At 38.9% G+C, this 144,179-nt stretch overlaps 1 pseudogene; it reads left to right on the forward strand.

The window, feature by feature from the left end:
* Window positions 1–18,966: 18,966 nt before the first annotated feature.
* LOC122803276 lies at window positions 18,967–83,728 on the forward strand (annotated as a pseudogene).
* The last annotated feature ends 60,451 nt before the right edge of the window (window positions 83,729–144,179 follow it).

Consider the following 144,179-nt stretch of genomic DNA (forward strand, 5'->3'; position numbering starts at 1 on the left):
TGGATTCCATGTAGGATGCAGCCTGGGATGTTAGCATGTCTAACAGATTCTGTGTATCCCCATAGAGAAGCCAGCTATGACCTGCAATGTAGATATAGAAGGTATAGGACAGGTTGTAGGAATGTCATTTATGGTGGGTATAGGGAAGTGAAGCTGATGTAGAACCTGTGGGACAACAGTTTAGCTATGAGTACAAATCCATTATTTGTGGTATCATTAAGTTCACCAACAATTTGGGCCTTTCCTCTGATGTTACATATGCAACTACACTGTGCCCTGTGGTTCTGCTTTGTGGGAGAGGCTAATTTTGTCACATACTGTTTATGCACAATGTCACAACAACACTATGTGCTTGTTTTAGCTGAGGAGGTTGTGTCTCCATTTTAGGCGGGCACCTTCATCCCAATTGTCACACAACAATGTCCACCTTTTCTGTACAACCTGCTAATGGCAGATGTCCACCAGGCAGGTTTGCTATGCAATGAGGAGCTCTTTTTCCTCTGGTCAGGTACAGATGAGTCTATGCAGTTGTACTGCTGTTTGCATAAAGCATGGGTGTAGAGCTCAGCATACTTGCCTGCCACATCTGAGGGAGGAGGTGCAGTCAAGCTATGTAAACCATCCCATAAAAGATAACAAATTACTTTGTTGAAGTCTATTTCTGTATTTTCTGCAAGGGGGACTTAGGTCAGATATTTAGTTTTAATGGGACTGATCTGTGGTCAGATCTCATCAGGGAGGACCTCACAGTGGGGGGCTGCAGTGGTCACCAATATTCGTAAATACATGATGCACTACATTGGCTCCCCTTGTGGGGATCTCACACCACTGGTCCAGGGCATTGTAGTTAAGGACATGGACTAATCTTTGGGCAAGCAAGCTTCAGCATGACTAACCAACACAGTTGGTGGTTACTTTATGTCACCCCCAAACCATGATGTACTGATATATCTTGACAGACACAAGTACATTAAAATAAGCACAGTGGGTGTCTGGATTCATGAAACTGCTCCTATAGCTGGCAATGGCTTGATTAGGTGCCCTCCCAGTAGTGAATAGCACCTGCAGTGTCTCTGGGAAATCACAGTGTTTCATCAAATCTGGTGTGTATCTATCCTTAATGAATATGTATGCACCATCTGTATTACCTTATACACTGCCAGTTTAAGCTTATACACTGCCAGTTTAAGGTCTTAACATGTGGTAGGAAGTGTAGTCTGGTATGGCTGTGGTGCTTTCCATAGCCTTGAACCAGGTGTCTTTGACTGCACAAATGTCTGCATATTCCAAGGTGGGGACACTTTCCACAGAGTGGAGTTTTGTGTTACCATTCTCAGTGTGTAGCAGCATAACCGTGATGTCCTATGAAGATGGCCTTCTCATTGGCAAGCTTTCCCTCCAGACAGTGCCTATAAGATGCACTTTTGGGATGTCAGCAGCTTTTGTAAGTACTTGACATCCCAGAGGTGAGAGATGAAGACCATCTTTAGCAAAACATTGATGTTTGTTGAGCAAGTCATCCCAGGCAGATATGTAGTAGATCCTCTTACAATGACACCACATGCTAAGGTAATTATTGACATCCATAATTTTTTGTGGGTATTGATCCATCATCCTAGGTGAGGGTCAAATGCAGCTGAAAGCTATGGGCATATGTGTGAGAGACACAGAGCATCTAAGCTCAATCACATGTCTGCATGTAGTCTGGTGATGTATGTTCCTAGTCGTACACACCTGCAGGAACTATAATGTTATCATTATGTTACCTGATATTCCTTGAGTTATGGCAATGTGCAGTATGGCGTATTTTGTCAACCCACAGACAGCTAACTGTGACCTTTCACATGTGTAGTTTGGTGACACGAACATCAATGTGTCTCACATGTAATCACCTATGAATAATAAGTTTGATTTTGTGTTTTGCCTCAAGTGTTTAACCAGTGAGACAGTGATGCATGAACTATTATGTGTACTTTGCTCTCTAGACGTATGATTTTCTGAGGTGTCTATTGTTTGGGAATGTATCTGGTAAGGAGCTGCACACATGCAGGTGTGTGTGATGAGGGAGTGGGTGGTGCAGGACGTGAGCTGTGCACATTGGCAAAATGCTCATTGCCATATGTGCTGACTGTTGTTTGAGATACCATGGAATCAAGGTTTGAAATACAATCACATCTGCCACATGTTGTGTTTGTATGGCATAGGAGTAGAGGGGTGGGGATACTTTCCACATATAAACAGTCATTGATAGTACCATTAACAATACAGTTATGCTGTGTGTATGTCACAGCATGCCATCATTAAGTAGTGTCATAACAGAGGGTGAAATGTAACTTGTCACCTTTATGTAGGTCCTCTAAGGTAACACAGCACCTGACAGTGTGCCATACAGTATTTTGACAGCCATGTGGCTCTTGGATTGACTATAATCTTGTTATTAGGCTTGGTCCCAATACGCTACATACAAATGAGACACTGTGCAAGTCCACCAAAGTTAGGGTCATGCTGAGATACTCTTGGGGTTGACAGCCTGAATCACAGTTTTTGTAGGTACTCCTTGCAGTGAAGATATGGATGTCTGTGAATGCACAGAGGACTTGTTCAACTTTGCTGACATTACATTGGCCTAGCAAGCATACAATGCCTGTCAAGCAACCAGACAGCAAACCGGTTGTTGTGTGAAATGATGTGGGAACACAGACATGTGTTCTGGGTACATAAATGTATAGTATGACAAACCTAGGACATGTGGCAGGTGGATACACTTTGGCCAAAGTTGGCCGGTCCTCTGCGGTCCTCACAGCCATTTCATTCAAGTATTCAGCATTAATCTGTTGAAGGGCAGGATGTATGAATTGCTGTGAAATTGTCACCTAAGATGGATCACCACTGCTGTACTGCTTGTTTCAGCAAGCTTGGACATCTATGTCACTGGAGACTGCACATTATATTGTAACACTACAGCTGTGTTCCTAATCATCATCTGGTCAGTTTCCTGGTGACATGCCACCAACCCTAGAACAGAAGGCATAATACATGCAAAAACCAACTGATTGCTCAGATTGCTAATCAAAGCATCTACCTGGAGAAGGATATGTGAGGCCTACAGAGCCTTTCATGATGTGGGACAACTATGTGGATGAACAAACAGGCTGTGTCTTGTTTTTCATCATGAGCTTCATAGTAATGTTTTGAGTGTGATGACAGAAAAAGTATAAGAGCATGGTAACCCAAGAGAGAGTAGTCATGGTGAGACCAGCATTAGTAGTAGCCAGGCACCAGCAATTCAGGGGACACCCCTGGTTTCTGGATTCTTCACAAGGTAACTGTGTCTTTTCAGTACACACCGCTTGAGTAGTGTCCAACTGCAGAATACCTGTGTAAAACATCCCTCCTTACCTCCGCAGGGTATATATATATATATATATATATATATATATATATATATATATATATATATATATTACCCTTCTCTTCATTGTTTGTCTGTGCTTTGTACAGACATCTTGGATTACTCTTTTCTTGGAACATGATGGAAGTAACTGCAATACTTAGTTGCACAGAGGACAACTAGCATGCAGTGCCAAGCACGGTCCACAGATCTCTCAGTCATCTGATATGTAAAGCCATGAAAGGAGTAAGTATGGATACGATCAGTAGCAATGTTATAAACCTACTGACACTGGACCAAACACTGTTGTTTTGCTCAAGGGCAGATCATGCCAACCTACCCTAACCAGTGGACCTCACTGAGTGTTAAACTATGCAATGGATGAAAGGAATATGACAAACTCCATCTACCATGGCCTGACAAGGTGTTTGACAATATTACAGATGGTACAGTGGTGCAGTGGTAGCATTGTCACCCCACAGCAATAGGTTATCCAGCTAGATTCTCAGCTGGAGTGCCTTCTGTGCAGTGTCTGCATGTCCTCCCTTCATTTGTGTGAGTTTCCTCCGGGTGCTCCGGTTTCCTCCCACATTGCAAAGACATGCATCTGGAGTATTTCTCCCCAGGCCTCAGCTGAACATTGGCTTCATTCCAAGTCAGACTTTCATGGTTAACAAATGTTAAATAAATAAATAAAGACTACTCCCAGCAGGCCTTGCTGAAAACTGTGTAGGTTATTTACAGAGTGGTATGTCAACTGGTGGATATCCAAGTGTCTGATAGTCATAATCTGGGAAGATTGCATTGAGTAGTCCAACACTACAATGATTTCTAATGGACTTCCCTCAGCCATTCCCTTCTATGCAGTCACGGCCACTATCAGTGACCTCTGACTGACTACATTAGCAGGTGATTGCATATTAGGAGCTGTCACTGAATCCTACACAGAACCAACAGTTATCCAGGATGGCCTGAGATAAACAATCAGCTGTTGTCAAAGCCATTGACAGATAGTAAATGCCTAGAACTGCACAATATTATCCTTTTGGAAGTCATCCACCCCTGGAAAATAAACCAGTGTCCACAAACAGCACACAGTTGAGCCATTACTCATGGGCTTATGGACACAGAGAGTAATGTAGCCTTTGACTTTCACTGATTAGTAAGATTTGGGGATCTATTCGATTTTGTACAACCTAAACAGAGAGGTATGACATGTAAATCCCAGACTGTCATTGTTATACACTATTTGGCACTCTTCAAACCTATCATTGAGTGCAATGACACCTTTGTTATGTCACTATACAGGCATATCTTACAACTGTAGCAGCCACACAGGTTCCATGGTAAACCAATATATATTGTAAATAAAATGTCCTATGCAGAAAGTGTCAAGACCGTACATGTGTAGTCTGTCTCCTACATGCTTTGGAGGGGATGTCTATGGCTGCCATACAGGGAAGTTTCTGATCCCACTTTGTACCGCCTGCTTATCCATGGCAGGACTAACACATGTATCACCTGTTCTACACACATACACCTCCACTGTAATATAAATAGTACATGCTGGAGAGACAGGTATGTAACACAGACACTACACCCTATATGTAACAGGCTCCCCATTCTTGTGAAGCACACATCTGCTGTAATGTACATCATTTGCAAGTTACACAATGGGCTGCAGAACAAGACAATCATAACTGGTGTATGACAAATGTCTGTAATTGACACAGGAAATTTATAGATGGGTCAACTCCATCACCACAGCTTGTAGATGTGTTAGCTCCCAAAGGCCAGGTGACACTTATCAAGGGTATCAGACCTTTTCACAGATTAGGGTTGCATGAGTATGATCAATGATGCCATTGTCCTTATTAGCCTGTATATATATATATATATATATATATATATATATATATATATATATATATTTTTTTATCTATATATATATATATATATATATATATATATATATATATATATATATATATGAACCTATGGAGCCATGCACCTATAGTGCTGCACCTCACTGAAGGCATATCTCTTCTGTTCTGACATTCCATCCTGTGCTGTGACATCTACTTTTTATTGCCGCTGTGTATCCATAGGTGTCCCCAACAGAATCCTGAAACTGAACCATAAACAGGTCCATGACACACCTTTCATTCTGTAAGTATACAGCCATTACAACTTCATATAACATAAGGTACACAAAATAATGTGGCTTACTCATTACAGATGTCAGCATACAGTATCTGTCAGTGACCAGTACAAGTGGCATGGCAAGGCAACACTGGATTACACAATTATATATTAATTTATATAGTCACCCTGTGCATCAGACACATAGCTTCATTTCCCTGCATCGATAACGAGAATGACAGGGGTGTGGCACAGGCATCATCACTTGCACAAGGTGTTGTGTGGGGCTGCAGGAAGCCTAGACAGATGCAATAGGTTGAAAGCATGTGTGTGAGTCAGGAAGGGAAGCAGTCAAGATGGACCATGGAAATTTGCTGTGTGTGTCTGTAGGTGACCTGATTTTAACAGTGGTGTGTGAGAGTGTGCATGAACACAGTCAAGCCCACTGCTAGCCCTACATGTGTGTATGTTGGACAGCTTTAAGCCATGCATAGTAGAGCAAGAAGTTCACCATCTCTGACCCCGCACACAGGAACTGGCTCTGCCAGGAGTTGCACTGGCACCTTCATGCTCAAGGTCAGAAGCATTGCTAGTACCTGACAGTGACTGCTGTCTGCTGAGAATATGTCCTCCATGGGAATGCCAAGGGCAACAAGCCCATGGCCTGCCACATCTTGGTGTGGACAGCACACTCCCCACTGGAGTGTTGGATGTGCTACCACTATGGGAGCATGATTGTGCATGGCCATGTGGACTCCTAGCAGATGGAGTTGTTGACCTACATCCACGAATCCAACACTTAACTCCAACCAGACATTCCAACACAGACAATGTGCATTCCAAGATAGATATTCTGAGATCTGGCTCAGACTAGTGTCTTTCCACTGCATCAGTGAACTGATACAAGGTATCAGCAATGCGGTGGAGGCAGTGTGCTGCATTCATAACCCTGAGCATATATCTAGAGTTCCTTTTGGAATGTGCCTGTGCTCCATGATGACCCAAAACATACGCCGAGTGACCCATGATGATACAACTGCAATAGGTGGTGGAAGGACAGCAGGCCTCCTACAAGCATATCCAAAACACAAACTCCAACATCCAACTCTCAATAAACAAAATGAAACAAACTAGATCAGCACCAAACCACTTGTTTATTAAGTAACAGCGATCTGGTACCTTGGCAATTCGCCTTCAAGGATCACAGTCAAATAATATTGAAATATTCAAACAAACAGCAATCAATTAATTACATCAACTAGATCCACTTAAATAATTAAGCGATTAAATATTAAAGACACAGTGTTACCATTCCTAAATACACAAATAAATCCTCAAGGTTTAATGCCAAAGCATAGTAATAATTTATATAAAAAATACATATACATATATAAATATAAAAAAATCTATATATGTTTTTATATAGTTCAATAAATCTCATACTCTAACTAAACTATTAAATTATATAATGTACAAGCATTTAAACAAATTTAAACATTTATTTCCTGATTCAGACTTAAGGGAGATAAAGTCTGGTATTTAAAATTAACTTTGTCTACAATTCCAACAATTTATCTATGTAATCGCCCCCTCTAAGTAAGAAAGCATCCCTATTAATCCGCCTATGGGGAACCTCCCCAACTCTCTAGCTATGGACAGTGTCGACACTCACTGGACCCATAGTTGCCACACTTTCTTGGTCAATGTCCCCAGTCTTTGAATGTCCATTATCTGTGGCCTCAGGGGACTGGGTTTGTGTAGGCATACTGACTGTGTGCAGTGATAAAGAGGACAGAAGAGGGATGTAAACCTCTGAGACAGATTCAGCCCCTGAAAACCCACCTCTGCCTCAATTTGGCCACCATCATTATCATCAGAATTTGAAGAGACTCTGACATCAGGTTATGTAGGGGACAGAGACCAACACCCCCCCCCCCCACCCCGATCACCTGTTATAAAAAAAGAGTAAAGCAGTGCATTAATACCTGCACTATTATGCTCTGCAGTTCTATGTTGCAATATATTTAAAGCTGTATACACTGTTGTCACTATCACAGACCTGTTTAACCCCCAACCTCATATAGTAAGACATGAGGACATTACTTTTCCCACAAACATCTGTAGTTACTTGTAAAGAAAAGCTCTTTAAGTAGAAATCTTATCAGCAACAATGAGGTACACTGTTGACATTTGTGAAGACTCTGTACAGTTGACACATATGGCAATGTGTAATGTTGTGACAATGCTGTCACATCTATCAGTATGGTCTCACCTACAAGGCATAGGCATGACTATAACGTTATCATAGTCAGAATATATCTGTGCAGCTGACAATCATGTCAACATTGCAGCAATCCAACCAGCAGGCCTGGGATGACATTTTAGGGAATACATTTGCAGTAAATCTACATCTGTAACAAAACAGTGTTGTGCTTACCAGGAGCAGGACCACAGCCTTGTCTGATTCCTTACGGACATGTGAAAAGTTGTGGGAGTGGTAATGTAAACACCTCCACATGTTGCATTATAACAGGGTAATATGTCCATATATCTCACATTTACAGTAGCTACTGTCTTAATTGTTATATTGGTCAAAATCTGAGCATGAGATTCAAACTGCAGTTTAACTCCTCCCTCCGAAAAACAAACAACTGACACACACGTGAAAGTATGTACACCCTGACACACTGAATGATTCAGCAGTTCAGAGATGATTAAACTAAGCCTATCTGGATGCTCCTCTGGTGTGGAAACTGTGGCACCCACATCCAAGATATATGGTGTGATGGATGTCTGGTAGAAGTCGAGTGTTCTTAGGTTTGACAGAAATTATTCAGTGACTGAGAGTGGTTGTTCTGCTGCAGGGCCTCCACTGGTGACACCATGATCCCTGGCCACATCTGCTGCTCTTCTGCATACAGCATTTATCATATTTATCATATCATTTATCATATCTGTCACATGGTGTTGAACCTGCTCATATTTCCTGCTCTGGTGTCCTATGGCATTAACATCACGGACAAGGTCAACTCACAAAGCTGCCCACTGTTCCCTGTTTTGCCTCCCGCTGGACAGTAGGAGTGCATGGTTTTGACAGGCCTTCCAGGATTATATCATTCTTGGCATCCATAAAAGGGGCACGGCATCTTGCATACATGTTTCCTGAAAAACAACAAAAATGAGAACTCATGTTAGGATCACATAAGTAGGAGTACACTAAGGGTGTAAATGCAAGTAAGATACTAGCAATAGTCAGCTATTACTGTTTGTGCCATGACAGATACTGTTGTATGATCGCATGCCCTACACAGGAGTCCATCGTAGTGTGGCCTTTAGGGGGGTTTAACGTCATTTAGCTTTTATTTTGTGGTAGATGTTGAATTAACAGACAAAAGTGCTCATCCATTTAGCTTTTATTTTGTGGTATTTCTTAAAGTGTTTTTACCCAGTTTTTCAATGGAATTAAAGGGACTTGTGTTCGTGGAAGCCACTTGCCATCTACTGAGTTTATTTTAATATTAAATCAGAATAATAAATAACATTAATAAATTAAAGAAGATAAGGAAGGGGGGGAAGAGAGAAAAATATACCGTTAGTGAATTTGCAGATGATATTACTACACAGACTACTAATACATACTTCTACAGGTGTGCAGTATCATTTGTGAGTACAGTGACTCCAATTCTTCTATAGATGATGTTGCACATGCATACCTCTCAAGCTGTTAGAATGGGACAGTATGGGCCAAGCACTAACAAATGCAGGTACACAACTACATGGAACTGTCTTACATACTGTGCTCATACATTACTACTTCTGTAAATGGATTTGCAAGTACATTGCATTCCTGGTAATCATTTATCTGCTAATCAAAAAAGAGACAAATTGGGAATTTGTCATTACATTACAAAAAATCAGTACAGTTGAGAGTTATGTTTGGGTACATTAAGTAGACTAGACAGCTGCTTATGTCTTAGTTGGCTGGCATGGGAGTAAACCCAAAAGCTGTGAATCCAGGGGACATGTGCACTTAATGTAACAATTGATTGCAGTGACGTTAGAACACACAGGCACTGAATACAGCCCTACTGCAGTTATTTGAACACATTACTTATCAAACCACAATCATGCTTTACACTTTATTGTTATTGATCCTTAGAATCTGTGAATACACATATCTGCCCAGAATGTGGGCTACCTTACCCATATACTTTGTTCCTGGAGTGGGAGGAATAGAGAGCATTATTTGGCTGAAAGTGGCCTGAAAACAGCCCCGAACCATACTGTGGGTTGTGCAATACACATATCGGGAAATTACTTTTGCATTCTTTATTAATTTCATTTTTACACTTGACTGCACTGACATTAGAACACACATGCAGTAAATACAACTCTACTGCAGTGATTTGCACACATTATTTATCAAACCATAATCCTGCTTTAAACCTATTTCTTATTGTTATTGGTATTGTTTATTGTTTATTGCACTACAGTTATCAGAAAATATCTGTACTTAACACACTCATGGTGCACCCTGCATGAGACTGGACATTGCGAGCCCGTTCAGCTGCAGCTGTTGGAAGAGAAGCAAACTATAATGCATACCAGTTTTGCACAGATTCAGCTTGTATTTTAGTAAAGTAATAACAAACATACTTGCATATCTCTGGGGCATAGCCAACCCTAGCCTCTTGGACCCAGGTGTCCATGGTTTCCCTCTTCCTTTGCTTCAGGCTGTCATAGTGGTGTTGACACTGTTCACCAGTGCGGGGGATACCAGTAGCACTGGTAAGATTGATGGCCAACATATCCCAGGCTTCAGCTTTACATTCTGAGCCATGGTCAACAAATCACAAGCTTCAGCTTTATATTCTGAACCCTGGTAACCACCCTGCAACAGCCGGGGTTCAGAGTTCTGGACTAGGATTCCAACAAACATTCAGGACTCCTGCACACCCTACCTCTGTGCCTGAAAGCTCTCTCTATCAGCAACACTGCCAGGCATATCAACAGGTCACTAAGACTCCAATGAATGCTGCAGAATTCTCACTAATTGGCCTTAATATAGGCTGCTTCTTGTCCTTACATGTCATAGTGTAACATTCAAAAAAGTGCACTGTTGCTTAGCATAGTGCAAACCAGCTTAGCAGAGCCAAGCATCATGTAAACTCGCACAACCATGTTTTAGCAGAGTTTAGCAATTAGCAAACAGGAATAGCCATTGACCATGTTTAAGCAGTGCTTAGCATCGTGCAACTTTTCCAAATGTAACAATTTTGTTTTTGAATTAAACCACCCTTTATGTCACCTCACACATTTCCACAGCAATAAATGTAAAAAGGTATGCCTGTTTGGGATTCGAACCCAGGACCTAATACATTTCAGGCCATGACTCTACTTATTTAGATACTTGGATAGTGAGAAATCCAGTATACATTCACATATACTAGTACGCTACCTGTTACCATTGCTAAGCACTGGACCACACCGTGCAAATGGCCATTCAATAAAATAAAATAAAAAAAGGTAGACAAAAATAAAATAATTAATTGCATCCAGTTTCTATTTTTAGATGTCTGACAGAGGTCACCTGTGTATGTGTAAGCTAAGCTCAGCACTGCTGCACTCTGTGCTGCACCATGCAAATGGGCATAAAAATAAATAAATAAATAAATAAATAAAAATAAAAATATTACAATTCACACATATTTCTACACTAGCAGGGCACATTATATGAATTCTTATCCTGCACATATCTGTCCAGGAATTCTCTGGACAATCCACAACCATAGGATAGCCTCTACACTACTGCCTACACAAATTCAATATCCATGTTACTATGATCTCCCTCGGTAGCGCACCATGATTAATATGCATGGGGAGCTGCCAAGGGGGAACATTGGCCATGTACATGGGTACATTCCGTGTAGGCTCTACACAGAGCCTACATGGATTTTATTGAATCCTGAGGATAGTTTTTTTCCCAGTCAGTCATCACTGTTTTGGAGAATATGGGATCACAAGCTGATCCTTTGTAACTGTTGACTTCTGTTGATAGCATTCACCTTCAAAATATATGTAGTTGTTCTTTAACACAATTTTATTTTGCACAGTTAAAGTGTTAAGTTCACTAGTAGTAAGAGCACTCAATATTGTTAAATATTTGTGGAAGTACTCCATCCCTAAAATATGGTGGATTGATGTAAATAAGTCTTTAACATCTACAGTGACAAATTCATACATACCTAAATGCAAATATTTAAAGCTTGGGCATAATACCCTTCTAGCTTGCCAATTATACAAAATAGTTGTTCTCATAATAAGTGTCCAGGCCATTCTTAAAAATATCTAAGCTAGTACTTGCTTTAATGCAAATTGGTAGTCTGTTCCATGCATCAGCTACTCTGTCAGAGAACCAATTAGTACACTTCTCATTCCCATAGAATCTTCTACATACGTTGTCTGATGATTCTCTAGGACCTTTTTCATAACCCCAAACATTCACAACAGTAGTTGAGTTGTCTCTAAATTCTCTATATCCCCAAATACGTTCTCTTAAATATCTATATGAGCCACTGTACAGGTTCAGATATTTTAATCTTTCATAATAACTTAAATTTTCACATTCATGGATGCCCTTGGTATATTTTCACTGTACTCTTTCCAGTTTACTCATACTTGTTTTCTTATAAGCTTCACACATGTGCACACACACACACACACACACACACACACACACACACACACACACACACACACACGCACACGCACACACACACAGAAAACATGGTAAAAAGGCAAGTGTACCCCAATGAGATTCCGATTAGCACTCAGAATTAAGTGGTTCACAAGAGGAAGTAGGGAATATATACCCTATTGCTGGGTAGGGCAGAGAATAACTTTTCTGAAAAGGAAAGAGGAAGTTGGTAGTCAGTGAGGGGTATTGAAAGGGGATGAGTATGACTTATTCAGTGGTCAGCTATTCCATTGTGGAGATGATCAGGTGACACTGGAATATTTTTAACTTTAATAACCTTGCCGCTAGGGTAGTTGAAAAACCTAGATTTGTGTTTAAAAAGGAAGAAATTTCAAAGACCTAAAAGAAGGGTATAAGGTTAATTCAAATATTACAAGAGCAAGTAGAAGGACCTATAAATGTGGTAGATGTAATCAGTTATAAGACAGTCATTTAGGAAATGGAAAGTTTTAATACAACCAAAGAGGTAGTTTATCTTGCTACAGGGAATGACTGCTCCAATTTCTACATTGGTAAAATTAAAATAACTTTAAAAGAAAGAATATGCAAACATAATTATGGTATTAAAAGACAACATCTAAATGCATTTTAAGCATATTTACCAGTGTTCTGATCACAGATTTTTTTTTATTTTAGATATTAGAGAAAGTGAGCTTAAATCCAGAGTAGATGAATGGAGTCAGCTGCTTGACATATAGAACTGTACTAATGTCCAGCCCCCAGCATTAAATGAAGTTTCTTCATTGTCGTGGTATTAGAACTTGAATTCAGTGGAGGGTTAAGATCAAACTAATTTTAAAATTGTATTTTTGTCTTGTTTTTTTATACTTTCATTGTATATGGCTATTGTTTATAAGATTTTATGTGTATGTTACAGCGATTAAGTACTTGTTATACTTTGTGGCTATAGTTCACATTGTGTTGCTTTTGTGCACTATCCTTAAAAAAGGTCTTTGCACTTTAAATATTTTTACTTTTGGTTTGAAATGATGTAGATCACATGTTAAACTAAGGTTTTAAAATGAGGGCCTGGAGAAAGAAGTTCTGTTTTATATAAGGGACGAAAGCGATTAACAGTGACCCCAGTATTCAATAAAGTCTTTGTAGGCTCTGTGTAGAGCCTACATGGAATGTATCCATGTACATGACCATGAGCTTCCTTTGGCAGTGTGCCATGCATATTAATGCATGCCTAAGGGAGGTCAGAACAGCGTGGATACTGAATCCATGTAAGAACGATGGCATACCAATAAACCTTTCAGCCTGTTAACCTTGACCAAAAGGGCTACAAGACATTTTATTTCATTAAGTTGGATTTCATTTATTTATTTATTTATTTTTGACTTTTGTGTGCTTGTTTGTGTGATGCACAACGTTATTTAGCTATACTTAGCACTGCACATCCATGCATTAGACATACGTTAGACAGCTAAAAATAGAAACCAGATGTATTTTATTGTTGTAGTTGTGCAATGCTTAGCACTGTGCAAACATGCTTAGCAAAGCTGTACTACGCTTACAGTGGTACCTTCACAGTATATCTGAACATACATGAGTTCCCTTCACTGTACCAGTGATTAGATAGGTTGAGTCATGACCTTCAGTGTAGTAGATCCCAGGTTTGAGTCCTGGGCAGTATTGCCTCTTGTATATATTGTTGTGAAACTGTGTCAGGTGACTGACACATCAGTTCACTTTAAATTCAATAATTGTTACATTTAAAAAAGGTGCACAATGCTAAGCATCACTAAAACAAGGGTAACAGTCTTTTCATGTTTGCACATTGCTAAACATCATTTAAAAATGGGTTGTGCAAGTTTGAGTGATGCTAAGCAATGCGGCACTTTTTTGAAAATTACAGTATGATGCTCAATGGTGGGAATGCAGCCTATTTAAAGGGCAACAGGCATGTATTTCACATTATACCTTGGAGCCTGATCTTGAATGTGGATGTGGTTGCTTTAGGGCACAACAGTCGTGTGTGCAGAAGTCTAGGGTTTTCATTGGACTCCTGGTAGAGCACCATAGCCCCGGCTGCTGCAGGGCAACTATCAGGGATCAGAATGTAAGCCTGAAGTCTGAGATAGGTTGGCCAGGGACCTGACCAGTGCAACTGTTATCCCCCACACTGTGAGCAGTGTCATCACCATTATGACGACCTCTATTGAAGGAAGAGGGGAAATTTGTATCACTGGATGCAAGAGACATGGGATGGGGAACAACACACAGATATGTAAGTATGTTTTTTAGTAATTTATAAATATACAAGCTGAATCTGTGTAAAACTGGTATGCATACTGGTCTTCTTCTCTTATCACAGCTGCAGAAGTGAGGACTTGAAATGTGCAGTCACATGCAAAGCATTTGGCCAGGATGAGGCAAGCACGTGGTATGTAAGAAAATCAAAAAGTAATAAATTAATGCATAACTTAATAAAACAAGTAAATGCAGATATTGCAGTCTTAACAGTCATGTATGAAATACCTTGGACATCATAGACTTTCATTAATGTGTCATTGCATATCTGAACTGGTAAAGCAAGTTAATGCAAGTAAGCATGCAGTACTGTGTAGCATAGCTTTCGGCCATTAGTTAATGTTGTGGAATATCCAGATTAAAAGTCAATGTTGTAGTCTGCTCATTGTTTGAAATATGCTGTAGATTGCAGTCGATAACTGAGTAGGGTAAACATATAAGTTAACAGAAGTCCTAGACAGCTATCCATGTGTGTAAATGCAAGATTCAAAACAACATATATCAATTAAGTGTTAAAGAAGATGGTGATCCGATAATTTATTTTTTCATTTAAAATATTCAGTATTCCTGTAGTCTCTGCTTGTGGGTTCTAATTTCAAGCCAACTGAGAATTTGTGCAGTTTTCAATACTGTTTTAGCATTTCATCAATAAAACATAACCATGCTTGCATGGGAAGTGCACACACATAGCCCTGTGCCATGACTGTCCAGCTGTCAAGTGTAATCAGTGTACACAACATATCTCTTAATTGTCAAGATTTTTGTAGAATGTACTGAATATTGCCCATATGCCTGGTCTCTTTGGTATATGATCTTGTTTTACCTGCCACCTTCTGCCATATTGCTGAGGATCAATGTCAGAAAAAAAATACCAGTCCTCTGATTTAAAGATATATAGCATCACTCAAAATGCAATTTAATGGAAAATCTGTTATCAGAACACCTTGCTACTATTGTATGAGCACACTATGTAAGAATGTTCCCTATTGTTGTGCCTTTGTACCCCCATTATTTATGGCTTGGCCTATAATGTTCTATGCTAAGAGGTTGAAAGGTATGTACATGGAATAGCTACTATACAATATAAGCAACATTGAATGATTGCTGGATACAATATGATCTGAACTGTAGTGTGTGTGTAAGGAACAGGGTAATATTTCAAATAATAAATGTCATTGCAGTCAGAGGTCTCACAACTGAAATCTAGCATATCTAAAAGTATGTAGCTGCAATATGTTTAGTTATATTATCTATGAAGTTAGCAATGCTGTTCTTTTTTTTTCTCTTACCCCACCCCTTCCCTTCTTTTATTTATTTAATCAGTCTATTTACTATTATCATTTTATTTTATATTATTTGTTATTACTTCTTATGTTGGCCTGATGTGTAATTTAATATTGCTTTGATGTTAAAAAAAACTTTAATTTACATTATTTATTGTTGTGTTCCTCATTATAGTGTTTTTAATTAATTTCCATTACTCAGTATTGTTTTCTTTTATGCTATTAACTACATTTGCCTGGATTATGTTTATTTTTCCTTTATGTTTCTATTTTATTTACCACAGCACAACAAGGTATGCTAGTTCCCGGTGATCCACCTACCTTGGCTCCCCTGGCTGAGGCATCATCGCCCAGCATGTCTTGTTCACAGTCTGGTAGCACCCTCTCTGCTGTCCCTGCACCACCTGCTCCATCAGGTAGTTCCACCCCACAGTTTGGGAGTGTGCTCCCCACTGGGAGCAGAGGTGGAGGGGGATACATTTTCCATCCATGATCAACTGCCAGGCATGGTGCATAGGGTTGTGTATCAAACTGTTGGTGCATGCCTATGCTGGATGGAGAGAATGCTGTCCATTCTGGTGGTGCATTCACTTCCCATGCACCACTGTTGACCACTGCCTCCATAGGAGCAGTGGAGGTTTAGTGCTGACAGTCCCATGGGTAAGGACTTGACTCACACTGCTACCTTGTCTGATGTCCATGGGATCAAGATCTCCCAACACCCTCCACAACCAAGGTGTTCACACCCCCTCTTGTGTCCCTCACTAAACCTGTCTGCTGTCTTGTATGTCTTGTCTGTCTGCACATGCTTCCTCACCTTGCCAACTTACCTTCCTCACACATACCTATGTCCCTTCCCCAACATTCCACTCCAATTAGAAAAAAAAGGGCACCTGGCCCAAAAAGAAATTATTCCCGTACATAGAGCTCCATTTTACACGTGTCCACTTTTGACACACTTAATTTGGTCCAATTGGCTTGACAATGCACTTCTGTTGTCATCACCCCTCTCTCTGGGGGTGACAGTCCACGTTCAGCTAAAAATCTCAGTAAGTGCACAGTTGTTGCTGTTGAAGTAATGGATAGCTATGGTTCTTTTTTACACCCTTCCTGCACTTTCCTTCCTGCCTTTCACTGGGTTTTCACACTCTTTGCACCCAAATTCACCAGTGTTTTATCCCCCAATTTTCTTTTTTTTTTAAAGAATAATTACATGATGCTGCACTATAAGCTGCAGTGCTAAGCTATGCTAAATGACAGTGTATTGCTATATGTATTTGAACGCATATGAATCACATTCAGAAAGTACGCCTATGCCCTATTTCAAACACAGTACCACTTCACTTGAACAAAAGTGCATCAACCCACCAAGCCACACAACCAGTTAATTAGTCTAGCTGTTTTAAGCAAAACATAGTAATTGTCATATTTTCATCATTAAGCATGTTTACACAGTGTTGCACATCATGTTGCATCAAGCAGCAATTATGCCAAAAGATTAATGGAAAAACAGGAATTTAACTGGGACCTTGGTAGAGGAATACATCATTATAAAGCCATACACATAATAAGAGATGTAAGTGAGGCATGTAAAAGCAATTAAGTGTGCAATTATATGTACAACATGTAAAAACACACCTGCTATATCAATGAATTGGTAGCTCAATCTGTCAAATGCATTGAAAACATTAATTTCTGGTCTAATGGTCCTGGGTTCAAATACAGCTGTGTTTAGCATTTAAAATACATGTATGTGTATACCACAATTATAAACTGTGACATGTATGACTGTCTCATCACCTATTTATCCACCCAAAGCAGTTCGGATGGTATGTCTGCTTCTAAATAATGGGAGTCAAAAGCCTACATGTAGGACCACATTTAACTATTCCTAGTACAACCCTAGAAAGTGCATAGAATGTCAGGTTATGCATTAGCATGAATTCCCAGAGGATTTTGAAGTATGTATTTTAAATGTGACCCAGTAATATCAGACTGCAGTCCACAATGATTTGCTAGTGATATTACACAAAACCACAGCTGCACAAGTAACATACATATATGGAGGCAGGACTAGAAGCAAGGGTTGCCAGCACACATGTTCTGGATGACTACCATGACATAACGCATGACTTGGCAGTTGTCCAGCTGGATGACATAATGGCTAATGTACCCCCTACCCTGTTCTAGTACACACCAAGCTTGTTGCCTTTTACTCTTTTAATGATACCTTTGGCTAACATACTTACCTTAAACATATACTGTCATTTCCAGTGGGATGGGTTCGCTCAATCTGGATCTGGCTGTTCATCTAGGCTGCCACAGGTCCCACAGTTACTCTTAAGTGTTATCATCCTGCAGACTCCTCAGCTTTTCTGTCTATGCCTATTGCCTGCAGCAGCAGCATCAGCTTCAGACTTAGCTGCTACAAACATTCTCTCTTTGCTGATGTTTTATCGTTACCCCACTAATTTCTACACAACATATGAGAAAGGGGATGGAATCTACATTGGGGCCTTATATCTTGTTGAGTAGTTGCATGGGTTTGGCTGAGTTTACTGCATATCAGCTGTGTAGGCTGCATGTAGCATTTCTGAACCACAGCTGTCCAACATACAGACACATAGGGCTAGCACTGAGCTTGTGAGATGCATGCAGACACTCACACACCGCTGTCACACTGAGGACACCTACAGACAAACACCCAACATTTCCATGGTCCATCTTGCCTGCTTCCCTTCCTGACTCACACATATGGTTGCCAACCTACTGGGACAGCCTAGGCCTTCTGCAGCCCACATGACACCATGTGCAAGTGATGATACTTGTGCCACATCCCTATCACCTTTCCAATGGATGCAGGTAAATAAAGTGATGTGCCTGATGCACAGGGTGACTATCTACATTAGTATGACTTTCTGTCGTCCATTGGTTCTTTTGACATGCTACTTGTACTAGTCATTTACAGAAATTGCACTTTGCCATTTAGACTGTGGCTAGTGTAACACTTTGTGTACATTACAATGGATGTTTCTGTAAGGGCTGTGGAATAACAAAATGACGCGTCTCATGGAACTTTTTACATTTCACTTTCAAGATTGTGTAGTACACACCTATGGGTACATATCTACGATCGAATGTCAACACAAAAGACAACTGTACTGAGAAAGGTAATACAGTATTGGTTCATGGGTTCACAGGTTCATAGGTGTTTACTAGGCTAATGAACACAAGGGCTTCTTTAAGTCTAACCATGCATCTCACATCCTTGAAAAGGTATGATACCCTTGATAAGGGTAAGCAGGGGGGTTGGAGTTGAAACATTTACAAGCAAGGGCCTGGGAGATGTAACACAGTTTGCCTGTATCCATTAGAGACATAGGTCCCAAACCAGGGATGAATATCCTGTTCCCCATCCAATTGTCTAACTTGCACTTGATGTGCAGTAGGGTGGAATTCTACTTCACATGGATGGGGAGCCTGTTCCATATAGGGTCTACTCTCCTGGATACATACCTGTCTCTCCAGCATGTCATATTTTTACCGCAGACAAGGTGTAGGTCTGTAGAATGGGTAATTCTGGTGCTGTTTGTTTTGTGGATATGCAGGAGGTGCAGAGTGGTTTCAGACAATGCCCTGCATGCCAGACATAGATTTCCCTCAAAAGCCTGTAGGAGACAGAATGCAGGGATAGGGCCTTAATGAGGTCTGCATAGGACAGTTTATTTAAGCCCTGTTTTGTATAGGGAGGGATCCCTGTGGATGTTCCATTGTCAAATATGCCTGCTTAGGTACATACCAAAGGGGGCATTGCACTCTATGATAGGTCTGATGAATGCCAGATACTGTGGAACACTGTCTTCTTTGGACTTAGATGTCATATCTTTGTTAATAAGTTGTGCAACATGAAATAATTTCCTCCATACTGTAGACATATGACAGTCAAAGGCTAGGCTACTATCTATGTGTGTCCCTAAGTCCTTGAATACTGGATCATCTGTTAGAGGTGTGCTGTCACTATGATAGTTAACAGGATTGGCTGACTTTTCATAGGATAGTATTGTGCATATCTTGACATTTAGTGCTAGTCAATGGTTCTGACACCATTTGCATGTCTGTGTCAGATTCTCCTGGATAACATTTGTGTTAGTGTGAGATTCAATGACAACTCCTAATTTGCAATCATCTGCAAAATTATTCAGCTAGAGACCACTGAAAGTGGCCTTGACTTCAGAGAAGTAAATGCCAAAATGGAGTGGTCCGAGAACTAATATGTGAGGGAGTCCACTTGTGATTGGACTCTTTGTAGTGGTGGACTCCCCAGTGCTATCATCCTGGGTCCTGTCTGTGAGCCAGCTGGCTATCCACTGGCTGACATACTAGTTAGTACTTAACCTCTTGAGTTTGTCAACAATGCCTGAGGATGGTATAGTGCAAATACCTTGCCAGGTCAAGGTAGGCAGTGTAAACTATTATTCCCTCATCTTTTGGTTTGGTTACCTTCTCAAAGAGGTCCACAAAACTGGGTAGGCATGATCTTCCCTTGACAAATGCAAACTGAGTTTGGCCCAGTGTCTGGAGGTGTACTACATCTCTACTGATCATTTCCTTGATAATTCCTTCCATGGCTTTACATGTAAGACTAGTGAGACTTCTGGGTCTGTAGTCTCCGGAGTCTGTAGATGGCCCACCTTTGTGCAGAAGGATAACTGCTGCTATTCATAGGATCATGGGATCATAGGAGGTTACTAGGCTATTGGCTCTGAGGCCCTTAAAAGCCTAGCAAAGAGTTTATCTCATGTTTTAGACAAGTCATCATCCAAAACCCCTGTTCAGCAGGGACACAGGTGAAATCCCAGGGGTGTATTTTTTGTTTCCCATCCAGTTACCCAGGTTGGGCTTAAAAAGGGATAATGAGGTAGTCTGCATGATGTGGAGAGGAAGTCTATTCCACAGATGGGAGGGTCTCTGGGACACATATCTGTCCTGCCAACAAATTCTATTGATATCACAGACCAGGTTGAGGTCACGTGTATGGGTTACTCGAGTGGAGCTTGACTTGCAGATATGCAGCAGTCCCATCAAGGCGGTGTGTGAGACTGCTTTGTATGCCAGACAGAGGTCATCCATGAGGAGTCTGTATGAAACTGAGTAGAGGAACAGGGCTTTTAGCCTTTCTGTGTAGGATAGATATTTGAGGCCCTGGATTCTCCTGGTGAGGAACCTCTGTGGTCTCTCCAGCTGCTGCATGTGCTGCACTCATGAGGCACAAAGCCTGTTTCATGGCTACATTTGCATAGTAATTCCAGAGGCCTTGATAGGCCATATTTCATGCTATTTAGAAGGCATTCTGGGATATTTTCTGGGACCATTGATGCAGTGTACTTGGTCTTAAGGAGAGCATTAAGGACCTGTTCCCTAGTGATAGTAGGGGACTTATATTTGCTGTTATCTTCTGAGGAAAGGTTGAGGGGGGAGAAAGGGGTAAACTTGGGGTTGAAGTTATCAGCCAGGGAGTTTGCTATATTTTCTGACTCAATATAGGTGGTTCCATTTACAATGAGATTTACACACAATTGTGTATTACCTTTGAGATTGTGGACATAGCTAAAGTATGCTTTGTGGTTGTCCTTTACCTGGTGTCCTGAACTTACCTCACATTTGGCTTTGGTACACTTTCTTTATCCCCTGATTTTTTTTTTTTGTTTGTTTAGTTTGATGACAGTGCTTTAATCCTGCTGTGTGCTGCACCTCCTAAGTTTTACCATGAGTTTCTTCCTTCTGTTATACAGCCTATTAATCCTGTGATTCCACCAGGTGGCTTGATTTTGAGTTAGTTCTGTACTTCTCCCTGTTTGGTACGGCTGCCTCTATGCAGCTATTAACATGCGTGTACAGGATTTCTGTGAGCACTTCTGCATAGGCTGCAGTGTTCTTATTGTTTATGGGGGATTGAAATTTTGCCAGGTTATCACATAATAGCTTGAGATTAGCCTTAGTGTAGTGCCTGCATATTCCATGTTTAGCTCTGGGTCTATGGTTTATTTTTACTTCAAAGGAGACCACCTTGTGTTTGGAATTTACCAGGGAAGGCATTACAGTAGGGGATATGCATGACTCTCCAATATTGGTGAGGACCACATCCAGTATGGTTGCACCCCTGGTTGATGTATTTGGTGTCTGGTCCAGAAAGTCTGTTATTACAAAAGCCAATAATCTCTGTGCCTGTATGTTTGGTGTCGTATAGGATTCTCAGTTAATAGTGGGTAATTAAAGTCAACCATGGATATGGTATTGGGTAAGATGGTTATTGTTTGCAATCATTTTAAATACATGGTATGGATTCCTTGGGTCATACAAGTGACCTACAGCTTGCATGGAATTGTGATTGGTTTTGCCTATGGTGATTTGAGCATGGGGCAGCTCAAGTGTAGTGCCCTGTTTGACCAGCCTTGAAGTATATGTAGTTTTGATGCACATAGAGAAACTTCCACCTCTAGTCTATGCCTGTGAAGTAGCTGGTCTAAATCTGTGGAAGTCATAATAATCTTGCACTGTTGCTGTGCACTCTGTGGCTTTAACACCTATGCAACTGTCTGCACAGACTTAAGCATTCTCTGGGCAGAAAACATCTACAAAGGAGTGGATTATTTTGTTTAGACTCCTGGCATTTAGCAGTAATACCTTCAGATTTTCTTGTGTTTTACTTGGTATGTTAGAAGTATTTTCAAATTGGCAGCACCTACAAAATGCTCTATGGGGATAGACAGTTTTAACTAACATTCCAAAGTCTAGAGGGGTGAGGAGCAGACCATCCATGCCAAAGCAGCCTAGTTTGTTTAAAATCTCCTTCCATACAGACAAATATTCCACCCATTTAGAGTGACACCAGAAACCATGCCAATTATTAACATCAATGATTTTTGTTTGTATTGTGGTATCATCCTTGGAGAAGGTGAAATGCACAATGCTATGCTCACACCAGCCTGGGATACATATTCCGAATGCTCAAAGATGTCTCTAAGTAAATTCTAGGGAGGCATGTCTCAGGTCATGTACTCCCACATGGACTATGACTGGGTCATATCATGGGATCATAGGAAGTTAGTAGGCTAATGGCCATAGGACCCTTACAAGCCTAGCCAAGTTCTACCCATATTTCTAAGATCAGCACTAATTGTCCCTGTCCAAGATGGATACAGGTGGAACCCCCTGGTGAATTAATGGTTACACATCCACTTGTCCACATTGCGTTTGAAGAGGGCCAATGAGGTGCTCTGTTTGACATGAAGTGGTAGTCCATTACAAAGGTGTGGTAACCTCTGGGAGACAAATCTGTCCCTACAGCATATTCTATTAATGTCACATACCAGATTAAGGTCTTTAGAGTGAGTAACCCATGTACCATTTGATTTGCAGATATGCAGCATTTCTAATCAAGCAGGGTCAAAGATTCCCTTATATGCAAGGCATAGAATGCCTCTGAATAGTCTGTGAAACAGAATAAAGTGACAGTGATCTCAGATGATCCACATAGGACAGATGGTGAGGAACTTGCATTATCCATGTGAGGAGCCCTTGTGGTATTTCCAGTTGCTGCAGGTGCATGGAAAGGTGCATACCAAATAGGGTGCTGTACTCCATTACTGGCCTGATGAGGGGAGGGTAAAGAGAGGTTATAACTTCTTCTTTTCTGGATGCATTGCCCTTACATTTGAGATGCGTAATATAGAATGCCTTATTTCCACTGTGGAGACAGGGTGATCAAAGGTAAGGTTACTGTCAATTTGTGTGCCCGGGTCTCTTACCAGTGAGTATGGACATAAGGTTTTGTTATAGATGTGGTAGTTAGCAGAAACATCACACTTACTGAGAGGGATGTTAATACAAGTGTTTGCATGGAGGATAAGGTCATGGCTTTGGCAAAAATCATATGTTTGTGCAAGACCCTCTTGTAGGATGCTAACATTGTTTGGAGATTCTGTGGGCACACCCAGTTTGCAGTCATCAGTAATCTTTGTCAGCCACAGACCTATACTTTCAGCTTGTACTTTTGAGAACTAGATTCCAAACAGTAGAGTTCCCGGGACATATCCCTATGGAGCACCACTGGTTACAGTTATAGGTCTGCTGTTGGAGGTGGATTCCCCTATTTTGACTGTTTGGGTTCAATCATTAAGCCAGCAACCTATATAATGATATAACGGTTGATACCTAGCTATGTGAGTTTGTCAATGATGCCTCAGTGTAGGATAGTGTGAAATGCCTTGGCTAAGTCTAGGTAGCATGTATGAATAGATTTCCCCTCATCCAAGGCCTTGGTGACTGTCTTGGAGAAGTCCACAAGGTTTAACAGGCATGCTCTCCCTTTGACAAATCCAAACTGAGTAGGGTCAAATGTTTTGAGCTTGCATATATCTTTGTTGATAAGGTAAATATTGATTCACTCCATGCCCTTGCAGATAAGACTAGTCAGGCTAATAACTGTATAGATTGTGGAGTCAGTGGAAGCCCCACCTTTGTGCAAGGGAATAATGATGGCCATTTTCCATTCAGCTGGGATGAAGCCAGTGCTTAGACTATGATTGAAAAGAGTACCCAATGGTGTTTCCAGTCCTTGTTGGAGTCCATGTAGGACACATCCTGGGATGCTATCATGTCCCATAGATGCTGCATTCTTGGCCTTTGAGAGGAAGTCTCAGCCTGCTCTTTAGAGATACAAGATAAGGGACAGGTGGTAGGGATGTCATGGGGACCGGGTGTTGGGAACAGGGGAGTGAATTTTCACTGGACCTGTTGGCTATCATCTAACAGGTTAGCTATGTCCACAGGCTCAGTATATGTGGTATCATTAACTAGCAGTTCATCACAAATCTGGGCCCTTCCTTTTAAGTTATAGATGTAACTAAAGAATGCCTTATAGTTGTCCTTAAATGAGAAAGCAAATTTGGATCTGTAGTTTGCTTTGCAGGACTTGACAGGGAGTCTTATTTGCTTGTTTAAGCTGAGGAAGGAGTGCTTCCAGTTTAGGGCTTGCTCCCCCTTACACTTACACAGCAATTTCTTCCTCTTACTATAAAGCCTGTTAATGGCAGTTGTCCAGCAGGCTGGTTTGCACGTCCTTGAGGAGCTTGTTTTGGTCCTGTCAGGTATGGCTGAGTCAATGCAGTTATACAGGTGTTTGTAAAAAGCATTGCTGTAGAACTTGGCATACCTCCCAGTTCCATCTGTGGGGGGGGGGGGTGCAGTACAGCTATTTACAACATCCTTTAAGAGGTAATAATCTGCTTTGGAGAAGTGTTTTAGTTTATTTGCTGCTCTGGGTGCTGGTGTGATAATTACTTAGAATGAGTCTGATTTGTGGTAAGATCTCACTAAGGAAGACCATACAGTGGGGGTGCAACAGTAGTCCCCCCATATTGGTAAGCACCAGATCCAGGATGTTGGCACCCCTTGTGGTTGTGTCAACCAGAAGGTCCAGTGCATTGGAGTTAAAAAAGTCAAGTAACCTTTGGGCAAGTGAGTTACAGCACAATTAGTTTACCCAATCAATGGATGGGTTGTTAAATTCACCCAAAGTCAGTGTGTTTAGATGCACTTTGATATACTCACTTAGATCTAAATAGGCAGAGTGGTTGTCCTCATTCATGGAGGGGGTCCTGTAGCTGGCAATGACTTGAATAGGTGTCCAACCAACAGTTAATTGCACCTGAAGTATATCCAGGGAATCCTACTGTTTAACCACTCTGGAGGTGTATTTATCTGCAATGAATACCGAAACACTGCCTCCTTTAGTTTTCATGCCTTCAGTTTGTGGTCTGAATGTATGGAGGGAGGTGTAGTCTGTATGGTTGGGGTGCTGTCCACAGCCATGAAAGAGGTCTTTGTAACTGCACAAATGTGTAAGTCTTCCAAGGTGTGGATTGCTTCCAGTGAGTGCAGTTTCATGTTAAGACTCCTAGCATTTAGCAGCATAACCTTGAGGTTGTTTCATATGGAGTATTTACATCTGGAATATTGTCCTTGAGACACTGCCTAAAAAAGGACACTATTGGGGTGGCAAGATCCATGGCCAGTAGCCGAAATCCCAGGGGTGAGAAAAGAAGACCAACTCTGGCAAAGCACGGAGGTCTGTAGATCATGTCATCTCAGGCTGACAGATACTGTATCCCCTTTGAATGACAACAGAAACTAAGGTAATTATTGAGGTCAATCATTTTTTTGTTTGTATTGAGGCATCATCCTAGGTGAAGGTAATATGCTGTTTAAGGGTGGAGACATAGCTGCCAGAGACACATAGTCCAAGAGGTCTGTCATGTCTCCCTTCATATAGTCCAAACAAGTAGGACTCAAGTCATTCACACCAACATGGACTATGACAGAGTCTCAGCAGTATCTGTTTTTGGGATTTGTGAGTGCATGTATGATATGGTGGATCCTGGCACCTGAAACACAGCTGACCGTGACTGTTCTCTTATCCAGCCTGGTGAGATGGACATCTGTGTGTCTCACAATGGAATCACCTATGAGTAATATCTTTCTTGTATTGTTTTGCCTTAAGGCATTGACAGGTGAGACACTGGTGTGAGGGCTATTATGTGTGTTGTGTTTTGCAGTAGATGTATTATGTGTAGCATGCTTCTGTTTGTATTTGGGAGCTCTCCAGTGTTTATGTATGTTTCTGGTGAGGACCTCCACATATATAGGTATGTGTGATGTGGGCTTGGGTGAATTGGGAGTTGAGGTGTGCATCGCGACAACTTGCACAATGTCATATGTAGCGACTGGTCTGTGAGAGATGATGTATTCAAGGCGGTTAATGCAGTTGCATTTCTGATGTGTTGTGTTTGTGTTACTTGTGGTCCATTGACATGAGTGCATGCATAATGTGGCAGATCATAGCCCCTGATAGGCAACTGACCATGAGTGTCTCCTTACTCAGCTTGGTGAGAGGGACATCAGCTTTTCTCATAATGGAGTCTCCAATAACTAGAATGGGATTGTGTGGTTGCCTGCCTTATGGGCTTAAAGATTGAGCCTTTATGAGATGTAGCTCTATGTGTTAATATGTGCACTGTTTTTACAGACTGCATTTGGGACTGCTAAGGGTATTTGCTATCCGTACTTTGTCTATGAGGTCTTTGTGATTTATGAAGGTTACATTTCAGTGCCTCAGTATATGTCTGCATTGAACTCTGTGTGATGGGTGCAGCATGCATAATACTGACTACCTTATTGACATTAGGAGTACTATCATGTGAGAGCTTTGCCTACACCGACATTGTGAAAATACATCTCTCACATACCATGTCAGTTTGTTTGAGAATGAACCAGTTGTTGGCAAACATGAAGCAATTGCTACATTGCCTCAGGATGCAATTATCCAAAAAGGTGGTAACAGTCACAGTGGGAAAGTTCATATCCATGACAACAGACCTTGTTTATTGGCTAAACAGTTGTATTGAGAATATCAATCAATGCCACAACTATCTGGGAGACAGTGCTTGTCACTGCAGGTTAGTTGTCCTGTGAAAAACTTAGCATTGGAGTAAATCCCATCATGCTTTCCAAGGACAAATGTCTCTCAAGGTGTCTGAGTCTGTACACAGTACTACCAAACACTGGAGGGGAAACTAATACATACACCCTGAAAAGTTAAGAATGAAGTATTTAGGCAGTTATTCTGACATTAGAAACAAATCAAGCAGTGCTTACTGAAAACAAAGAATTACCTTGTCAAGAATGCTGAAAAGAGGGGAGTCCCATAAATGACTGGTGCCTGGCTAGGACTACTGCTGGTCTTGCCATGGCCACAACGCTCCTTTTCTTTTCCACTCACCAGAAGCAAAATGTTAGCACCAATCCCAAGATTAGAGGCCACAGTCTGTTTGTTAAACCATACACTTGCCCACATGATACAAAGGTCTGTGGGCTTGCTGTACCCTTTCCAGGTTTATGCCATGAATAGCTATCAGACTAATCGGTTCAGTTTGGCACCCCCTGAATTGCCACATCGATGATAGTCCACTGAACACAGAAGGCAACATAAGAGATCTGGGAACACAGGTTGACAGCAACCTCTCTTTTGACCATCACATTGTTACTGTGGTCATAAAATCCTTCTATGTGGCACATCTCATTACTAAGGGTTTTGCGTCCACGAAGAAAGAGGTCATTGTCACCCTCTACTCTTCCCTCATTAGGCCAGTCATCGAGTACAATGCCCCATTTGGCATGTACCTCACTAGACACCTATAACAGCTGGAGAGGCTGCAGAAATACCTCACAAAGAGGATCGTAGGTCTTAAAAACTCCAACTATTCTCTGTCTCATATCTCCTATTTGGAGGTGATCTCTGCTTGACTTACAAAGCCATGTCTGACCCAGCTCTGTTAGAAATGCTACATCTAAAGAAATCCCAATCCCTCCACACTACAAACTCCAGAGACCTCAACCCCATTTCCACAAACAACAGAACAAGCTGGAGGGACAGGTTCATAACCCAAAGACTGCCCCATGCTATGGAATAGATTTCCCATGCATGTCACGCAGAGTGCCTCACTGGTCCTCTTCAAGAGAAATCTTGATGAGTGGATGGGAAATAGAAAATTCACCCCGGGGATCACTCCAGTGGCTCTACTTGACAGAGGCACTGGGAACTAAGGTCAGGTGGTGTGATGATAGGGTAATCCTATGGGGTAGGCTTGTAAAGGCTACAGGGCCATTAGCCTAGTACACACCTATGAACCTATTAACCTATGTATTATGCCTTAGGTTCTGAGGTCCATAGTATTTGATTAGGGTAGTGACCTGATGGTCACTAGGAGCAGAGCTGCTGCATCACAATATAATGTTCAATGTCAGGTGGCATAGATTTATGTATTTATTGTATTTGTTTACCAGGAAAGTCCATTGGGCCTAAAAGACCCATTTTCAGTGGAGGCCCAGGGAGAAAAGCTCTGACAAGAGTATAGATACAGAAAATATTAAACATTAATTGGTACAAAAGTAGATACAGTGCTACAGATAGTGATTACAGTAATATATACAGACTGTATACATAAAAGCAGGAATTTTGTTGGTTGCCAGATGAGGTTAATCAGAGAGTTATAAACAGAAATGTATTAATCAGCATTATTGTGCCAGTATCAACAAGTGATAAAAAATAATAATTATGGAAAAAAATAATATCAGTCAGCAGTAGCAAAATGCACAGGAGTTTAGTTATCATATATGGAGAAATAAAGGGTTAGGTTATAAAGCAGGTACATAGACAGGAAGGGTTTAGAGGATTTTTCAGTATTTGTTTGAAGGTGGTGGTGCTGCCTGTGTTTCTTATAGAAGGTGAAAGTGAGTTCCATTGTTTGGTGATGGTGAAGGAATAGGAGTTGACCAGCAGGTAAGGTGGGCTTTTCTACATTTAGAAATAGATGATTTTGAGATCTTAGTTGACTGCTGGGTTGGTATTGGGTGAGTAGTGTCAAGGGATCAGGACAGTTTGTGGGTCTGTAGATTATTTTGTGTGCTGTAGTTAGTTGGATGAATGAGAGATAGTGAGGGAGTTCCAGCCAGCCTAATTGTTTCAGTGAGTTACACTGATGGGATGAGAATTTGGCCTTGGTGGCAATTTTGGCTATTTTGTTGTAACACATTTCAAGTTTGGATTTTGCAGAATATTGGATATTAATGAGGAGAGGGGTGTCATAAAGGAGAGAGGGTAATAAAAAGATGGTTGCAAGGGTTTGTCTAGTATTGAGGCTAAGAAAATGTTGGTGCCTGTTGAGCATACTGAGCTTTTGGTGTGCTTTTATGATGTTATTGTTTATGTGTAGGTCAAAGTTAAGGTTTTCATCTATAATAATGCCTAGTAGTTTAGTGTGTGGTACAACTGTCCAAATGTCCAAAGTTGGTCTAGCAGGGTGACAGCAACAGTGATCCATGTTAGGTAACAGTTTCACAGCAATTCATGCAGCCTGTCCCTTCAACAGGGTAATGGAGGTGATCTGCTTGACACTGATGTGAGGCCTACTGCAGAGGAGTGGTCACCTTTAAGAGATGTTCCTATCCCCCAGCATGTCCTAGATATGTCATACTGTACATTTAGGTTCCCAGAACGCAAAACTGTACATCCACATTATTTCACACAACACCCATTTGCAGTCTGGTTGTTTGACATGTATTGTAGCCTTGCAAGGCCAAAGTACTTAATGCAAAGCTGGACAGACTTTCTGTGCATGCACAGACATCCACATTTTCACTGCAAAGAGTGCCTACAGAGACTGTGTTTGAGGCTGTGAACCATAAGGATATAGCATGACCCTTAATTTGTTGGAGTTGTACATTGCCACATTTGTAAGTATGCTATTGCAACCCTGCCTGATAACAGGATTATGGTTCAGGCAAGTGCCATATGCCTGGCAAAGTAACTTACTCAATCCACCATGTTATCCCACACTGCCAGGTACTGTTTTACCTTAGAATGACACCTAAAAGTTCACAACATCTTAAATTTAAGCATCTGTAAGGCTACTGCCTAACAATTTCCAGTTGTCAGGTATACACAAGCATTAATCTATTGCTAATGACATTAGCAGTGTCTGTTAAAGGGATGTGGACGTGTCCCACAGGCTGATGTAAACTGCTCTGCTAACATACACACACACCGATTTGGCTACTGTGAGAATAGTATCACTACTTATCTACATTTACAGAACACTGTACAGCACACACACCATGTTGGCTGCTTTGAGAATAGAACCTCTACCTATGTATGTTTACAGACTACATAATGCACAATGTATCACATGTGCCACAGCTCAAGTCTGACATTGTTATGGCTTTAGGTAGTCTTATGGTAGATGTCAGCAGCAGACCTTGTGAAGGACAAGAGATTGGAAGTCTGTATCACCTGCTAGGCCCAAAACAGTGCAAAACAATGCCTGCCTGGAAGTCAGTGTGGGATGCACACTTGTTCTGTAGGAAGATGTACATACACATCAAGGGAGCTGGAGTGAGATTAGAATCCCTACCTTTCTAGTCGTACACATGACAGACAACAGTATTTAATGCATGCACCGCAGTTCACGTCTGACATTAGAATGGATTTAGGTAAGCTTGTGGTAGATGACATCAGCAGGCCTTGTGGAGGACAAGAGTTTGGAGGTGTGCATCACCTGCTAGGCCCAAAACAGTGCAAAACCATGCCAGTTTGTAAGACAGTGTGGGATTCACACTTGCTCTTTGGAGATATATACACACCAAGTTGGCTGGAGTGAGATTAGAACCCCTACCTATCCAGTCTTCCACGCTACAGATTATACTAATTAATGCACACAACACACTGGTTTGTAAATGACTGCAGCTGAACTAATTGTAGAGGACATAAACAAGCCCTGTGTTGAAAAGCTTTGGAGGCCTAAATAGTCACATTGATTCTTACTGGCATCTGCATCTATTAGCCTAACAGTCAATTAACTGTTTTTAGCCTAGCTATATGACAACAGTACCTGTTTTGGGCATATGTGTCTGTTTGCATTTGGATTGGTAAAGCTGTTGCCAAAATCAATTTGCCCTGTTGATGAGTAAGCACACAGCATTATACATTACACTACTTGGTTAGTTGTGTGGTCAAATCCAGCAGGCACATGAGGCTGTACTGAATGTGGGAGTTGTCAGCTTAGATAGAAACATATGGCTTAACAATATATGTACATATTCATATACTGTGCCATGTATTTTCATGGTTTCCACATGCTGACTTATGGAGATGTAGTATGACTCTCCACTGTCCAGATGTTGGCTGCAAGTAAACAGGTTTGACTCATATTTATGAGTGTTTCACACTAAATTGTGGTTTGCTGTCAAATGTGGCATGATTTATATATGTCATGAAAGAAGACTGCCAGAAATCTGAACTTCAGATGTCCCAATAGTCCTCCAAATGTAACAGATGCTATTTTATAAACTTCCACATTTTGTAAGTGCATTTTCTAACGTTGAGCCCTTACTTTTGGTCCCTTGCCAACATTATATATGTGTCATAGTGCAGCTTTACCCATCTTGATCTGGGAATGTAGGGCAATACAGACATACACACACACACACAAATATTTATATATATATATATATATATATAGAGAGAGAGAGAGAGAGAGATGGAGATAGAGAGATGTGTGTGCATGTATGATATATATGTGTGTTTATGCATGTATGATATATATGTGTGTTTATATATATATATATATATCAGACAGAGATGCATATGTGTATTTTATATATATATTTATAGAATAACTTAAAACACCCTGAACATGAGAAACGAACCTCGAACTATAAAACAAAAAAATAAAACATGTGTTTTTTTGTTTTATAATTCGAGGTTCGTTTCTCGTGGTCAGGGTGTTTTAAGTTATTTTATTATAGCTTATCTTCTTAGTTTCGCAAGTTGTCGGTTATTTAATAAATATATATATATATATATATATATATATATATATATATATATATATATATACATATCTTAGGGTCTATATCACATAATCGAACTTCCAAAATTTCGAACACCATAAGTTCGAACTTGGAAGATCAAAATGTGATAACATCAAAACATCAGAACAGCAAATTTTTTTCCCAGGGAAGAAAATTCGCTGTTTTGAAAAACACACACATAACACAAGCACACCAAAAACCTTATAAACCTACACTAAACCTTACATACACAACTATCTAGGCACTAACCTTAACCCAAACCCTAACCCTAAGGTCCGTCACTATTGCACATTTACCTTCCCCACACACTAACCCTAAGGTCCATCACTATCACACACCTACCTTACCTGCACCCTAACCCTAAAGTCTGTCACTATCACACACTTACCTTACCCGCACCCTATATATATCCATACACACACACATATATATATATATATATATATATATATATATATATATATATATAGTAGTAAACAGGAAGGCTCCCACCAAAATGCTGTGCTGTGTTGAAGAATAAATAACAATAAACACTAAATGTCAATTAAAATCCACAGGTCAACTCTTTATTAAAATGTAACAAGGGTAAGTACTTTAAGATCTCAAAAATGATCCTTCTTCAGATCCCTATTAAAAACAAGTGGCAAACCATGATATATGTGAGAAGCAGACTAATCAACATTGGAGATCAGAGCCAACATCTTCGCTTTACTAACTTAATTACACAATCAAAGATGCCTTCTCAGTCTCCTTGCTTTTAGGGCTGGCTTAAAAGGATAATTCATGTTAAGACCAGGCTGTCTATATGCCTGAACTCTACCAATCCATGACATCTCCTTCAGTTCAATGATGTTATTAATATCACCTCCTCTGACGTCTGTCTGCCATTACTTCAAGTACTTTAAAATAGAAATGATGTCCTGGACATTCTAGTATATCTTTTGTAAGGTGGTTCTTCATATCAACTCATCTAATGTCACTTAAATGTTTGAAGAGTCTTTCCTTTAGTTGTCTTGTAGTCTAGCCCACATAGAAAGAGTCACGAGTCACACGTCGCCAGATAAATAACATTTTCATGGTGCAATGTGCATAAAAATTTAAAAAATGTTTTTTTCATAAGGTATGTTTGAATTTTTGATCCACAGAAATGTGTCTGCATGTTGTGCATCTACGGCAAGGATGGGTGCCCTTACAATTTGATGCAGTTATAGTCTTCTTATCAGATTTATTGCATAAAATATTCTTTAAGTTCTTATTATTTTTAAAAGCGAAGTGAGATATCTCTCCAACCACTCCTCTGATGTCCTCATCAGATGTGAGGATATTCCAGTTCAGTCTTATTACATCACAAATGTATTGTTTATCATTTGAATATGTCAGAACCATCCTTGGCTCTTTTGTCCATCTTTTCTGTGGCATATGGATGTCAGTCCCTTCATCCCTGAAAAAGTAGGGTCTCCCTTCAGTGAATCTCATTCTGTCTACATATTCTTTCATACAATTCACTTCCTGGGCCATACCCTCTTGGCATAAAATTTGCTCCTGTTACTTGAATAGCCTCTTCAAAATCCAGGTAATCAATATGGACCCTAGATGTTCTGAGAAAATGACCCTTCAGGATTTTGGTATGTATATGCTTGGGATGCATTCTACATCGAGGCAATATAGTGTTCTTCCAACAATCCTTCATATAAAGCGTGGTATGTATTTTACCATTAGTATTTTGTAAAAGTCTAATAATCTAAAAAAAATCAATGATACTACAATCATGTTTAATGGAGAATCTAGGAAAATCCATAGTGTTCTCCATGTACATATGAAACGCTTTTAACTGCTTCATATCACCTCCCCATAGAATAAAGATGTCATCAACAAAAAGTTTGTAAAATTTTAATTACCTTCCAAAAATATGTTTTTAATTTTTATGCAGATTGTACCAAGAAAAAATGTTATATATCTGGTGACATGTGACTCATATGACTCTATCTATGTGGGCAAGATGACCAGGCAACTGGATTTTAAAGAGGCTATCCAAGTAACAGGAACAAATTTTATGCGAAGAGGGTATGGCCCCATGCATGCTAAACTATGGCTAAACCATTTGCACCAATCGGTGCACTGCACAAACATGTGCACTAAGCGCAAAAAATCTTAAAAGTGACATGACACATCCCCCTGATTTCATCCATATCTACTGGGAATATAAACACCATGTAGCAGCCTACACAAAGTGGATATGTGTACATGTTTTCTCCCTTTAGTGATGCTAAACATTGATGGCGTTACCCCTCATTTGCATACTATTCATGCTGACCGCCTGGAAACTACATGGTTCATAGCCATGTAAGCTGGGTAATAGCAAGAATGCACAATTGTACAGACCTGATGCATGGTCCTACAGTAGATTTGCCTAAAGTGCATTATACTGTAAGTGTTATTTTACAAATGTTTTTTATTTTGATGTTAAGTATGTTTGCACAATCAGGCGCATAGCACAAACATGCAGAAATTAATAAAAATATATTAATCTCACATAATCATTGCTGTTTTCAGTCATCCACAATGTATATTTTTCACATTTATGTATGTAATCTTACCTTTTTAGGGGAATTATGTCCATATTTGTGGACTTTTGCATCCTCTTCTTTCTGTATTGACTCTTGTATGCAGAAAATTTCCATGTAAACTACTAACAGGAACACGGACTCTACACAGATGCAGTATGGGTTGTTGGATCATTCCACCTAGCTAATTTGCATGAAATTCAGCTACTTAAGCCAAACTTTGCATTAAACAGAAGTTTCTCTGTGCGTGCACAGGGTTTACTGAATCTGAAACTGTTCATGCTCATGTGCACATCGCAGAGCAATGCATGCACGGGAAAATATTTTGTGTAGGCTTTTCTGTATTTCCCTGTGGGTTTTTTGTGTGTTTGTGTGTTTTTCATTTAGCTATGTATGGATTGCAGAAGTTTTTGGCCATGTGACTAGTTTACAGGAGCGTAGTGTGTTTTAGTCCTCTAGAGCATTTTTCATTTGGTTACCAGTGCTTGAAGGGGACACACAGCACAAGTGTAGTTCCAGGATTAGCTTAAACTATATCTGGCTTAATTCTAACAAGAATACTTACATTTTTAAGCATTTAATTTGCTAAAATAAAACAGAAAAGCACCTTTAGCTTGTATGTCTAGGATCACAATGTCACAGGTGGAGGTATATTATATCAAATGAAAACCATTTTGTGTCTGCGTGCTTTATAGGAAAATAACACAGAAACAAATGCCTTTCTTCAAATCGAGATCTTATTATTTTCAAATAGTTCAACTCCATTTTCAAATATGTAATCTATAAAATTTTAAACTGAAATTCTTACATTGTGGGTTGTTTGGGGTTTATCCATTTTATAATCAAAAAAAACACCATAACAGGTAAACAATCTGAGGTGGTAAAAACTGTGAAACACTAAAAGAACTGTTTGTGCAGAAAACATCCACTTGGTTGACTAAAGGATTCACAGTAGCAAAAAATCTAAAGTGGCAAGAAAAAGCATTGCAGGAAAAGAAAAATAATATTAAGTGACTTGATCACACTTTTTCTGAGATGGCGGTATTTCACAGTTAAAATATATAAGAAAGGTAGTTGAGGGTTGTAAAGGTGTTGATCAGCCTTCAAAAATGCTTCTGTTACTGCAGTATGTGTCATCTTGCTTGAAAATTGATATTTCTTAACTTTGCATGTTTAGATGGTTTATGGATTCAAGTTAGAGGGCTTCATTTTATAAAGCATGAGCAAATCATATATTTCCAACTTGTACCTTCAGAATTAAGGACAAAGTTAAAGTAATTAAGCAAAAGGACCCAGTTTGGGAAACTTGTAAGTACTGTTACTATTGAATTAGAATTTCTCAAATAATGTCTATGAGGAAATGAGGAAAATGTTGATCCATAATTAGGGATATTTCTACAAATTAACAAATTTGAGATACATGGGAAAATATGTTTTAAAGTATTCAAGGTGTACTGAGCTATAATACAACTTTAAATGTATATTAAAAGCAAGTGTTCTGCATAAATTTATTTTGCTTGCATATCTGCTTCATGGACTATAAAGTGTTGTTTAAATAACCATTTTTTTTGTTTCTGCCATCTATATCCTATAAGTACATGTTTTAGAGTTTGTTAAAGGAAGTCATTTATATACCACAGTAAGGCCTTTCCTCTGAGCCTCCATAGCCACCAACAAAGTAATCTTTCCCCACAAAATCTTACAAAGACAGTCACAGACAAACACACACACACACACACACACACACACACACACACACACACACACACACACACACACACACACACACTCCTTTCCTAAGAGGCAGCCTGAATCATCATTTTCTCTCATGATTCACAACTAAATACAAATACTTGCTGGTTATTTATTTATTTATTTATTTATTATTTTTGTAGCCGTCAAAATAAATATATAAAGAATCAACATTTTCATGTGTGTGTGTTTTTTTAGAACAGATTGTATCCTTTCTCAGTTTAAAAATTGTGCATTAAATATTTTATCCAAAAGAGAGTTGTAACTGCAAAGTGGATTAGTACCTTGCTTATCTCCTGCAAAAATGCTAGCATATGTATCATGCAAGATAGCTCTGGGAATGCAAGGTCTTATAGGTTCATAGGTTCATAGGTTGGTATTAGGCTGTTGGCCCTAGGGCCTATACAAGCCTAGCCATAACAATTCCCTGGCTATTTCTTCCCACACTATTTACTTCTCTGGACCCCTGTCTAGCAGGGCGACTGACATGATCCCTGGGGTGAATTTCCTTTATCCCATCCAGTCATCAAGGCTCCTTTTGAAGAGCGCCAAAGAGGTGCTCTGCTTGACATGTATGGGCAGTCTATTCCAGAGGCTGGGGAGTCTTCGGGTCAGGAACCTATCCCTCCAGCATGTTTTGTTTATTGTGATGACAAGGTTTAGATCCCTGGAGCTTGTGGCTCTAAGGGATTGGGATTTCTTTAAGTGTAGCATGTCCAACAGCTCTGAGTTTGACATGGCCTTGTATATTAAGCAGATATCGCCTCTGAGTAGTCTTATTACTGCTATTATGTTTGGACTTATGATATATGTGTGCATTTATAGATCTTCTACATGAATACAAGTATTTAGAGAATATTTCTGAATCATCTAGAAACAGCCATATTCTGGGTACACTGTGCAGTATTTTGCACAAAGTATCGCTAATGTACTGCTCCATATATAATTATATGTTATACAGAAATACCGAAAAGTGTGCCTTTTCTGTGAAACTGCTGATTTTGAAGTAATCATGCTATTCATATGTCTTTTCTAGCAACCCAAAACCTTCATAATGACATATAGCAAACAAGGTTTGACCTGAAAATGTCAAGTAGAGGATATATCTAACCAACATTAAAAATGTTTTTTTTTCTCTTCAAAAATGTGAAAAAATCCTAATTAACTTGTCATATGCAAAATACATTTCTTCCTGTCTTTCTTTCTTTTATGCAGATTTGCCTTTGTGCTTGAAGGTTGACCAAATGCATATGGACAACGCCATTTTGAGTACTAATATGACCTTTTGCTAAAATAATAGCTAAAATATTTCACAAATAATTTTAATAATCCATTTGTAGATATACCTCTATAAGCATATTTTTGCTAAACTATTTTGTTTTTGTCAGCTTCCAGTATAGATGATTTTATGTCTTAATCTATGATAAAATGAGAGACAGAGTAACAGTACTAGAATAATCACGTCTTGATAATTAGGTCTTGTAGCTATTATTCCCACAAACGATGACTCAAAGTATTTCAACAACAGACTCATTTGATCTTTACTGTATCAGTATGTTCATAGGAGATTACTAGGCTTAAGAGGCCTTACAAGCCAAGCCAGTATAACCCAATTTTACCCAATATATGTCTTCAAGGGGCAAAATGATAGCATGGATTTATGCTTATACCTTGAGTATTTTATAGATTGCCCATGTCCATAAGGAATCTAGGCACTTCCCCAGGTATAAATTTGTGACTCCCCATTCACTGATCCAAACTGCATTTGAAGAGGACCAGAGAAGGGCACTGCTTAATGTGAAAAGGAAGCCTTTTCCAAAGAAGGGGCAATCTCTGAGACATATCTGTCTCTCCAGCATGTTTTGTAAGTCACTGCCTAAGTTTAGATCCCCAAATTGGGTGAACCTCATGCTGTTTGACTTGCAGATGTGTAGCAGCTACATCAGGGATGGATTTGTGAGTACCTTGTTGGTCAGGCATAGGTCACCCTTTAACAGTCAGTAGGAGACAGAGTAAAGTGCTAAGGCTTTTAGTCTGTCCACACAGGGCATGTTCCTAATTAAGTGCATTCCAAATGGTGTATTGCACTAAATTATTGGTCTAATGAGAGCTGTGTATATAAGAAATATAATCTTCCTGGATCTGGATGCTATACCTTTACTTATAAGTTGTGCCACATAGAAGAACTTAAATACCACTGTGGAGCTGTAATGGTCAAAGTACAGGCTAATATCTATCTACCTAGATCCCGCATCTATGAGTCTGCTGTTTGAGGTGTATTGTTAATGTTGTAGTTAGCAGAGATATTTGATTTCACAAATGGTGAGATAATGTATTTCTTTGCGTTTAGTTTCAGGCCTTGGTTCTGACACCAGTAATTTGCCTGATAAAGATACTCCAGAAGGATATCTATATCAATAAGGGATTCAAGCAATTGCCCCTCGCTTACAGTCATCAGCAAACATTTTCATTCAGTACCCTTCCACATTGGCCTTGGCATCTGAGAAGTATATTCTGAACAGGAGTGGTCTCAGCACTGACTTCTTGATGGAATTGGATTCACCCAATTTAACCATGTGTCTTGTCCATGAGCCAATTGGATACCCATCTGGTGACATAGGATCATAGCATCATAGGACGTTACTAGGCTAATGGCTCTGGGGCCCTTACAAGCCTAGACAAGAATTTATCCCCAAAAGGAAACCTCAGTCAGCACCTGTAACCCCTGTCAATGAGGGACCCAGGTGGAACCCCTGGGACAAATTTGTGGTTTCTCATCCACTCATCACGGTTGCACTTGAAGAGGGTCAGCAAGGTGCTCTGTTTGACATGTATGGGAAGTCTATTCCAGAGATGGAGCAGCCTCTAGGAGACAAACCTGTCTCTCCAGCAGGTTTTGTTGATGTCACATAGAGTCAGGCCTTTTGAGCAGGTAATGTGTGAGGAGTTAGACATATTACTATGGAACATCTCTAGTAGGGCAGGGTCCGAGACTGCCTTGTAGGCAAGACACAGATCACCCCTGACCAATCTGTATGATACTGAACAGACTGATAGTGATTTGAGCCTGTCCATATAGGACAGGTGTTGGAATCCATGGATTCTTTTCGTGAGGTATTTCAGTGGCTTTTCCAGTTTGTGCAGATGTTTGAAGTGGTACATACCAAACGAGGCATTATACTCAATTACTGGTCTAATGAGGGAGGAGTTTAGAGAGGTAATAACCCCATTTTTTCTGAATGCAATCCCTTTATATTTGAGATGAACCAAGTAAAAGGCTATTCTGACCACTGCCGCTACATGATGGTTGAATGTGAGGTTGTTATCAACCTGAGTGCCCAGGTCTCTCAGCACAGGTTTTGTGCATAGGGGGTTGCCGTTGATGTGGTAATCAGTAGGGGCGGTGTTTTTGCTGAATGGTATGATGACACATTTTTTTTTGTGTTTAGCTTGAGGCCATGACTTTGTCACTAGTCATTAGTTGCTGTGAGATCCTCTTGCACCATGTTAACATCATTTGGGGAGTCATTAAGGATTTAGGCCAAGTATTGTGAGTTTACTTATAATACCTTATAATTCCTTATAATACCTGAGTGAGGAATTTTGTCAAATACCTTGGCCAAGTCCAGATAGGTAGTATGTACTGTTTTGCCTTCATCCATGGCTTTAGTGACTTTCTCAAAGAAGTCCACCAGATTTCATAGGCATGACCTGCCCTTGCTAAAACCAAATTGGGTTAGGTCCAGTATGTGGAAGTTTCTAATGCCATTATTTATCAAGTCCATGACTATTCTTTTCATGGTTTTACAAATAAGAATAGTCAAGCTTATGGGTTTCTTATTTCCCAGGTCAGTACAAAGTCCTCCCTTATGCAGATGGATGACCATAGCTGTTCTTCTCACTACTGGGAAAAAGCCAGTCGAGGCTGTGGTTAAATAGATATCATATTTGGCCTGATAGGTCCAGATTTAAGCTATTTAAGAGGTAATCTGGTATATTGTTGAGCCTCATTGAAACCATGTTTTTAGCTTTAGAGAGCACAGTGACTATCTGTTCATTGCTGATAACTGGTGGTGAAGTGGTGGAGGGTATTTCTTGGTAAAGCACTTGGGCTTATGAGGAAGTAAAACTTCAGCTGAATTTATTGGCCAGTAGTTTTGCTATATCTTCTGGCTGAGTATAGGAGATGCTATCTATAAATGATTCCGGACATTGTTGGGTGTTGCACTTAAGACCGGGGACAAAACGGAAAAATGCCTAATGGTTATCCTTATCTTTGGAAGCTATTTTTACCTTAAAGTTTACTTTCAAAGACTTGAGTAGTTCCCCAATTCACTTGTTTATACTAATAATGCACTTATGCTAATAATGGACTTACTGCTCTGTTGTGCACATTCCATCTTATATCTTGACAGGATTTTCTTCCTTTTGTTGTGCAGCCTGTTAAGACCAACAGTGTATCAGGGTGGCTTATTTTTGTGGTTTGATTTGTGCTTATTTTGGTTTGGTACTGACATTTCTATACAGTTGTTTATGTGGTTATACAGGGATTTTGTGTACTCCTCTGCATAGGCTTCTGTGTGTTCTGGATTTGGAAGAGCTTGGAATATAGCTATGACATAATTTAATCAGAGGTTAGTTACCTTAGGAAAGTTCTTAAAGTTTTTGGAGTTCAGTGGGGGGGGGGGGTCTATTTTACTTTAATTTCCAGGGTAAAACTTTGTGATCTGATCTTACCAGTGAGGACATTACACATGGGGCAGTGTAGTACTCTCCCATATTTGTGAGTACCATATCTGGGATATTTGTTCCCCTAGTGGGAGTGCAGACCAGCTGCTCCAGGGTATTTGTATCCACAAAGTCAAAAAATATTTGGGCCTGTATGTTAGTGGTTATTTATGCCTACCAGGTAACTTTCAAGCTTCAGTCTGCCACTCCATAACATAGCATTGTCAACATATTCTGCTCCAGTTTCTCCTTTCAAGATATAGTTAACATTTATGTAATTATTACTTCAATAAACAAAGTACTGTAGAGTGGGTCAGGCTAGGTAATGTAATGAAAACAGTTAAAAAAATGTATGCCTGGGGATTCATTAAAGTACTTGTATGCTTCACGTGAAGCCTACACAGACTTTATGTCCTTGAGCGATGACCAGCATTGCTAATTGTATATGCATACAACACATTGCACTTACACGAATACAAGTGACACTTCATGGCTAGAAACAGTGTTGCTATTCAGAAAACAATACAAAGTAGCATGGATGTAGAAAGAAGATGCATATAAGTTTGTCTACTGGCAAATCTGCCTGTGAGATTGCACGGACAGTCAAATGATTACGTGGGATGAAAATACTGCAACAAGTGTGGTATTAACAGATTATAGAAAAGTGTACTCAGTGGAATGTCCACTACAATAAGTTTTTGCAAACTGAAATAAAAGATGGTGGTACGGTCAGCAAGGGCACATCCAATGCAACATAGATAAACTAAACAGGGGAAGTGTGCTGAGTAAAATGGCCACAGATATGAATGACAGGAATGAAGAAAGAAGTCATGGGCATGTACAATATGGCAATGTACCCAAGATAGGATATGTCAAGTTATTTACACTTCCAAGACAGGTCAGTAGCATAATATGATGCACATATATAGATAGCACAGTACATACTGCAGTTTACACCTCCTGTTTGAGTATATGTATATCACCATGGGTCTACATGATGATATCGAAACCCGAAATGACTGAAGTCCACATCATCAAGACGAAATAAAAGAAAACCCAGTTCATCAGCAGAATGGATCAACAAAGATCTTCCCAAGGTTCATAAGTGTTTACTAGGGTAACAACCACTAGGGCCTTTTTAAGCCTAGCCATGCATCCCAAATTTCAGAACTCGTCAGAGATTTGGGATGCATGGCTAGGCTTAAAAAGGCCCTTGTTGTCGTTATGCTAGTAAACACCTATGAACCTATGAAATAACCTTTTGGACATAAACATGAACTTTGCCCTTTTCTCAACTTTAGTGCACTCTTGGAGATGGTATATTTAGTTAGGGGGGTGAGGGGGGCACAGCACCTCACATTGGGGTGGGGGGTGTAGCCCCCCACCTGGATGGGTTTAGAATGGTGCAATTTAGATTTTGTGTGTTGTTGACTAAATGATTACTTACCCAGGGAAGACTGTCATTGATCCAATCTGTCAATGAACTGGGTTTTCATTTATTTCTTCTCAATGATGTGGTCTTCGTTCATTTTGGGTTTCAACTTTCTGAAGTAGACCCATCACCACACAAGATAGCATATATCTGTGACTGTCACACAAGATGACATTTAGCAAGGATGGTATATAGAATAAGGGTATGTGCATGTTATGAAGATCTTCAAAATTACTTGCTTGAATATGACTGGAATGCCAGCATACTTCAAAACCATTCATGGAGACATAGCAACAGACTCATGGACAACTGCTGTCAGAAGCAGGCACAATCAGAAAAAATATAAAAATATCAACAACATTAATCTATGACATTGCTAGAATATTGGAGTTTAATTTATTATACATGTTCTTTACGAACAGATGTATATGACTATAATGATTGTCAGTGTTCTATAAGGGGACTTTACCACACCTTTTCCAAAATAAACTGTCTTTGGAGAGGTAAAGTTGGACAGTTTTAAACCTGGAAATGAATTCAAGGGCAACCCCGCACATTTGAGAGGTTGCCATGACATATAAGCCCCAAGCCACATGTGCAACAATGGAACCCATGCCATTAATGTTGTCAATGATCTCCATATTTACTGGGAGCAAAACAGAGGTATGTATCACACATGCATCTTGTATAAAACCTTGAACATAAGTCTGCACTGTCAATTCCTAATAGGTATGCATACCAAAGAATAGTTCTGTATGGGCAACAAGATGTAAGCAAACTAACTGCACCAAATGTAATACACTGGACCAAAGCATTCCTGGCTGACATATGCATCATCCATAATGATAACAACACTTACAAGTAACATACTATTAAAAGTGGATTCCATACATACATCTGTGTATTGCATGCATCTGCCACATTTAATTGCAAAGGATAAATTGTCTGAAGCTTCTGATGTTTGAATTAAGAATGGGTGTGTCATAATAAAAGGTATAGCAGTATGTGAGACTGATAGCAATGCATCAGCTATGCCCATGAGCACAGAAACTACAGCACTACAAAATCTAGTGTCAATAAGCAAGAAAGCTGTCACTGTAATAATTTGTTCAGATACCAAACAATGCATGGACCACTTTGTATAAGCACATGTCACACCTCAAGACGTGCCACACTATCAATGTCCCCATGACACTGATACTAAAAATGTTATACTGGCATAAAATCCTGACATTCATGCACATGTGTCCATGCAAATTATCAAGTGGTAATACTGATGGGATATACCTAGGATACAATTGGAGTTCATAGGTTCATAGTACATAAGAAAGTACTAGGCTAATGGTCCAAGATGACATAAAAGCCTAGCCATATATAACACTAGTTTCACAATTTTAAATATCTATGGGAACAAAGTTCACACAGTTATGAGCCTATGCAACCAACTGCCTGCATCAATGAGGGACTTGAGCACAACACCAGGATTATTATTAACATTAACCATCCATTGATGTAGGTTGCACTTGAATATGGTCAGGAAAGACCTTTGCTTTACGTGAATGGGAAGCTTGTTCTAGAGAAAGGATCAGGAAAGACCTTTGATTTACGTGAATGGGAAGCTTGCTCTAGAGAAGGGGTAGTGCCTGTGACACATTTCTATCTCTCCAACATGATTTATTATGTCAGAGGCTAGGTCATCATCCTTTGAATGAGTGTCCCTCATGCAGTTTGCATTTCCAATGTGTGACATTTCCACCATGGCCAGACTGGAGACTGCCCAGTAGGCCAGACACAAATTGGCTCTTATTAGTCTGTAGGGGACAGAATACAGTGATATGGGTTGCAATCCTTCCATGTAGCACTTGTCTAGTACACCACATATCTTCCTTGTGCAAAATCTCTGGTGTTGCTCCAGCTGTTGCACATATGTGGTGAGTTACATGCAAAAGGTTACATTGTTCTCAATTATTGTGATGAGGGCTGAATACAATAGAATTATACTGTCTTTTAAGCTGGGTATCATGCCTATACTTATGAGTTATGCCACATAGACTGGATAGGTTACCACTGTGGGAACATGGTGGTTGAATTTACAATTACTACCTACCTAAGGACCCAGCTCATGTACCTCTGGGTGTGCTCATTGTAGTGTGCTGTCTATATTATAATCTGGTTAGGTATTTGATTTACAAAATAAATTAATTATGCTTTTTTGGACATTTAGTCTATCTCCATGGCTCTGGTAGCATTAATTTGTAGGTTAATGCTTTCTGCACTACATTAATACAGTTACTGGATTCAAGGATTTCCACAATTTGCAGTTATCCACAAATTTGGTTGCACAAAGGCTGTCTAAGTTCGTCTTGACTCTTATGAATTAAATACCAAACAGGAATGGACCTAGTATAGACACCTGTGGTAATGCATTGGTCACTGGCCACTTGCTAGAGGTGAATTCAAACACTTTGACAGTATGTGTCCTGGTGGTGATCCATTGGGCTACCTACTTGGTGACATAATAGTTTATGGACAGTTGAGACAGTTTTTCAACTGAGTGTGGAACTGTGCCTAATGCCTTGGCCAGATCAACTTATGCAAAAAAAAGTACGGGGTCAAGGATTTGAAGTTTGGTCCAAATCTATTAGTTAGCAGGTTATGTATTGCCTCTACCTGAGTATTGGTGGCTCCATCCACAACCATCTATGTTCATAGCTGTGTTTTCCCTATCAGATTTTGTACTTACTTAAAAAAAAAGATTTGTGAGAACACCTACGAATACAACCTTGGTTATGCATCACATGGCACATAGTGAAAATGTTAACATTACAACTCTACATAATCATGTCATTAGATCACTTACACATCATATGGCTATATGGGTATCATTGGAATTGTGTGTGTGAGGGCTAATACCATATGTGGGCACATTACATATGAGGTGGATGTGGTTCATGCAGAACAACTAATGGCACAAATGCTGACAGTCACACAATGCTGCTGAACAACACCTGAATAATCCATGTGAGTAGCAACACAATTGGGCATACAATGAATCCACCACAGCTGTAAGTGAATATGAAGTGGTTATATGTTTGTGTATATGCCAGCATTACAATATGTGGATGAAGCAAGGCGTATGTGCCCATGTAATTAGTATAATGCAATACTGATGTATGTCATACACCATTTCATGATGATAGGGGGACACATGCACATATGTGCCATACTGCAAGTGTTACTTTAATGGTTGAAAGAGAAATGTGTACGATGTTAATATACTCCACTACAAGAACACATGTCTTATTAAGGCAACAATATACATAGCATAATCCCATGACAACAGTCCTCATGAGGCATATTACTACAGATGTTATGGAAGGAACATGTAATCAAATGGCAGCAGTGACCATCAATGCATTATGTCAAATCTTAGATTGGAATACACTGTTAGAGCATCCATATGTCCACACCTCAAAAAAAGACATATGGATGACAGCAAAATTGACATGCAATCTTCATAGGGTCATAAAACATTACTACACTAATGGCCAAAACCACATAATATCATAGCCATTTTTATAGTCAGTATATGTATATGATGTAATATAGTAGGCATATGTGCACATGTGTGTATTTATTTGATGGTACTACGTACTGCATCTGCCCATATGTAACATGCACACCACCCCATGACAGAATTAGAAATCTCACATCCAGTGGTCTGCAGATGGCTTGAAGAGGGTCATGGAAGGGCTGTGCTACACAATGTGTGTGTACACATCTTTGAGATGATGACATCCTCCAGTGTTCTGCAGAAAGGATGTTATGCTGACAGAGGGAACATTGGGATGTTGGATTCATGGGGCTATGTTAAAGGTTCTCCTGAGTGGGATTTAAATGAAAAGAGATTCGAAATATCATCCACCGACAGTAATACACCACCAACCACACACACACACACACACACACACACACACACACACACACACACACACACACACACACACACACACACACACACGTCCAAGCACACACAGCAGTTAAATGAAGTCAGATTTGAACATTAGACCTGTGTAGCTATACAAATTGAATTCCATACAACAGTAGCACCTCCACATATATCTGACTTTACATTGTCAGAGTGCACTTTATAGAGTATGACATCATTGTGTGCTGAAAAGAAGATGTTGGGAGGAGTGTGCAGAATAGTTGCAAAGTCACATCTTGGTGTAAAATTGTTTCTACACTCATGTTTGAATCAACACACACACACACACACACACACACACACACACACACACACACACACACACACACACACACACAAAGTTGTCTACTGTGAGATTATAACCACAAACTAGTAAACTGCACAAGCTAGAGAGCACAAAAGGTAATGTTCATGCCAACACAGACATCTGAGTGTAACACTGTCAGAGTGCAATTTACAGGGGATATCATCACTTTATGTTGCGAAGAATAAGTAAGCACGAGTGACTAACATAGCTGTAGTCTCACATGATGTTTTAAAATTATATTTAGACTGACAGTGGAATGAACAAATACGCACATACATACTCAAGTTGACTGCAATGAGGTTAGAACCCCTACCTAGCTATTTACATTAGCTACGCAATGTTAGAAATCTAAATCTCAAAATGCACTCACTCGAAGCACTCCTTAAAATGGAGAACATTGACATTTGTGCTGTAACAGAGACCTGGTTCAAGGCAACAGAAAGCAGCCCTGTACTACCAGGCTATAAACTCATGCCACACATTTTGGCAACCAGAACTTGGACTGAAGCTTCAAAGGCAGTGATGTTTCCCTATTCATAAAGGATGCACACACCTCCAGACTGATAGCCCAACATAATGCATCACAGATAATTCAGGTGCAGCTAACATTGCGTAAGACGGTGATTCAGGTTGTAGCCTTGTTATAGGTCCCCAACTATGTCCCAAGACTCACACTCCATGTTCCTAAGCACCCTGGAGAAAATTAGGGTCCAACCTAACACTCTCATACTGGGTGACTTCAACTACCCTCCACTAAATGGGAAAACTACTCATGTACCAATACACCTGCCCAACATTTCCTGGAATTCATTAATTCCTTTGCCCTTGACCAGCTCGTTCTTACCCCCACTAGAGGTAGCAACATCCTTCACCTTGTCATTACTAACATGGGTGACCATTGCTCTACACCAGTAATCAAATCCTCCCTGGTTAGATCTGACCAGAAACTAATCAACTTGGAAGTCCACATCCCCCCTGCAAAGGTAACCACCAAGAAAAACGTATTCAAAGCTAACGTTGGGCTCCTAAAAACAGAGGTGGATAAGTTCATGGCACCCATGCAAATGGAGAATAGTTCCATGACTGCAGAATCATACACCAATGCACTGTACAAACACGTACACAAATGCATGGATCTCGCCATGCCCAGTAGAAACAAGATGCTCTCCTCCAAAAAAAGGAAGCCAATCTGGTGGTTCCCTGCCATAAGCAAACTCTACAACAGAAGAAGGAAACTGATGCAGAATATGGTGAAGTCCCAAGACTGGAAAACCTCCCTTATCAGCCTCAACAAAAAGTTGAGTTCCCTCATCAAATCCTCTAAAGCTAGCTATGAAAGCAGAATTGCAGCAGATAATAAATACAACAACAAGACCTTCTATAGTTATGCAAAGAATCTGCATGGCAATACCCAGATTTGCTCTGAGCTACTGCACAAAGGTATCTCCTATACTGAGCCAACAGATATTGATAATATACTGGCCAACAGATTCAGTGCCAACTTTACCCCTCCCCCCAAAGGACCAATCATAATACCAGTAGATTGCCAGCCACCCAGTATTACTGCTGCACAGGTCAAAACAGCACTGCCAAGGCCAAGAATACAACTTCTATGAGATCTGACAATATCCCTGGCTGTGTTCTACATGAACTACAGAGTGAACTGGCACCTTACCTGTGCGGCCTGTTCAATCACAGCCTCACCTCAGCCTTTGTCCCTACCAAATGGTGCACTGTTACAGTCATCTCTCTCTCCACAAAGGAGGAGCAACTACAGATCCTGGGAACTATTGTCCCATTAGCCTGACAAGTCTGATATGGAAAGCTATGGAACGCATCATCATGGACCTAATAAACAAGGATATAGCAAATCTCCAAACTCTAGATCCCACACAGTTTGGGTTTGTGAAGGGTAAATCATGCCTGCTCAACTTGATCGACTTCTTTGAGTCAGTCACCAGAGATGTGGACGAAGGCAAGGTGGTTCATACATCCTACCTTGATCTGGCCAAGGTCTTTGATACCATTACATGCAGGAATCATAGAAAACTCACTAAGCTAGACATCAGCCCCTATATCATTAGGTGAGTTGCAAACTGGCTCACAGATAGAACCCACAAGGAGAAAGTAGCTGACTCCAAGTCAGACTGCCGACCAGTCACAAGTGGAGTCCCACAGGTATCGGTCCTGGGTCCTCTCCTGTTTGGTATCTACTTCTCAGAAGTCCAGGCCAACACAAAAGGACTCTGGCTGACAACGTTTGCAGATTATTGCAAGTTGGGAGCCATTATTAACTTCCCATGTGATGTTAGCATTCTGCAGAAAGGCCTCACTGAGACAAACAACTGGTGTCAGAACCATGACCTTAAGCTTAATGCCAAAAAATGTGCCATCATTCCCTTTGGGAAAAACACAGTTCACAAGAATTACCACATTGATGGTAGTACACTGAACAAAGAAGGTGTTATAAGAGATCTGGGAACACAGGTTGACAGCAACCTCTCTTTTGACCACCATATTGCCACTGTGGTCAGAAAGTCCTTCTATGTGGCACATCACATTACTAAGGGTTTTGCATCTAGTAAGAAAGAGGTCATTGTCTCCCTCTACTCTTCCCTCATCAGGCCAATCATCGAGTACAATGCCCCATTTAGCAATGTACCTCACTAGACACCTGCAACAACTGGAGAGGCCATAAAAGTACCTCACAAAGAGGATCCTAGGCCTTAAACATTTGTCTTATATGGACAGACTCAAAAAACTCCAACTATTCTCTGTTTCATATCGCCTACTTAGAAGCAATCCCTGCTTGGCTTACAAAGCCATGTCTGACCAAACACTGTTAGAAATGTTACATCTAAAGAAATCCCAATCCCTCCACACCACATGCTCCAGAGACCTCAACCCCATTACCAAAATCAACAGAACGTGCTGGAGGAACAGTTTTGTAACCCAGAGACTGCCCATGCTATGGAATAGACTTCCCATACATGTCAAATAGAGCACCTCACTGACCCTCTTCAAGAGAAATCTTGATGAGTGGATGGGAAATAGAAAATTCATCCCTAGGAACTCTCCAGTTGCTTTACTTGACAGATATACTGGGAACTAAGGTCAGATGGCACAATGTCAGTGTAATCCTATGGGCTAGGATTGTAAAGGCTCCAGGGCCATTAGCCTAGTACATGCCTATGAACTTATGAACACAGTACTTAACACTAATGCCACAGAACAATTCTGACTTTCATATTGCCAGAGAAGACTTTATAGCAGATGACATTATCAGTGTCTGTTGAGAAGTAGATATTAGTAGGAGTGTCTCATGTTGCTCTAAAATACACTCCAGAGTAAATGCTAATTGAACACCCACACACAAGTTGACTGTAGTGAGATTAGAACTCCTATGCACATAGTTACATAATCTAGAAAAAAAAGTAGTTAATGTTAGTGCCACCACCCAAGTCTGACTGTTACATTGCCAGAGAAGATTTTACAGCAGATGACATTATCAGTGTCCGGTGAGAAGATGATGTTGGGAGGGCTGTATAAAATTGCTGTGTATTCATGTACCAGTGTAAAACTTTGTTCTCTATGAGACTTGTGTGATAACATTAGGACATAGACTCATCTTCCTCCATCAAAGCACACATACAGTTACACATACAGGCATACACACAGTTTGACTGTTGTACAGTTCAACCCCCTACCTAACTAGTTAGTCCAGCTACAGAACACAGTGCTTAATATTCTTATCATCACAGACGTCTAACATTTTCATTGTCATAGTGGTTCTTATAGAGCATGACATCATTATAATGTTGCAGGTAACATATACTGTTGTGAAACTTGTCTGCAAAATCTGGACATCAGATTTGCTTTTATGATTAATTGCAAAAATACTAAAAGTCATCTTGTTAACCTAGATAAAATAAACTATCATTACTGCAGGACGCAGAACTGAGACATACATGTACCGGTTTCTCAAAATGTTGTTTAGATCACACACACACACACACACACACACACACACACACACACACACACACACACACACACACACACACACACACACACACACACACACACACACACACACACACACACACACACACACACATACACAAAACAACAGGAATGCAAGCATTGATGCATGTGTGCTCATATTCTTTTTTTTTTTTACTCTTTTAAATGTATAACAAAAACAGAAATACTTGTTTACAGTTAACAAACATATTAGTTAATGGATTAACTATATAAAGTATTTACATTCATCCTGACATGAGTAGATCTGAATAATAACACGTTTATACAAAAATGATTAAACATAACTTATGATACAATTGTTTTCATGAGGAGAAGTGTCAATCAATGTCAAGACTTTCTTCCAGGGATTATTGCCTAATGGTTTAGGAAACATTCTTAGTTCTTTGTTTTTTACCTCCTTTAATGCTGTCTTCTTCAGTAAGCACAAAAAACTTCTCTATTAGCCACTGTGGTAGAGTTCCATTTCCTAGTTATGCATTTCCTAGCTAGAACTAGTATTGTCCACACTAAGTACAGGTTCGGTTTATTTATAAAAGAACCTTCATTTATATTCAATAATATTAAAGCTTTGGTCATAACAAATGTGTCTGTATAAATTGCTTGTAAGAAATTATTCATTTTGTTCCAAAAAACTTTAATTTTCATACAGTCATAGAAAATGTGAGACCAGTCAGTTTTATCGGTCTGTTGACATCTCCAACATAACCCATTACTAGAAGAATTGATTTTTGAAATTTTATCAGGAGTTAAGAAGGATCTATGTAGGTATTTCCTGTTAAATATTCTCCAGTATTGAGAATAAGAAGTTAATTTAATTGAAAGTAGTATGATTGATGCATTTTCTGAGGTTAAAGGTATCGAATATCCTTTAGTAATATACTGCCAATTTGCTGATTTAGTTGTTGTTTTATAATTTTTTTTAATTATATAAATATGATTTTCATTTTTCAGATTTTCATTAGTATATATAATTCCAAACAATCTAGTTAGAAATTTGGGTGGATTTTGGATAGAAGAGTTGCTTATTATCCTACATAGATCCTTGGAGTATGTCAAGGCAGTCTAAATTAACCATTCATGAGAATGTAAACTATAAGTTGACAACATATATTGCATATCTAAGACTTGTTGGTTTTTTATGCAATGTTGCCAGCATATTAATTTTTTTTTGTTCCCAAGAGGAAAATGTATCCCTATGAATCCTATCTGGAAAGTTCTTAGTAATACGGAAAGGGGTTAATATTGTGAACCAAAGCTTTAAGTCCATATTCATATTAATAAATTTCCTAAAAGTTTCAAAAAGATGGTTGATTAAATTTAACTTAGTGGTTTAGTTATATTATATTGTAAATTTAAGCTAAATAAATACCATAATATGTTATCCTTGTCTATAGTTAAAGTATTTTTTAACACTTTGTTTTCATTTATTAATATAATTGAGTGTAACAATTTCCAGATAGATGTATGATTAGGGTTTCTCCAATCTATCACAGTTTTAAGTAAAGTAGCCTTTATATAGGATTCAATATCTGTGAACATTTATTCTTCCCTTTTAAGTAGTACCATTTTTATCAGTTGTAATCTATCTTCAAAATGTATAAATTAGTTATTCCACTTGTTCACCAGAGTATGTATTGTATCAATAACCCTTCTATAATTAATATTCAGTATTTCCTGTATATTTCCACTCAGCTCTATCCCCAGGTATTTCAAAGTTGTGACTAGACTTGCTCACCTATGACGTGATTCTTATCAATTTCTATTTCTTTTTTTTTCTTTATTCAATAACATATATTTTGATTTCTAGTTATTAAAATGAAGTCCTGAGATCCTGTGAAAGTTCTCTATCAATAAATCTAGCTCATCTAACACTTGTTTTGAGTTTGATAATGTAAGAAGCACATCATCAACAAAGAGCATGATCTTGGAATTATATTGGTTATATATATATCTATACCTTTTATCTTTGGATTGTTCCATACTCATATAGACAATATCTCTATGGCCAATGCAAATAAAATGGGTGACATAGGACAACCTTATTTAGTGCCTCTAGTAATTTGGATTGCCTCTAAAGTAAAGGGTCCTATTTCAAAATAAGCTAAATTATTTTCGTAAACCTTTTTAATGACTGTAATAAAAAAAGAGAGGAAAAGCATATACATCTAGAGTTTTAATTAAATAATCCTAATTTAAAGAATCAAATGTATTTTCTATATCCAGTCCAATTATCAAGGCCTCTGAATTTTCTTTATTTAAATAATCAGTTAATGTCAGTATCCTTTTTATATTATCATGTGTGTGTCTATTATGTATAAACCCAGTTTGGTCATTATTAATTATTTCAGATATTTGAGCTTTTATTCTACTTACCATAATAGACATGAATATTTTATAACAATTATTCTATACAAACTACATTTACTAGAATCTTTATTTTCTTTTAAAATGGGGGTGATTAAAGAATATCCCTAAGAAGGGGGAATTGTTGCATGAGTTTGGATTTCAAGTAGTGTTTTATGTAACAATGTGGTTATATTTGTAGGAAATAGTTTGCATATTTCTATAATTAAGCCATCTATCCCCGGGCATTTACAGATTTTACTCTCTTTAATTTTCTCAGTAACTTCTTTATGTGTAATGGGTTTTTGTAACTCCTGTTGTAAGTTTTCAGGAATTGTTTTTATATTAGGGATTATAGTTTCTAAATTTAATTGGTCCATTATAGCGTTCTTGTTTTTATAATGTCTTTTGTAATGATACTTAAAAGCATCCAATATATCCCCTATTTCCGAAACTTTCTTACCTTTCCCTTCATGTAAGATGTTAATAGCATTAACTTTAGATTGCATATTGATTTTAATGGATAGATTATGTAGGTATTTTGGAGAAGTAGCATAAGAGTTTATTTTTAATCTCTCCATGGCTAAATTAGTTTTATGGTTTAATATTTCATTATATCTTTTATTTAAATCTTCTATTATCTTTTTGTTCACAATCGAATTGAAGTCTTTTTTGGATTTGTATAATAAGAGTTGGTTTTGTAGTTCTTGTAATTCTGATTCCAATACTTTAAGTTTATTTTTATACCAACTAATCATTCTACCATATATATAAGCTTTTAGTGAATCCCAGACCATTATTATGTTTACTTCTGGCTTGTAGTTTATATTTAAAAAGAAATGAAGTTCACTAATTAATCATTGCTTGAATTCTTTCATTTTTGTAATATATGAGGGAATTCTAGAGATAGGAGTTATTGGTTTAAAATCCATTTGCATTTTAGGACAAGGGAATTTGTGATCTGATAAAGGACACGGGATTGCTGAGAAGGATGTGATTTTTGTATAAAGATCCCGAGAAACATATAATTTGTCTATTCTGGTTTGGGTGCCAAATCTATAATCTTGATGAGAAAATAGTAATGAGTTATCTATAGTGTTGTAAGTATCTTTCAATTTTAAAACCTCAGTCCATCATAGTTTTTCAGTAGATGTTAAGCATGGAGATTTTTTGTTAGTGGTCTCAGATGTGTTAGTAATACAATTAAAATCCCCACCTATTACTAAATTTCCTTTAGATGTATTTATAATAAGATCTAGGTGTTTTTTAACTGTTCCCACCCCAATACCCAGAAGCCAGTATAGGTTTACTAGTGTCCACATTCTGTTATTAAATATCAAGATGACAATAGCTATAGGACCATCATTATCTACATATTTGTATATAATTTTAGTACTTAAGGGGGTCTTTTTTCCATAAGATTGTTACCCCTCTCTTCTTTGATTTAAATGTGCAGCAGGCCAGGGTCATATATTCACTTGGGTTCCATATAAATTTATCATTTTTTAAAGTGTGTTTCCTGTAAGAGTATTATTTGAGCTCTGTTTAATTTTATATATTTAGTGGATTAGATCTTTCATTTGGGTTACTTAAGCCATTAGTATTTAAAGATAATAAAGTAAGATCCATATCAAGTTATTTTTGAAGAAGAGTTTGATCTATTGTTATATTTACGTGGAATCGTCCCCTCCTCTAGTATTGATTTATTATTAATTTGTAGACAATCATCTATCTCAATCAACAATGTTTCCTCTAAAGTAATCAGCAAGAATAGGGTTAAGTCAGGCTTACTAAAACTAACTAAAGTCTTAAAATCTAAAATGCATACTGAACTTAAACTAGTGTGATTTTTAAACCCTACCCAACATGGAATGAGATACATTCCTAGTCCAACAGATAAATACATCTGGTGGACTATCACTCTAGCTTTCTTTCCCATTTCATCTGAGCTCCATATATAGTTTGTAAGTGTTAAAGGAGACTATTTTAAAATACAATGATTATGATGTTATAACATTCAACTGTTGGGTCTTAATATGTCTTCATAACTTAATGTATGTATCCTTACCATCTATACATACATAGCATAAGTATCTGAGTTATGTTAATTATTAAGCTCTTTCAGCTTCTGAGTATCCCCATTTATTTTCATATTAAGTATATTAGTATAGTATAGTAAGTATAAATAGTAGCTGATTAACAAAAGCAAGATGCAAATCTATACTCATATTTACATATTTGGTTTAATTTCTCACACCAATCTTTCACCACATTCTTTTATAACACAGAAAATTATCTAAACCTGTATTTGCAAAGGCTTGCAACAAGTGACATATATTGTTAGTGTTATTCACATCATATAACAATCATAAAATTTCAATAATATTGATCAGTAAAGTTAGAATATGTTTAAATCATCTTAAAACATGTCTATAAGGCTTTAATCTTAATCAACACAACAAGTTCTATGTATACCGAACAACAAGCAAGCATTCCTTCATTCAATTCAAGTCCCAGACAGTCTGACAAATCAAAATAGACAAGTAAGCACCACATTATAAGTCAAAGCCATCCAAAAGTAATCATTCACCATCACTATGCAACCACATCCCATGCTGTTACTGTAACCCCACTAGAAATCCATTTTTTAGTTTCGATGTGGTCACCCATTACTGCCAGCACTACTCACACTGCACAAAGTTAATGCCTGCAATTCCTCATTCACCTTAAACCAGTCTTACCTGTTTGTCACTCTTTTCAGTCATTAATCAGTTCCGGTACCAGTTTTCTCTAGTAATTTCAGTATTCAAAATGGAGAGACAATCTTCTCACATGAGGTTAATCAACCCTTAATGGCAACTGGAACAAATGGAAAAGATTATATCCCTAAACAAGGATCCACTTTGTGGTGACAATTTCTCTGTACAGAAGGCCAGTCTGGTTTTAATCCAAACAATGTTATGTTTATTAATTACATTCAGACCTACCAAACACATTTTCCCAAGTATATATGTGCTATGCTTGCATTACATGCTTGATACTAAGTGCAGAAGTCAATCACAGTATTTACAGGAATCATGATAATACAAAGCTTAGTATTTATCGGCTTAGCACATCACGCTTCTATAACATTTAAAGGGATATTTCCTTTAACATTGTTCATTTGCTCAGTTTAAAAAAAAAACAAGCAACAATCTAAACAGTAAATTACTAGCATATAAAACCAACATTGCTAATCTTTGGTATTGCTGTATTAGTTAAGGAAAATGTGTCATTTACTTAATGCTTGATCAGAAACATGAGAGAAATATAGTGAAACTTGATTATTAGTTTAACTCATTTTAAGGAATTAACTAGTTAAGTTACCATACATACAAAAGGTAAGAAAGAAAGGAAAGGAATAAAAATAGGGCAGTGATGACTTTTTATAACTATTTCTATAATATAAATCAAATCTACCAAATAATGCATAAAGAAGAATACAGACACATATATTTCCCTGTGTATGTGTATATATATATATATATATATATATATATATATATATACACACACACAAGAGTATAGTTTACATTACAGTTTTAAGTCTGGTTGATGTATCATTAATAATTAGGTTGCTGTAAAAACTTTGAGAGACTTTGCAGAAACTGATATTTTAGATTAGTTTGTTTGTTTTTTCTTTTTTACATCAGTCCAGGAGTTTTTATCAATGTTTCTCTTCAGGGGTGGAGATGCCCAGTCCATATCTTCTGGAATAGATATGACATTATTGTTTTTAATAAATAGCAAAGCTTCTTCCAGGTTATTGAAGGTTCTCGTCTTATTTAGGTGCCAAATTTTTATTTTTGCAGGAAAAATCATTTGAGTTTTAATTTTGTTCTGTTTAAGTATTTTAGTTAGTGGCCATGCCTTTTTCCTTTGTTCTAGCACTTTCGCAGAATAATCATTATCAAACCTTATTAGGTTTTTGGTTATATTTTATATGGCTCTTTCTCCACGCAGTTTTTAACACCAGTTCTTTGTCCATGAAAGGTAAAAGCTTTATTATAATTGACCTTGGTAGTGTAGAAGATGTCAATGACACTGCAGGTGAAGTTGGGTTTCCCAAAGCTCGATGAGCCCTTTCAAAACTAAATGTAAAGCCTTCTTTAAGATCTAAAACCTCAGGAATCCACATGTTTAAGAAGGAAATTATATCTCCTCCTTCTGTTTTCTTGGGCAAGCCGAAGATTCTGATGTTTGACCTTCTTTCCCTGTTTTCCAAGTCATCTACTGTATTGATAAGCCAAGTATTTTGCTTCAGAAGAAAGTCTCTTTGGATTTCCTCTTCTCTGAGCCTTCTTTCAATGTCACTCAAAGAAGTTTCAATAGTTGTTATCTTAGTCTGATTCTGTTGAAGCATTTCTTTGAAAACATCTGTTTGCTTTTGACAGTTCTCTTTTAGATTTTGCAGATTAACCTTTAAATCATCCATTTTCATTGATAATTCTTGTAGTGTAGTAGTCACCAGTTGTTGTTCCTTTCTAGTGTTAGTTCAGAATGAGAGTTCTTCAGGTTACTCATTTCCCCAGTTGTTAATAAACTCCAATATAATTTGACAGGAAATTTCTTACAGAAATCCACCAAAACTTGCAGTTTTTTATTTTAGACTATTATCTGACTATTCAAAGTGTTTTTGTTAGAAAAAAATTAAATAATTTCCTGAATTTTAAACTAGTTTATGGAGCTCTAAAATTCTTCTGCCTTCAGTTAGCCATTCAGGCTTCACCCCCCACGTGCTCATATTCCACAACTCTAGATTTTTCACACAATATCAATGTGTTTTGATCAGGAATTACCTATGGATAGTGTCAGTAGAAACCCATAACAAATGTAACAATGCAGTTGTGCTCTTTATTTCTGTAGTGTAGTTGACATTGGAACCATTATTTGCAAAGGCCTAGCTGCAGGGTACACATGCGTCTGAGTAAGTATATTTTCAGTGATTAATAAGCCCCTTCCTTTCTGTTGTGTTTAAGAATTCATTTTGATGAGAAGGAGGATAACTGAGTAATAACCATAGTAATATATGTCAAAAACCTGCTTACACAACGCATTGTCAAGAAACATATTTTGTGTGAACGATGGCAAACTGATAGTGCATGTGAGATTCCCATTTCATAAATACTACTTGAACTTGGGACTTTGTTAGAAATATATATTATGTGAGAAATATCTGACAGATAATATGCTGTTCAAACTTTAGTTTATATAGGAAATATTTTGTCAGAACTTTTTTGAAAGGAAGAACTGTTGCTATTGCCTTCAACATTTGCATGGAGTTAAGCTATGAGCAAATGAGGTTTTTAGCATAAATGGAAAAAAATAGTAATATTTCTATTGATTTGCCTTCCTTTACACAAATAGACTAAGCTGCAATGCACATCTGTTACCACTCTGGACAGTACTGAGTGTAAAAAATACACCTGCTGCCTAGCTTTCCCTGTGGCAGCAAGTGTAATAGCAGTAAGTTCATGATCAAAGCACAGATGACACAGGGTTCAAATCCATATCATACATTTTTTATCATTAATGCCTAAATCTATACAGTGGTATGACTATTAGCTGCTTTGCAGGCCTTACTTTTTTTTTATCAAATTTTTTTTATTAAATATTTTTTCACAAAATATGCAGAATAAGGTAAACAAGACATATACATGTGATACATCTGATGTTACAGAATGCATACCATAAGCAAGTAATAATAGTTATTGCACACTTTACTAATTAGCATTCAAATTAGGTAGAATTACAATTTTGTTTTACTGCAAGGATTAGCTTATATTATGAGTTAGTCCAAGAACTTTTATCATATAGCAGTTCTCTTGTACATTATTTTACAACTGCAAGCAAGACTAGACGTATAACATCAATCTATAGAATGGTAATTTACTCTACTATACCTTATATACATATATACAAATATATCACCTTAATTATTGTGTTTACTAATCTCAACTAAGTGATGTGTTTACTATCCTTATATAATTAGCATTTAACTTACTGTTTATGATAGAATATCAATTAATGCTTTGTGTACCTCTGATAGTAGGTTTAGTTCTTCTGACTTTTTGTATAAAGCTTCTTGGCCAATATATGTTTTTTCACCATGCTTTTATAGTCTGACCAGATTAGTCTTGATCCAGTTTCAGTCTTGATCCAGTTTTTTGCTATGTAAGCTTTTAATAGGGTGTATAGTGTTATCATAATGTCTTTAGAGAAATTTAGAGAAATTATTGTTATTATTGCATTTGCATATATACAGCATAGCTCTCTCCCATGACAATGTGAATTTTGAATAGCCTGATTTCTCTAAAAGGAATCTTAGTGAGCACCACCGTTTATAAACTGTTTTGCAGCTCCAAAAGATGTGGAGGATATCTGCCTCTTTATTAGGACAAAAGGAGCAATAGGGTGACTTGGATGGGTTGAATTTGTTAAGGTGAACAGGTGCATGGTAGGCATTGTTGAAAATCATGACCTGTGTGTATATTAACTTTTTATATGGTGCCAGTTTCATAGTATTTCTAATAGCTAATTCCTTTTGATTGTCTGTTATGGTGTTATATTTTCTTTCCCAAAACATTGAAAAAAGAATTGTATTTTGATATTTAATATTTGCTATTAATTTATATGTATATGATATCCTTTTCTTTTTACTTAAAAGCAATTTTAGAACTTGTGCTAAATTGACATCTTGCTCAACTACATTGATATCTTTGGTTTATAGTACTTACTAGGTATAAGATTTGTTTAATTATCAGCTTATATTTATTGCTTGCTTTATGTAGTTTCATGATATTTTCCATTGGAAGGTTATTTAATTGGTAAAAATCCCATACTGTATAATTTGTTATTAAAGGGTATTTATCTAGGTTTACCACACTGTTTGCTAGTTTTATATCTGGATTGTTATGTATTGGTTGCAGAAGAGTAATCATGTCTTTTAAATGTATTGATATCAGTAGTTTCTTGAAAATGTTACAGTTTATTAAGATTGGGTGAATTTTTGTTGTCTTAAGAGTTTCTTGTTTTAAGAAGGGAATCGTTTTTGGATTAATTTTATATGTTATAATATTCTGGTGAAATAATTTAATCCACAATGGGTACCATTCATTACTTATTAGGTCATGATTTGCTATCTGCACGATGCAACTTGCATTAATAATTGCATAGTACAATTGAAAATCAGGAAGGCTTAAGCTTCCTTTTTCTTTTGAGGGTATTAGCTTATTATAGATAATACTTGTACTTTTTGGGCACCATATGAATTTTGCCAGTTGAAAGTTTATCTTGTTGAAGAAGCTAACTGGAATTTTCATGAAAGTGACATTCAGATGGTATAAAATCTTAGGTGATATGTTCATTTTTACAACTGAAGCTTTTGATAAGGTAGATAGTTTAAGCTTTTCCCATTTATTAATGTTACCGACTATATTTGACCAAGTTTTAACTATATTATTATTGAACATATCTGATTGTGTATGGCTAAAATATATACCTAAATATGTCAAAGTATATTGCACTTTAATATTAGTCTCTGGAAAGTAAAATTCCTTATGTCCCAGCAGGTTAATTGGATAAATAATTGACTTCTTAGGATTAATTTCATAGCTGGATACGAGGGGAAATGTATCTATGGATGATAGGATTTTATTTAAATCAGTATTGGGATATTGAAAGTAAATATTGAGATTGTCTGCAAACGTTGTGCATTTTGTTTGAGTTTGTGATACTGAAATAGAATAGTGGTATGTTACTTTGCAGGCCTTACTGAAAAATCACAATTTATTTCTGACTCAGCAGATATGATAACTATTTGTGTAAGGCCTTATATCCTGAAAACACTGTGCACTATCTTTTGCCACAGTAAGGACATTTTGCATAGCAAAGCAGATGAAGATTTAATTCATTGTAACCTGAACATATCAAAACAGAATCCTACAGATAATTTAAAACATTGCATGGTACACAATAAATGACAAAATATTGAATTAAGGTAACATGCTAGTATTAACCATCAGCACAGTCAAGTCAGTCTGCAGACACCATCCATTAACCTAATAGATACACACACATTCAAAGGAGTTGGAGTTATAGGATGAATATAAGGAGAAATGAACATACACCTAGCAGTGTTTTTTATGGCACATTAATTGTCATATTTTTGTCTCCTATCATTATTAATATTACATGCTGTGTAGTATGAAGTGGGTGAAATAAGGTTACAGATGGCTTAGGAAATGGAAAACAGACTTATGACAAGCAGACAAAGGTTAGCTAAATATGTGATAGCAGTGGGATTGGATATCACTTCAGATACTCATTTTGGAGATTTAATCAATATATCTCCATGTAAATAATAACTTTTGCAAATTGTAATAAGTGGGTGATAAAATATATCATACACATATATCATCATACTAAGAAATGATGAGAGGTGCATCTGGAATTGAACCACTGAAGATATGGAAAAAAACCTTCAGACAAGTAATTTATCTCAACGCTCTGCAGAGTAATTTCCATTTTGTTACATTCAGCACTCTAACTGTCAGAGTAAATGTTTTAAAGTAATGCCTTTATTCTGGTTTAACTCTGTTCCTATAGCACAGCGATTTTAAGCAGCATTTTGTGGAGATAACTAGACTTGTGCGGATGATGGAAAAAACTCATCAGGTTTTTACATAAGATGTATAGAGTCACTCAACACCAGTCAGCATTGGTGCATGATGCCAAACTCCACACAAATGCAGAGGGCAAAAAGTGAAGGCTTTATTTGGGATAATTTCTGGCCATTTCTGTGGCGTGTGATTCTATTTTTTGAGCAGACTGAGGATGTTAAAATGGGATAGGAAAGTAGTGAAATGATGTGCAAGTGCGGGAAAAACAAAGGTGGAGCAATAAAAGAATTTACAGGAGGGTATTAGGAAAGAATCATAGCTATCCACTTCTTTAACACTGTAATGTGAACATGTATAGAACATTGGAAGAATTTGGATGGTCACCACAACATAGATTGATGACAACCATGTAATCATGTTCTATAGCCAATTGGATGAAATCAAGTGCATCGAGAAAACAAATATGAAATGGAGAGCTATGTATGGAACACATTCTTTTGTGGGACAGGTGCCCATTTTTTTCTTGGATTTCAAGAAGAGAGGAATGTTGGGGTAGATGCATAGGAATGTGAGGATCAGGTAGGTAGGCTAGGTGAGGAAACAGGTGCAAACAAACAGGACAAACAAGAGAGACACAGGGATGGTGATGGACACAAAATAATGGGGGGTCACCATGACTGGGGATAGGAAGGGATAGCAGAGGAACATGCCTGTCAACCTTGAGAATGGTGAGAATCAAGTCCTCACTCTTGGAACCGTCATCACTGACCCTTACTCAGCTACTCAGATCCTCTTTCTCAGATTGCTTGACATAAGGGTCTTTTTTGCATTCTAAGGAGCAACTCCTACAGACAGCTGAGGCAGGCATCAGCACTAGTTTCTAATACCTCACACACCATCCCTGGAAGTTCCTGGTGGGTGATGTAATCCCCACCTCTACCAATTTTCACAGAGTGTACCAAAGCGTCAGCAGCTGGGGCAATGTTACCTGATGTGGATGGGCCAGATATTGCAGGGGCTGCAGATGCAGTACTTTCAGGTTGTATCTCAGATGTGCTGGATTCTAGTGCAGCAGCCAGTGGAGGGTTGGCAGGCTGAGCCACAGTAGTTGGTCTACCTCCTTGAGCTGAAAATAATTTTGTTTGTTGACAGACAAGTATATCACCAAAGTGGCATCACACATATAAAAAGGAGATACAGAGAGATAAGGGGTGGAGAGACAAAAAAAAGAAAAATGATGATCACAACCATTATATGTCACATACATTTTTATTACAATACATTTATTATTATATTAGCTATACAGCTTTCCAAATCCAAAATAGGATTGTGAATTGTAAGAAATAATCATTGCAAAATGCAAATGTTGCATATATACTTTTAAATATAGTATGGCTTTAGTTAACAACATGGCATTAAAATTAAAAATAACATTCTTGTAATTTGAATGTGTTTGTTACTTGTGGGAATTGAACCCACCAAATCTGAATACACTATTACACTTGCTTAATGCAATTTCTAAGAGTTACACATGAATGCTTGCATACTTGCTTTTACAGTTAAGATCTACATGCTTAACTCATTACATCCCAGTGACAGCACCAGGTATATCTGCAGTTAATACCTACTAACACCTCTAGGCATCAAATATTGCTTGTTCATATTTGTGTCAATAATTCCATAACCATGCTATGTAAAATATTTTAAAATATTCCATCTTAAAGCTTACGTGATAGCAAACTCAACTACATTAATATCTGACCTCTGTCTAGTGGGGGTATATTAACTGCTGTTTTTATGATATTAATTTATATAGATATAATTTTCACCTTTTTCTAAATAAACCTCAACAACCAAGTAACACAGACAGAACTCCTTAGCCTCAAATGAAAGCTATCAGTTAGATGAATAAAATGCTACTGATAGTATGTGTGTAACTTGAGTGATTGCTGAGATATTGTTTACAAAATATTACAAATGTAAGTCACTGAATTTACTGTGACTTATAAAATGCTGTTCAATACCTAGAATCTAAAGAATACTACCACTATAAAAATAGTTTGTGCTGAAGAGTTTGCCATTAATATTTCTTTCATAATCCTTATGTTTCCAGAGATTTGAACATTTGTTTGACATGTGAGGACATAATTTGATTCTGTGAAAAGGCTTAGGCTCCATCCGTTGGAAGTTACAGTGCAAATTTCCTGAGCTCTATTAGAGAGAATAAGTTAAGTTGCTAATAAGGTATGAAAGTGCAATCATTCTAATACAATCATGTTAATTTTTGCTGCAGACATACCACTTCCCTCACTGATACTTTCTAGTCTTTCAGGATGCACCTCACACTAAGCTGAAATTTCCTGAGCAGCTGTAAAATAAAGGAGAGAAAAAAAGACATGAAAGCATTATGCATACCACTCTGGAATATCTGCAGCTTTCCATATCATTTAAAGTTGCTTTATCTGTATACTTACACAGCCATGAGATGTTAGCAGTCTTAAACTCATCCAGCCACTAATTGAGTTATGCCTGCTTGTGCCTTTTTACGTCATTATAATGGTGCTTTCATTATTCCTTAGTGTGTGGTATGTCACATGCCCTGCAAACAGCATTTGTTAGACTGTTCCAGGCCTCAGCTTTATACTGAGACCCAGTATATTCACTGTTGTAGACTACTGTTGCAACACTTTACGATGAGTGAAATAAATATTTTTGACTCATCTACATCCCACCTTTGAGGCCTGAATCGGGCACCATCCTTCACATCTCCTGACATGTCTGCATAGGTCCTCCAACAACAGTAAAAGTGCTTTCCTGCCAATTTATGATATCACATTTAATAGCCAATGTGCAAACCTGTACAGCCATGCTGTCCACATTTGCATAATGGTGAATGGACAGAATCATTGCCAGACAGGGACAGAAAAGCAGTTATGAAATTGGGAGGATAATGTGACAGTTGGCATTAATTTATGCGGTGTTCGCTGCTAGACCTGAAAACAGTTTGTCCAGTTGTCAACACTATGTCAAAAGACTTAGCTTTTAAGACCTGAATTTGGTGGTATCAATTGTATGATATAACGCATATTTTGTGTGGCCTTACACCCTGAAAAAAAGTAATCTGTACAATGTTGGATTCAAACCTATATGAAAAAAATACATAAATTTCCACATTGGTGTTTTTTCTTCATTGCCACAGAAAAAGTGCTTGCCAATAATAGTCATTACTAATATATGAGTGAGTGGTGCTATACTTTAATTAACTATGTTTGTGTGTGATATGATGAGGTCCTGGTTTGTATATTCTGAGGCGTGATGCATGATTAATGTGTGAGAATATACTAGAAATACATATAGTTGTCTTACTTTCAGATTAGAATTTTGAGTTCTGGTTCAGACCATACAAAACATTCTGTTTTACAGCTATGCTTGTGTTATGGGAGGTGTGTAGATAACTGTCATTAAACTATGAATTCCATCTCATGTCTGAAAATACATTTATAATTAAAGAATCATAATTTTCATGCTACACCAATTACACATATAATACACACAATACCATATCATATGTATTGTATGTGTAATTGGTGTAGCATGCCCATTCCACTGAGCCCTCAGATATTGGACAGGTTGAGGGTGACACACTTGATCAGGGTTGTGTGGTTACTATGAATTCAGTGCTGGCAGACTCTGACCATAGCTAAACTGTGGGCAGGGTGTCATGCAGGAGGTTTGGTAGGGGTGCACTAAGGAGGTCTGTTGTCCATCCTCCTCTTGCTCCTGATCTGTCATTACATGTCACAAGATGTATATTTAGCTCTGTCATGGAGGCACAGGCACATTCTACTAGGGCCTCTGAGGACATGCTTAGGGTTCTAGATGTGGCAGAGTCTGCTGTGCATGACTGCCTCTGCCATGTAGCCAGTTCAATGGACTGGATAAATGAAACAATAGAGCAGGCAGTGTCTGTGATGGAACATCTGCTGGGAGGAGCACATCATCCATGGGGACATTTTTCCACAATATTGTCTGCTGTTAGCCAACATGGTCATGCATGATCCTTCTCCTGCAGTGGCACTACCTCCACTGCTCCATTAGGGGTTGAGGTGTTTACACACAGAGGTGGTAGGCCACTAGGTTGTGGACCAAAGCAAAGTCACGAGGAGAGATTATCCAGTAGATGTTGGTCATGCTCAGGTAGCACCAGCACATCTGACTATGGGCATGGATGTGCCAATGCACCTCCTGGCAGAGACGGTGACGATGATGAACTGATACCTCTATCATGCACGGCTCACACTTGTCTGACATGCCAGGATGAAGAGCTAGCACAAAGCTTGTCTGTCTTCATGCTGACACTCACATGCATATTTCACATCAAGTGCTCATACTGACATACACATAAAAGATACATGAGGCATTCATGAGGCTTACAGGTCATCCTGTCTCAGTGGCCATTTGATAATTAGATACATTTCGGCCTGCCTGTCTTTCTTATTCAAACACACTTACTACTTTGGTGTCAGCATTCACCTTCTGCCACCCCAAACCCCACCCTGTGCAAATGATGATGAGTGTGTCATCACCTTGTTTCTATCTTTTGGATTCAGGGGATATATATGTATTTTTCTGATGCACAGGGTGCATAGGTAACTCAATGTTTAGTATATGTATTGCTGATGCTATTTTGAAACTTTTACTGTTGTGATTACTACCTTGAAATAATTGATACATCAACAAGAGTTACTGCTCCACTTGTGAGAATGTAGGGATAATTGGACTTTGGGCTGCTTTTTTCTATTATGTGTATTTTCAATGCATGAGGCATGTTAGTTGATAAATGGTAGTAATCTACCGACATAAGTAAATCCCTTCACATCTTGATGTCATTACAGAACAACTCACACACATTCTACTTAGGTACATTTTCAAGGAACAGTATGCACATATCTGCCATACATTTCTGATCTTACTTATTTTTCTTTTCCAGGATCAACACTTACCTTGATAATCCTGCAGGTACAAGTGTTGCAATACGGGCCTGACTCTGATGCTAGTAGTACACAGCCATTACATGGGTAATTAAAGGTTGTGAGTCTTGCCTGCCATCAGTTTTATTGTATGAACGTACATAGGATGAAGGTTGTATTCCATAAGTGGTCAGAATGTGTGCTATCTGTTGCCTCTTGGCTAGGGAGAGGGCATATTGTGCACACCAATATCTACCTACACCCACAACGGCTGCTGGTTCGCTCTCTAAGTCCCCATCTGAGTGTGGCTGTGCTGACCTGCCAGTGGTGGTGGAATGTGTGCACTTTCCCTTTGGTGTTCCTGTTGCAGCTGCTTTCTCAGGATAACATTATGTAGGAGAGTACAGACTGTGATAATTTCAGCACAACTACCGGGATCGTACTGCAGCCCCCCCCCCCCCATACATCTAGACATTGGAACTGTGACTTCAGCACACATGCTCTATGATATTTCTTGTTGAGCACATGCCTCATTATAGCATTCATCCATGGGTGGATATGCATTTATGATGGGCATTATCAGCCATGGTTTGAGTGCATACCCTGCATCCCCCAGTAAATGGCCTTGTGGGATATTCCCCAGGAAAACTTCTGGTAGAGATGTAAGTTGTGCCAGATATGAGAGTAGTGATACTTGCCAGTATTACTAGCACACACAATTCAGGATGATTCACTTAGCATTACACATGACCTGGCATTTAATAGAGTGGAAATCCTTTCTGTTTATGTAGAACCTTCCCTGTTCCCTGGGTAGTGCTTTGATCTCAATATGCATGCCATCTATGGCACCCAATACTTCAGGGAAGTGTGCTATGGGGAAGAAATCATGCAGAGTTGTAGTTCTGTATTCAGGAATATAGGGAAATATATATAGTCAATGGCAGGTCTATGCTATATGTTCGAACGCTTAATTGTTCGAACCACTAATGATCAACCGTTAGTGAAAATTTCCCATTTCCTACACTGTAGCGTGATCATGGAGTTGGTATATTTAAATAGTGGGGGGTGTGGGGGGGGTGTAGGGAGGCTTACCCCCATGCTTACACCCTTTATTTTTCTTTTTTGTTTAGTTTTTTGAATTTTTTTAAATATTCAAACATTTAAATGTTCGATCAATAAAGGTCAATCTTTAGTGATTTGAACATTTAAGCATTTGAATATTTAACATAGATCCCAATGGCATGCTGTAGCATAGCATTCAGGAATTGATGTAGGATCCTTGATGCTGATGCTTGGTTACAGCCCCAGCATATCCCCTGCTGTCTCTAGAAGGTTCCTATAGCTAAAATTCGGAATACAATACATACCTTGGACTCCACAGCTATTGGTTCTCCTTGGTTTGCCCTTGCTCTCAGTTTAGGATGAGAGAGATTGCAGAGTTCCTGGTGTGTGTCTTTCCACTCTGTAGCGCTCTACTATTTCCACCTCATATAGACCATGAAAAGTTAAACAGGCTAAACACCGTTCTCTTTCTTGCTCAATGTCTATCAGCAGCAATGGCAGCAGCATATACTTGAGCCCATTGCACAAACACATGCAGACGTGCAGCAGCAAACCCTAACATTTTTTCCCTCTAGTGTAATTTCCATGGCTGTATTCCAATAGGTTTTATAATCTGAGGCAAGAACTTGCACAAAGTTTACATAGTTGCTTTATAGCTTGTTGAATAGCTCCATCATCTTGGATTGTTTGATTAACATACAATTCAGCTGCTTATGCTGCAGTTAGAATGCCATGATGTTTACCATGTTTCATGCTTACTGAATATAAATCAGCAGTCTATCATGTGGGTGTCACACCACAACTTGCACACAGTTTTAGCAAGCCATGTAGGATTTATTGAATCCAGCCCATGCAAATATATAGCCGATAATTAAACCTGGGTTGTCTGGGCCCTAGCCAGAGGATTATCACTCTGTACTAACCTGCTGTGTATATGACAGATCTCAGTTACTGCTTTGCCAGCTTTCAAAGCCAGAAAAATACTTTGCGCTATTTTCTTCTGTAACTAGCAGTATATAGAACAGATAAAGCTCCATGAACTACAAAGAATTAAGATTTTATCTCCAGTTATTATCTTTATTAACTGTTCTTGATACTGATGCCAAGATTTGTCTCTCCAGCTTCACTTTCAGTGTGAATTCCTTGGCATCCATATCTCACATAATAAGCCAGTTATGATTGCCAATCCAATCATAATCCTCTATATTTTATGCAATTTCTTTTTTATTTGTAATATCAATTGCTTGCACAATCCTTAAACACAGCATTATCACACCATGTTTGCATTACTAACAAAAATACATGGACATTCCGCAGAGAGAGTTTTATTATACATGAGTAAGAAGTTATGTCAGTTTCTACATCCTACCTTCGTATTTAATACTGAGGTTACCATTACTGAGATCCTAATATTAATACAGACATAGTTCATATTCTTAAAGTCAGAAATAAGCTGCGTAACTCAAGAGGTGTGCGTGCTATTTTCCTCCATTTTGCATCAAACGTGCATACAAATCATGTCAGCTTCCACGTGTTACTTTGCTCAACTTACTCTGCACCTTAAGTTTGAGGATACTTTTCCTAGATTTATACAAAGATTGCTAAAACTCATAACTATGGAAAAAAACAAAACTGCGCAACTTGAAGTGTGTGTGTGTGTGTGTGTGTGTGTGTGTGTGTGTGTGTGTGTGTGTGTGTGTGTGTGTGTGTGTGTGTGTGTGTGTGCATGTGTGTGCACTTGTGTGTATGTGTGCACTACCCAGTAGCTTTTGTGTCATTTTTTACTACCATCCTATGCATACATGGATCCATACTTTTACTCTCGCTGCCAAGCCCATCTGCTTATTTACTACACAGATTATAAAATATGACATTTTCCCATAACTTTTTACAACCTTTAATACCTCAAGCACTATGCTTTTCATATACACTGTTCCACTGCATAAACACAGTAATTCATATCAGGTTGCAGATAACACATTGCTTCTTGTTGCTGAGGCTACCATTCTAAAAATATTAACATTAAATCTGCAAATTTTGATTAATTCATTATAAAATATAAAAAAAAAGAAAATTCATGCCTACAGTCATCAGTAACTTATATAAAGTACATCCCATTCTGTATCTTTCAAAAGTCTTTCAAAGCATAGATCTACAAAATTACTCAGGCTTGGGGGTGCATGATCAGTATCTATTGTTATTGCTACTATTCTTGAGATATTACCTTTAATGCGCAATTACCACTAATAGTCATAACTAAGGGGATAATACAGATGTAATCATATCAATCACCTCCTATTTCTTTCCACTGCATCTCTTACTGAATAGTGGAAAGCAAACCCAATCATAGCAATGCATTACAGCATGCTGACAGCAGTGTATAACACTCCCCTCCCACAAGCAAGCCACGAAGGAAAGGTAATAGTCCATATAGTCACACACTTCCACTCATTTCCCGCTGCAGTTTAAAGAGAAAGTGGCCATCCACCTTGAGTGACAGCAGTAACAATGACATACTGGTTAGGGGAAAGAGAAAATACCAATACTAATGCAGTTTAGCTTAATAATAAACACTAACAATGGCTGCCACCTACTCCTTCCCAATATGGACAACCAAAGAAATAAATGTAAGATGTTATATATATATATATATATTTATATATATATATATATATATATATATATATATATATATATATACTCACGTACATGATAATATATGTGTAGTAAGACAGTGCCATTTGAAGATATAGCAGTACAAAAATGTAAAATACAGATGTGAATGAATGCTTTTAACGTCAAATGACTATAAATTTGACAACCTTTTTTTGCCCTTCCCTGAGGAGCAATTACATCTGAGCTAGTTTATATAGCGGTAGGTGGTATGTGGATGAAGACTCCACATGCTGATTACAGGGAAAAAAAAAGGTTTTTCAAATTTATAAAATTTGTAGCAGCAGGTTGTTCTCAGTCACATATAGTTTCTGCAGACAGCCCACTGGATTGGAGCTGTGGCATACAGTAGCATACATTAACGAAATGCCTGGAGAAACCAATACTGGAACTTTAGTGTTGAATTAAGTAAAAATAACACATTTAGAGACACAGAGGTATTAGAATGGACCTGTCACATACAGCAAGATGCACCAACTCAAATCCCTGCAGAGAACAACATTTAAAATGTTAGCGATGGATTAAAAAAAGTACCACACATTGTTAGCAACACCATTGTTACATTGATACTGGAATGGACTGGTATACGTACTTTTGAATAATTAAAAAAAATGTTACACATACAGTATAGTAAAAATGTTGTTTAACAAGATACAACTTAATGTCTGCAGATACTTTCATTTAAAACTCTATTGTTAAATAAAAACTACTACTGAGTGAAACAATAAGAATGCAAAACTGAAGAGAAGATGCTGGCATCATTGCCTGCTGCTGTCGTGTTGTAGAGTTCAGAACACTGGCAAATTGTATTTTGTAAATACTATACTGCGGTGGTGGTGCTGCGGTAGCGTTGTTGCCCCATTCGATTCTCAGCTAGAGCGTCTTCTGTGTGGAGGCATACGTGAATGGGGCGTGCCTTCGTTGAAGGTTGTGCATCGAGGCTGGTAACCTGGTACGTAGAAATCCACTACCAATCATTAGCGGACCGGAGTTCCGCTGTAGTGACCCCTAACCGGGAAAAGCCGAAAGACACAAACAAACCATGTATTATACAATGCCTCCTCTAAAACGTGCACGCTGATTGGCCAGCCCAACCAGCGTGCCCGTTGTAAATCCCTCAATATGCTAATGGAAAAAGGTCCGGTCGCCCGGACTTTTTCCGTTAGTATAAAACACTGTCTCGCTATGTTAAAAGAGTTTAACATAGCGACACAGGTTTAAAAAAAGCAACGCAGATCTCCGTTGCTTTTTTTAAAGCTGTCTCGCTATGTTAAACTCCTTTAACATAGCAACACAGTGTGTAAAAAGCAACGGAGATCTTGCGATCTCCGTTGCTTTTTTTTTAAACCTGTCTCGCTATGCTAAATGAGTTTAACATAGAGAGACAGCTTTAAAATAAGCAACAGAGATCTCCGTTGCTTATTTTAAAGCTGTCTCGCTATGTTAAACCCATTTAACATAGCGAGACAGTAAAAAGCAACGGAGATCTTGTGTTCTCCGTTGCTTTTGCCCACAGCTCTGATGTACTGCGTAGGCATGCGCAGTACATCAGAACTGCCACGGAACACCAGACAGCTGCGGAAGGGCAGCAAAGAGGCATTATACAATGCCATTATTTAAGAAAAGTAATTATTTCTTTTCTTAAATAATGTCATTGTATAATAATAACCACTTCTGGGTGTGGGTAATGCTGTATTTACCCACGGTTGTCTTTGTTTGGTCTCGGGCCTCGGGACCAAACCACGCCAACCGTGGGTAAATCCAGCATTACCCACACCCAGGCGTGGGTTATTGCTATAATAACAAAATCAGTAAGTGGCTGTCCTGTAATCTCTCTTTCTGACCATATCACATTCCCCCCAAAAAAAGAAAAAAACACTTTGGAGACTAAACACGGTGTTGCAGAGGTCTTATGAGGAGCCAGTGAATAAGATAAAATTTATACGATTTGCAACAGACAAGATTTACAGGGTGGTGAGTAATGTGTAGCCTTTAATCAGAGATGGGAGAAAACTGAAGAAATGTTGGGCAAGAGGGAACTCTTATCAGTACCACATAAGCAAAATTTAAATTGATACAAAAATAACCTGAGAAAGAGCAAAAGAATATCATATTAATGGTGATCAGAGGCATGAAAGCCTTGAATTACAAGTTGGCTGTCTGTGGATACAAAAGAAACACATGGACAGTACAGGGAAGTTGTATATGTATGAGTATTTTTCATTTAATTTTCTAAAGTAAATATAATGACTTTCTCAAAACTGTTTTATTACTCTTTGAGTATAATGATTTTTTAATTGTTCACTTGCAGATCACCTGCTAAGCTACATGTATAATTTTGTTTACAATCTGTGGATGCACTGTTTAATAGACAAAAGGTTCATTGTGCATTATGGGTGAGCGTACTCTGATCCATGCTAGACATAAAGTCAGATTTCTTATCAAGAAAGTGCATATAATTCAACTGCATTCGTCCTAATTCTAATATATGAGTGTTCAGATCAATGCATTAATTTTGGTTAGGCACCATTCATGATTTTGCTTTAACTAATGACTGTTCCACAGTTCTGATATCATTTATTAACCTCATCTTTTACCTTTGTGCTTTATAATATAGAAGGCCGAATCATAAACCCTTCCCCAAATGGATACTAAGTTATGCCCAGTTTTAAATTTCTACCACTAATGCACTCCATATAAAATTAAGCATGCTTCGGGCATCATTACTTTTTTTTTTTTTTTGTTAAAAGAAAAAATATCTGGTTTGATGGCTGTTTATAATTAACCTGATTAGATTCAAGAGCTAACCATTTATTGACTGACTGAATGACTGAAGGCCCAGTTGCTAGAAAAAAAGAACAGTGCAGATAAAGCATACTCAGTTTTGAAATCATGACCCTATTCTTAGCTGGCTAAATGATGTGGCAGTTGGGTTCAGGTGCCTAGACAGCAAGACATTTCCCTGTGGTACATTTGATCAGAGACATATGGCTGAAGTGACATTCAGCTACAGAGAAATATGGCTGCTTGCAAATTCCCTGTGGGCAAAGAGAAGCACACATTGCCATGCTCACAGCTTCAATATATTTATGTTCCCTCTTTAAAACAGCAGTTCTAGTGCTTGTAAATTTCTTGGTGAGTTTAGGTTTTCTGAGTCAAATACTGCAGGTGCTATTACCTTGGGTTTTCTTATAGGTTGAGTGCCTGCAGAGCAACTCTGCCAAAAACCTCCTCAAAGGCTAGGTAAACTAGCAACAAATACTCATTTTCAAACCTGACTGACAGCTAGGCTATAACCTTGGTCAGTAATTTCAAAAGTTGCTTAAACAGACCATTTATACATTCAAAAATGTCGGGAGTGATTCATTTAGTGTTTGTTAACTGGATTGGACAGACTGTTACAAGGCTCTTTTCAGCAACTGTTGAGGTCATTAGAAAATACAAAAGACAACAAATTCCAACTCAAAGAGCCAAATTAATGCGCAGGAGAATATACATAGATTATACAGCATTCAATCAGATGGCAGTGACATACACAAGTGTGGCTCTGGCAGCATTATATATTAATCAAGTTCTGAAAAAAAAATGTAATTAAACAAAATATAAGCAACTATATAGAATTGCAAATGGTGAAGAAGAATATCGATCTCTGGAGTATTGTTAAATTTAATAGATGTGTCTTGTGTATTCAGTTATAGGGGAGCAACTAGACCCAGACATCAATACCCAGTACAAATGGAAGAAAAAATATAAAGAAATTTCGTGTTAGTCCATTAACAAAAAACATAAAGACACTAGAACACATGGGATGATGTAATACCTTGTACTGAATCAATATAGGTTTTGCAATAACTCGAGTTTTCAATCTGGTCTGAGACCTGCATAAAGAACCATTATGTTACTGGTGTTAGATATAGTGCCTAATATCATTTTGTGCCTAGAAAAGGAAGAACATCATTTATTTCCAGTTGGCTTAAAAAAACTTGAAAAATGCTAGTGTGAAAACATGCAGCTCAGACTACACATCAGAATTTGTGTGTGCATGTGTGTGTTTGTGCATGTGTGTGTGTGTGTGTGTGTGTGTGTGTGTGTGTGTGTGTGTGTGTGTGTGTGTGTGTGTCAGACAGAGAGAAAGGACTAAAAGTGTAGGAGACAGGTAGTCATGCTATGTTATAAAAAATAAAGTTTGGTATGTTCTATTATAGCTAGTGTCCACTTTGCCGTGAAGATTACACTCAGAGAAACTGTTCTGACATTTAATTAGACACTAAATCTTAGAACAAGAGATGTGTAAGGAGATCAATTAAATCCAGAGAGGGAAGTTAGTCTGTCTAAAAAGCAATATTTGTGAGACAGATGCTTTATTTAATAGAAAATATGAATTAAAAATAAAATCCAGTTCACATGATATTAACCATAACATCTATCACACAAAGTGCTTGTTTAGCAAACTAACAACTTAGAAAGTATAACTTCAAACAAGGCGCAGGGGTTTTTCTCATCGAATTACCAGGCACATGAGTCCACTGAGACAGGTAATGAGATGCCTGCTGAAGGAGCAATCACAGTGTTTACAATTAGGGTCTGAGTTAAGCTGACAGAAGTCACACTCACTTCAACATGTCACTTTCATTCCCACCCACCCAGAGTGTCATTTTACTTTTAAATATCCTGTAAATCCACAGTTCCAGTCTTGCTTCAGCTCCCAGGATAAACTACTCTTTGGATTTGTGTTCCTCTCTGACTTACATTGGATTGGGGAACTATGCCCCCAGCTCCTGGCTTATATTTAAATAAAGAAAGCTATGCCAGGGAAAAGAGACATCAGTATACACTAATGTTTTAAATTTTGCATCACTCATGCTTCTACAGATGTACAAGAAGCCTGCTTATAAAAAAATAGTGGGGCATCGGGTGCTGATTTGTCTATACATGGTCTAAACTCTTGGCTAGGCTTATAAGGGCCTCGGGGCCAATAGCCTAGTAACTTCCAATGATCCTGTTTGTCTAGTAGTATTCAGAAATCAGCACATATCAAACAAAAAGTTGAAAAAGGAATAGAAGAGTGTGTCTACTAATGCTCCAACCTTCTGTCACACACTTGCTTTCTATGGAATTACTAGCAGGTTAGAAAATCACTACACCAGGCTAGTATTCAAAAATCAGAATAAAGTAAAATATGAAAGAAAGAGAAATATGGTTTCCACTACTGTTTGTCTGACTCAGATGCTTTCTGTAGGTAGAAGCCATGTCAAAAAATTGTTTTAGATGGCCAGGATTCACAATCACCACAGAATAAAATATAAAATGAAAGAAACAAAACAAAAAAACTGTTTACTAATGTTTTAAAAGCTTTGCATTACTGATGTGCTTTCTAGAGTAGCAGCAGCAGTCAGGTCATAAAATGCCTGAAAGACTATCTTTTTCAATGAGTAAAATGCACAGATTGAACTAATGAATAGCTCACAGAGAGAGCTGTTGTCAGTACAACTGCAATTTGAGATGGAAGTTGGTCAACACCTTTGAAACTTCCTTCAGGCACTCTTCCCCCACCCCGTCTCATCCAAAAGTGACCATGCTCAGAAAGGCAAACCTGAAATGTAAACAAAGGCTGAATCAAAACCAAAAAAAATCCTTGGGATTGTTCCTTTAAGTATAAGGATGAATAGTCAGAGTTAATCGCATCAAGGAAGCTGGGAATCATCATTCCTATGCATAGAAAAGGTGTCATACAGAATCTTCATACATACCATCTAATTCATTTGTTTGATAATTCATTAAAAATATTCTCAGTCTTGGTTTTTTGGTATTTTTAGATTTCATTTAGATCAAGATCTCATACATGTGACTCAATTTTCCTTTTATAGTAATAGATCAGCCTTCTGCCTTCTGTGCGGAGTCTGCATGTCCTCCCTGTGGTCGCGTGGGTTTCCTCCGGGTGCTCCGGTTTCCTCCCACATCCCAAAGACATGCTGCAGGTGGATTGGACACTCTAAATTGGCCCTAGGTGTGCGTGTGAGTGTGCCTTCTGTGGAAGGTTGGGCGCCGGGCTGGCAACTCGACACCGTAAAACTCCACTGCCATTCAATGTGCGGACAGGTGATCCGCTGTGGCGACCCCTAACCGGGATAAAGCCGAAAGAAGAAGAAGAAGAAGTAATAGATCAGCCTTCGTTTTCTGTTTTATGTTTGAAGATATGATTGAGACTCATATATTGGCAAGATCACAGAAGCTTTTATGGATCTGAGGCTGAATTTGTCTTATAAGATTAGAATAAACTCTTACTAGCCATGAGGAAAACGGGAATAGATAAACATTTAATTATGTTATTTGAGGGTCTTTACTCCTAAAATTAGGACGGAGTGAAATTATCTTCTTAGGATCATAATTTTAAACTGGTAAATATTTTAGGCATGCATGCATATTGTCTCCTTAGGTTTTTGCAATTAATGCTAATTACTTTTTCTTCTTTTTTATGCCATTTTCCCCCATGCCTGTTAACCACTGAGAGTTCCCCAAGTGGAATCAAGCCCATTTATTCCTCCATGATGAACAGTCCTCAAAAGTGCTGAGTTGAGAGCCATCCAGAGGCAATGTCATTGTCTCCTCACCAGTATCCCAGATATTAAAACATGTAAATGCCCTAAATCTAACAGCTGGTAAAGGTCAAGCTACCTACATCATAGCGGGGATGTAAAACAACATTCTTTGTGGTTGATTTCTCAAATAAACTTGTTATCTGGCCTGCTGTCAGTCAGTGGCTTCATGGGTTGAAAACTCATTTTTGGGATACTTATGCAACTGTGCCTCTTGTCTAAGGGACAGTGGCATTATACTTTCTGTTCTATCATACCTTCCTCACAGGCTGGGCTTGAACATCCTCTATTGACAGTTTTGTCCAGAATTTGAATCAGTAATCAGTCTGAGGTTGCCCAAATCCCAGTTGAAACTTTACCCATGTATGCCACTGAAGCTGGAATGTTTAACATGATAGAAGACACTGGAGATGCCCCTAATATTAGGGAAAAGACCTAGCCAGTACGAGGCTATGCATATGTTTATCATATTCTGCCTACTAGTTATATTACTTTGAGATGCCAAATGGAAGATACCAAATTCTTTAAACAATAAAAGAATCTTATGATACATATGAAGAAACATAAAATGACTATGTGCAACTGGTCATACAAAACTTGACCAATTTATTGAAAAGGAGACATCCTGAAAAAGTTAATTCATATTTATATCTAGGTCTAACATTCAAAATGAAAAGATCCTGGCACATGCATATGGATTGTGTAAAAGCTAAGAAAAGTAAGGTGACTACAGCATTTTGGTGAATGGATTCTAAACTTGGTGGGTTGACTTTGTCCTCTTTTGATTCAAGTTATAAAACATAAAATTTACCCACTAGTCACATTGCATCTTGGGATATGGGGCAATGGTAAAATGAAAGATCTGCTTTGTTTTATAGATTATTGAGGGACATATTGAGATTGCACTGTCCTTCCGACTCAATTATTTTATAAGAGAATCAGGCATAACACATGAGATTGCCTCAAGGGCCTCTCAGATAGCATTTTTTGTAGATTAAGATGACTATGAAGGAATATATAGTAAAATATATTGAATTTTAAACAAATGATATCACATGAATGATTTATTTAAGTGCTTTCTTTATCTTCTGTGCTCAATATTTAATCAAGAATAATAATAGCACAGTTTATTTATAAGATGCATCTTCAAATACTTCTCAAACAGTATACATGAAATACAAATTTGAAATTCAGTACAGTAGTCTAGGGTTCTCAATATAAAGGTTTAGTTCAAAAGGTGCGAACTTGTATCTACTATATGCAAAGTGTTTAAGAAAGATTTGCTGCACGTCTTACTTGATTCTCCCGCACATGACAAGATAAGAAACAGAATACATAACAAGCTTCTTTATGCAAATTACAAAGCTGAAATATTGCATTAGAAAACAAGAATGAGTGGTCTTTCAATTTAAGTGTTTCAGCCACTACCCTTAATATAAAGTGGTAGTATTCAAAAATGAAGAAATAACTGAGAGTCGATTATTGAATATACTTATGTTAGTCTTTTATGATATGTCAGCTGTATTTATTGATATATGAAGTGTATGCAATACATTATTTATTTATACATGGTTTATGTAAATTATATTTGACTGAAGCAATGTGTTGGCTGAAGCACTTTGCAGAAATCAAAGCAAAAAATCCAAGATGTTCCATATGTTGGACATGTGCTCCCTTCATTTGGGAATTTTCAAAAGTCATGTTATCAACCTGCTTCATCTCCCAAGGTTAAAATAGGGAATGAAAAATATCAGCTAGGTTTCAGTGTTTCCACTATAGTATAATTTCTGGCTGTTATTGTTCTGCTCATATGGACTGACTGGTATTAGGAATGAAGTAATGGGGTATAATTTTAACAATGCACAACAATTTTCACAGTGCAAATGAGTCAGACAAAATCTGAATCAGAAAATTTTATTGAATTGCTTGATATATGTTGGTGTGGCAGTTTTATGAGTAAATGCTAGCAACTCTCATTGGATATGATATTGTGCATATTTCACATTCTGGTGCATATTTCAGTGGTCATTTATGTGATTTGTGCCCACCATTAACTTCATGCATTTAAGCACATAACACATTGCCTGCAAAAGCCAGTTTATTTCTATGTGTGAAGTGACAACAGTCTTGCTGTGTCTTGAGGTTGTCTCACAAGAAGATGGGAACTTAAATATTCCCATCTGATACCTGATGCAATAATGTGGTGAAAGACTGCTGGATGAATAAAAATGCATACACAAACACATTGGTGCCCACACATTTACTAATCTCTCAGCAGCTAATTTTGATAATGGTCTTGCTTTAAGTTGCATTTTTAGGCTTCAGTTTTCTGATAGTATTTGAATTGCAGTTTGACTTGCACTACTTGCCAGTTTCAGCATATAATCTTTTTTACAGTATTATGTTTTCAATTTTGACATAGGTTCTCTTAGTCTTGCAATGCTAACATGTTTGTATGCCTTGAATCGATATACTATACTGCTGTGTACAATGAGAAAAAAAGTTGGATGTGACCAATTTTTTCTTTGTGTTAAATGTATATGATGTTGAATAGTCCCACAATCAACAGCTGGTGAGCCTTCAGAAGCACAAGTAAATGGTTTTATGGCCAAATACTTTTGTTTATGGGTTATGCCTGAGAGTTTGTATTTACTAGTGCATGTTTATATTTAATAAGGCAGTTGTGTAGCTAGAATTCATGCTGTGCATAGACCAATCTTGACATGAAATGAAATTATTACAGCCACAGAAATATAACACATAATTATACAATGACAGCTGTAATGAATTTTTATTAACCAATTATCCAAACATTCAGAACGCTTGCTAGTAATTACAATGCAATAACAGTTGTTTCACAATAAAACAGATGCCATAATAAGTAATAATGTTGAACAACATCCATTTCTAGATTGAAATGTAAAAGCAAATATGTTGCCAAGATTTAACCAGACATTTTCATTTGGAAGGTAAAAAATCTGCATGGAGTTTGCCTGTAAAAATAAGAGTAATGTAAATTCTGTTGTGATATAACAGTATGTGAAATGCAGACCTTTTCAGGAAAGAGTACTATCATTCTAGTGAGTCATCATAACACTTTCTCAGGAATTAGTTCAAGTTGTGAATTGTTGTATCTTTCTATGTATACTTCATAGAAACAAAGTTAAGCAGGCTTTCTGAAAGCGTTTACATTCCCTGGCTGTCAGATTCATGTCTTAGCAGTGAGAAGGATACCATTCTACCAAGCAGTACACACACATCACTCCTATTGTATAACCTTTTAAATGGCAGCAGGCTGTCAAGTGAAAGCTTGTATTTTTCCTAAGACATGATATGCATTGTACAGGAGCAAAACAGAGGAATGCAAGAGAAGAGCCAACTTTAAATTAACAGACATCTATGCCATAGGGCTGCAGAGATGATATGTTTCCATGCACCAAAAAGTCAGCTGTGTTGTAATATATATGCAAATAATCTGCAGAATATTAATAAGAATGCTAATGATGTTCTTAGACAGCCATATTGCAAATTAAGGGTATCTACAGAAGATATGTTGCACTCCAATTCTAAAATGTGCATCAACAAAAGGGAATACTTTATGATTCTATTGGGGGAAAAAGAAAAGAAAATTAAAATCCACCACACATGAACACATATAAAGATTGGACTAATCCTTTACCATATTGCAAGAAATGACTGTTTGCTTCTACTGTATTGCAGCTGCGCATTAATCTTTCTCCTTGTTACTGGTGAGTGCATACACGTTTTAAATTTATGTGTATGTGTGTGTGTACCTACACCAAACATACACACACACACACACACACACACACACACACACATATACAAACACACATACACACACTATCTTAGGTCAATAAAGCATAGTAATGTACAAGACAGTGGTGCAACCAGTACTACTGTACGGTACAGAAACATGGGCAGTAAAGGCAGAGAAGAGAAGAAAAGCAGAGGAGATGGAAATGAAATGCCTGAGAAGGGTGGTAGGATGCATGTTTTGGCACAGATGAAGAAATGAGGACATAAGAACAGAAGCCAAAGTGGCTCCAATTGCAGAAAAGATCAAAGAAAACAGATTACAGTGGTTTGGGCACATGTGTAGAAAAGCACAAGGTAATCTGGTGTAGAAAATGTGGGACAGAGTAGAAGAAGGTAAAATGAAATGAGGGTATCCAGCAAAGAGGTGGATGGACTGTGTGAAAGATGATCTTTGACAGTCAGGCATGAGTGTCGAAGAAGGCAAGAGTATGGCATTGTATGGAGACAGAGATGGTGATGGTAACCCGACATCCTGACCCTATGTAGAGAAATGGGAAAAGGGGGTGTTGATGATGATGATATTTATATTTACCCACAAAATGAACCCAAGATATTAGGTGTGAAAAAACACTCAGCTTGTTTACTTTGTGGATATTTAAAGCATCTCAAAGTTTGAGAAAATAAACAAAAATTATACACTGACAGAACAATTCATCATCTATAAAGATATCAAAAAGTTAGCTACTCGCATTTACTTTTTTACAGAATAACTAAATCCACTGTTGCAACCATTAAACCACATTTCACACACACAAGAAATGCAAAACCAAAACGCACAACTCTTCTAAAAATTAAACCTAATCAAAATCCTCACATCTACACACACACACACAAACACACACACACACATACACACAAACACACACACACACACACACACACACACACACACACACACACACACACACACACACACACACACAAAGAGACACAAATATGTATAGAAATAACGTGCAAAAATAAGTTGAGTTCTAACAATTTCAGTAAAATAAATAAAAGGCATTAATTAATAAATAAACAAATAAACAGCAAATATAAATAACATCAACATTCACAACACTAAAATGGTTATTCTTTATATAAAGTAAACATAACAATCATAAATGTGTCCAGCAGTTACAAAGAGATGTCTATAGTACAAAATTATGTAATAAAATCAGAAATACACATAAAATGTCTACCACATTCAGAATATTACATATAGTATAATAAGCACAGGAAATCATATTAAAAGCTACATTGACTCAAGCTTGAAGATCAAAAATAGTTCTACCTGTTAAGAAATGGCGTTATCTTTGCACTGTCAGAGAAGACAGAGACAAGACACTGTTGAAGACAAAATATGACCAAATAAAATTTGCACATACTAAGGAAAATAAATCTGCAAAGCAAACAACCACAGTAATAAAAAGAAATCTATAAAAAGTGCAAAATAAATATTGCTTCCAATTACTAGCAGCTGTAAAAAAATTGCACTGACTTCACAGAAGAAGATGCAAGATTCAACAAAAATACCACAGAAAGATGCTTAGAATGAGAGTAATATGAAAGCAAAGACTGGAAACAAAATATAAACACAAGGAAAATTTGATCTGCACTAAAGCAGCACAAGACTGACATTGAGGCTTTGTTTAAAAAAAGCAGTTGCAGTGTCTGACAAGTTGGCAGATGGTTTCATAAAAGACACAACCAAGATAAACCAAGCATGCTCAAAAAGTTCCGAGAAGCCAGTTTGAGATTCAACTTTTACCTTCTTGCTTTTATTGCTGGCATGGCTGTGATAGTGGATAAACCTTGGTTTTACAACCTAAGAGAAGCCTGGAAAGGATTTCCAAAGCAGAGCATGTTACCTTCTCAGTACTGGTATTACATGATCAAACTGGGTTTTTATTGATCACTTTTGTTCAGAGTTGCAGCTGATGTAAAAAGAAAGGATTTTAAAGAGAAGGTGATTCATCATGTAGCAACAATAGTCCTTATTACCTTCTCAGGGTGGGCCAATTACATCCTTGCTGATTCTCTGATTATGGCTCTACATGATGCTTCATACTATTTCATAGAGTCTGCAAAGATGTTTAACTATGCAGGTTGGAAGAATGTATGCAATGGAATCTTCATCGTGTTTGTGTTGGTCTTTATAATTACGAGGTTAATCATCTTCCCATTCTGGATCTTGCATTGTACTTTTGTGTATCTGCTTGAATTATATCCTGGATTTTTTGTCTACTATTTCTTCAATGCAGTGTTAGTCATATTGCAGATTCTTCACTTTTTCTGGAGCTGCCTTATCCTTTGCTTGGTTTATAAGTTTTTAACTGGAAAAGTGATAGAACATAAGAGGCGCGATAGGAAAGAAACAGATATCTCAGAGGATGAAGATGAAGTAAAGAAAAATGGGACACTTTCTAATGGTCACACGGTACTGAACAACAATCACAGGAAAACAGACTGATGGACAGAGTGTTATGGAGGGGTCCCTAACCCCTTAAAGATCCTATGTAACTGGGGAATTTTTGTTTACTACATTACAGAGAACAAGATAGGAGACTAACCTGATATTGAAAAAAAAAAAAAAAACTCCAGCTATTCTCTCTCATTTCATCTACTAAGAGGTTTTCTTCGCTTGACGTACAAAACCATGTCTGACCCAGCTCTGTTAGAAATGCTATATGTAAAGAAATTCCAATCCCTCCACACCACATGTTCCAGAGACCTCAACCTCATTACTGCAATCAACAGAACATGCTGGAGGGAAAGGTTCATATCCCAGAGACTGCCCATGCTCTGGAATAGACTTCCCATACATGTCAAGCAGAGCACCTCACTGGTCCTCTTCAAGAGAAATCTTGATGAGTGGATGGGAAATAGAAAGTTGACCCCAGGGATCAATCCAGTGGCTCTGCATGATAGAGGCACTGGGAACTAATACCGAGTGGCAAGATGGTAGGGCACCTATATGGGCTAGGCTTGTAAAGACTCCAGGGCCATTAGCCTAGCACATACCTATGAACCTATGAACCTAAAAAGCTACAAAAGATATAGAAAACATAAAGTACACAACAATAATAGCTGTATCAGCAAAACATTTTACAGAAGAATAAACATGCATACAAAACACAGACGAACCAAATACTTCAATATCCATAATATGATTACTAGCATAAAAGCATGACACCACAACAAAAAATGATTTAACACTGAAAAAAGAAATAAAATACCAAACACAGACAAAGAAAATGCAACCAGTTGACAATAAAGAAAAAATAATTATCTGAAAGAAGACAAAACAAGTAATTGAAACCACAAAGATAAAATGACAATGCACGCTCCATCCAATGACAGCTGTAACAAGAAATGAGCAAGAAGAAACAATGAATACAAAGAAAACATAAAAAAGAAAACATATGCAAGAAGGAATAGATTCCAAAGACGATTATAATGAAAAACAGATGCTCCTGAGCTACCACAAAAGGACTAATACAAAATATAAATGAACTGAAACATATGCACACTCTGCAATAAGCACATGAATTATCTGAAAAGAAAACACACTAGTAGATGTACAGATAATGCAATACTATCTAAAGATATCCCAAGAGTAGACCTACATAATGGAGCTATTATTTTATATATATATATATATATATATATATATATATATATATATATATATAAGCAAAAATAATGGGATTACAACAATTAAAAGAAAAATGAAAAACAAAATTAAAGAGAAAAGGAAACAAAATCAAATATCAGAAATGAGCTTAAAGTTCAAGTTATTGGAAGATGTTGAAACAGTATGTATTCTGTCCCTACAACAAATGAATCCAAGTAAATTTAGTGTGTATCATATGAGCACTCTATGGGGGATTATGAAGCAGCAAAGAAATGAAACAATTAAGGGCAGACAGAGTGGTGCAGCTGTTAGCGGTGTCACCTCAGAGCAAGAGGTTCTCCAGTTCGATCCTCGGCTGGGGTGCCTTCTGTGCAGAGTCTGCATGTCCTCCCTATGGTCATGTGGGTTTCCTCCAGGTTCACCGGTTTCATCCCAAAGACATGCTGTAGGTGGATTGGACACTCTAAATTGGCCCTAGTCATGAGTGTGTGCATGTGTGTGCCTTCCATGGAAGGTTGGGCACTGGTCTGGCAACTCGACACCGTAAAACTCCACTGCCAATTATGAGCAGACAGATGATCTGCTGTGGTGACCCCTAACTGGGAAAAGCCAAAAGAAGAAAGAACTGAAACTATTAAATATGCAAGATATAATATCAAACCAAATAGGTGAACAATGCTTTCAATTAAACCCCCCTCCCCAGCAATTACAGATACCAAACTGACAAAAATAAATAAATCAATGACCTTGCAAACTGATATTGAAGTATTTCCAAAGAAACCAACCACAATGTATAGACTGCTAAGCACTTTTGTTCAATTTTTTTGAACTTCTTTGGAGCTAATACAAGCAACTTAAAGGCAGTATTTATACCCAAAAGGGGTTACTTAATTAAATTGCACACATGACTTCATCATTTAATCAATCAATTATTTAAAAGCAATAAAATATTGAAATATTTAAAGACTAAATCTATGTTACAATGTGTATATATCTATAAATCTTTAAATGTTTAGAAATATATACAAAAATAGTTAAAAGAATTTACATCAAATATGTATTGACTTTAACAAGCACTTAATGTTTTTGCTTTCATTCAAACCTGGAAATTTATTAACTTGCACCTTTGTGTATCCATTTCGTTCACCTCCAACCTGTTATCCAAATTCCCACCAAACAAGCTGTAAACTACATGTTCAAGCACAAAGAAAGAAAACTTGCGAAAACTTTGACAAAAGGTAGCATGTTTACCTAATGCATTTGTGAAATCTTTACTTTAGTTGCCAAGACATGCTCATAAATTCTCTTTGATAACTTCATGTTGGTTTTAACTCTCCGCCTTTTGCCTTTTCCCAGTTAGGGGTTGCTGCAGTGGATCACCGGTCTGTAGATTGATTGGCAGTGGTATTTTCATGGTGTTGAGATGCCAGCCCAGTACCCAACCTTCAGAGGAGGCACACACATACAACACACACTTACCTGCATGTCTTTAAAACTCTCTTGACCACAGGGAGGACATGCAGACTCCGCACAGAAAGAACTCCAGCCGAGAATCGATCCGGAGAACCTCTTGCTATAAGGCAACAACACTAACTGCTGCACTACTATGGCTCTTTCCTGGTGGTTTTATCTATATAGTAGAAATTACAAGACTCACGTGTAGTGAGGTATACTACCATATCTGTATTGCAAGTAAATCTTCTCTTTTCCAAATCTGTTTTTGTGAGTGTTTTAATATAACATTTAACCCTTCATTAATATATCTACAGTACCTGCAATTTTGACATTTAAACATTTGATTTCTACTTTCATTTAACCTATCTTATGTTTTTTTTCAAACGTAGCTTTAAGAATACAATTTTCTTATATGTAAATTTGGGCTCAACATCTAAACCAGAAAATAAATCAGTTGCATAGTGTAATTTTCCACTTGTTACTTACTGACTTTTTAATATCTTGGAGTTTCAAATATATAGGGAGAAGGAAAGCTCGCAAGTTTGTCTGATCTTTCTTTTGAATATGTTCCTTTTTGAGTCCTGTCATTATTATGGAAGAAAATTTTGTGTCTTAAACTAGCAAGTTTAGTTCTTCATGTGAGTAAACTCTTTCAAGAAATAACATCTTCAATGTTTTAACTTCTTTTTGAAATGTAATGTTGTTACTTGTAAGATGGTACAGGCAAACAATAATGCAAACAAAAACAACTCCCTAAAAACAGTGCCTTTAGTAATAGGAACTCCCTAAGCTGATGTATGACCAGGAACAGCTTGTCTGATTCAAAATGGCAATCAATGGCCCTATAAGGAATTGATTGCTATTATTATTATTTTGCTATTTAACAGTGAAGGCTGTGGTAACTGTATTACCTTCTTCTATTGCAGGCTAGTTATCTGCTTTTTTGAACACAACTGTCTCAGAGGTATTGCTAGAGAGGGGCAAAGTTGGCCGATGCCCCATGTTCATGATGTCAGGGGAAGTGCAATCTTCATTACCTGCATTCAGTTTCTGAATGTGCGTAATGAACAAACTGAAGACCGTTACTGCTACATTTGCAGGTTAATACTTTAATGAAACTCAGAAATTAATGTGAGCAAAGCATTATCTATTAAGGCCGAAGCATGAAGCACTTGATGTTCCTCGTTAGCCGTAGTAAGCTAAAAGTTACATTACAGTTTAAAGACCATAAGTATGAGAGGATGTTTGTTTTTTTTGGTCCTCAGGTTAAAGATTTGGGTGCAGCAGATCAGGGAGTGGCTCATGCCACTTGAAGACCTAGCTATACCTCAGAACTGTTTGCTTTGTGAGAGGAAGCAAATTTGCAGGTGTCATGGTGAATTGCCGTACCAAGTACTTGTGATCTAGTGAAGTTTGTAGAGATTGGATAATTAGATATTTTTCTATTTAATTGCTGAGACCTGTGAACCATTGTCCTACATTTGACTAGGCTATGTAGACATTTCCATCATGCATTGACGGGGTGCTAAGCATTCTGTAGGTGTATGTATTTTACATTGAATTCAAACTACAACCTTATTATTCCTCTTTTATATTCCTTGTACTAAAACCATGACTTGATTCACATCTTGAAGTCGCTGCCTTGGAGATATTGCTGACATTCTTACATTCCTCCAACTCTTTGTAGGTATATTATTTTCTTTGGACTTTTTCTCTTCCTTGCACTCCTTGTAGGTTTGTTATTTGCAAGTGCCAGTGGATGGTTACTGAAATGTATTTTACTCAAGATACCTTTTGACTAAGCAACTACCTATATTTGATGACAAGTTATATATAGATGCATCATCTCAACATGGAAGAAAACTCAACCTGTATCCCTCCTGTTACCAGCCCAATACCAAATGGTATCCTCAGGCAGTGTAGCAACAGCCAAAGGCTAACAGGCAATAATGTATTACTAAATATGCATGCATTGCATTCTATTAGAGATATTTGTGTTTGCATAACATGAAGACCACTCTATCACACAGAAAAATATTGCATGAGCACCACACAATTTCATCTAAACATACTAAATCCACCATATCCAATTTGAGTATATTTTAATTTGCACCCTATTTTTTTAATAGATACACTCTCAGTATAATAGACTGTGTGCAATATACAAGGATTTTATTGATAAAATAAGTGGTGCCTTGTTAAATATAAAGTTAAGAGTTGTTTAGTCTGTGAGTATAAGGACTGTAGTATTAGTTATACTGTAAATGGGCAACTGTTTAGGCCATATTATCAATGGTACTGTTTCTGATTATTTTGGCAGCAATAAGGACGACTTCAATCCAAATGGAAGGGACCTTTTAATAGTGATGACCAAAGACTAAAACAAACTGCAAGCACAGGCGTTCAGGTGAAAACAATACTGAAGATATACTATATAATCAGATTGAAATGTGTTGCAATAAAAGCTAATTTATTAGGAGACAATAAATAATAAGTGCTTTTATCTAAAAATCATACAGACGTCTTCAGATAATAGTAATAAAACATGTGATGTGCCTTATATACCAGCTGTTTATGGAATATAAATATAAATATCATAATATTTTTGCAGACATTGACAAACTTTGCACAACTATACAACAGAGCAAAAGTAAGAAACTGGAAAAGGACTGTTTGGATTATTCTAAAGATACAGCATACCCTCGCCCACCCTGAAGCCAACAAAGGAGGGAAGTTAGCAACAACACATCTTCTTGGACAAATAAACAAGGGCCAAACAATACTGACAGCACATTTACAGATGATGTTGACCCTTTAAAATCATCAACACCTACTTCAACATTCCATAAGGCTATGGAACAGATGACTGAACCATCACAATCCTCATACAGTCCCATCCAGAACTCCTTGGCAAAAAAGCAAGAAACAATACAATCAGAATGGACAGAAATGGTAACTGACAGTGATACAGTAAGTACTGGTACTTTGTCTTGTAACATCATTTCAAATGGCATTAATGATTTTAAGATCTATAATTATAGTGATGACATTATTACTAGTGACCATCCGGAGTTGTTAAGCAAGGGATACACCTTTTTCCCTCTAAGTGGGCCAATATTTTTAAGGTTATCTGTGAGGTAAAACAGTTTACCAGGAGCCTCAACCTTGCTTTATTGATTAAAGATTATAACATAGAGATTTATGACAGTGATTTAAAAGTTCCAAGCACAAATAATCCTATTTTACATCCTATTATTGATGTTTATTAAAAGGTTTGTGACTTGGATATCAGGTTCCTGCTCAATCAGCGGAGTAGAGGTTACAATCACAATATGAGTAAAGAACAATGGCACATATTAAATGATCTAAAAGATAGTAATTGATAGGAATCATGTGCCCCAATAAGGCTGGAAGCATGGTGATTATGAATAATGAATGCCTAACCTGCTATTCAGTGAGACATACGAAGAAGCATCTATCAATGAGATAAATACATCTTATAAGAATACTGGTTACTATTTGAATGATATGCTGATACAAGGTCAAATCACTTCAGCCAACTGCCATTTTATGTTTGTGGAAAGGCCCAAACTACCTACCATTTTCAGGATTCCCAAAATACATAAAAATCTGGAGGAACCCCCATTTTAGCCCATTGCAGATGCAGTGAATTCAAAAACTAGTTTCATTGCTAGATTTACTGATCATCATTTAAAAACATCAGTGTCTAAAATCCCACATTTGTGCAAAGATTCCTAGGACTTTTTAGTACAATGCAACCAACTTTAGGAACAAACTGAAGTTATCTTTATCACCATAGATGTAAAGGATTTATCCAGCTGTATTCACCATAGTATTGGGTTGGACTGGTTCACCAAGTATATCACCAACCAGTTTTAATTGAGTCAAGATATGGTCAAAACCTTATGCCATCTGGTTAAGATGGTCCTTTATAATTATGTATATATATATATATATATATATATATATATATATATATATATATATATATATATATATATAGAGGCCCCCTACACATGATCAAAATTTCAGAAAGCCGAAACCCATGGCTGAGACCATATGATCAACTTTTGAAATTTCAGTCTTGCAGAACAGGAATCTCCGTATAGTGTGGAATGGGAAGATTCCCATATTCCACACTGTAGTGCGATCTCAGAGTTGGTATATTTAAAATGCAGCGGGTGGTGCCTGGGGGCTTGCTTGCCCCCCTGCTAGCAACATGTAGGTATTTTTTTTTTATTTTTATTTTTTTACATGTTTAAAATTTCAAAAGTCGAACATATGGTCTTGGCCATATGAGTTTCGGCTTTTTGAAATTTCGATCGTGTATAGTAGACCCATATATATATATATATATATATATATATATATATATATATATATATATAAATATATATATATATATATATATATATATATTATGAGGGCCAATATTTTAAACAGCAGATTGGTATTGCAATGAGGGCAGTGCGTGGCCCCTTTATGCAAATATCATTATGACTACCTGTAAACAATGCTATCTTTTTTATGTCCTTTTTATCAGTATATAAAAATGTGTACCAGATATCTGGATGATATATTTATCTCATGGTCAGGTCCTATTGATATGACCAATGGACTGATAGAGTATATTAACAGTACTACATCGTTCTTAAGGTTTACTCATATCCTTGACAGTAACACTATTTGACATCTGGACATCCAACTTTCTAAAGATGTTAACAGTGGGAGCCTGAAAGTGAAAACATATTACAAGCCCACATACTCGAATAATTTCCTCCACTATACCAGCAGTTACACTTTTCATCAAAAGCAGGCTGTTGTTAAGGGACAATTAGTGCGTGCTACCCAGATGGTCACCCATTATGATGAGTTCATAGAGGAATGCAACAATTTAAGCTTCATGTTTTCCAAAAGTGGCTACCCACACAAGCTCATCAATGACATTCAGAAGAAAGTTATTCAAAAAGATTTTCAGCATTTTATGTCCCTTTATTAAATCCAGTGGTAATAAATTCTTGTGAGGACATTAATGCTGACCTTGCAGTCTCATCTGTTATACAGTCCTCTGAACATTGTGTGAGGAGATTTGACAATGTCAGTAAATCAAATAATTTTCAAAGTACTGATGTTCATTTTTTGTTGCTATCTATAGTACTGACAGTGAAAACATCTCTACTATCATTAATAAAAATTTGCAATTAATTTCTACTCATAAAGACACTTGTGGACTTTTTGTAACAGACCCCAAGATTATATATAAACGTAGTCAAAGTTTCTAACATATATTTGACCATATATCTGGTGAAAATGCATCCTATAATGGGAACATGTCAAAATGTGGCAGTTGCACACAATGGCAATTCATTTATTGTGAGCTGATGCTATGCTTAACAACAGGAAAATGATAATACCAAGACGATTTAACTGCCATACCTCAGGGGTTGTATATGGAGCTGTGTGCACCTGTTGTTCTGCCTGTTACATAGGTAAAACAGAGAGGAAGCTGAAACAATGCATCTATTAACACATACACATCAACAAGGCTAAGTCAACTAATGTATTGTACAAACATATTGCTTCAAATAATGGACATAATTTCAGTTTTGTCGTTATTGAGCAAGTAGATGTCAGCCCCAAGTGTGGCCAATGGTCCATCATATCAGAGCAATAGAAACTTTGGTGGCAGATTTTCTGAATGCCACTACACCTCTAGGACTCAGTTAATCTTCTGTCAACATCCTTCTTAAGATGAAGGCATACAAAAAATAGTTCCAACAACAATTAATTACATATTCTCATATACATAGTTATGTCTCTTGTCTATTTTTATTTAACTTTCAATTTTTCTTTTTCTTTGTGATTTATCAGATCAAGTGATTGGGTAGTTGTGTATATATACATATCTTAACTTATTTATTTTTTCACTAAGCTGACCTAGTAAGATGTTATATTCTTGTTATTAATTTGTAAATTATTTTGTTCGTAATAGTATATATTTTAATTTAATTGTCTATTATAAGCAGATATATAAATAAATATATATTTTTATTGGCTAATGTTTATTTTCTAGTAATAAGTTTTAAGTTTCATGGGTTTCACGGGTATCAGAATGAAAGTTGGTTGTGCAACGGATACTTTTTGTGTACGTCTTTTTAAATATTTTGGCTCCAAATCCAAACGTTTTATTTGTCAGATGATATATAAGGCACATCATATCATTTTTTACTATTATCTGAAGAAATCTGTATAATTTCAGACAAAAGTGCTTATTTTTTTATTTTCTTCCACTACATTAGCTTTTATTGCAACACACTTTGAGCTGGTTATATAGAATATCTTTAGGATTGTTTCTACCTGAATGCCTGTGCTTGCAGTTTTTTTTAACATTTTAATGGTGTCTTGGGGGTTAAGCTTGAAATAGACATTGTTGGAACCATATGTTGTTGGTGAGAACAATGAAGTGATTATGCCTAATAACCTTGTCTCTTCAAATCCTGCTATTTATCCTAACTCTGTGTATGTCCACAGAAAAACAGGGGAACTTAATAACACAGATTTGGGTATTCTTGCCACACTCAATAATATTTTTTATATAGCAGATGAGTCTGTTCAAACACAGTATCTTTGAGAGATTTTTGTTCCAGGAAAACAGTTTATTGCAGTAAGAGAGGTTGGAATGGGCTACCCTGTTACTTGAATAAAGTTCCAAAACACAGTAAGTGCACAGAGTATACAGAGTCACTTACATACTGCCAGGAGACAATTATCTGGGCAATTTACTTAAGAAATGGAAGATACTGAGCAAAACTGCCTTAGCATCTATGGGGTTAGTTATACAATATAACAAGAATCAGTGACAATTAATCCAACTGAAAGTTCAGTAAGACTATGTCACCCTGAGGAATTCTATATTAGCAGCTAAATTTGAGGCTAAATAAGGAAACATTCAAGATAAAATTATAAAAAAATATAGTGCGATGCATAAGAAAGGTTAAACAAATATGAGCAGGACTATGTTAATAGTGCTGAATTTCTTTTTGCTTAAGATAATTAAAGTCCAGCTTCAAATGATGCGGCTGATATTGAAAACAATAATATTAACACTTATGTAACTCATCAAGCTTTTTCATACACTTCAGGGTGAAAACTGCTGAGCAAGTTGTGGATAATATAAAAGCAGGTTAGCATCACTTGTAGCAACAGCAGAGGTGGGTCCCCAATTAATGCATGCAGCCAAAACAGGGAACATCTTGGCAGAATCAGAGCAGACTGCAGCATCAAGAGGGAACTTTCAAACAGTGGACATACTTTAACCAGAACCAGGATGTAACAGGATTTGGGCAGCAGTTGCCACCATATCCTCAATGCCTCTGCTACTATAACAGGAAAGAAGCACAGGCTTATTATTCTGGGAATATATAGATAAAAATTAAGTGTTACGAACAATTTATTGATTATATATTTTTGGTGTAGCAAGGCATGACTGATGACTTGAATGAGGCCATAGCAATAGTCACTTGCAGTTTGTAATGAATTCTGTTTGAGATTCATTACTTTTTTAGATATCACTTTAACTAAAGTTAATGAAAGGCTTGGTAGCAAGCATTTATAGAAATGACTTAATTAAAGGTAATGAAAAACTGGAAAGTTGTTTATAGAAAACCAGCTTCAAGCAATAATTATTTAAATTAATAAGCATGCATTTCCCTGTATTAAGTGGAATATTATAAAGTGAAAGATAGTCACAAGAACTATGTTAACAGAACAGGGCAGCTATTTTTAGAAGAGGCGAAGGATCAAGGGGAAGGTAAACACAAACGTGTAGGTTTACTTGTGGATAATGGTAATACAACTAGAAGTAAGGTAATCACTAATAACAACAATAGTGCTACGTCAGTGAAAATGCCAGAGTCCATTTATAGCTTTTGCATTAAACGGACAGAGCTAAATGTAAAATCTGAAAAGCCAAATTTTATAAATAAAATAAGCAAAAGTCTAAAAGAATGATTAGCAAATTAAGTATATCCTAAACCAAACACTATGCATATACAGAAAGTGTTTTTTACAATTTGGCGAAGGGCAATTGGCTGTTCAGAGGATGGCTGAGTGTCTTTGGCTGACATAGTTCATTTGCCGAATAACGAATCAGTAAACTGAACAGCACAAATGAGAAGAACTAATAATTTATATGAATGGGGGAGGATAAGGCAGAATTAATGGATGGGAGGAATCAACTTTGTGAAAAGATATATATAAATTTATAATATTGCACTTAGATACCAAAGTTGCATGACCATAGAAATGCAGTGCAAGCTGCTGTGGGCATGCTGTCCAGAAATCTGTCCTGCAGGTAATAGTCTGTCACATCATGCTATTGCTCCACAAATGTTTGTATGTTCTGGCCTGACCCAGGACATAGCCGTGACGTGGACAAGGGAGTGCTCTGTGTGTTCATTATCTAGGATATATAATGGCCCTTTAGTTGTACTAGTTACCACAGTAGATAAAGGTTGTAGCTATGAAATAATGGTTAGATGTAAACTGAGGTTCAGTTGCTTTAGTCACCATTGTCTTTTACAGCATACTTACATAACTCTCATCTGTTCCCAGGTTTATAGAACATCCCTGAGTTTGCCTTATATATTTGTCCTGACCTTATGAAATTTTCGGGTACATATCACTTCACCTAAAACTCATTTCACCTAAACCCAATTCACCTAAACCAAATCACCTAATGTTCATTTCACCCACTTATTTTGGTTTTATATTGTTTGGTTTTGTTTTACATTATTTGGTAAAAGCCAACTAGTTTTTGGGGGCTACGCACCCCACACACCCCAATGTGGGGGGGCTGCCCCCACACCCCCCCTTACTATATATACTATCAACAGGATCGCACTACAATGGGAAAAGGACATATACCTTTGATTTGCCTTATTGTACTACTTGTCAGTGAAATGAGTTTTAGATTAAATGAGTTTTAGGTGAAATGAACTTTAGTTGCTATGGTCTTGGTGAAATGAGTTTAGATGAAATGAGTTTTAGGTGAAATGAACTTTAGTTGATATGGTCTTGGTGAAATGAGTTTAGATGAAATGAGTTTTAGGTGAAGTGATACGTACCCAAAATGTTCATATGTCTGGTGCATCTTTGAGCATTATAGACAACTAATATTGTCAGACATCATAGCTTCATACTGCTTATTGTCCAGAAATTAAATGTAGATGTAAAACATGTTGTTCTAGCCAGTCTATTTCAGTAATATTTAAAATTTGCCTCTTAAGTTTGGTTATTTGTCCCATTGTAATTTGTGGTTTAGTCAATAACTCTTGAGCAACCATCCTTCACATACTAGTCACACATGAAGACTTCTGTCCATCATAACTCCTGTGTAAGAGAGGGCATTCCATAACACCTGCAGATCAGGCAACCCCCAGTTAGAATACCACCTGCACCTCACTGTCATGATTTGATAGAGAACAGTAAGCTTTGTCATGCATACCACTAATGAGAGAAGAGAAAGGGAGAGGTCTGCCTTAGCAGAGCACATTAAAGCCCATTTCAGGATTTTGCAAGTCCTTATATATGTCATGTGACTAATGTAAGGTTCACGCCGTAGTGTTTAGCATCTGGCTCATAGAAGAAGTACATGATGGAGATCTGTAGTGGAAGCTGATTAAACATAGTGGATGTTATCAGTGGATTTTTTTACTGGTAGGAAAAGTTACTATTATTTTAAGTGCAAGTAGTATCAAACACTAGGTTTTTTTATATGTTTCTAGTTTTATTATGAATGTTGTTATCTGTGAGAGATGCCCTGCCTTTTATATAAGCATGACATCTAGAAAAAGGGCAATAGTGTGTTTCTGAGCATTCTTATGCAATGAGTACTGGGTGTGATAAAAGTGATTTGTTCAAACCCATTTTACTATGTTTTCATACATAGTTTGCTATTTTAGAAGCCATTACCACAATGCATTGCTAGAATGTATCTAAAGACATTTTATGTTGGTAGGAGTATTGCTGGTAGCTAAAACTGAATGCTTGTAGAAGCCCTTGATTGAATGAAAAGAAACATATTAAAATACATTTAAAAAGAAGGGTTTCATAGCGCTGAACAATGCAGATAAGCTGATTAGTAATGTGATTATACTGTGTGCTTATATAAATTGTATAGTGTAATGTTACTACTGTCTGATAAAGTCCTATGCTGGATGAAAACAATTACTAAATTCTGGTAGAACAATGTTTTGTTATGTTTTTAAGTGTTTTTAGTGCTATTTTATCATTTTTGGTATTTATTTTTTATTTTAATGATAAAACGGTTGACTTTGTTCTGAGCCTAGCTTTTTAATATATTATTACCAAAACACCATAGTTTATGGGCTGAAATGTCTTTATGACCTTTCTATATAAGTAAGAGTATAACTCTCATGAAGGTATCGATTTTAAGACTCATTGGGAAAAATGCTTCTAATCACACTTTGTTAGTATATATAAAATGTGACGATGATGACTTCTATCTTAATATTTCTGATGTTCTCATTAAAAAGTAAGGACATTTGATATCAATTTTTGAAGCACTGCAGCCCCTGAAGTCAAACAGTGAGCCGGCTGGGAGGCATTTATTATAACGTTGTTGCTCATTTATTAGCTTATAATAATTATTAGACTACTCATTGCAGATATGGCAGCTATTTATCCAAGATACATAATTGTTTACTCTAGAAACATTTTTGATTTGCTGCTGAGGTGACTTCTATTAGAATATAATTGTTTTAATTATGGTAAAAGTCTTTAGAACCTTCTGAAGTGCCAGTTCTTTGCAGTTTTATTTATAAAACTGATGCTTTAATTGATTCATATTGGATGATCTGTGTGTGTTTTTTTTATAGCTTGTATTTACAACTTCTGGTCTCCTATAGGTGGAATTGTGTTTATGAACAGTGACTTAGGAAAATTTTAATGGAAAACCTATGCCATGAGCTCAAACATCCTAAGCACTGACATATCTTCTCTATAGGGCACATCCAGAATGTGGGCCCAAATGAATGTCATGCATGGTACATTTGTTTTTATTCTTTTCATAATAGGTATCTGTTCTATTCATGAACCATGGTAAAGTGAGATTGTCACATATTAGTAACATTACACATATGTGGTTAACTGTGTAGTTTCTCAGGTGTTACTGTTATGGGACCTTCAACCATCAGACATTAATGAGGATGGTGGCATTATAGTAGCACAACCTGAGAACACTGTAGCCAGTGGTATCCATGGAGGGCACAATACAAATGTCCAAGTCCATCTCTGTTGCCTGTTGAACACATTCCACCTCTGTAGAGCTTACAGATGGACAGGTCATGCTGGACACCCCTGCTCATCGAGTACCCTCATCTTCTGCAGGCATGTGCAGTGAACAATTACGTCTCTGCAAAACATGTGAATAGAGGTCAGATGATGTCGCATGATAGTCATAACTGCCATGACTCATTCTCACTATCTTAAATGTGTGTTACAATGAGTGGTACTCAGTGGATGCACAGGCTGCCATCCAAGCACAGGCAGATGCCAAAGTAACAATGACTGAAGCCTGTGGGATGACATACATGGTGTTTTTAACTGGCACATGGCTGCCTCATTGCAACCATAAGGCAATCTGAATTTTCATGCTGTGGCTGACACTGTCCCTGTAGCCACCACTCATCTACCTACTTTGATATATCCATAATAGAGTGGGTAGTTCAAAGACATGTACTGCTAACTTTTGAAAATGTCACAATCTGGCCATGTGTAGACATACAGATGACATGATGTTTATGCATATGTCACAGTCAGCTGTTCACAATCTTGTTGTCTGGCTTCATCCTTGTCAGTGGGTGTTGGTACCAGTGCTATTCCTTGGAGGACCAGAGATGTTCACAGTCTGTATCACTCCCACCTGATGTTCTACAACACATGTATGACACACACATACACATTCACATACAGCAGCCAAATCTGCAGGAGCTGTGTCCTCTACATCCTATTCTGAACCTGCATGGCTAGATACCTATCCCTTTAAGGAAGTAAAATCTACTATCTACACTGTATACCAAGCTTCCACTTACCTCAGGATCATATTACACAATCCATTTCACATCCTTTATTTGCACCTACCTCCACTTACTGTGCCCATTGCTGATTTCTGTCATTGTATTCCTCCTTATCTGTGCATATGAGGACAAGTTTACCATCATTACTTCTTTGTTATATGGGTAGGTGATGTCTGATGTACAACATGGTCAGTCAGTATAGTTGCATCATGGTTAATCTGTGCAGTGTACAATATGGCACAGGGTTGTGGGTAAGCTGCCCTTTTTCTGCCAGTGCCATAGTGTATTGTGCCCAATTTTGCCTTGCTTGATCTTTCTCTGAAACCTGTTCCACTGACAGATTCTCAACCAGTGCCTCCTCCATAGCTTGAGCTGGTCTGTTGGGTTCACTGATGGCAATCACATTCTCTAGCTGTCTGCAAATATCCTGCTGCAGGTCTCCTGAACATACTGCAGCATGCCACTGGTGGAATCTATAGAGCACAAGCAGGTCTTCATAAATCTGAACTTATATTCAATGATGATGCAGGTCTTGTTACATGTTTCATTGTTCTACTGCATCTCAGCCATACTTTCTGGGTCACTTATTGTGCCCATGAGTCATGTTTCCATCATTAATAAAATGATCCTGTAGAAAGTTACCTTACATAGACTGCTGTCATAGGGCAGATGTATGCGAAGTGGAGCAATTATAGGATCTGCCTGGGTGGTACATATTCACTTTATATAACATCATGTGTAGTGCACACCTCTTGGTAGTTAGTGGAGTGGTATTCCTTTTGGTTGAAGTACTGATGGCCATGTGGACCAGGTAGAATTTAATAGTGATGTGGGTGCAATTAGTTTCCTCTAGAACCTCAGAAAAAATTGACTACTTTATTGAATGTTCACAAAGTGTTGTTTGCCTCCTGTATAGTCATTTGGAAGTGTGCAAGCACCTTCACATGCTGCAATATAACATCAAGGAACTGGTGCAGTGTTCATGAAGCATATGTCTGTGATACATTCATCATGTCCTCTGATGATCTTTAGAATGTGCCTTTAGTAAGTACATACCTTTGTGCCAACAATGATCAGTACTGCAGATATCCCATGAGATTCTATGTGAGGATGACGCATGTCTAACAGATGATTTATAATGTTTTTGACCACATGATGGCATTCGACAGATGGTATGATAGGCCAATTTCAAATCTTTCTTTGACATAGAAAGTTATGACACACCCTATCATGGAAACTCACTGCAGCATTGGCCTCTAGCATATACTGTTCAGCTGCTACTCCTAACACTGAAGTGTGGTCTCTGTCTGTGTTCATTGAGAAAAAATGGTATAGAAGCTCGCTGACAACCAAAGCTGATCACACATTTCTTATGCATCATATTGTTTGCCTTCATTTATATTCACATTTCATAGGTTCATAGGTTCATAGGTGGGTACTAGGCTATCTGCCTGAGGGCATTTATAAGCCTAGCCAGAGTGTGTTGGCTTTCGCCACCTCATTAATTAATTAACTGAGCCTCTGTCAAGCAGAGCCAATGAAGTGATCCCAGGGGTGTATTTTCTGTTACCCATCCACTCGTCAAGGATTCTCTTGAAGAGTGTTAGTGAGGGGCTCTGCCTAATGTAGATAGGAATTTTGTTCCAAATCATGGGGAATCTCTGAGCTAGGAATCCATCCCTCCAGCATGTTCTATTTATTGTTGTGGTGAGGTTTAGCTCACTAGAGCACGTGGCTCTCAATGACTTGGATTTCTTTAGGTGGAGTATGTCCATCAATTCTGAGTTGGACATGGCTTTGTAAGTCAAGGAAGAGATCACCACTGAGTAAGCGATATGCCACTAAGTACAGCCAGAGTTTTTTCAGTCGGTCTACATAGGACATATGTTTGAGGCTAATAATCCTCTTGGTGAGGTACTTTTGTAGTCTTTCCAGTTGTTGGAAGTGTCATGTGAGGTACATCCCAAATGGGGCATTGTACTCTATGATGGGTCTGATGAGTGACGAGTAGAGGGGCACTATAACCTCTTTATTTCTAGATGCAAACCCTTTAGTAATTAGATGGGCCACATAGAAGGATTTCCTAACTACTTTGGCAATATGATTGTCAAAGGAGAGATTACTATCTACCTGGGTCCCCAGATCTCTTATTACCTCTTCTGTATTAAGGGGGTTGCCACCTATGTGGTAATTCATGGGTGTTTGTTTTTTCCTAAATGGGATGACTATGCATTTTTTGGCATTTAGTTTGAGGCCATGACTTTGACACCAGGTGTCCGTCTCAGTAAGGCCTTTTTGGAGGATGTCCATGTCAGCCGGAGAGTCAGTTATCGCTCCCAGTTTGCAGTCATCAGAAAACTTGGTTAGCCATAGTCCTCCTGTGTTTGCCTGTACTTCTGAGAAGTATATGCCAAACAGTAGGGGTCCCAGGACTAAGCCTTGCGGGACACCACTTGTGACTGGTTTAGAGTCAGACCTAGAGCCTGCTATTCTTCCCGTATGAGTTCTGTCTGTAAGCCAGTTGGCAACCCATCTTGTGACGTAGGGGTTTATGTTCAGGCTGGTGAGTTTTTCTATAATACCTGAGTGAGGAATGTTGTCGAACGCCTTGGCGAGGTCAAGGTAAGCTGTGTGAACCACCTTTCCCTCATCTATGGCATTGGTGACTGTCTCAAAGAAGTTAACCAGGTTTAGTAGGCATGATCTGCCCTTAACAAAGCCGAACTGGGTCAGATCAAGTGTTTGGAGGTTCCCAATGTCTTTGTTAATGAGTTCCATGATGATGGGATCATTTGCATAATGTTCTTTTCTGCACCAGTAAGCAGTCATTGCTGACTGTGCAATTTCACCTGGTTGTGAGATGGGACTGCCTGTCCTTATGAACTGGCCCCATCCTGCACATGGCCACTAATGGAGCAGTTTTGCCTAACATGATGTGCTATTTCTTTCTGAACCCCACCCAGTACTTTATATATATGTTGCAAGATGTAAAACTTAATGTAATATAGCCCTAAATAAAATAAAGAAGACTCAAACAGCTTTGTGGAACAATTATACAAACAAAAAATTCCAGCTCAGTAATAGCCACTAAACTTACAGCAGGGCAGAGTAATACAAAAGTAGAAGTCTGAACTCCCAGTGATTTGGTCCACCCATCTTGTGAACTGCTGGCCATGTTGGTATCTACTGCAGTGTACTTACCACACATGATCAGTACTCTGGCCTTACAGAAACCATTATAACTAAAGGACGATTTTTCTCCAGCTTTCCTTCCCTTCTGAGATTTCTGAGCCCAACACAGAGTTGTAAGATGCCGTACTTAGCAAAACATAGTACTCAACTTAATTTGCAAGCACCCTTTTAAACTCAAACCAGTAGAAGGAATATAGCAGACAATTTATCACTACACTTTCCTCTTCCTATCATTTAACCTCATGAAGGACATAAGCAAGGATGTGGATTTCTGTCCACAAACCAATATTCCAGTATCAGTTGTCACAGCAAAGCTTTTATTCATATGATGTCAATGGAGAAAATTTGCTTTTTCAGAGGGAGATAAAGACAAACCCACTTTTTAGCAGTCCTATTATTCCCAGGTCTCCCTGCCCATTACTTTACTAGAAAGCATGTATTAAATGACTTCATCTTCACCTTCCTAGCTGTCATTCCCTGAATCTTATAAGTGTGACAGAGCACCTTATTTTTTATCCCTAACAGGGCATTAAATTCATTTACATGCTGTGGTGTGAGTGTTAAGATAAACAGGAAGCCTAGGGACATTATTTGGCAATGCTAGTGATCGCTGGTTCACAAAGTATGTATATCAAGGCAACAGGATGACTACATCACAGTACATGTAAATCAAGTCAGTAGGATTACTCCTAACTGATAGTGTTGGTTGTGTTTCCGACATGTTCTTGTACTTTATTAATTTACATACTGTCATACCTCTCTTCCTTTCAGAGCAAGAAATCTGGGCAAAGCCAAAAGTAATGTGGAGGGCAAAGTCCCAAAAATAGGGACACCTTTTAAATACTGCTCTTACAAACTTAGAAAGTTGATAGAATAACAGGTTTTGTATTGTTATTTATTGTCTGAAGGATACGAAGTATGAATCCCAAATGACTTTCATTATTTATTATTATTTAGCAAGTTCAATCTTCAGTGATTTGCCAGAAAAACACATTTTATGAAGAACAGACCAAAAATTTGAGTCAAAAGTCTGGACATTCTGTGAAAATCTGTTCAGTTGGGAGGTATGCGGATGATACTGTATAACCCTCCCATGAGATCGAAATGGGTATAAATATTGTTGGAAACTAAACTGTCTTCAGAGATGCTTATTCATGCATATTGACTGTTCAGCACAAAAAAGATAATAAAAAGTGATGCTTCCTTATTAACATGAAGGCCGTACTGTCTGTCTCAGACATATTGCTGCAAAACTAGCAAGTCTTTTTCCAGTTTTGTGTTACTATATATCTCGCTCTATATATATATATATATATATATATATATATATATATATATATATATATATATATATTATAGACTCAGTGTATTTTTCTAATGACATGTAAATAGTTTTATATGTCGTAGTTGTTGAAAGCTTAGCTTGCCCAAGCAAGCTGGAAGGCTGATTAACTTTTAATGACAAATATTTTCATCCTTGAATCTACCTGCAAATGATGTTGTGTGAACTTCTGTCTCTACTCGTGTATTAATTGTTTCATTGAAGCAATACAGAGCACATGTGCAATCATGCCCCTTGTGTTTTGCAATGCTATAATGTTGCTTAAAAAATTAGGACATTAAGATATTCCACTAGGAGCCATCCCAGATTATGCAGTAATAACAATATATTATGACGAAAATTCAATTTCTAACTCAGATAGCTATTGCTTAGCCCAAAACAAATCTTAGCAGCGGTTCAGATATAGTGAATTTTGGCATCCTAGATTCACTCACCTGTAGTGCCTTAAGGGATATGTAAGAAGTTTTGTACCCTCTATAGCACAAGGCTTTCTTCATAAGTTTAAATTTAATTTTAGCAAGGCTTCCCCAAGAGGTTATTCAGCATCATCTGCTTCATACCACAGACTGGTTATTTACTGGGTCAAGACTTAGCTACGGTACATTGGTGGTCCCCACTGAGGGTGAAACAGGTGTAGGTACCTGCTGTTTTGACCTTTGCAGATTGCATTGAAAGACTCTTTGGTGCCATATAATTTTGCTTTAGGTGAACCTCTTTAACTTACTTCATGGGGAGCTGCACACATTTCTAGTTTTTTTTTTTTTCATTATAAAATACATGCAGTAATACCTTCCTTTAGAATTTTGCTTTGTGGATAGCGAACTTTATGAAAAAAAGCATTTTTTTTCAAAACTATTGCTTTGAGACACATTTTCTTTATTCAAGATTTGAAATTTAAGCCTTTTGATATTATGTTTCCAGGCTTTTGTAACACAAACTGATTGTTTACTGGGTTAGGACACAGCTATGGTCCAATGATGACCTGTAATAAGGGTGAATCCTGTGTATGTGTCTGTGTGCCTACTATCCTGATATTTTCAGATTGCATTCTAACTTCCTTTAGTACAATGTAAAATTGTTTAAAGTGAATCAGTTTAACTTATTTTTCATGGAGCTGCAAATAATGCCTATAATGTTTGTATTACTAATTATGTACAGCAGTGTTTCTTTTTTTCATTTTTTTTTTCTTTTTTAGTACACTATAGCTGGAACATCCCAAAGACATGCTGTAGGTGGATTAGACACTCTAAATTGGCCCTAGGCATGAGTGCGTGCATGTGTGTGCCTTCCGTGGAAGGTTGGACGGTGGGCTGGCAACTCAACACTGTAAAACTCTACTGCCAGTCATGAGGGGACAGGTGATCCACTGTGGCAATCCCTAACCAGGAAAAGCTGAAAGAAGAAGAAGTACACTATATCTGGAATTTGATATGGCAATAGACAGTGTAACAGATCTGTCAAGCCATGCACATTTTAATATGTCATTCACAGTGAGTATGGCTCAATAAAACTGATTTTTAGCAATGAATATCATCTTGGTTGAGTCTTACTATACAACCCAGATTACCAAGACAAGGCCACTTTATTGAACTATGCTATGTATCAAAACCACCAGCAAGTACATTAAAAATCATCATTGTGGCAGCTCAATCCGCATGTGACATATAGTTTTCCAAAAAGATCTGTGTAGGCATTAAATGTGCTCACTAAAATTATGAGCCTTGCTTAAAATTAAACATTACTATTGCATTTGGAATAGCATTGCAAAGTCACAGGCACAAGTCATAGCCTAACAGGACAGCAGCTCTTTTAAAGTAACATAGCTTCAAACTGATAAGTCACAATTTATAATGTATTGATGTGCAACAGGAGAAACATGCAGCAAAAAGCACAGTTGCATATTTTTAAACAAGATGAAGTACATTGTTGATACACCAACTTATTAATTAGTCATAAGTGTTGGTTGGAATGCTAGAGTATTATTAATAAATGTGTAAATTCCCACACATATTGCCATCTCCTGCTTCTGGTATAAGCTGATTTTCTCATTTGTTCATGCTGAAACAGCATAATAATATCCACAACATTCTTCAATAAAAATTCTGGAAAGTAAATATAATTCAGCTTGAAAACTGCCACTGTACAGGTATCTAATACTTTCATTCTGATGTGCACACAATCTACACAATGATTATTTCTGCTCTTTCATGCATGAACTTATTACACATATTAGATGGGATTTCTCATCAGATGCGCAAACTATGTCATACCATTTTACTTTCTGTAAAGATGATTGAGAAAAAAATATATTTTGCTGTTTAATAAAACAAACATGCTCTGCAGACTGTGGTTGTTACCTTTGATTTTGTCTTACTGATGTAATTTCTGTAGAAGAATCATTACAATGAAACATTATAAAATACCACAAATTTTAATGACTGTATTCCTCTGTAAAAAAAATCCAGCTAGAAATTTCTAAGTTCCTCTAGGGCACAAAGAGGTGTCCTGCGAGTAGCGTTAATAATTATAAAACAGTTCCCATGCCAATATACCTTCACCATTCACAGTATTACCTGTAATTACAGGACCTGGTTAATAGCTATTGTTGAAATTATACTTGGAGAAGATGCAGAGGAGTGTAAGAGTACTGGATCATTAGATACTCCCATGGCTCTTCTCAAATGCTACACTTTCAGTGGAGCCTTCCAATTTTAGCCTATGGCTTAACAGTTGTTCTGCTTTTCCAATTTGCCCTTTGATACCTCTAAGTTGTGCTCTTTCATTACATCAGTTATACAGCCAATGAGAGAAGATCTCATCAAAGTCAAAATGGAGTCAGTTACTCTTTGCTTTGGCTGATTGTACCACTATGAAAATGTGGCTACAAAAGAAGACCAATAACACAATGGGCATCTATTTTTCTTTTTTTCTAGCTTCACTATTCTACTGATTCATTGTCTAATATGACACTGAAATCAGAACAATTGACTGATACCACAGACAGCTGTGTTATTAGTCAACTGTTTTTGCTACATTGAAGTACTGCAACTTGAAAAGTGGACCAATACCACACACAATTGCACTTTTTTTTTTAGTCTTTATCTTGTTAATTTGGGAGAGTGGAATCAGGGGATGGGAGTGCTCCGTTAATAAATAGATATAATGATAGCAGGGTTTGAAATCTCATTAGCTAAGTTTCTGATGTGCATAGCTAGTTAACCCCCACCCACCATGGCTGTAGATTATGGTCTGTGCTGCTGTGGGGTACTGTCCTCAGACACCAACCTTCTTGCTGTCTGGATATATAAAAAGTCATATCTTGGTATAGTGCTACAGCACTACAGATTGAAACTTTAGTGTCTGCTATTCTTTGGCATAGCTACACCTCCAGTAAGACACTGAAAGCACTAATTTAAGTCATTTTAGTCATAGCATGTACTTGAATTTGTTTAACCTTTACATCTTCATAGACTCAATTACACATTTTACTGTCAGGCTAAAATGAATCTCAAATAGAAAGGAGTGTTTTTGTGAAGGAGCCCACGCTGGCATTGCTAGTTATATTTTACTGACTAACAATAACTAGCAAAATCTAGGGTACTATGTGAATTGAAAGCAAGGTGAACATGTATTACGCAGCAGTTAGGCATTGCATTAGCTATACTACAAGTTAGTTATTTCCTTTAGAAATGATATGCATCAGCATGTTTCTTAGCATCAGTGTAATATCAGTGGTTTTGTGGACTTGAACAAACTGATATAGAAACAATTGTTCTTTGCTGATCTCTGCAATAAATAAAAATAAAGTGTGCTACCAAAGAATAAAGAAACCAAAACTGTAACTACAAATCCACAGGTGGTGTGACCAATAAGGTTCAGAGTCCCAATATAAAACACCTTTATCCAATGAATATAAAAAGATGGTTAAGCGCTTTCATTTTGTTTTTATGAAATGACTTAACCAGCCAGTTACAACCACTCATAAACTGATATATAACCCCTATGACTGTCCTGCACTCAGCTCTCTATTTACCTTTAAAATCTAGCTTGACCTCTACATCCTAAATGCTAATGTCTTCTGCAAACACAGAAACCCAAAATAACTGCAGGTCAATTATTATGCTCCTGGACAATTTCCAAAATATAGAATAACCTTCCAGCATCTATCTTCTTAAAACCAAGACCTACCTTCTAACTTCAAAACTAGACTGTACAATCATTTCCTCTCCACGTGGATATGTAACTGCTCAATGCCTTCCTCAGTATTACTTAGACTTAATCTACTAATTAAACCCTGAATCTGTCTATTCCAGCTCTTCCTCATAATTCGTTATTTTAAATTCCTAACAAACATTTTACCCTACTCCATATCCTGATATCACTTACCTCCTTGCTCCTTTCCCCACCTTTCCACTCATATTCTCACTTTCCTTCTTCTTTACTAATGTTATCTCTCTCCTATCTTTTTATTGTCCTTTAACTTTTACTTTTCCCCTCATAACCCCCTTTTTTTTCTCCTTTACTTACTTCCCTTCTGCCTTCCCTACCCCATGCCAATATTAATTCATATATATATATGCCTTTCTCACTAACTTATATTCACATTTTTCTATTGCCTGATCTAAATAATGCCTCAAATTGTATAAGTTTTTCTTCTGCATAATTGCTTAATTCTGAAGTCACTATATTATGTTGTGTACTATTTGCAAGTTTTGTTATGCTTCTTTACTATTACTATATCTACCTTTTCTAAAGATACTTTGTTTTATTCACTCATATATCATTCTATGTAATTTTATAATCTTTTATGTAATTCTATATATTTTTTGTTATACTGGAGGTTTTCTCCCTGGGCCTCCACTGAAAGTGAGCTAGTCTGGCCCAGTGGACTTTCCCAGTAAACAAATACCAATAAACAAAATAATAAATAAATTCTCTTAAATATGTCTTTGTCATATGCAAATTATGTATGTAATGTTAAAGATATATACAGAAAAAAAAATCAGCATTAGTACCCCATAGGCCTTACTATATATATCTTCCTTTAATATTTCCATGTACCTGCTGAAAATGTCCCCAGGATTCATCAAGTTGAATTCTCCGTGCAGGAACAGTGTAGCCATTCCTGCATGGAATATGGCCACTAAGCGATCCAGCAAACAGCTGATCTAAAGTACACGAGCATGCCTACACTGTTCCTGCAAGGATATGGCTGCAGAATGCTAATTGCCTCATTTGCTGGTGAAAACATGCAAATGAGGTGAATTAGTGATTCACCAAGCAGCCAGGTATCCATGCAAGAGCAATGTTATTTGCAGAAATGTATTCGGTTACTAACCGAATACATTTCTGCAAATAACAAAACAGAAGCATGACAGCTGTCAAAAAGCATGTATTAGTGTTTAGGCATGCCAATAGCCAAATATATGGCCATTGGCATGGAAAACTGTTTTCTTTTTATAAAAATCAAATTTATTTATTTATTTATTTTGCTGATCTCAGCCGTTTATGCTTAGGGCAGCAGCTTGCCAATGGGATATGGCGAAAATAAAAAAAAAATTGTAAAAACTCAGTTTTAAGGGAAATCTGAATTTTGCCATAATAGTCTATGGCATGCAGAATGAAAACAATATCAGGGACCAGTGGTTGTCAAGGAAAAAGGCTCTGTGTAAGTGCAGTAACTATGGACTAAGGCGGTGGGTTATGCAAATGAGGAGAAACGTACTGAATCACAAAAATCTTCTAAGTCCCAAACTGCACCTAACCGTGTAGGTGCTCTAGCATGTTGGTATAACTTGGAGGAGCAAATGACATGAAAAGGGGGTGTGTAAGGCATGTTGGAAGCACATTGGAGCCCTAAGGTGCAGAGATACGCTTAGCTAAGCACAGCTAAGGAAGGGGATGTGTCTAAGGCTGTATTGACTTATTCCATGAACTGAGCAGCATGTTTATGCCCAGGGGAGGGCCATTTCTTACTGTTTACATACGCTAAAGGAATTAGCACAGCACACACCCAGTCTAAAACAAACAAATAAGCAAACAAAAATAAAAAGGAAATAGCAGGACTATTTACATTTGGGCACTTGGTTTGCGTGGCATGCCTCAGGGCTTAAAAGAGGAGGTAATGGGAAGGGGAAAAAGAAAAAAAAAGGAAAATAGCAGAATGAAAACAATCCAGTACAAATAACATATCTGGCCGGTGGAATGCATCATAGTTAGCCAATCATATAGGCAGCATCTGCATAACTGGGGGTCACAGGTAATAGTATGGAAACACCTTACAGTCTGAATTTTTCCACAAACTCTGCACCATTGGTGTACACATGCAGGGGAATTTTAACTGGAAAAATGTTAGGGGCTGACATTCCTTTGATCAATCAGTATGTGTTAGAGGCTGACTTCGGAGAGGAGGATAATGTTGACAGCCACGACAGACCAAGGAGGAGGAGAAGAGTGTTCAGACCCAGGGTAATTTACCAGAGGCTATGTGATCTGTTGAAAGTAGAGCACTACAGGGTGGATAAAGACATACTTCAGCAAATCACTGAGCTGTGCCAGTCTCAACTCAGACCTAGAACCAATAGAGGGAAACCCATCCCAGTGAATACCAAGGTATGTGTAGCCTTAAGAATTCTAGCTACATGTACTTTATAAAGACCTACTGGGGACATGATGGAGGTCTTACAGGCATCTATATCCAGGGTACTCCACCAATTCCTGGATGCCATGCTACCACATGCCGGTGAGTACGTTTACTTCCCCAGCACCCTTGAGGAGAAGACCAGCAATATGCGTCTCTTCCACTGTGTAGCAGAATACCTGGAGGTACTGGGAGCAATAGACTGCATGCACATCCACATCAAAATAGCACCCAGTGAACAGGGTAAGGTCTACATAAACTGCAAGGGATTCCCCTCCATCAACTGTCAGGTCATGTGCAATGCCCAGGGCATTATCATGAATGTGTGTGCTGGCAGCCCTGGAAGCTACCACAACTCCCACATCTGGCATTTGTCACAGCTTTACCAGGCATTTGCAAGTGGGGGCATCCTGTATGGCCATCTGGTGGGGGATGCTGGCAATGCATTGGAGCCATGGATGATGACACCTATCAGAAATGCACACACACCCACACAAGAACACCATAATGAAGGACATGCACAAACTAGGATCATTATAGAGTTTGTGTTTGGGATGCTCAAGCCATGGTTCCACTGCCTTGACATATCTGGTAGAGCCTTGCAGTACTGTCCAGTCACAAATGTGTACACATGTTTATAGTATGTGCCATGCTACACAACAGGATCCTGTGGAAACAGCTGCAGCAGGAACAGCATGGGGAAGGACCACACAGCCCACCACCATTGCCAAGGTCCCCACAGGCACAGAGGGACTCAGAGGAGGAGGCCCCCTGAGACTGCTCCTGTAGGCAGATGGAGGCGTGCCCAGTATGCTCAGGCATTGGCAAAGATGGAACTCATAGCACACATACTGACACTGTAGGGACGCCTGGGACTGACATATCTCTCTGACTCGCACACACAATAAAATGGATGACACATACATCACATTACTTGTAACTTACTATGTATAGGCAGTGTACCATGTGCATCCAACATAGGCGGCCCTCAAGCACCGTCCTCACAACAGCTACCAAGCACAAGGTAAGTCAGTCTTCTTAACAATAAATGAATGCATTATTATGTTTTGCTAGCATATCTATGGTAATGCTGCATGCATGCAAGGGAATGGGTTGGCCTACTGGGATAGCAGCACACAACTGACAGCTATGTGAGACACCAGGAAATGTCTGGCCAAAACTGGCCTCCACAAACTATTCAGTAGTATCCAAGGTGGCAAATCCCACTGCAATACATGTGTGGGGACAACTAACTGGGGGTCATAGGTAATAGGCATGGATGGCAGGGTGGGGGTCCCATAACCACTCCTCACACCCACACAGCAAGTCAGCTGTTGAAAACCACAGAGAAATGTCAGATAAAGGCATACAAATGGTGGCAATGTTGAATTACCCCCCTACAGACTCGCACAGTGATAGCACAGCAGGACTTGCAGTTGCAGTAAGGCTATCAAGGATAAGAAGTCTAAAACTCAAATGTATGCCAGTACAATCTGACCAGGGATCTTTGCTGATATGCCTCTAGTCCCCAAGACAGTGCACAATAGTATGGTAAATGGAACCAAAATGTAAAGCAAATATCAGCACAGTCTGTGCAAATGTGTACAGTTGACAGGTATGCCCCCCCATATACCCACACAAATGCTGTAACATGTATGTTTGCAGGGAAATAACAGCATAGCATACATTGGCAGGGATGTACCAATACACATGCAAAATGCCTGTCCACAATATGCAAGGGTCAATGAGCTATGTGTATGTGTGGTTAATACTGTCTGGATCTGTCATCTTGTAGTGCACTAAGTACAGTGCTGCCTTTGACAAGGCCATGTGCAGATAACTGCAGTGCCAACTGTTATGCATGTCAGTGACACCCACTGCTCTGCCACTGACATACCTGGAAGTCACAGTGCTATGTGGAATATACTACACATATTAGTGACACCTTGAAGGATGTGTAGCAGCGTTGCTAAATCTTTTGTGAATATAAGTGCTTGTTGGTACTGTTGCCAGTGGCCATTCTCAATAATCCTTTTTTCTTATGTTTGCTTTTACATATAATAGACATGCCTGCACAGTTGAATGCGCTCTGTACCCACACCCATAATTCTCAACCTCTGACAGCAAGATGTCTGGACAAGGGCAGACATAAAAGTGGAACAACGGCACAATGATAGGCATGTGTTGTAAATATCACCCTAACATACTGAGAAAGTTGGTAGGGTGAGGGGTATGCAGCAACAGGAATTGTCTGAAGGTTATGTAGTCTGAAACAGTAATGTCTGTTGTTATTTTGTAACATCACTCTTCAATTATATGTAACTAACTTGCCATAAAAACACAAGCTTATTTAGAAAGGATGAAACCTGTGGCCAAACACCTGGACAACCTGCCAAAAAATGTACAGATGAGAGGTATGCACACACAAGGATATGAGAGCTCAGGTTAGAAAGATACCACACAAGCAGAAGATCCCCAGCCAGTATATCACCAGGTTTCTGGACTGTTTACACATCTGTGTCATTACTAAACTGGCTGCAGCTACACCTCACAAATAGCCTTGCTGGGCAAAAATTTACATAGCTGCCCTCATAATATTGGTCTATGAATCATGCAACTAGTATTCCTCTTGTAAAGCACTGTGATGATCTGAGGATGTCTGGCACTAGATAATGACACAATACATTGCAGTTTCAGACTACAGATATGTCAGAAAATGTCTGCTGAACAAAACAAGTACCCTGAGGAAAGTCCTGTGTACTCTTGACAGATATGTCTGTAGCGCACAAAACCCTGGACTGGAGTGCACTTATCTCTGGAATGAAGTTCCACTCTAACTATAGAAGGTCACACTGGGCATACTCCTACGCTTACAGAATCACAGGACATGTTGGAACCCACATCGGAATATATGACTGTTTTGTGTATATATGTCTGTGCATACAGACAGCTATGTACACCTCAACTGTCCTCACACACACACATCAGACAGCATTACCCTCAGCTAACTGTAGGTGGCCCATATGTGATATATCTTCATCTATTGCATGAGATACACACACACATATATATGGTCAACACATAACATGTCAAGCATGCACACATATAGATGTGGGGAACTGAGAGACTGACAGTGATAGAGAGAGAGAGAGACACACAGGGGGACACAGACAGAGTGAGTTACACACACACATACCCTGAATGACATACAGTGCTGTCCTGCTGTGGACAGTGGTATACCAGTTGTAAACAGTTGCACATGCCAGCATAAAAGTTGAGCCCCATTGTGTAACAGTATTGAGGTTGGGTTTATAATATTACATCCAGAAGAAGATCCAGCACAAAGGAAGAAACAATTAAATGGCTTTTATTGTGGCAACTCCATCAAGCAAAGCAAACCGGTTTCTGCTAAAACATAAGCCTTCTTCAGTGCAACAGTTTTAGCTGAAACCGGTTTACTTTGCTTGATGGAGTTGCCACAATAAAAGCCATTTAATTTTTTCTTCCTTTGTGCCGGATCTTCTTTTGGATGTATTATTGCTTATGGTTTGATCCATGCACTTGGCCTACCCTGCGTGGGCTTGGTTCGTTCCTGTTTGGGTTTATAATATCACATCACTTGCCTGTGTGTGTGTGTGTGTGTGTGTGTGTGTGTGTGTGTGTGTGTGTGTGTGTGTGTGTGTGTGTGTTTGTAGGTCAAAGTATTAGTGGACTCTTCCTACACAAGACACTTCACATTGCCCTACTTAACAAGATCTGCTGCTGTCATTCACCTTAGAAGTACCATTTGTGAGTGATTCCCCCCTATAAGCTCAGTAGCATGGGCAATATCTGCGTAACACTATAGTACAAATAACTAGATAGGCAGGGCTTCTACTCTCAGATCCAGCAGATGTGTGTGTGGGTATATAAGTGTGTTTGTAAGTGTGTATGTTTGTAGGAAGAAGTATTTTGATAAGTTTCCCAACCACTGCCCAACTTTATCAGTCCTGCTGATGTCATTCCTCTTATCAACACCTTTGGCCAGTTGTCAACCCAGTATGCTGTGTAGCAAGTGTGATAACTGTATAACACTATAATGCAAATGACTAGATAGGCAGGGCTTCTACTCACAGATCTGGCAAGTGAGTGTGTGTGTGTGTGTGTGTGTGTGTGTGTGTGTGTGTGTGTGTGTGTGTGTGTGTGTGTGTGTTTATGTGTGTGTGTGTGTGTGTGTGTGTGTGTGTGTGTGTGTGGGAGGGGGGTGGGTAGGGGGGAATATGTGTGTGTATAAGTGTGTATGTTTGTAGAAAGAAGTATTTTGATAGGTTTCCCACCCACTGGCCTACTTTATAAGTCATGCTGATGTCACTCCCCTTATAGGTTCATAGGTGTGTACTAGGCTAATGGCCCTGGAGCCTTTACAAGCCTAGCCCTTAGAAGTCCCCTGCCATTGTGCCACCTGACATTAGTTCCCAGTGCCTCCATCAAGTAGAGCCACTGGAGTGATCCCAGGATTGAACTTTCTATTACCCATCCACTCATCAAGATTTCTCTGGAACAGGGTCAACTAGGTGCTTTGCTTGACATGTATGGGAAGTCTATTCCAGAGCATGTGCAGTCTCTGGGTGAGGAACTTGTCCCTCCAGCATGTTGTGTCAATTGCGGTAATGAGGTCGAGGTCCCTGCAGTGTGTGGTGCAGAGGGTTTGGGATGTCTTTAGATGTAGCATTACTAAAAGAGCCGGTTCAGACATGGCTTTGCAAGTCAAGCAGAGATCGGCCCTAAGTAGGTGATATGAGACAGGGAATAGCTAGAATCTTTTGAGTTGTCTGTGTAGGACATGTGTTTAATGCCTAGGATCTTCTTTGTGAGGTACATCTGTGGCCTCTCCAGCTGCGGCAGGTGTCTAATGAGGTACATGCCAAATGGGTGATTATGCTTGATTGGTCTAATGAGGGAAGAGTACACAGAGATGATGACTTATTACTTCCTGGATGGAAAACCCTTGATAATGAGATGTGCTACACAGAAGGATTTCCTGACCACAATGGCAATGTGGTGGTTGAAGGAGAGGTTGCTGTCAGCCTGGGTCACCAGATATCTTATAATGCCTACAGTGTTCAGTGGGCTTCCATCTATGTGGTACTTAGTGGGGACTGAGTTTTTACCAAAGGGTCTGATGATGCATTTGGTGGTGTTAAGCTTCAGACCATGGTTTTCACACCAGTCAGTGGTCTCAGTGAGACCTTTCTTTACGATGTCTGCATCACTTGTGGAGTTAATGATGGCTCCCAGCTTGCAGTTGTCTGTGAACTTAGTCAGCCAGAGTTCCTTTGTGTTGGCCTGGACTCCTGAGAAGTAGATGCTGAACAGGAGAGTACCCAGGAGTGATGTCTGTGGGACTCCACTCATGACTCGTTGGCAGTCTGACTTGGAGCTCACTACTTTCACACTGTGTATTCTATCTGTGAGCCAATTTGCAACCCCCCTAGTGATATAGGGGTTAATGCCTAGTTTGGTGGGTTCATCAATAATTACTGACTGAGGAATGGCATCAAAAGCATTGACTAGACTGATGTAGGCTGTATGCAGTGCCTTACCATCATACACACCCATGGTGATTGACTCAAGGAAGTCAACCAGGTTGAGCAGGCATGATCTCCCTTTCACAAAGCCAAACTGTGTGGGGTCCAGAGTTAGGAGATTACCTCTATGTTTGTCTATCGGGACCATGATGATGCGCTCCATACATTTACATATCAGACTTGTCAGGCTAATGTGCTGATAATTCCCCAGGATCTTTAGTCACTACCCTTTATGGAGAGGGATGACTGTAGCAGTGCACCATTTGGGAGGGACAAACCCTGAGGTGAGGCTGTGACTGAACAGAGCATACAGATGTGGTGCCAGGCATCTTTGTATTTCATGTAGAACACAGCCAGGGATATGTTTGGGTCCCATGGATGCTGTATTCTTGCCTGTGGATAATGCAGGTTTAACCTGGACTGCAGTATCCTGGGTGCCTGGCATTGTGCTGGCATTCTGATTGTTCCTCTGGGGGCTGAGAGGGGTAAAGCTGGCACTGAAAGTGTTGGCAAGAATGTTGGCAATATCTGTTGGCTTAGAATAGGGGGTAGCATTGTGCAGTAACTCAGAGCACTTCTGGGTATTGCCGTGGAGGTTCTTGTTATCACTATCAAAGGCTTTGTGAGTGTTGTCAGTGTCTGCTGCAGTTTTGCCATCATAGCTGGCTTTAGATGATTTCATGAGGGATCTCAAGTTGTTGTTGAGGCTAATAAGGGAGTTTTACCACTCCTGGGACTCCACCTTTTTCTGCAGCAGTTTCTTCCTTCTGTTGTGCAGGTTATTAATGGCAGGGGATCACCACATTGATATCCAGTGTTTGGAGGAGCGTGTCATTGTTCTGTTGGGTATGGCTAGTTCCATGCATTTATATACATGTTTGTACAGTGCATTTGTGTATGATTCAGCAAGTCATGCAGGTATTTTACATTGGCATGGGTGCTTTGAAGTTAGCCACCTCTGTTTTTAGGAGTCCAAAGTCAGCTTTGGAGAAGTTTTTCATGGTGGTTACCTTTGCGGGGTGTGTGGGTGAGATGTGGATTTCCATGGTGATTACTTTATGATTGGATCTGACCAGGTAGAGATTAATTACTGTTGTCAAGCAATGGTCCCATATGTTAGTAATCAACACAGGTCAAGGATGTTGGTTCCTCTACTGGTTGTCAGAATGAGCTAGTCCATGGCATTGGAACTGATGAATTCCAGGAACTGTTGGGCCAGTGTATAAGTGCTTGAGCATCTTTCCCAGTTAATGGAGGGATAGCTGATGTCTCCTAGTATGAGAGTGTTGGTTTGGACCTTGATAGATTACAGGGTGTTGAGGATTGTGGATTGAGAGTCTAGGGACATGGATGAAGGCCTATAGCAGGCTATGACCTGGATTGCACTATTACCCAATGTCAGTTGTACCTGAAGTGTCTCAGATGCATTATGCTGGGATACTAGTCTGGAGGTGTGCATATCCTTAATGAATATGGAGACACCACCACCTTTGGAGATGTGGTCCATGTTTTGGGGCTGACAGGTATGGAATGAGTTATAGACTGGTAGTGCAGGGGTGCCGTCTGCTGCTGTAAACCAGATCTCCGTTACAGCACACATGTCAATGTTCTCCAGTTTAAGGAGTGCTTCAAGTGACTGCATCTTGAGATTTAGATGTCTAGTGTTGAGCAGCATGACCCTCAGATTGCATTTATATATAGCTGTTACGGTGGTAATTTGATTTCAAACTCTGACTAAAAAGGCACTATAGGGGTGGCAAGACACATAGCCAGTACTTCAAAACCTAGGGGTGACAGATGCAGGCCTTCTCTGGCAAGCCATTGCAGTCTGTCAATCATGTCATCCCAAACAGACAGATACTGGATCCGCTGAGAATGACACCAAACACTTAAGCCAAATATTGAAGTCAATCATTTGTTTGTACTGCGGTACCATTCTGGGTGACAGCAGTATACTTCTCAGTGCTACTGTCATTCCTGCTTGGCCCACATAATCTGAGAGCTCCACTATGTCTCTTTTTATGTAGTCCATGGAGGTGCATCTCAGTTCATTCACACACACATGGACAATGATAGAGTGATAATTGTAGTTGCTGTGGAGTGACCTGACTGGGTATGTTATGTGCTGGATTCTGGCACCTGACAGACATCTGACTGTTACCTTCTCCATATTCAACCTAGTGAGTGGGACATCTGTGTGCCTCACTATGATTACTGTATTGGCCAAGGTGGTTAGTCTTAAGGGCGTATGTTGAGGGGCACACTGTGTAGGTGAGATATGTGTCCTGTGGTTTGTGCTGTGTTGTGGTGGTTGAGTGGGTATCTATCTTGGTGGTCTCTGCTGTTTGGGTAAATGTCTATTGGGTGCCTCTGTGAAGGTCAGTGTGTGTTTTTTGTATGTCAGAGCTGTGATAGTGGGTGTCCTGGAGGGATATATATGTGTTCCAGGTGGTGTGATGCAGGTGTTGACCTTCTCCTCTTGACTAGTCTTCACCGGAGAGTGCATATCGTCCAATTTGGTGATATAGGAGTATCTCTCACAAGTCTGAGTGTTGGGAGTTTAGAGGAGAGGGTTGTCTGTGTACATGAAGCAGTTGCAACAGTGCCTCAGAATGTCCAAGTGCACCAGGTTAATGGGCAAAAGCACAGAGAACTGCACTTTAATCATGGCAGGAGGGGTGGTCCTAACTACTACGTATTGCAGCTAATTCCATAATGAACAACTAGTGCTGATGACTCTCAGATGTGCTAGACTAATTGATACACAAACCTGCTGAAGTTCAAATCTATTAGGCTATTTGAAGTGCAAGACAGAAAGAACTAGCAAGATCTAAAGGAAAAACTGAAGGCAGGCTTTCTGGCACCTGTAATAGTTTACCTCAGCTGTGCAGTTATCAGCACCTTTGGCCAGCTGACAGTCCAGTAAGCTCAGTAGCACGTGCAGAAACTATGTAACACTATAGTATACATAACTACATAGGCAGGGGTTCTAATCTCAGTACTGGCATGTAAGTGTGTGTGTGTGTGTGTGTGTGTGTGTGTGTGTGTGTGTGTGTGTGTGTGTGTGTGTGTGTGTGTGTGTGTGTGTCTTTGTTTGTGAATCATATATTGTCTGGGTTATACCATTTTGAGTTGTGTACCACCCTGTAAACTTCCCATCACCCTACTTTACTAGGCCTGCTGATGTCATTCACCTTAGAAGTACCTTAAGACTAGGTGAAAAACATGTAAGTCTGTGGCACATATGATAACTGTGTAACACTATAGTAGAAATAACTAGATAGGTAGAGGTTTTAATCTCAGTACTGGCAAGTAAGTGTGTGTGTGTGTGTGTGTGTGTGTGTGTGTGTGTGTGTGTGTGTGTGTGTGTGTGTGTGTGTGATATACTGTGTGGGTTATACCATTTTGAGTTGTGTACCACCTTGTACACTTAAACCAAACACAGAAGCAGATGTTGGTAACACGAAACTAGAACAACCAAACCAACACCGGGTAAAAACAGGTGCCAATGAATATCCAAAGAAGTACGAAAAGGCGTACAAATAAAAACTCAGGTTTAATGTTTCCAGTTAACGCAGTAATACACAATGACACTCGTTTTCGTTACTGAAAGTAACTTCATCAGACAACGTGACTAATTAATCACTCCTTATATATTAGTATCAATTAAAAGTACTAATCAGAACAATTAAATCTTAAAAAAACATAACAAATAAACGTATTTGTTAAAATGAAGTTCAGTTGTACATAAAAACTGTATATATAAAATTTCATTTGATAAATACACAAACTGTGTGTGAATACATATAAAATGTTTTTAATGTTTGTACATATCAAAAGGTTTTCAAAAATGTGTTTCGAAGCCTATAAACATAAAAATCCATCACTACCTATATATTGATAGCTTTAAGCTTTAATATAGGTTTAATGGATATATATTCATTAAGCCCAGGTTCCTTGTTAGCCTCCAACATTATTTGCCAGGTAGTCTCCCTCTGCTCAAGTATTGTCTGCCACGGCCCACCCCTAGAATCCTGTTGAACACTGTCCAACACAAAAAATAAAAATTTGGCTTTAGGACATGACTGCGTGTGTTTAAACAAAGCATTGGTATGGTTTCCTTTTTGCAAATCGTATGTGTGTTCATAAATTCTACGTTTAAGGGAGTGCTCGGTCTTTCCCACGTAGTATGCCGGACATAGGGTACACATAGCTAAATACACCACTCTTTGGCTGTTACAATTATAATGGGCTTTTGCTTTGAGGGTTCTATTCTTAGCTGCTAAAAAAACTTCTTCAGCATTTGCAATGTAAGAACATTGTACACAAGACCCGCATTTAAAAGTGCCCTTGCGTGATCTGACGGAATATTGTCGGAAGGGTCCCTTCTCCAAAATGCTTTTGATGTTGTTTCCTTTGCGGAAAACTGACTTCATTTCCTTACCATGCAACCTAGCCAGGTCGGTAACCTGAGAAAAGGCTTCCCATTCCCTACTAATAATATCTCTGATTTTACCAGAATTGGAACTATATTGAGTAATAAATGCCTTAGTATATTCTGAATGGGGTACTTGCTGGATTGAAATATTTTCCCCATTCCCTAGTCCCAGTATAGATCGAAACCTGTCTTCTCTTTCATTTTTTACTTGTTCACAAATATTACATACAAAGTCTCTGGGATAACCTCTATCCTGGAATAGGGTACTCAAATTCTCACACTCATCCAGAAAATCCTGTTCATTAGATGTCATTCTGGAGATTCTGACAAATTGGCCCTTGACAATCCCCTTCTTCTGATGTATGGGATGTGAACTACCATAATGTATGTAACTATTTGAGAACGTCGGCTTTCTATATACTGTTGATTTAAACTGGTGGTCATGGTCAATGCTGAGCAATACATCCAAATATTCCACCCTGTCCACAGTGACTTTGTATGTAAATGTAAGGAAATTAGTAGTGTTGGTCAAATATTCCATAAAATCTGTAATAAGATTATCTGGTCCTGTCCAAAAAATACAGATATCATCCAGGAACCTGTAATATGTAACCCAGTGTGTACTGAAAGGGCTGTTAAACACATATTTATTTTCCCAAATAGACAGTATTATGTCCGCATAGGTTGGAGCACAATTTGCTCCCATAGCCACTCCTGATGTTTGTTTGTAAAATTCCCCTGAAAAATAGATGAAATTATTGTACAGGACTAGTTCCATAAGTTGCAAAATGACAAAATTGTCATTATTGCTAGATGTAGAATTGGATGCTAAGGCCTCCTCCAGCCATAACAAGCCTGTTTCATGGGGTATTACGGAGAAAAGATCCACTATGTCTATAGTCAAAAACCTCAAAGTAGGACTCCAAAGGTCTGGGGTAATCTGTCTAAGGAATTCCCATGAGTCCTTGAGCATGTGGCTAGTTTTAGGCCAAAGACTTTTGAGCTTATAATCCAGATATTTGGAAAGCGGTGAGATTTTAGACCCTTGTGCTGCCACTATTGGCCTCATAGGTGGATCTCGTACATCTTTGTGTACCTTAGGTACACCAAATATAGTGGGCACCCTAGGTTGTGAATTATCCAGAAAGATGTAAGTACTATAATCTATGGCTTCTTGATCCAATAGGTCCTTTATGGCCAAGTCTATCCTCTGATGGGCTATGTTGATTTCATTAAGTGAAACTGGACAGTACCTAGCCTCATTCTTTAAAATAGTGTTCATTTTGCCCTCATAGATGACTTGGTCCATAATGACCGTCCCACCCCCTTTGTCAGGTTCCATAACTCTGATATTTGCATCCTGTTGTAAATCGTGCAACAAAGTACTTTCAGAGACTGTGAGATTGGGGATATATCTAACCCTTTCACAGTGACGCCTGAACTGTTGTTCTATCCTGTTTTCGAGATTTTTAAGTTGAGGATGTAAAGGGGGGTTGTACAAACTACTCCTATGTGGTTCGGCTGGTAAAGAACAATCACTATTGCCCATTAGGTGCTGAAGATTCAATTTCCTAATAAAAAGTTTGAGATCAATAATGACTTGGGTAACACTACTGCTCATAGAAGGTACATATTTGAAACCTTTGGTAAAGAGTTCAAAATAAGTATCATGTATACTTAAGGAACTGTAGTTGTAAATAGTGTATCCCCCCTTCCTGCATATAGGATCTGTGTAACTGTTGTCATTAGAAGGGGGACCAGATTCAGTATTGTCTATTCCCAAAACTGGGCCTGAATCGGATGTTGATTCCCCTTGTTCCTGGATGTCTCCCTGTGAGGGTGGCCCTGGGGGGGAAAAGACTGTTCAATATGTGTTTTACGCTGGTTTCTAATTCTTTCGGACCTCCTGGGTAAGGGTTCAGGTCCCTGCATGTGACATATTTCCTGTTCATTGTTGTAGGAAGTGTCCTAGGTGAAAACCATGTAAGTCTGTGGCACATATGATAACTGTGTAACACTATAGTAGAAATAACTAGATAGGTAGAGTTTTTAATCTCAGTACTGGCAAGTAAGTGTGTGCGTGTGTGTGTGTGTGTGTGTGTGTGTGTGTGTGTGTGTGTGTGTGTGTGTGTGTGTGTGTGTGTGTGTGTGTGTGTGTGTGTGTGTGTGTGTGTGTGTGTGTGTGTGTGTGATATACTGTGTGGGTTATACCATTTTGAGTTGTGTACCACCTTGTACACTTCCCATCATCCTACTTTACTAGGCCTGCTGATGTCATTCACATTAGAAGTGCTTTGGGAGTAGGTGAAATCATGTAAGCTCCATGGTGATTCTGATAACTCCATAACACTGTAGTAGAAATAAGTAGATAGGTAGGGGTTTTAATCTCAATACTGATAACTGCATAACACTATAATAGTAATAACTACATAGGTAGAGGTTCTAATCTCGATATGGGCAAGTGTGTGTGTTTGCGTGAAGATCATGTCCTCTTTGGCTATTACCATTTTGATGTATGTACCATCCACGCCTGTTTACCACCTCCTGATGGCATTACTTTACATAGCATGGTAGCGGGATCTGCCTCACATGCAGCATGTTAAACCATTGTGTAGGCCATACCAGTCATCTGTACAGATGTCTATGTAATATCCAGATGTTTACAACCTATATGTGGTCTGTGTCCCTTAGCAATGCCCATGTATGTGATATTGCTGCCAAAGTGACCACTGTGAGTCTAGTGACACACATTTTAGCATTAGGTATCATACCTGACTGAAACATCATGCTGATACAATGTCTGCTACCCTATCACTTGTCCAGGCTTGTAGGAGCAATACATGACTTCACATGCTATTTCTGGTGGGTTATCTCACCATCCATGAAGATATTCAGAACATTACATGTTGTAAAAGGTAGTGTGCTATGTCCCATGCATATAATGTATGTGGGGCATGTCATGTGTATGTAGTACTACAGTACATCAAAGTGGATATGTAGGTTTACTAATCTGTCTATTGCCAACTGTGTTTGTGCTATTGTATGCACATCCCCTATATCAGCCCTTACTGTGTGTATGCAAAGGATATACCATTTTGTCTCCCTGTCCTACTCAGTGAACTCAAGCATACATACCACAAATCTGTCATACACAGTATCATGCATGCCTTCATCAACTGCAACAGGGTTGAGTGTATGGGAAAGAAATAGTAGGGCCAACAGGTGTTGACAGGTGAATCTGTTGCAGGTAATGTAATGCCTATGCTTGTGAAGGACCTGCTTACAGAACTGCAGTAACATGTTTTGTATATAAGAGCCTGTGGTACTACACAACACTAAGGTGACATGAGTAAAGGCTACCTTTGTGTGACAAGGGGTATGTATGCAAGGTCCCACTGTCTGACAACAGTGTCCCTCACACACTGTTGCATGTGTACACAACTGGTACATGTACATATAAAGCCGTACCTTGCCTATGAAACGGTTGTATTCCCACTCTGCCATGCTCCCTCTTTGGAATGTCTGAAGAGCCACTGCCTGCAGACATTCAAGCACCTGGAACACAGAATACAGAATGTCAGACTACATTCTGTCAGTAGTACTAACAGCAATAATGCATCCTGGCTAATATGGTACATACAACTGTATGTTTGTACCCATAACAAATGCAAATAGACAGCACCTTACACAGTATTACATAGCTGTACTGTACTATATTCACCCTGTGCATTAGACCCATATTAGCATGTCTCTGCATCAATGTTATGGATGACAGGGTAGTGGCACAGGAATCATCATATGCACAGGGTGTGGTGTGGGTTTGCCAGAGGCCTAGACTGGGCCATACGGTTGACAACATGTGTGTGTGTGTGTGTGTGTGTGTGTGTGTGTGTGTGTGTGTGTGTGTGTGTGTGTGTGAGTATGCACACAGTCACACCATGTGGCTGCCCTACACAGGGCTATGTTGGACAGCTGTGGACTGTACATGGCAGGGTGTCCAGTTCACCATCTCCAGCCATGAACATGGGAACTGGTCCTAAAAGGGGTATCACTGGCACCACCAGGCCCAAGGCCAGATGCAGTACTACTTCCTGATGGTGACTGCTATCTGCTGGATCTGTGTCCCTGATGGGACCAGCCAGCACCACGTGCCCATGGCCTGCTCTGGTGTGTTGTGGACAGCAACCCCCCTTCAGTAGTACTGGTGTCAATGCCACTACAGGAGTGTGAAGGTTCACAGGCCCGTAGATTCTCAGCTACTGTTGGTGCTGAACTAAGTCCACATGGCCGATGCCCATCTCCCACCACACACTCTAGCACAGACATGCCACGATCGACGATTGGCAAGGTCTCACCCCACCGTCTAGTCATGACCTCAGCATTTTGATGTGTGGCCTCAACAAGGTCTGGTATGTCTCCACGTAAATCAGGAAGAGTTGCATCCACCACCCTGAGTATTTGGCTGGTGTGGTGTTTACTATATGCCTGTGCATCCATGCCAACCCGAAGCATGCATCTGGTGACACCTGCTGTGGGACTTGCGATAAAGGCTTGATGAGCAGCAGTCCTCCTGCGAGCACCCTTGTCCATCCGCCTGTGTGGGTCCTTGCCTGCACTCTGACTATGGCCAATGTCTACACTCACACCTGCCATAGTCACCACACTAGCCTGTTCCATGCCACCACCTGCCAACTGTCCATCATCTGTGGCCACTGGTGATGGGCTATGTGTGGGCATTGTCACTGTGTGCAGGAATGGTGTGGACAACAGTGGGATGCCAACTAATGGCACAGATTCAGCCCCTAACAACCACACCTGTACCTCAATATTCATATCATCATTGTCAGAGTCTGCAGAGACAATGACATCTATTTCCAAGTGGGTGGGACCCCGAACCCCATCGCCACCTGTGAGGGGAAGATGACATATGTACATTAATACCTGCACTTTTAGGTTGACTGGTACACATACGCACAGATACACACACACATACACACACACACACACACACACACACACACACACACACACACACACACACACACACACACACACACAGACACTTACAGGTGAGGTGGCACAAATCTGTTACAAAGACCTCACATTACCCAAATGGTGACATGCTTGCCACACGACCCTCAACATCATGCATTGTAGCCAGTTTTACTACATGTAACTAACAATATAGAGCTCTGGGATATGTGAGTATTGTTAGTAGGTGATGGCCCTTCCCCAGCACAGACTGCACCCATGTACACATAATTGCTGTTCGCCTGTATAGCACAGTGGCATGTACTACAGAACATACCTCACAACTGTACAGATCCTTGCAGAATGTGTAGATGCCTGGCTCATACATTTGTTCTGTTTGTCATAACTCATGTGTTTCTCTGATACATAACTAGGATGATCTGAGGAGTGACGTCACTAATTAATGACATACATTTGAGTTTCAGACCTCCAAACCAGCAGTAAATATATGGTCACACAAGTCCTGTTACACCACCAATCTTCAAAGTTTACAGTGGGTATGATAGATGTACACAACCCTGTTAACATGCCATGTTCTTGTAATATATAAAATGAGACAGCAATAATGCATTCAAATATATTACCCACCTTTCATATGACATATGACCTGTGCAATCCAATCAATAAAAAAAAAAACAAACGTGTTACATGTAAAATATAATGAATGAAATATGTACAATATGGAGGTTGCACAAGTGTTCACACCCTTAAAATGACACTTTGGTGAAGCACCTTGTAAGTGACTTACAGCATTCATTCTTCTCAGGAAGGTGTCTATCAGCATGGCACATCTTAACTTGGCATTATTTGGCCAGTCTTCCTTGCAAAGGTCCCACAACTCTGTCAGATTGCAAGCGCAGCTCATGTGTACAGCCCTCATCAGGTCACACTGGGGTTTTGCTATCGGGTTTCAGTCTAGGCTCTGGCTGGGTCAATACATAACCATGAAATGACAAAAAAATTACTATACTAACCCCCCCAAAAAAACACACCTATACAACCCCAAAAAATTCTGGCATACCATTAACAATATCTTACATCCAGGAAACCCATCCACCCCCCCCCCCACCCAAGCCCCACACTTACTCCTCTCCAAAATGCTACTAACTTCAACTCATACTTCATAGAGTCCATTAGCAAACTTATGAATCACTCCAACTCCAACACCACCCCACCTGCCCCCCCCCCAATCACCCTAACCCCTCACCTTCTTTCAGCCTACAAACAGTATCTACCTCTTACATAAAATTGCTGGTCCTTAAGCTCAAACCTTGCTCTCCCTCCATAGATGGACTCCATCTACTCTTTTTCCAACTAGCTGCTAACTCTATAGCTCTACCCATCTCTATCCTCATCAACAGATCTATTACTGAAGCTACAGTCCCAGTCATCTGGAAGAAGTTTTACACTATACCTATCCACAAGGGAGGCAACTCCACTAAACTAACTAACTATAGGCCCATCGCAATACTATCTTCCTATCCAAAATCTTGGAAAAATGTGTACACAAACACATTCTCCAGCACCTCCCCAAAGACAACTTAATTACCCCACCAACACGGTTTCCGCTCTGACCATAGCACTTCTACAGCTTTCATCTCCTTCATAAATACTATTGCTCAAGCTAGAGAATAAAATAAACTTACCTCTTGTCTCTTTCTTGATCCATCAAAAGCATTTAATACTGACCACCATCCATTACTCTTAGAGAAACTCTCTGAATTAAATCTATACCCTGCCACTATCTTCTGGTTCTCTAGTTATCTTAGCAACCGCTCCCAGTCTGTCAAATGGATTCAGCTATCTCCCCGAACTTCAAGTGGTGATGAGAGTTCACCAAGGATCAATCCACTGCTTTTCAACATTTTTACCAATCAGTTATCTAGCTCTACACCACATTCATCCCTAATGCAATATGCTGATGACTCCACAGTCATCACCATTGCAGACACACTTCCCAAACTCTATACTAAAACACAGGAATCCTTGTCTGTTGAGACCTGGCTCAATCGAAACCATCTAATCCTAAATCCAAAAAAGACCAAACTGCAACTCTTTCTACCAAAAACAATGACCCACCTGAAACCAAACTTCTCCATCACCTCCCACAACAACACACCTATCATGGTAGATAATCACACTAAACTACCTGGGGTCATCATTGATGACCAGCTAAAATTTGACCAGCATGTATAAAACAACATCAAGAGAACCCACCAAAAACTAGGCCTTCTTTACATAAAGAAAAACTGTGTCTCCTCTCAAGCAAAAATTGCTCTATCGCATGACTACCTTCTTCCAACCCTTCTCTATGTCTCTGAGATTCTCACCATCCTGCAAACCTCTCTTATAACCAAACATGAATCCACTTTTAACAAAGTAGCAAAATTTGACACTGAACTTCCTTCCTCCACTCACCACTGTCTTGCTTTACAAAAACTGAAATGGTTAGGGTTCCCTCACAACCTTACTCTGTCCCAGCTCCAAATAATCCATTCCATCCTATACCCACCCACGTTCTGCCCTGCCATATCGCCCATCATCTCATCCTACACCCCAGCTAGAAGACTCCGGAGCTCTGACCATAACCAAACCCAAACTCAACATAGGAAAAAACCTGTATAGCTATTACCCCACCAAACACTGGAATAAACTCCCACTGGACATCTGAAACATTATATCCAAACTTCTATTCAAAAAGACTGTGAGAAATCACCTTAGCTTAAATAAACTTTGCCTCTGTTAACAGCCCCCTGACTAACCCATCTCTCCAGACCAATCAATCACTACTTTTTCTCCTACTAGTACCTAACACTACCTCCTTCCAAACTCACCCTCCCTTCTTCCCTACAAAAACATTCCCTACTCTTACCCCTAAACTTTCCTTTACTATTACAGTCTCCTCAACAGTAGAATGTTCAGCAACTACTGCTACACTTTTATCTCTCCTTCACTGCTACCCAGAAACTTCCTTACTAACTTGCTTTCTCTTTACTGTAAATACTATTTTTCCTGGTCTACCCACCTCAATATACATAGCTAGCAACATTGTATATAATATGTAATCAGTTTTATTATTGTATACTTGCTTTACATTGTTATGTTTTTTTTTTGTGTACTTGCATATGTATTTTGGAGCTTCTATGTTTTGTAACTAAGGAGCTTTTCTCCCCGTGTCTCCACTGAAGAAGGGCCTCATCCCAGATGGACCAACCCAGTCAACAAATGTAAAATAAAAAATAAATAAATAAATGAGTGTGTTCAGGTGAAGTCATTCTTAGGTAGCTTTGGATGTATGCTTTGGGTCATTGTCTTATTGAAGACTGACACCCCTCCCAATCCTCAGCATTCTTGCAGACACCTGATGGATGTGGCCCAGACGAGAGTATTATTTTGAACAGTTTAGAATTTCCACCACCGTGACTACAGGCCAAGTTCTGGCTTTAGAACAGCATCCCCACAGCAGGCAAATGCCACCAGAATGATTCACCATGGTGATGGTGGTCTTCAGGTGAAGAGAGATGCTGCATGTGCACCACATGTACCTTTTGGTATTGTGACTGTGAGGTCAATCCATAGTCTCATTACACCATAACACATATATTGCAGGTTGTATCCACCCATATATTGCAGGTTGTATCCACCCCTGGATGTTTTTGGTGTAGCAAAATGCTTCCATCTTCTGACCCTACCCCATAGGCCAGACTTATGCAGAATGTGGGAGATTGTTCTCACGTGTAGTACACAGCACCAGTACTTGCAAGAGATTCCTGTAACTCCCCCAGTGTTGCTGTATGTATCCTGACAGCCTCCCTGACCAGGTTTGGACATGCCTTTTCATCAGTTTTGGAGGGACATCAGGTTCTTTTCAACAACTCTGTTGTTTCATATTCAATCCACCTTTTGATGGCTGTCTCCACTGTGTTCCATGGTGTATGCAAAGTTGTGGTAATGTTGTTATACCCTACTCCTGAGTGATAACTTTCAAATATGAAATCCCTTTGCTGCTTTGTAAGCTGTCTGCAAGCCATGGCTCCTGCTGTTGCAGGCAACTGAGCAAATGTCATGAATATCCTTCTTGGACAGCAGAGAGTTATTTGGTGTTACTCAGAGTGCCTTTACTCAATAGTAGGTGTGTGCCCAAGCAGACTGAATGCTGTCAGTAAATAACAAGCTGCTGCAATGAAATATTATTTGAAGAGTGTGTACAAGTATGCAGCCAGCTTATTGTAAGGTTTGTATACTTCTTATTTGCTGCCCAACAGATTGGTTGGTTTTACAAGTGAATTGTTCATGTTATCGGTCACATTAAAGGTTGGAAAAGGTGTGGACTGACATATTGTGGCCTCAATTTGTATATATCACATACACCTGGCATCTTAACAGGGGTGTGTACACTGTTAATATCCACTGTATAAGAGTAATGCTTCACACATGTCCTTGCCTTAGGCCAGTTGTCCCCCCATTTTGCTGGTCTCTGTCCAGAAGTCATGCACTGACAGGTTGTGAGGTATGTTACAGGAATGTTACATTGTCTTCAGATAGGCCACTGTGATGCAATGCAGTTAATCCCAACACAAGTCAACATGCACATAAAGCAATACGGCTATGAATGACAGTTGTGTGCATATTAAATTGCATGCCCATCATATGCCTGGGATATTGGCAAACCACAACAGAACAAATCCATACTCACCAGCTTCAGACTGCTTTCCCACATGCAGACCAGAGGGACCTAGTTAGTTGTGGGAGAGAGGTATTGTTAGCAGACTCACATGTGGCATTGGTACAGGATGGATGCAACATGTCTGCACATTTACAGTACAACCTCTAATACTACACAATTTGCTGTTCTTCACCATAGATGTGCACATCTGTGCATTTGAAAACCCCATCCACAACTGCAATCTGACCGGACACATGCATGTAGATACTCTACATATAGAAGTATGTCTGCTACACTAATCTAGTAATCTCCACTGTGGCCTTACCTGTACACTCCTCGTCCATTGTCTGGGTGCCACCTACCTCCAGCATGTGGGTGTTTGTACCCAGATGTTGTACTGGGATGGGTGCCCCAAGGTTGTCGAGGAGCTCCTTGGTAGGTGTCAGTGGGGGCTGCATGGCTGGGCCCCCACCTGTGGCTGTGTGGTCCTTGGCCACAGCAGCAGCCATTTGCCGGGCATGGCATATGAGGTTGTATGTACACACGTGCAGGCTGACACCGTTTACCGTTTGTGGACAAGGTCATCCCAGAGGGCGGTCCACTTCCACAGATGTTGCTGGCTCCAGCCAAACATTATTGCATGGTTCTGTAGTATGGCTTCTATGATTATGGTTGTCTCAGATGGTGAAAATGTTGCCCTATGCTGATGCAATATTTCACCTGGAAGACATAAACAGGGAAACACATCACAGGCCCTCATACATTTGGCAACAAGATGTACAGAACCTGCCCATATACATTGAATACCAGTAGCCACCACTCACAAACACACCATACCACTGTAATCTATCAGTAAAGTGTCAGCTTGCATTGCACTCATGGTCCTGGTGTGTCATATTCCCCCCCAATGAGGGACAGTTAGTTGCATAATCCTCTATTCCTCATTCAAGTCTGTGGAGAGGGATGACATTGGCTATCTTCTATATGGATGGGGTGTGGATGGTGCTGAGGCTTGGTCTGGCTACAGTGTGTAATGGAGCTGGGAGCACATGCCTGAGTCCATGTAGGATGTGGACAGGGGTGTTATCATGTCCCATGGATACTTACATTTATTGCCTTTCAGTAGGCAATATGTACCTGCTCAATGGTGATGAGGGGAGAGGTGCAGGTGCTGTGCATATCCATCTATAGTGATGCTGAGCCAGGGGTGTGATGTTTGCCCTAACCCTATCTGCAGCAGATTGGCTATAGCTATGTTTTGGGTGTATGTGGTCTAATTAACCACCATTACAGGTTGGGTTGGTTTGTTGCCTTTGAGATTGCAGACATATGGGAAGATGGCCTTGTGATTGGCCTTGGTGGATGTTTGCAATTTGTACTCATAGTTAGCCTTACAGTAATCCACCTGTGACCTTATATGCTTGTTCAGACGATGGCTGACTTGATGCCAGGTTGTTGCCTGCTCCTACTTTGCCCTGTACAGCCAATATAGGGACTAAGTCTGTGGTTTGTGTATTGCTACTGTCCACAAAGGGGATTACTCTACTTTGGTAAAGACAGGTTTTACAAGTAATGTATTGCCTAGTCCATACAGGTATGGAGGTGTTCATATAGCTGCTTGTAGGAGGCATGAACACAAAGTCATAACACACTTGGACACCTCTCCAATGTCAAGCTGATAATCATGCTTATTTTAGTACCCATGGCTGTGCCAGGTCAATGCAACAACCACTAGCTGTAGAAATGTCACTCTGTTGGATGCACAGTAACTAAGATTACACACATGTGCAACATGTACAGCTTCTTTAACTGACATTTTGCATACCATGTCTGTTGCCATGAGGTGGCCAGATACACCTACTCATACTGACAAGTGCACAGGTAATAACTGATATACATTTCTGTTCTATGTCAGTATGGCACACTGTATTCACACTCTTGCTGCACAGTCATCCCAACCCGTTAGAGCAGGACATATGTAGGACACCACACATACATGGGGGCAATGGGACAAAATTAGTGACACTGTCTTAATATTGCTGTAACACATTTGAGTCATTCAATAGCACAGTAGCCTTTGCACTGATAGGCATACCCTGGAGGATGTACAACACTCATATGGCAGGAAGAGAGGAGAAAGGTTAGGAGTGTAATAGTGAGGGTAAGAACTTTTAATGTTGGCAGTATGACTGGTATGGGGACAGAGCTAGCTGATATGATGGCCAGGGGAAGGTCGATATGTTGTGCGTGCAAGAGACCAGATGGAAGGGGAGTATGGCTAGGTGTATGGGAGGCAGGTCACAATTGTGCTATCATGGTGTGGATGGGAGGAGAAAGGGGCTAGGGGTTATCTTGAATGAACTGTATGCCAAGAGTGCTTTTGGAGGATGAAATGAGTGTCTGATAGACTGATGCTTATGAAGCTGGAAACTTATGGTGTAATGATGACTGTTATTAGTGCATATGCTATACAAATTGGTTGTGCGATGGATGAGAAAGAGAAATGTGAAGTCAGTTGGATGACATGGTGATGACTGTAGCCAAGGGTAACAGAGTGGTGATTGCAGCATATTTCAATGGGCATGTTGGTGAAGGGAACAGAGGGGATTGGGAAGTGATGGATATGTTTGGTGTTAAGCAAGGGAATGCAGACGGTTGAGATGGTAGTGGATTTTGCAAAAATTTGAGAGGTTGATGAATGAAGAGAATGAGAGAGAGAAGGTTGGATAATGTGGGTATGGTGAATCAGGAAGTGCAATAGCTTACCAAGGAGGAAGTAAGGATAGCTATGAAGAGGATGAATACTGGATAGCCTGTTGGTCCACATTACATACCTGTGGAAGCCTGCATGTGTTCATGGGAAATGGCAGTGGTGTTTTTAACCAGATTGTTTAATAATATCTTGGAAAGTGAGAGGCTGCATGAGGAGTGGAGAGAAAGTGTTTGGGTATTGTTTTAAGAATAGAGTTGATGTGCAGAGCTGTAGTAACTACAGAGGGATAACACTGATCAGTCACAGCATGAAGTTATGGGAAAAAGTAGTGGCAGCTAGGTTAAGCAGTGAGGTGATGAGTAGTGGTCAGCAGTATGGATTCTTGCCAGGAAAAATCACTACAAATGTGATGTTTGCTCTGAGAGTGTTGATGGAGACATACAGAGGAGGTCAGAGGTTGCTTTGTGTCTTTCTGGACAGGGTGCCTAGAGAGGAGGTGTGGTATTGTATGAGGAAATCATGAGTGGCAGAGATATATGTAAGAGTGGTACAGAATATGTACAAGAGTGGTGTGACAGCATGCAGTGGGAGTGATGGATGCATTTAAGGTGGTAGTGGGATGACATCAGGGATCATCTGTGAGCCCTTTCTTATTTGCAATGGTGATGGACAGGTTGACAGACAAGATCATACAGGAGTGCCTGTTGACTATGATGTTTGCAGATGACATTGTGAACTGTATTGAGAGTAGGGAACAGATTTAGGAGAACCTGGAGAGGTGGGTATATACTCTAGAGAGGAGAGGAATGAAGGTCAGCAGGGCTATGACAGAATATCTGTGTGTGAATGAGCGGGAGGATAGCAGAATGTTGAGAATGCAGGGAGTAGAGTTAGCAAAGATGGATGTGTTAAAATGATTGCGATCAACATTTCAGAGTAGTGACGACTGTGGAGGACAGGTGAAGAAGACAGTAAAGGCAGGATGGAGAGGGTGAAGAAGAGAGTCAGGCGTGATTTGTGACAGGCGATCACCAGTAAAAGGGAAAGTGAAGGTCTACAAGAGGGTAGTGAGACCAGCTATGTTATATGGGTTAGAGAAAGTGGCATTGACAAAAAGGCAGAGCTGGATGTTGTAGAGTTACAGATGTTAGGATTTGCACTGGGTGTGACAAGGGTGCATAGGATTAGCAATGTGTATATGAGAGGATCATCCCATGTTGTAGGGTTTTGAGACAAAGCCGGAGAGGCAAAAATTGTATTGGTTTGGACATGTGCTGAGGAGAGATGCTGAGTATATTGGGAAAAGGATGGTAAGGATGTAGCTGCCAAGTAAGATAAGAAGAGGAAAAGAGGAAGGCTTCAGATAAGGTTCTGGAAGTGGTCAGGGAGGACATGCAGGTGGTTGGTGTGACAGAGCAAGACACAGAGGACAGGCAGAAATGACAACAGACTATGCACTGTGGCAACTCCTAATGGAAACAGCCAGAGGAAAAAGAATGAGATGTTTTAATGTCAGCCTTCACAGATTTGCCAAGGATTTGCAAGACATAACACAACTGTATGAGTTAGTGACAACAAATACGAGACACATATATGGTCAGTGTGCATAACACTGGATAGTTACATGGTATGAGCTCAATATATCACATGCAGTTCAACACACACATCTGCAACAGTTATTTACTATGCAAATATAATGTATAGATCTCTCAGATTTCTGAGACAAAACACATATATCATAGTTGTATTCACAAGTAAGATATAGATATGTATGACATCCCAGTAGCTGGCCTAGCATTGTCACAGTCAGTATCGTTCAACACACACTCCAGTAATAGTCATATGTGAGCCATCCTTTCTTGTTGTGACTCAGGGTCCTGACCTATGATCTATATCACTGCAGACAGACCTAGATGCTATGGCCATTGGATCTGATCAGCAATATATCAGTACAGCAAGTTTTGTTGAGACATATATGTTAAACATCCTATTTCCCATTCTTATATACCCCCTTCTGCAGTCCATTACATGCTTACTTGTTTGACATACCTGTTGTTTTTCTCCCAAGTGTCAGTGGTTATATCCTGCTGTTTTTTTCACTGTCTCTCTTTCTATCTCTCTCATGGATGTAGGTTGTACATTTGTTTTGCAGAGGCAACATCTTGCCCTTTGTAGATAATGCTCATGAGCAGCTGATGGCCTGTGCACCAACTGGTATCCAGCAATTGCTAATTGCATGCAGAACAGCTGTGTTGTTATTCATATAGCCAATGGCATGGCAACACACTCCTATAATTGAATACTTTATGTGGCCGTTGGCCCTTTTCCTTGGCAGTGAGTGGGACTTCATGGATGTGTGTGAACAACAGCATTACAGAGGATATTTGAAAATTCATCTTACAACCAAAACTGTGGAGACAGGCCAACAAAATGGAGGTGAATGTTCCAGACAGAGGGACAGAATGTAAGTATTGCTGTTATACATTTGGATTAATGCTAGTCTAACAGGGTTTGTGTGGACATGGAGTTTCTGCATGATTTTAACTCTGACAGTGTTATGTGTTTGACAAAATCTCAACTGTAGGGCTATCTGCAGAATGGCCATAGTTTGGACTCCTATGTTTGGTGTGTTCCTCAGATATTTTTTGTCTTTGGAAACTCAGTAGCATACTCAAGGGATTGCAGTTAGTAACTGCTAACATAAATTTGTGTTTCTGACCTCATATCATTCAGAAAAGATATGTTACAACTAACCCTTTTACACCACCAACTTTCTCAGTTTATAACAGCAATATCTCAAATATACCCCTGATTTTGGTCCTCTGTCCCCCAATTATGCCAGGCTTTGTCCAGATGTCATGCAGTAAGAGGTTGATATATGATTATTTAGTACCTACATTCCTGATATTATCCCAGTAATGTATCAGACTTCCAAACATGTTATGTGGAAGAGGCTTTGTATATGAGAGGAAAGCCTGGACATTCTGTGGAACTCTATCAAGTTGAGAGGTCTGTGTATTTCTGACAATTGTTGACAGACTGTAAGGACTGTGTAGCAGTGTAGAGTGACAATGTTATTTGGCCTGTGTAGGGAGGGGCGTAGATGTAAGTGTTATGGCTCCTTTTCTATCTGTCTGTGCATGCTGCTCCTGTTTCTGGTGGTCTATCGGCTGTATGTGTTTGTAGGGGCATACTGGGTATGTGCCATACAATGGTCAGGCATCATACTACACTGTGAATTTGGCCAGTATATGTAGGGGGAGTGTGTGAGTGGCAAACATGTCAAGATGTTTTTGTTCACACAGTCATTATACTGTACTGTTCCTTTGGCTCACTGGTATGTATCATATCATATTATATATATATATATATATATATATATATATATATATATATATTATATATCTATTATAAAATATGAAATGTGCTTCCATTACAGTAGCAAGGGGTGTAACAATATGGTATGGGACACATCTATATATATAGATGGTTTCACATGTTATATGAAATAAAATAAATAAATAAAAACAAATGTCACTGTGACTGTGGTGGAATTGGTTGTGGGTATGCACTTTCACACGGATGCTGGTGTCTGTTTTTCAGTGCTTTTACATCCCTGTAGTGCCTGATATATTTCCCAATATATGTGTAATTCCTCCTAGCATATTTGGGTTAGTGTTGTGTCAGTCTGACTGTAGTTTGGACAGTGCTTGGTGACATGCTTAGCAGCTGAGTGTAGTTTCTCTAATGCAATGTTATGTCCAGATATTTGTAGAATGAATTGTTGCCTGGCCCCCATAAGTGTTGTGTATTTCTGACACATCAGTGGGATGTTGTGAGGATTTCAGTCACTAACTAGTGAGAAGTCATTGAACGTTGGACGTTTGCTATTTCAGTCAATAAATAAAGTAAATAAAAAAATATAAAAATAAAATAAGTAAATCACTGCGATGATCTGCGGATTTCTGACAGTAAATGACATACATTTCAGTTTCAGAACTCACATCCTTCCAAACATGAATGATGAAACAAACCCTGTCACTCTGGCAACATTCTACATTTATAAGAGCAATTTTTAAAATATGTCCCTAGTTTGGGCCCATTGTCTCCCCATTTGGACAGCCTTTGGACAGATTTCTTGCACTAAGAGGTTGAGAGGTATGTTTGTGAGAAATGACTCCACTACATGTTATGAATATATATATATATATATATATATGTATTTCATATATATTTAGTTATATTTATGTATATGTATATAGTTTGTGTATATATCTATTTTTATTTTGTATATATGTTCCCATATATATATGTATATATATATATATATATATATATATATATATATATATATATATATATATATATATGCACCTCCATACATATATACATGTGTAAATGTATAAATACAAAACCTTACTGATTCTACAGAATCTTTTCCCTACTGTTGAATGACTCTACTGTATGATATGTTTGAAAAAGCATCAGCAATCTTTGCAACTCAAATGGTGTAGTGAAACATTTCTCTGAGTATTGTGTACAGGGCCCTGGGCTCTAGACTTAGCAGGGCTGATTTTTTGTTGCTAAGGAGAACAGTGGCTGATAGAAACAGAGTGATTAAAGCAGTTATAAGCAGCTTTAAGTGGGTTTGCATGACGCTAAGTGATGCCAACACACAGTTAAATGCACAGATGCTTAATCTGTGTTGGTTTCACTTAGCGACATTTACCAGTGCACAAATCCACTTAGCTGTGCAAACTGCTGCTTAGCATTCATGTTTGAGCAATGCTTAAACCTGCTAAGCAATAGTTGAGCATAGCTAACCATTGCTCACAGTTCATTCTTATAATATATATATATATATATATATATATATATATATATATATATATATAAAATGCTAATAATATAATATTATAATATTATAACCTTATAATATTATTATAATATCATATATATATATATATATATATATATTTATATATATTATAAAATATGAAATGTGCTTCCATTACAGTAGCAAGGGGTGTAACAATACGGTATGGGACACATCTATATATAGATGGTTTCACATGTTATATGCATTCACACTTCCATTTTGCACCAGCTACACTACCTTGGGTGATAAAAATGACTTTCCAAATATTTTAAAATGAAAATAGTACTTTTAACACTGCTTTCACATGTAAAATTGGATTATCTATTGTAGTACTCAAACCGTGTATGCCTGCATGCAAAACTGGGACTCGGACCACTGCACTACCTTGGTTTGGGGATTTGAGCTGTATATTTCTATTTATCTCCTATTGCATATTAATATTATATTATTATATAAACTGGGGAGTATTGAGGCTTTCGGCCATGTCATTGAGGACTGCTGAGATGACATAATGGCATACATTTCAGTTTCAGATGTGCATCATTCAGAACATTAATGCTAATGCATAACCTGTTTTCTATCAACTTTCTGTCTGTCCTCTGTGCAAATGGGATGACACTGGTGTTCAGGCTGTGGTTGACTGCACTGCAGAATGGGTCTGAGAGGCCATGCCTGTGTTCCTGTAGTATACAGCCAGGAATGTTATCAGGCCTATGGAGACATCTTTGTATTGCCTTTGAGAGGACATTATATACCTGCTTCCTGATCATGAAGGGAGGGGGGCAGGTGCTGTACATGCATATGTTTACCTAATGGTAAACAGAGGGGTGCAGTTTACACTTTACCTGTTTGCCTTTATCTATGGCATATGTGTATGTGGTGTTATTGGCCACCACTACAGAGCAGATATGTGTGTTGCAAACACATAGGTTCATAGGTAGGTACTAGGCTATCAGCCCAAGGGCCTGTGTAAGTCTAGCCAACAAGGTTCCCTGGCTTACGCCACCCAAGAAAGTTATTTTCCTGTACCACTGTTGAGCAGACACACAGAAGTGATCCACGGGGTGTATTTCCTATTTCCCATCCACTCATCAAGATTTTTCTTGAAGAGTGCTAATGAAGAACTTTGCTTGACATAGATGGAAAGCCTGTTCCAGAGTATGGGCCATCTCTGGGACAGGAATCTATCCCTCCAGCATGTCCTGTTTATTGTGGTGATAAGGTTTAGGACCCTATAGAGTGTAGCTTGGAGAGATTGGGATTTCTTTAGGTCTAGCATGTCCAACAGCTCTGGGTTTGACATAGCTTTATATGTTAGGCAAAGATCACCTCGGAATAGGTGATATGCTACGGAGTAAAGCTGGAGTTTTTTTAGGCAGTCAGTGTAGGACATTTGTTTGAGGCCAGTAATCCTCTTTGTGAGGTACTTCTGTGGCTTTTCCAGCTGCTGCAGATGTCTTGTGAGATACATTCCAAAAGGGGCGTTGTACTCTATAATGGGTCTAATGAGTGTTGAGCAGAGGGGAACAATGACCTCTTTTTTCCTGGATGAGAACCCTTTTATGATGAGCTGTGCCACGTAGAAGGACTTCCTGACTACTGTGGTGATGTGACTATCACAGGAGAGACTACTGTCCACCTGGGTCCCAAGGTCTCTTATCATGCATTCAGTGTTAAGTAGATTGCTGGCTATGTGGTAGTTCATGTGTACAGAGTTTTTACCAAAGGGGATGACACTGCACTTTTTGGCATTGAGCATGAAGCCATGGCTCTGACACCAGGCATCTGTATCAGTGAGGCCCTTCTGTAGGATGTCCAGATCATTTGGGGACTTGACTATGGCTCCTAGTTTGCAGTCATCTGCGAACTTCATTAGCTTGAGGCCTTCTCTGTTAGCCTGTACTTCAGAGAAGTAGATACCAAACAGGAGAGGTCCCAGGACAGAACCCTGTGGTACTTCACTTGTCACTGCTTTGAGGTTGGATTTGGAGTCTGCAACTTTTACAGTGTGGGTTCTGTCAGTGAGCCATTTGGCAACCCATCTTGTGACGTAGGGATTTATACCTAGTTTAGTGAGTTTAGCTATAATTCCAGAATGGGGGATGGTGTTGAAAGCCTTGGCAAGGTGAAGATTGGCTGTGTGAACCACCTTACCCTCATCTACAGCTTTGGTGACTGCCTCAAAGAAGTCAGTCAGGTTCAGGAGGCATGATCTGTCTTTCACAAACCCAAACGGGGTGGGATCCAGAGTTTGGAGGTTACCAATGTCTTTGTTTATGATTTCCATGATGATACGTTCCATGGCCTTGCAGACCAGGCGCGGCAGGCAAATAGGGTGAAAATTCCTGGGATCAGTGGTAGCTCCCCCTTTGTGGAGTAGGATAACTGTTGCTGTGCACCATTCAGTGGGCACAAAGCCTGATACGAGGCTATTATTGAACATGGTGCTTAAGTGGGGAGCCAGTTTGTTCTGAAGTTCATGTAAAATGCAACCTGGGATGTTGTCCCATCCCATGTATGATGTGTTTTTGGCTTTAGAGAGTGCAGCTTTTACCTGCATAGTTGTGATTACAGGGACTCTGCATTCTTCCTGTATAGATATGGGCCCTTTAGGGAGTGAGAGGGGGGTAAAGTTACCACTAAACCTATCTGGCAGGATGTTGGCAATATCAGTTGGTTCTGTAATTTTCATGCCTTTGTGCTGTAACTCTGAGCTGATCTGGGTGTTGTCATCGAGATTCTTGACATAGCTATAGAATGCTTTGTGGTTGTCCTTGGAATTAATGGTGATTTTGTTTTTGTAGCTAGCTTTGGAGGATCTTATAAGGGATCTCAGCTTCTTACTGAGGCTGACAAGGGAGCTCCTCCACTCATGGGATTTTACTCTCTTTTGCAACAGTTTCTTCCTTCTGTTGTACAGTTTGTTTATGGAAGGGGACCACCAGATTGGCTTCCTTTTTTTGGAGGATAGCATCTTAGTTCTGTTTAGGATAGCAAAATCCATGCACTCGTGTAAGTGCTTATAGAGTGAATTTGTGTAGGATTCAGCAGTTGTAACTGTATTGTCCATCTGCATGGTTGTCATGAAGTTCACCACTTCTGTCTTAAGAAGCATGAAGTTGGCTTTGGAGAAATTTCTTACTGTGGTTTCCTTAATGGGGGTGGGGGTCGAGGCGGGATGTGGATATCAAGGGTGATTAGCTTATGGTCGGATCGGACCAACGAGAAGTTGACTTCAGGTGTGGAACACCAGTCACTCGTGTTGGTAATGGCTAGGTCTAGGATATTGTTGCCCCTGGTGGGGGTATGGATAAGTTGATCTAGGGCACTGGAGTTTATGAATTCCAGAAAGTATTGAGCTAAACAGTTGGTACACAAGTAGTTTTCCCAGTTAATGGTGGGGTAGTTGAAGTCGCCCATTATTAGGGTGTTTGGTTGAACCCTAATATTTTCCAGTACATCAAGAAAAGAGGAGTGGGAATCCTGGAGCATAGTGGGGGATCTGTAGCAAGTTACAATTTGGATAGCAGTTTTGCCCAGAGTTAGTTGCACTTGGATAACCTCGGATGCATTATGCTGAGCAACTAGCCTGGAGGTATGGATATCCTTAATGAATGTGGACACACCTCTGCCTTTGGTGTTTTGGTTCAGGTTACATGGCCGAAAAGTGTGGTATGAGTTATGGCTTGGTAGTGCAGGGGTGCTCTCCGGATCCTTAAACCAGGTCTCAGTCTCTGCACAGATACTGATGTTTTCCATTTTAAGGAGTGCCTCAAGTGGGTGCATTTTGAGATTTAGACTTCTAGCATTGAGTAGCATTACCCTCAGTTTTTGCTTGCCCGTTCCTGTTATGGTGTTGAATTTGTTATTTGAACCCTGCCTAAAAAAGGCACTATAGGGGCAGCAAGAGGTTTAGTCAGTATCTGGAATCCCAGGGGGTGACAGGTGCAGGCCAGTGGCAAAGCATCGTGGTCTGTCGGCCATGTCATCCCAAGCAGACAGATACTGGATCCCCTTTGAATGACACCAGAAGCTTAGCCAATTGTTGAAGTCAATCATTTTGTCCTTGTACTGTGGTATCATTCTGTGCAATGGCAGAATGCTACTCAGGGCTAGGGTCATACCTGCCTGTGCTACAAAATCGGAGATCTCATCCATGTCTCTTTTCATGTAGTTCAGGAGGTACATCTCAGGTCATTCACGCCAGCATGGACAATGGCAGAGTCATATTTGTACTTGTTGTGGAGTGACCTGAGTGCATGGATTATGTGGCGGATCCTGGCACCCGACAGGCAGCCGACAGTAACCTTCTCCTTGTTTAGTCTGGTGAGTGGGACATCAGTGTGCCTGACTATAGAGTCACCTATGACTAGTGTGCTGGGTATGTTGTTTTGCCTTATTGGCTGTGGTTAAGTGGCACACTGAGTCTGTGGGCTATTTGTCATTTGGGTTGTGTTGTGGGATGGAAGCTGCTTGTGTTTCTGCTTTGGAGGTCTTTTTGCTTAGACAGATTATTATTGAGAGCCTCCGCAAATGTTTTTGTGTTACTATGTGTGGATTTTGCTGGTGTAGATTTAGTGCGACTATGTAATGAGTGTGGTGTGGCGCAAATGTTTACATTCTCCTCATGACTGTCAAGTTCAGTCTTGGTTGGGGAGAGCTTTAACTCCAGTTTGGCTAGATAAGTGCATCTCTCACAGGTTGTAGTGTTGGGTGGTAGGAGGCGAGGGTTTTCTGTGTACAGGAGGCAATTTCTACATTGCCTCAAGATGCCCAGATTCATCAAATAGACAGGAGAGAACAGTGGGTGCTGACCCTTGGACATGCCTTAATAAAAAACTATTTTCCTCTTGATAAGTGAGGAAAGTGAGTACAAGAGCTGTTTTTCTCTAAGCCAGTGAGAAAAGTAAGTACAGAAACTGTTTTCCTTTAGGTAATGAGGAAGATTGAGTGCTATAGTAATTAGTAGCTTATTTAGTGCTTACAAGTTCTGAACAAGTGCTGAGCATGAATAAGCAAATTTAAGTGCTAAAACTAAGAATATGCATCTGCACTAGACGAGTTACAGGACAGAAAAAAGTGCAAATGCAGGCTTTCAAATCAGAAAATTGAGAGAGATGGAAGTTTGCTTAAATGGCCAATAACTGCAATTTCTGGGCCAGAACCACTCCTTATGTGGTAGACAGGTTACCTAGTGCTTACCACTCCCACTGATAAGCTAGCAGGCTTCCCTCCAACACAAAAAGGCTTGGGGGGGGGGGGCTCAGAAGCTTACATACAGTCCTGAATACAGCAAATCTGCATCTGGAACACTAGTTACAGGAAAGGTAGGAAACAAGCTTACAGTTTTTTACAGAAAAGTAGCAAAGACAATTCACATGCAGTGCAAGCTAGCACACTTGAGTTGTAGCAATATTAGACCAAACACAGTTTAAAAAATGCAATTAAATTAAAAAGATTAAAAGCAAGTGCAGAAAGTGTTTATTAGGTAGAATGTGGTAAAGAGATGGGACTAGGGGAGTGTCCCAGATCAAATCTACAGTGGGGCGGGCAACTGCAAAAGCCACCAAATTTAAACTACAAACCAAAAATAGGGAGGAGGGATGGAACAAAACAGTTTCAACAGAGATCTAAGCAACAACTAACAGTACAAATTTTAAAACCAAAAAAATATACTCAGCTTTATATATTTGCTGATCAGTCTCTCAGAATAGTGAGACAACAGTTTCATCAGAGATCTAAGCAACAATTAAACTCTATAATAAAAAAATATATACTCAGCTCTGTATATTTGCAGATAGTCTGTAAGGCAGTCTCTCAGAACACAGGTTCCAGCAATTTGTCTGGAACACATGTCTGGAAGGCCTACTGATTGGCCTTGGGGAATGTATCCAGTTTGCACTCAAAGACAGCCTTAGCGTACATCACCTGTAACCTTATTTGCTTGTGCAGAACAAGGTGACATGGCTGTCAATTAGGCACCTGTTCCTTTGTGGTCCGTCCTGTGATTATTTTCACCTATGATGGTAGTTGTGTATTGCTGCTGGCCACCACAGGCATTCAGCCTACTTTGAGGGGGTTGATGTTGTCCTGTCAGGTATTGCTGATGCTATACAGCTACGCAGGTGCCCGCATAGTATTGTGGTGTGGGCATGGACACTGCTGTTAGTTCCAACATATGGGACATCCTTCATGTGGGCCTTATCCCCTTTTCCTTGCCTGTGCAGGGGACATTACGGGGGTGTTTAGGCTACAGCTTCACAGACAATAGGTGGGAATACCTCACAGCACAGAACATGCTGAGACATGCTAACTGTGGGACTGACTGGCTGGTTTATCTAGCCACCTGTACTTGCTCTGCATTCTATGTAGGTCAGACCTCTAGACCACTGAGGATCCATATTTCAGAACATCTAAGTGAAATCAGGAATAAACACACTAACAAACACCCTAATGTTGCATTTAAATTTACAGTTATTGACAGAATCATGGGCAATAGAGCTACTAAAACCAGATGGCATAGCCTTTTAAATTCAAAGGAAAAGAAATAGATTATAAAATTAGATGCATTATTTTCACCTGGATTAAATGAACATCTGTGAAGGACCAATGGTTGCTTGACATTTCTTCACATGTATAGTATTTAAATGTTTTCATTATTATTCATTTTTTTACACTGAAGAAGGCTAAGTTTAGTGTCAGCTGAAACCAGTCTGTTTATATGGACTACCTATGTACTGTATAGGAGTCTACTAAATTCACAGTTTTGCCATTGTCTGCTGGCTTCATTTTTTTGTGTCATGTTGAGATAGCCCAGCAACATGTGGGACAAAGGTCCAGAATTCAGTATAGATTGTATGTCATTAGTACTGTTATACACAAGGGGGGTTGCTAGATTGACAGAGTTCACCTGGACATAAACTTACTGAGTGACTTGACATCTGACAGTGATATGCCTCTGACATACCTCTCAACTGGCATGTTGTCCACAGAGTGGTCAGAGGTTTGCCTGTTATGTTTGGTCAGTTCCTCAAACAAGGTCTTTTTTTGTGGTGCCGGTAGGATAATGTGAGGATTGTAGTCACTAACTATTGACATCCATTGGTGTTTCAGACATCATATCCTTCAGGGATGTTATGTTGCAGCAACACATGTAACACCATCTACTGTTTCAGTTTGTAATACCATTATGTGTGATATGTTCCTCTTTCTGGCCCCCTGGCCCCGAAATACATCATGCATTGT

The sequence above is a fragment of the Protopterus annectens genome, chromosome 5.part1, assembly GCF_019279795.1.
Source record: "Protopterus annectens isolate FY-2018-M chromosome 5.part1, PAN1.0, whole genome shotgun sequence".
Lineage (NCBI taxonomy): Eukaryota > Metazoa > Chordata > Ceratodontiformes > Protopteridae > Protopterus > Protopterus annectens.